Source organism: Anopheles coustani, chromosome X, assembly GCF_943734705.1.
Source record: "Anopheles coustani chromosome X, idAnoCousDA_361_x.2, whole genome shotgun sequence".
Lineage (NCBI taxonomy): Eukaryota > Metazoa > Arthropoda > Insecta > Diptera > Culicidae > Anopheles > Anopheles coustani.
The window spans coordinates 4,046,152-4,184,667 of record NC_071290.1 but is presented as its reverse complement, the minus strand read 5'-3'; the positions used below and the strand labels follow the sequence as shown (position 1 = coordinate 4,184,667).

Genomic DNA, 138,516 nt, shown 5'->3' with positions numbered 1-138,516 from the left:
TTGTTGCCTCAGCGCGCGCTGGTAGGTGTTCCATTAGGGAGTTGCAGAGTGTTGTTGTACTGATTAGGTTTCGATTTTGTGTGTGCTTGTAGGTGAGCTGGGCGAGAAGGCTTCGCTGGTGAAGTGGAGCTCGCTGGAGCTGCTCGCGGAGGAGGATGACAGTCCGCAGGCGACGTCGGCGTACCATCGCGGGCTGCCGCACCAGCATCAACATCAACAGCAGCAGCAGCAGCAGGAGGACAGCATTTTCAGCCAGTCGTACCTGCAGCGGGTGACGTCGGAGCGTGGGACGCGGCGCTCGTTCGTGCTGGGCCAGCATTCGGCCAGCATCGACGGTGGCAGAAGCCACGGTGCGCCGCACGAGCCGCCGACGTCGTCGTCGTCGCCGCCCGGCTCGCCCGGGCTCCCGTCCTGCCCGACGACGGTGTTGGTGCTGATCATGCACGCCGGCAGCGTGCTGGACGTCAGCTCGGACATGACGACGAAGCGGTCGGATGTGACGACGTTCCGCGGGGCGCTCGAGTCGGTGATGCGCCAGCACTACCCGGCGCTGGTGGGGCATGTGGCGCTGCGGCTCGTCGCCTGCCCGGCCGTCTGCTCGGACGCGCTCGGCATCCTCTCCAGCCTCAGCCCGTACTCGTTCAACACGGGCCCGGCCGGCGCGGACGTGTCCAACCTGGCGGACGTGCCGATCGGGGCGATCCCGCTGCTGGCGACCAGCTCGCCCGACTTCCAGGACGCCGTCAACCGGGCGGTCGCCTGCGCCAACCAGACGTACGCCGAGTTCGTGCGCTCGGACGAGGGGCGCGGCTTCGGCGGGCAGGTGGTGCTCATCGGCGACTCGATGGGCAGCGTGTTGGCGCACGACGCCCTGTGCCGCAGCTCGGGCGGTGGTAGTGGCGGCGGTGGCGGCGGGTCTGGATCCGGCGGCGGAGGTGGCATCGCCGTACACCAAGGTAGCGAAGCGTCCGGTCTCAACTACATCGCTTCGTGCGGTGAGTTCGGGAACGATTCGATGGCGGCGGATGCGGCCCTGCTGGACGCGTCCCGCCTGCTCAGTGCCCCGTCGCCCCGACGCCGCCGGTCGTCGTCGACGAGCGAGTCGCGGTTGCCGCGGTTCGAGTTCGAGGTCGGCGACTTCTTCTGCTTCGGCAGCCCGCTGGCGGTGATTCTGTCCGCGCGCCGCCTTTCCGGCTGCAACGGCAACGGGAAACCGGCCTGCACGCAGCTCTACAATCTGTTCCACCCAACTGACCCGACCGCCGCCCGGCTCGAGCCGCTGCTGAGCGCCCGCTTCTCGCTCCTGCCGCCCATCAACATCCCCCGGTACGCCAAGTATCCGCTCGGCAACGGCCACCCGTGCCATCTGCTCGAGCTGATCCAATCCAGCCCGCACCTGTTCGTGGATAATGGTGGTGGTGGTGGCGGTGGTGGTGGTGGTGGGTTGCCGACACCGCCCGTACCCGCCCGCCGCCTCTCGGACACCTCGATCCAGAGCGGGGCGTCGGGCATGATCGACAATGTGCCGCTGGCGACGATCAACCAGCTGCAGCAGCGCTGGTGGGGCTCGAAGCGCCTCGACTACGCGCTCTACTGCCCGGACGGGCTGGCCAACTTCCCGTCGCACGCGCTGCCGCACCTCTTCCACGCCAGCTACTGGGAGTCGTCGGACGTGGCCGCCTTCATCCTGCAGCAGGTCGGGCGGCTGGACGAGCCGGGCGGGCACGGGTACGGCGGGTACGGCGAGCGGGACGGCTCGTCCAGCTTCCGGCCGGCGCAGGCGCGCGAGAAGTGGAACCGGAAGCGCACCTCGGTCAAGCTGAAGAACGTGGCCGCCAACCATCGGGCGAACGACGTGATCGTGCGCGAGGGCGAACCGCAGCGGATGCTGGCGCGCTTCATGTACGGCCCGCTCGACGTCATCACGCTGGCCGGCGAGCGGGTCGACATCCACCTGATGCGCGACCCGCCGGCCGGCGAGTGGCAGCTGCTCGCGACCGAGACGACCGACAAGAACGGCCGCATCTCGTACGTGCTGCCGGAGGAGCGCGCCTGCGGCTACGGCATCTTCCCGGTCAAGATGGTCGTGCGCGGCGACCACACGTCGGTCGACTTCCACCTGGCGGTGGTGCCGCCGAAAACCGAGTGCATCGTGTTCAGCATCGACGGCTCGTTCACCGCGTCCGTGTCGGTGACCGGCAAGGACCCGAAGGTGCGGGCCGGCGCCGTCGACGTCGCGCGCCACTGGCAGGAGCTCGGCTACCTGCTCGTCTACGTCACCGGCCGGCCCGACATGCAGCAGCAGCGCGTGCTCGCTTGGCTCAGCCAGCACAACTTCCCGCACGGACTCGTCTCGTTCGCCGACGGGCTGTCCACCGACCCGCTCGGCCACAAGGCCACCTACCTGAGCAACCTCATCCTCCAGCAGGGCCTCATCGTGCACGCGGCCTACGGCAGCAGCAAGGACATCAGCGTCTACACCAGCATCGGCCTCAAGCCGAAGCAGATCTTCATCACCGGCAAGGTACGGGTTGCAACATATATAATTTGCGCAACGTACTGTTGCATGCCATTAGATTGTGCAATCTCATGTTGTATGCAAGAATCCAAAGCAACCGTTAGTCTGCAGCCTGGATTGAGAAAAAAAAACAACAAACACTGCAACAGCAGAATAGAATTAGCGTCTTCATTGTCGGTGTGTACTTGAAAAAAAAGGTCTACATTGGACAAAAATGTCATATTTCATTCCTAGATACCTTTACCTTAGTGCATAGTGCAGTACATGTAAATCTGTAGTAAATTTTCATCTGTGGATTAAAACACCTTGTCTGACACGCCATTTTGTTTTCGTTTGTAGGTCAGCAAAAAGCACCAAGCGATGGCGACACCGCTCAGCGAGGGCTACGCGTCGCACCTCAGCTCGCTGCTGGCGGTCGGCGGTTCGCGGCCGGCCCAAGGCAACGCCCGGATGGTCATACCGCGCAGCTGCTTCAATCTGCCCGGCCAGAACCAGTCCATCCGTCGGCGTCGCTTCGTACCCGGTTAGACCGTACGCCAGTGAGGACGGAAAAGGACCGGTTTGCAATGGACACTTTCATCATTATTACTTCACAACAGGCATGAGAGGCTATTTAGAACAACCGAAGGAGGCGACGGCGAACGATATTATACACCAAACAACGTTCCGGCACGGAAAGTGATGCCAAAGAAGCAGCGTGTGTTCCACGCAGACCCGAACACGATAAACAAGCAAGAAAATCAACCGTAAGATATGCAACTGCAACCGCAAACCTAAACCAAAATGACTAGATGATCTGACACGCCAAACGTTGTCGGTGTGTGAAGTAGTAAGCGTTATTTAGTAGTGGAGTGAGTGTAGCGGCTCCTAGTGGCTCCTTTTCCAGCCCCTACCTCGTCGCCCTATATCGCTCGTCGGATAGTTTATGTATGTATGTGTGTGTGTATTTGTATGTGAGCGAGGCGAGAAGAAGAAGAACGGACAAAGAATTCCCGGTAATTATTCACCACAAAATTCTTTCTCGCTCCCTATGACCCTACTCCCTCCACTTCTCTCATTCTTGCTGTTTGCAATATGTAAGAACTAATTTATATGATAAGGAAGCGTTAAGGAAGCAAAACCGGCGAGCGTCGATTACTCTCGAAACAATAAGAAGATGAAGAAGAAGGAAGGAAGAAAGCGAGCGAGAAACAAATAAAACAAAAAACAAACAAAAAACTACACCGACATGTGAAACCCAACATGCTGCAATAAGAGGAAACCGGAAAAGCAAAGCAAAACACTATTTCTTAGCTATCTAGTAACATCATCATCCTACACTATCTCGCGTACTGCTACTACTGCTAACCAAACCAACCTAGAGTTGGTAGTCGGGATCGGACGTAACCGTACGATCAACAGGACGAACTAGAACAAACAAAACAACAAACAAACAAAACAAACTTTAAAAAACGAGTAGAGATGGCAGGTGCGAGCGGGTGGGTTGCCTCCATCGCCATGCGGACGCGGTTGCCGGCGAAGCCCGCAACGGAAGGATTCTATGCAATACTCTATTTTGTCACATGGTGAGTAACGGTGTGCGCCTCTTAAAACCCGCTAAACTTTCCTCCCGTTTCTAATGGTTCATTGCTGTTCGTTTACAGGTACCTGGCTCAGAAGACTGTCTCTTACTGGCTGTTAGGAAGAAGCAAAAACGAAGTGCGAGAAGAAGCTAACGAGCGCAAGGAAAAAGGAGAACCGATTGAAAGTTTAAAGATGGTAAAACAAAATTGATACGACACAGCAAAGCAAAAGAAAGAAAATGAAAGAGGAAAACAAAAATATAGTATCCGTTATACCAAAACCAAACTCGACAAAAAAGTAAGAAAAAAAAAAGAGTAAGTAAGTAAATGAATCGAGAGACCATTTATAAATTGAACCTTGTTAAAATGAAAACAGAAAGTATTGTTGAGCCTTATCTCGTTTTGTGTTTTCACAATAAAATCAATTACATGTTTGATATACAAGTCTGATTCTGTGTTGAAAGGAATAATTTTTAAGGCTGATAGTCGAGGCAGGTCAACCACAATCAGCAAACCCGCAGATACACGAACAGCTACACACACTCACGTATACCAAACAGACAACATTGACACGAACAAAAAAACCGGATCACATATTCATATTATTGCGTGCATAACTAGAATCATATATAAATATATCGCTCGTGAAATAAGTGTAAAACTGCTATCAAAATCAAATCGATGGAGAACAAACAAAAAAAACCCAATATACATATACATAGAACGTTTACAAAACAAACCAAAAGAGGAAAAAACAAAACTATGAAGTGAAAAACATAATTATCAAGTGTTAGTAGTTTGAAGCAAACCGTTTAGTCATGTTGTTAGCGAGAGGATGTTGTAGGGAGGCGGCCCCGATACGCCCACTAGTAATGAAGTAGAAATGGATGGCGGAGTTGTCGAACTTCCAGGCCGGAGCTGAATGAGGTGGGCGGCCCGGCAGTGTGAAGAAGAAAGTAGGGCAATCGGCTAGTTGCGGATGGTCCGATTTTCTTTGTCCGTGCCTGGGCAGCACCATCGTCAGCAGGATAGACTGTACTTTAAGATTGATGTTTATACGCCGAACTCGGTACGACAGGGGGTTAAACCGAAATATCCAGTCCGGCATTTGCTGAATGTGTACTAGAGCGTAGTATTGTAGTAGACGGTAGACAGAGGAAGGAATTTATGTTGTTGGTGGCAAACAAACTAGGTAAGGCAGCAACATGGATGGTACAGGACTCAAGCAAACCAAGCAGACGTTACGTAACGGTTACGCGGTCTCTTGCTCGTGTAGGAACCCCAGGGATACCAAGTAATCTCGTTCTCGAACGGAACAAAGAAGGCTGTCAAGAAAGCATTATTAGTGAAAAAAGAAGCAAGAAGGGAGAAGATATGAAACTCACCCAAAAGCTAAGGGAGATACGACCATCGGCTACTCGAACCGAGGCACTCTTTTTTGGGGGAGAAACTGTACTGAAAGCGTATCCATATATATATACATATATATATTCATATAGCGTCACACGTGATATTATGTTGATATTCCTTGCAAATTTGCTCCTGTTTCGATATGCTTCCTTGCTCCGAAAAAGCGCGGGCGACAAGTGAGAGTGAGAAACGATTGTGAAAGTTGTTCCTCTTGAATTATTTATTATGTTTTTAAATTAACTTTACGAACTGCAAAATTCTCTACACGATCTTACAATAAAAAAACGAACATACTCCACAAAAATGAAAATAAAAAAAACTCCTTCTGGAGAAGCTGGTCTGCTGTTTTCAAGGATCCCACGCTAAATGTCCCTCGGCTCGTTGCTGCGAACACACATACGCAACGCCAATACAAACACTGATTCCAGTGTGTGTGTGTGGCAGTGACCTCGTTTGCAACAGCAGCAGGCACATCGGTTAGTTTAAACGATTGTTAATACTATTTATAACAAAGTGAATTCATGGCTGGACAATCTCTCGACTAAGATCAAGAACGTAAAAGTAAAACACAAACCCACGTACACGTACACAAAGGACACATTTGCATGCCAACACGAGGGATAAGGTTGTTAAAGATGAACAAAGCGAGCAAATAAAAAAAAAAACAATGGTGGCGAAGCGCAATATACATGTTTACCAGGACGCCGCATCGAGGATACATACAGACAGCCATAGCGAACAGTGAAACCTTTGCAACAAATGTCCAGTGCGGCAAGCGCATCCCTTTTGTTCGCCCCCTTTCCCCCATCCCCTCCCCCTCACCCTATACCCAAGCGATACTATGACTCTGTTGCTTAATGGTGTAAGTGATGCAATTGCTTGTAAAATAGTAATAAATCAATCACATATTACAAAACACGAAAACACCCCGTTCTGGATCGCTGAGATGACAATCGCTGGACGCAAGGGACAAGTAGGACGAAAGAAAGGATGGCTTCAAGCGTTGGCTTCACTCTTGCTTGGTACTGGAACAAATACATCTCTTTCCGGCGCGTTACGTTCTTGACCCTCCATCCGAGACCGAGTTACTTTCGAAGGACGCTAAAAACATAATAAAAACATATTTCGTTAGAGTATTGCATGATGTTTTTTAAAACGTTTGATAGACCTTCTTAATAATAAATTACATGGATAAGTATTCTTTCATAGTGAACAGAAAGAATGGCACAGGTGCATCTCGGATGGCTTGATTTTATTTACCTATACAACATATTGCCAGTTGCGTACGCATAATACATTACAAAAAATTAAACATTTTCCTAAGCTTCGGGGGGGAGTACAGTGAACAAAACGAAATCATATATAAAGATATAAAGAAAACGACTATAACGTTCAAATAGGATATGAAGTGGATACCTAAAAGTAACTGCACAAAAGATACATAAATGTGTGATACACCTTGTAACACCTTTTTTTTACTGAACTTCCGTTCCGATTCGATACGGTGATTACCGGAGCTTTGAACACCCAATCAAAACAAACGCGTACAAGCCCTTTTCCCTTAAACGGGTTAAGTGAATACACTCTTGCTTTAGATGGGATCGGTTCTATGGTTCACAGTTACGGAAGATCGGTTAAAAGTTGGTGGTAGAAGGTGTAACACTTGGTTGGTTGACGATTTCCGCCACACGCCAACAAACGAAAGATCAGCGTACCGCCTTCGTATGGCTACAGAGCAGATGAACAACAATCGGTTTTACAACAGCTCGCAGGTTTTGGTTTTGAAACCACCCGACTAAAAACCCTGCTGTCTTCAGCGCCCTGATGGAAACCCTCGAAGCAGGGCGTTTTGGATGGCCCTCCGACAAAGAGAGTCGTGATGAAGCAGGGGGACATCAGGGCCTTGAAGGTAGCAATTCGGTTTTCACGGGCAACTCTATGAAGGAACTCATCAGGGTCCGGCGTGTGTGTGTGTTTACTTTTTGCCCAGAATCCAGTTCAGCAGCACACTGGAGGCGCTCTGCTGCGAGGAGGTGTCTGCGTCCGCTGGAAGGTTCGAGATGGTGAGAAAGGTTTCCGTGCGATGGAGGGGCGGAGGAGGAGGAACACCTCTCGGTGCTACTTACCGACGACGTCCGTGCCGGTTATCTTGGCGGCCGCCTCCAGCGGCATGTTGGCGAGGTCGCGCTGTATCAGCGTCAGCTGGCGGTTCCGGTCCTCGCGCTCCTCCTGCCAGCGCTTCTCCTTCGAGTAGCTGATCGAGTGCAGCTCGGACAGCTTCGAGCTCAGGTCGGGCGAGTCGGCGGCCGTCGACATGCTCGACGTCGGCCGGGGATCATCGGTGGACGCCGTTGCCGGCCGCTCCGGGGACGACTCGATCGAACACTCGCCGGATGTTCCATACTCTGAAGGGGAAGGAGGGAAGAATAGCAAAAAGGATGAAATCATAGTACAAGCTCTGCGAGTTCACCCTGTTATTTTTGTTATTGACAGCTGTCGGGGACAGTTTCTGTATCCAAGTGAACCTTGTGCAATCGATTTCGGAGACATGAATATGGCTGACCAATACCTAGAACAAAACATAAATAATTATGCCAACAAAAATCGATTTCATTGGCCTTAAGTCCTTAAGACCCTACGGTCCAACGCTGTAGGATCGTTTGGGATTAAGCAAACATGGCTCAAAACCTCTTTAAAACTCCTAGCACTAGTTGTTAAGTGCAGCACTGTTGTAGACCTAATGAAATGTCATAACAAAACAGATGATTGAATCCTTTCATTGAGTATATTTTTTTTTCCTCCAGAACCAACCTGAACCTTTAATGGGTTCGGATGTGTTGTGTTGTCATATGTTTTGGCAGTTTCTAGTGATTTGTTTTTTGTTCCACATATCCATCACAAACTGACCATAAAATGAAAGCACACACACCTCAATAAAACCAATTGGACTTATTAAACATTGATGGACTATGTCAAAACATTGATAAACCTTGTTTGAGTCTATTAGGTATTGGAAATGTTACTTGGTTGGTTACTCTACACTTTTGGGATTCGAATCCTTCTAAATCTTTGAATCTCTGTAGCGACTCATAACTCAACTTTCACGATTTAAGGCACAAAAGAGTGAAGATTCGAATCATCATGATTGAGTCAGATTAAAAAAAGCTAGTCCAAAAAGAGGATCGTGTACCTGTTGCGTCTCCGCCGGTCGGAACGGTGGCACACTTCAACCGGAACTCCTCGTGCATGCGCAGCGCGTTCGAGAGTCGCAGCTGCAGTGCGTCCCGCTCCTCTAGCAGATTGCGTAGCTCGAGCTCCAGCTCGTCGCAGCGCATGTCCCGCTGGTAGATCATGTAGAGGGCGAGCTCCAGCTCGGCCCGGGAGTCTCGCGAATCGGCACTTTGCTGCTGCTGCTGTCCGGAAGAGGGTGGTGACACGCCGCCACTGTTGATGAGCGCAAGCAATCGCGTTGGATCGACGTGCGCCGCGAGCCGGGCGTATTCGGCGCTGCGGACCGCGAGCTGCTCCTTCAGCGTCACTATCTCCAGCTCCTGCCGTTCGAGCACCTCGCGGACCTTCGCATCGGCCGGCACGACCTCGGCGGGCTGCTCCACGGCGCGCTCGTAGTCGAGTGCCTCGATCGGGGCCGCATCCAGCAGCTGCTGCTCGTAGAAGGCCTTCTGCTGCTCGAGCTCGAGCACGCGAGCTTCGAGTGTGGCGATCTGCTGCTCGTAAGCCGTGGTCGTTGGCACCGGAACTGGGGCCGACACCTGTTCGGTCGGCGCCGCCAGCTGCATCTGTTCGAGCGTCGCACGCAGCATCTGCAGCTCGACGTTTTTCGCGTCCAGCTCGAGCGTCGCCTTGTGCAGCCGGTCTTCGAACTGCAGGTCGAGCAGGATCTGCTGGTTCAGGGCCTCCAGCTCGCGGCCCATCTCGGACTTTTCGTCCTCGAGCAACCGATTGCGGTGCTCCAGTTCGGCGAGTCGCGTTTCCACGAGCTCGGAGGTTGGTGATGTTGACGTTGTTGGTGCGGACGAGATCGCGGCGCGCTGTTCCAGCTCGCTCAGCTGGCCGCGTAGCTGCTCGGCCTGTTCGGCCACCCCGGACAGTTGCTCCAGCTGCGCGTTCAGATGCATCAGCTCGGACTCGCGCGTCTGCAGGGCGGCCGTCATGTGCTGGAGGCGATCGCGCAACACCTCCGGCTCCTGGGACGCGGTGCGCAGCGCTTCGATCTGCCTATCCTGGTGCTCCTTCAGCTCGGTCAGCTTCTCGCACGCCGTCTCGAGCGTGTCCAGCTTGGCGAGCAGCGCCTCCTTCTCGGCCAGAAGCTTCGCACGTTCCGCCTCGGCCGCACTCGAGCGTGACTCGTCCTCCGGCAGCGACGTTGTGGAGGCCGGCACGTCCACGTCCCACCCATCGGACGGCGAGGTCGTTGCCGTGGCCGCTTCCTCCAGCACGTCACATCGCGCCCGGGTTTCCTTCAGCTTGCGCAACAGCTTGCCCGCCTTCACCTTCAGGTCGGTGATTTCCTGCTGCATCAGCTGCTGCTGCGCCCGCAACTGCTCGATCGTTTCGTTCTTCTGGCGGAGCATCTGCTCCAGGGCGCAACTGCCCTCGCCGTCGCCACCGCCCGCCTGCATGCGCTCCTGCAGCTGATCCAGCTCCTCGTTCAGCGCCTCGTTCAGCGACGACAGGATGGACGTGTTCGTCAGGTTCTCGCTCGTTTGCCGCTCGAGCGACGCGATCCGCGCCCGGAGGCGCTCCGACTCGGCGGACATACCGTCGACGGTCTGCTGCAGCGCGACTCGCTCCCCAACCGACTCGAGTAGCTTCTGCTGCAGCGCGTTCAGCTCCTGGAAGTGGTTACGGCCCAGCACGTCCTGCTGCTCGCAGCACTCCTTGTACGTTTTGCGCAGCGACTCCAGCTCCTTGTCCTTGCGCTGGAGCGCCTCGTTCAGCTGCTCCTTGGAGTGCTTCACGTCCGCGAGCTGCGCTTCGTAGTCCTGCCTCACCGCCTCCAGCTCTGCGTCCTGCAGCTCGTCAAGCTGATCCTTGCTGAGCGCACCCGGGTTCGCCATCTGCTCTTCCAGCCGCTCGCGCAGCGTCTCCAACTCTTCGTTCTTCCGCCGGAGCGCCTCGTTCAGCTGCTCCTTGGAGTGCTTCACGTCCGCGAGCTGCGCTTCGTACTCCTGCCTCACCGCCTCAAGTTTCGCGTGCTGCAGGAGCTCGTCCGGCTGTCGTTGACGCAGCGTTTCCAACTCTTCGTCCTTCCGCCGGAGCGCGTCGGTCAGCTGCTCCCTAAGCTGCGCCGTCGCTGCCAGCTGCTCTTCCAGCTCGCGATCTTTTTGCGCGAGCGTCTGCTCCAGCTGTTCCTTCACTTGCCGGCCGTTCGCGAGCTGGTTCTCGTACCCTTGACAGAGCGCCTCCAGTTCTTCGTCCTTCTGCCGGATGACACTGTCTATCTGTTGCTCGGTTTGTGTTTTCTGCGTGTGCTGCACGTCGCATGACTTCCGCAGGCGGGCAAGCTCCTGATCCTTCTGCGCGAGGGCGTCGCTAAGCTGGTTCTTTGCTAGTGTTAGCTCCGCCTGCTGTTCCACATATTGCCGGCGGCCGGACTCCGCCTCGTGGGTCATCGTTGCTAGCGCGTCCTGGAGCTGCTCCTTGGTTTGTGCTTCCTCAAGCAGCTTCTGCTGGTAACCCTCTACCTCTCGGGTCAACCGGTCGAGCGCATCTTGAAGCTGTTCCTTCGTCTGAACCTCCTCGAGCAGCTTCTCCTCGTAGTCGTGGCGCAACGACTCCACCTCCCGGGTCAACCGGTCGAGCGCATCTTGAAGCTGCTCCTTCGTTTGCACCTCCTCGAGCAGCTTCTTCTCGTAGTCGCGGCGCAACACCTCCAACTCCTGATCCTTCCGCCTGAGCTCAACGTTGAGCTGCTCCTTTGCCTGCGAGTTCGAGCCCAGCTGCTCGTCGTAGTCCTCGCGCATCGCGTCCATCTCCGAGTCCCTCCGCCGCAGCTCGTCGCTCAGCTTGAACTCCCGCGCCAGCGCTTCCTCACGCAGCTGCTCGAGCCGCGCCTCATGCTCCCGCTCGCACCGTTCGTATTCCCCGCGCAGCTCCTGATGGCTGCGGTCCAGCTCCGTCGTCTGCTTGCGGATCAGCTGCAGCTCGTCGGCGAGGGTTTCGTTCGCCGCCCGCAGCTCGTCCGCGGTGGCCTTCTCTTGCTGCAGCGCCTGCTCGCACAGTGCGAGCGTTTCCCGTAGCTGCGCGGTTTCCTGCTCGGCAGTGGCGAGTGCGTTTTGCAACGAGCTGCGCACCGTTTCCGCTTCCTGTAGCCGGCTGTGGAGTCCGTCCATGTCGGACTGCAGTTGAGCCATCTGCGTGCTTGAGCACATCGTACGCTGCAGCTCGCCCTGGGCTTGCTCGAGCTCCTGCGCTAGCTTGGCGATTGTTTGCTGTTGTTCGCCGGTCGCCTGCTGCATCGTTGACAGTTGCCCACGGGTGTGCTCCATTTCGGCGTGCAGCTTGCGGGCGCTCTGTTCCGAATCGTGCAGACGCGCGTCGACGCCGGCTAGTTCTTGCGTTTTTTGCGCGAGCGTTCGTTCGATAGCCCGCTCCGCCTCTACCAACACTGCGCACCACTCGGCGAGATGCGAAATGTTATCGATCGGAGGCACGGGTTCACCGCCAGAGTGCCACCGGTCGCCGAATCGCCTTACCCAAGCCTCCACCTGGGCTAGCAGATCGCTCAACGAGCGCTCCTTGTCGTGCGCCCCCGCTAGCTTCCGCTCGCTCTCGTCCAGCAGGTGCTGCAGGCGACGGCGCTGCTCGTGTTCCGCTTTGACCGCCGCATTCAGCTCCTCCTTCTCGCCCTTCAGCCGCCCGAGCAGCAGCGTTTGGTTGTGGAAGTCTTCCAGCTTGCTCTGCGTCATGCGCAGCTCGTCCTCCAGGTAGGCCGTGCGGCGCTCGTGCTCCTGCAGCCGGTGCGCTTCCTTGATCTTCTCCTTGATGATTGCCTTGCACTTTTCGATCTTAGCGTTCTTACTGGCGACCTCCTTCCGGCCCGCGTCTAGCTCGACCCGCAGCTGCTCCAGCTCCTGCTCGAGCTCGCGTACCCGATTGTCGAGCGCGGTGCGCTCTTCCTGGGCGGCGGCCAGCTGGCTACCGAGTGCGGCCCGCTCGTCGCGACCTGCCTCACATTCCGCCTCCAGCTGGTACTTCTGTTCGAGCAAGCGGTGAAGCTCGTTGTTGAGATGATGAAGCTTTTGCGCCAGCTGCTCGTTTTCCTCCCGCAACGCAGTGTCGTCGTTCTCTGGCGGCGAAGAGAGCTGTTGCTGCTCCTCCATCAGCCGCCGGTTCGCCTCGGCCAGCTGCTTGTTTTCCTGCTCCAGCTCGGTACATTGCGCGTTCTTGCGCTTCAGATTGGCGGCGAACTTCTTCAGCTTGTCCAGCAACTCTTGGTTCTTCTGCTCGAGCTCAGCCTTCGCCGGGTGTTCGTCCGCGCGCGTGTTGGCAGCTTGCAGCTCCTCAATCCGTTGCTCCAACGCTTCCGCCGACCGGGACAGCTCGTCGATGCGGTGCTCCAGCGTGGCGATGGTTTCACCCTTCTGCTGGACGGCTTCGTTCGCTCGGCGCAGTTCCGTGGTCAGCTGCTCGATCCTTTCCTCGTTGGCGTCACTTTCGGCGCACAGCAGCTCGTACTTGGGCCCCAGCTGCTCCGCTTTGTCCGCTCGCAGCTGCAGTAGGTGCGACTGCTCCCGTGCCTCGTGCAGCTGCTGCTGCAGGTGAAGCATCTCCGTCGACTTCGCTTTCGCCTGCGCCTCCATCATTCGCTTCAGCGCGACGATTTCCTCGTTCTTACTATTCAGCTCTACCTTCAGCAGCTCCGGTTCGTCGTCGGAGCTCTTTTCGGACGCCACCTCGAGCTCGCGCTTCAGCGCGTCTAGCTGATATCGCTCCGCGCGTTCCACAGCGGACTCCTCCTTCTCGAAGCCTGCCGCATCGGCCGTTTGCTTTTGCTGCGACAGCATCGCTATCTGTTCGCACAACTTCGACCGCTCGAGCAGGCACGCGTTGTAGTCGTTCACTAGCTGCCTGCTTGCGGTTATTAGATTTTTAGCGTTCGACGCCAGCTTCTTCGACACCTGCAGCTTCTTCTGCTTGTCTTTGTTTTTATGATAGTTGGCCAACTCGTTCTCGAGCGCGATCAGTGCCTGTTCGTACGCCTCGTCGGTGGACGTCGCTGCCGGATCCGGTGCCGACGACGATTGGAAGCTGACCGGAGGTGTGCCCTCTTCCACCGCCACCACTTTGCCTCCCACCGTACGCGCTGTGTCCAGCTCGTGCAGGATGCTTTCCTTCTCGACGTGTATTGCCTGTAGCTTCTCCTCCAGGCTGGACTTGGTCGACTCCAGCTCCATGCTGTAGCTGCAAAGCTGCGCGTTGATCTGCTTCAGCCTCTCCAGCTCGCTGATATACGCCTGGTTCTCGATCGAAATGGCGTCCAGCTTTTCTAGCACCTCGCGCCGCTCGTCGGTGAACATCTCCACCTTATCCATCAGCTCCTTGCTTTCTTCCATCAGCTTCAGTAGGCTTTCGTTCAGATTTTCCTTCGAATCGTCCCGCTCGACCGCCGGCCCCCCGCCGTCGGTGTCGTCCGCCTGGCCGAGGGCACGCTTTTCCGACTTCTCCATCTCCTGCTTCTCATGCGCCGTTAAGTTTTCCAGTATTTCGATCGACTCCGCCGAGCTAACCTTCTCGATGCTAAGCTTTTCGATTCTGCCCAGCAGCTCGCCGTTTTCCTCCATGGCCTGCTTCAGCTTCTGCTGCAGCTCCGCCTTCTCTGCCTCCCACGTGTGCAGCACCTTCGTGAGCTCGGTTTTGTCCGCGAGACACTTCTCCAGCTGCTCCTCCAGCTCGATCGAGAGCATTTGGGTCGCTATTGCACCGTTATCACCATGTACTTCCGGTCCCCCCACCACCACCACCGCTCGCTCGTTCAGCAGCTGCAGCTCATTTCGTGTGCGACACAAATCCTCGCTCAAATCGTTCTTCTGCTCCTCGAGCAGCTGCATTGCCGTCGCCTGGTTCTGGCACGTCAGCTCGAGCGTTTCGATGCGCTTCTGCACTTCCGGTGCAAGCGTGCCTTCCTCACCGACGGCTTCACCCCTGCTGGATTGCCGAGTACCGTCCCCTCCCGCCGCGGACAGCGCGTTCAGTTCCTCGGTCAACCGGGCCACCTCCTCGTGCACGTTGGAAACCTTCTTGAACGTATCCACCTGCTTCTGCAGCTGCTTGATGCGTAGTTTGCATTTGATCATCGTTTTGTTCGACTCGTCGAGCTGCTGCCTCAGCTTCGTTGCTTCCGTTTCCAGCTCTTCGTCGGCCGAACGCGGAAACAGTGGCTTCGGGCCACTGCTCTTCAGCTTTTCCTGCAGCACCGACACGTTCGCCGTCATCACGTTAAGTTCGATCGTTTTCTCCTCCAGCGATTGGCGCAGGTCAGCCATTTGCTGATTCATTTTTTCCATCTCCTGGTCCTGGGCAGCTATGCTATGCTCGAGCGAGGCTATTTTTTCTAACGCGTTGCGTAGGTCAACACCCTCTTCGTTTGCAACGTCCTGGCTCCATTCTCCGGGTGGATTTTGACACTCTGGAACATTAGAGCGGAAGTGGTGTTGGTAAAAAAATGTCTAGCTTTCAAGTACAAAGTTTGACCTACCTTTTTCATGCTGCGTTTGATTGGACTTTTCTCTAATTCTTTCCAGTGGATCGTAACCGTAGGTTTCCAGAAGGCGAGTTTCTGCTTCTTCTATCGTTAATTTATGAGCTTTCTCAAGGAGGTTCACCTGTGAAACAAAACAGGAAATTTTACATACATTCGGTTGATAAGTGATGAAGCTTCGTACAAACCTGTAAACGGTGCAGCTCCTTTACGAGCGAGATATCGCGATGCGTATCTTCATCCCAGGCACACTCAAAGCCAGTAACATTGTTTACTAACTGGCACACCGCCAGCAATTGATCATCAATGATGCTGTTCTTCTCTTGTAGGCATTCGTTGAGTGCTTTCAGTTCACCTTCCAGCAGATCATCGTTCTTGGTCTGCGTGGCCACGGCGGTCGGAATACTGCTACTGGTGGGGTTTTGCTTACTATCCTTGTAGAACGACGAATCGCTTTCCTCCCTGCTACCGTATGCGGTCGAGTTAAGCCACGGCGAATCGTCAACAATGGATATGGATTGGTTGATTGCAAGCCCTTGCCGAATGGATGGATCAAAGACATGTGGCCCCACATCGTCCAGCGCTAGCGTGTCGAGTCCGTCGATGTACGAGCGCCGTCGGTCGTGTTCGGTCGATTTTTCCAGCGTTTGCTGCGTCGTCTCAAGTTTGTGCTTGATTTCGATCACCTTCTCCTCGATTTCTCGTTTGCACGACTCTCGTTCTGCCATCTTCAGCCGATTTTTCTCGATCTGCTGCCGCAGCAACGAGCACTTCTCCATCGGTGACGATTCCGATCGGCCACGCTGGAACGATGTGGTGGCCGCATCCGCACGATCGCCCGGGTATTTGACATTCGGCTCGGTGATTGGCGCGAGTAGCGAAGTGTTTGCACTGTTGGCTCGATTCAGCCGTGAAGTGGTAACCTTCGTCTTGAAGTGAGTCAAACGCTGTGCAATGTTTTTCACTTTCTCCTGCGCTGTTGCATTCTTCATATCGTTCACTACCTCGGTCTGTCGAATGATCTCGCGAAGGGCTGTTATTTTCGCCTGTAACGTAAAACGATGTACATTAATATAGTAAATTCAGCCTACTATGGCCTAAACAACAGCAATGCCTACCTGTTGTTCGCTGAAACTTGATTGCAATTCCAGCAATTCAGGATCGTCAACGACATCAGATTTGCTTGGAGTTGACATGGTGGCAGGTAGGTTCGTCTCGAGAAGGGAAAGTTCAGAGATTAATGCTTCCTGGAAAAGATTTTAAATGCTTGAAATACTACACAATCCTTTCAAATTAACCCAACTTCTCCCCATCCAGCACGCTCAGTTGGTACCTTTCGAAGTAAATTTACACTTTACACGATAAAATTATTCGAACTAATGAAAACATTATCGAGGACTTGATGTACACATCATCACTGTCGTATTGTACTGAAACAATCTATTTTGACAGTTCTCGGCCTTCGCGCTTGACAGCCGTGTTTGTACCAACTGTACATCGGCATTTTGAAGGGAGTTGCTATAAATGTTATACATGTTTTATGGCACACGGTACAATTTAAAAAAATCCGGTACAAACTATATACAAACGCATGCTGGTTAAAGTATTTTTCCATTTGAATATAGGAGCATTGCTACCAACTCTTTCCCAAGAAGCATGGAAATCATTTTACACTGGCTTCCCCAAAGAAAACTTTCAACCTTTTTTAAAAAAATACTTCCTGGGTGCTCACTTTGAACTCGCTGTTAATTCCGCTGTAAGACTTTTCGTTAAAACTTATTAAAGACAATGGGTATTAACACCAGACAGTCTGGTGGAAGATTACTTGAAACTGTTTTAAACATATTACTGAAACATCATTTTGCAGTCATTTTAGTTTGGTTTGTAACGGTCATCATTTACAGAATTCGGCCCATGAGCGCCGGGGCTCACCACCTCCACGGCATGGGCTCGAATCCCAACCGTGACCGGACCTTCTCCTGTATCAGAGGACTGACTATCCACGTACACATAGGGTAAAAAGTCTCGTAAGCCCTTAACGGGGCAGGCATGACCAACAAGGTTGTTACGCCAAAAAGAAGAAGTTGTGAAGTATGCCCTTAATAAGGCACGCATGACCGAAGACGGCCGTTACGCCAAGAAAGAAGAAGAAAAAAAGAAAAAGAAGGTGAAGCATAAGCGAAAAATATTACTATCGCGCAGTTCACTGTAGAAAAATGTCACAAATTTCCACAGATTAATTCCCTTCCAATAAACTGCATCATTTCCATGTTATGGATCCAGTATACAAATAATCATTTAAAAAGCAGGCGTGTGTTGCTAACTGGTGCATTCTACCCACGGTAGCAGATACATATTTTCCCCCAAGAAGGCAGTTATAGTTTTTGTTTCCACCGTTTACAAAGAAAAATAACAGTAAAACATCGAACAACAACATTAGTTCAAACATAAATGTTCTTGGTAATATTTTAGCAAAACTGGAAAACAACCGTATGCTTATAAAAAAACTTTCAATTTTCCGAGTTTGTTGAGACCTGATTTCGTTTCTCTTTGACTAATTTTTCAATATTGGGTTTTATTGTTTGGGTGCAACATACTTTTAACGTACTATTTACATGGCTTTGTGATAACTTTAACCACATTTTGGTTTTATTTACATTCATTTCAGCGAAAAGCTGTTCGCAAACATACTTTGTACTAAACATCGAAACAATCCGACCAGGTAGTTCAGTTAAATTAGGATACTTTGTTATCAAATAAGGATAACATTTGTCTACATCTATCAACAAAAATGTCTCCTTAAAATTCGTATCGCATTGTAAGTCGATTATTTCAAACTGATATTTTTTGGGAATTACTGAAGGTTCTTTTTGGAATGGCGAACAAATTATATTAAACCCCGATTTTAGTTCCTTGAATATTTCGAATCTTCTATCAAATTCTTTTCTCAGATCTTCTATTTTCTCTAAGTACGAAGTTTTGTTGACGTTAGTTACGTTCAGTGGTAATGTATGAAGATTTCTGAAATAGGTATTGTTGTTTATTTGTGATTTTTAAAGATCATTTCAAACGCCTGAATACTGTCATAATAATGTATTACAATTTTATTCCGATCTTGAAACATGAGCTTGATTTGTTGAATATTCAAATGATTCATTATATCGGTTAAAAATGCAAAGCTCGCAATCCAAACCGCATCTTACAATTCTACAAGAGATTTTTTTTTTTATTTTCCATAAAATTTTCAACCGTGTCACGGAGTTCAAAAAATCTTAGCAACAACTTTCCCTTACTTAACCATCGAATCTCTGTGTGATAAGGTAAGCTCGCTAATATTTCTTTTCTAACGTATAATGACATGGATGGATTCTATCGCCGAAAGCAATACGGTAATTGGCTGGTGCATGTGAGGAACTAAATAAAGGAACTAATTGTGTTTTGATTCGCGTAGGAAGACTCGTCCGTCGGTACTTGTTTTGCAATTAGGTAGTTGGTAGGAAATATAAACTCGGAAGGAAAATGTAAACGTTCCGTTCCGCGCGTAGGTTCTAATTGAATGCATAGCTACTGATTCGCCAAACAATAGTTTCTAGGTTTTCCCGATCGTGCCGGAAGCTACTCGCTAGCCAGCTAATTGGCTTGTTGGCGAATGGTATTGTTTTGGAAACTGATAAGCGCAACGTCTGGCACGGTTTCGATTCGGCTGCATTTGGTTTTTCAAACAGTTTTATTCATTCTGTTCCTATGGAATCTTTTGCAAGGCTAATCAGCTTTCATGACAACTGCTCGTTAGCAAAGAAAAACATTAAACAGACATTGCTTGGCTTGACGACAAATACGAGGACATAACAAGTGCTTTCTCACCAATCTGTTGCTGACGAGCCAATTATAACATTTTTCAACAATAAACAAGTTGATGTGATTTGGACAGGTCACTTTAACATGATTTTGAATCATATAAATTTGAACCAAATCAGCAAAATAAAAACAGACGTCAAAAACCGTTCAGGCAATGTTTTGAAATATTGTGTGCGCTGAAAATGTACCAAACACCAGGCGGCTCCATTGAGTACCGATTAGTTTTATTAAACTACTAGCTCGAAGCCCCGACGAAGCTCGGGGAGGAAAAATGTGACTAAAGTTTTTATTCTTGGTTCAGTTTTTATGCTACATTCAGATTGCCTACAGACGTATAAGTAGCTGTGATATCACACGGTAATTTTCTTTCATCAATAGTCTAGGGGGCAAAGTGCATGGGTGTTGTTCCGGAGGATCGGAGTTCGAATCTAGGCTAGGAAAAACTTTTTTGTTGACGGTTGTAAATTTTTTTTTCATGATTTTTTTTAGATATTTCATGCACTTTTTCAAATCCGAACATATTTTGATACATAGATTTCAAATCATCATAACCATTATTAAATTAACTGCTTGGTGGTTCAATTTATTCACATAGCCATATATACCTGTATTTTCCCTATGCTATCCACTCGTACAACTGGTGTACTGGTAGTGGTGCTCGAGCCTTGTACCAGAAGTTTGGTGTTCGAAGCCCGAATAATACAATCTTTTATGGTACGAAATAAAATTTTTCTTCAAAATCTACGTTTGCCTTTCAAGTAGCGATATTTCCTCACTATTTCTAACTTGTGCTATGGTTCCTCGGCAAGACTACGGCTTCGCTCTTGGTAAACCCGTGTTCGAGTCCCGTTTCCACTTAGAAGTCAGATTGTAAAAAGCATGATTCACGTGCACTGAAAAAATGTAGGGTTTATTGCCTCATCTCATCACGGGACTATGAAACTGAGATTTATAAAAATAAAGATAGTTAAGTAATGAATCCCGAACCGAAAGTCTTGCTTTGAAATTTCTTTAAGTACTTAAGATTGGGTTCATTTTTTACAGACTGTCGTTACGCGCCTGGGAAGAAGAAGGGTTTAGTATGAAATTAGGTTTAGTAAACATTGGTTTAGCATAAAATTACCAAGTACTGGGCGTCTCCATCATGTGCTGGCGATCTTTCGTGCCAAGCTGGAATTAAAACCACACGACACAATAAATATACGAAGACGATTAGATCAAAATGATTTAATGCAACTTGTCTCTATAGTTCAGTATTTTATCAAGTATGTTAGTTGGTTATGCTTTGAGGGGGACGTAAAACATCCAAGTTCTTCATCAACTGAAATTAGGTTTAGTAAACATTGGTTTAGCACAAAATTACCAAGTACTGGGCGTCTCCATCATGTGGTGGCGATCTTTCGTGCCAAGCTGGAATTAAAACCACACGACACAATAAATATACGAAGACGATTAGATCAATATGATTTAATGCAACTTGTCTCTATAGTTCTCTATTTTATCAAGTATGTTAGTTGGTTATGCTTTGAGGGGGACGTAAAACATTAAAGTTCTACATCAACTATTGCCATCTAGCGTCAAGACATGGTACTCTTCGTGATGCTTTCAAAGGAAAGTTCCTCCCGTTCGTCGTGTTTGCATGAATCTTTGCATCTTTGAAATCAGTCCGTTTTATTGATGTTAAACAAATTGTTAAACAAATTGTTTATCTTATTTTTACATAATTCTAATGCGGCTACATTTGTTGCGCGTTTGAGACTTTAAATGGTGATGTCAATTTGTCAATTTCATACAGAGAAGTGAAAATCGTTTGCAAACGATTTAATGGCCATTCTATCTTTTTGAAAAGTTATTGGCTACAGCTTGCGTGTTTAACGAATACAAATTTTTATCAATTTTCTAGGGAAAGCTTATTTCCACGGCCTATTCTTGTTTGAAAGTAATAGTTGAAGATCGTGGTTTTCATTTCAATTATCTTTAGCATTCCTTTTTCCCAGCTCTACCAAAAATTCAAAACAAAAAGGATGGGTAAAATTGGCTTGTTTTGATTGTGTTGGTACACGGATGCAGATTTGACCGACCAAGAAAAACCCGGAAAGCTGGAGTGGGAATCGAAGAGGAGATTATGGTTTGCGTTTCGTTGGTGGATTAGAACAGCGGGCATGAAGTGGCCACTGGCTTCCGGAATACCGGGGCTGGAGTTTTGTTCGGTCTGTTTTCGATGGCCAACATCGAGGGCGAGGTTTCTGTACGAGGTGAGTGCACCTGCATCCAGGCCGGGGTCCTGTCCACTGTTGCTCGCCGAGTCGTCGTCGTCGGGAGTTCGATTTCGGTTTCACCTGGCCCGGTTTGCGAGCGCGGCACAGCATCCGCGTCCATCCGGCAGCTGCGCACTGGAGCTGATCCGCAGCTCTCGCTCCACCGATTGCGAACTCCACACATGCCATTATCGGTGGCCGTTATGTAAGTACGGTGCGAGTGATCCCGTTGCTCTCACCACTGGTGGAGCCTTCCAGATCTCGGTACCGACTCTTCGTCGGAGCGATGTAACGTATCCTTGGAAGGACGCGAGCGAAGGACCGCCCGCTCTCGCAAACGCATCCGGAATCGCTCGCCGGATGCTGCTTGGGTGCTGCGGAAAGGATTTGAGAGATGAACGCCTGTAAATCTTAGTCAGTTACAAATGTTCTGTTGGTGCGACTGGCCGCACCTTTGCACTCGCCTGAACATCAGGCCACGGTGGTGAAACCGAGTGACCCAAGACTAACCCCACAGCGACCAGTGTGTGCGTGTGTGTGTGCGTGCGTGTGTGTGTGTGTGGGGAGGAGACTTTAAAATAAAACGCGCCCCGGAAGACCAAGTCCTCAGGCAAAGTGTCCCCGGCGGCAGTATGCAGCAATCTGGGATGTGGCGAGCGCATTCCCATCGGCAGCAAGGGAGCGTTGCGGTGGCGCTGGCCCATGTACCGTGCGTGCAGCTGGCCACTGGCTGGATGTTCAACAATCAGCTCGCAGCAGCAATCAAGCGCTTCGATCAACGATAGAGCGGACGGTCGGAACAGTGTGCGGGAGTCCGCGACCGCCAGGAGTGATACAATGTAACGCGTGCGAAACGTGCAGAAAAAGGGTGTAACTTTTCAATGGAACAAAAGCATCGCCCACACCTACTTAGTGGCAATGTACGCAGTACCCCAGTAGATGTGCAAAACCCTTACCCTACCCACCTATCCGCCTGAACGCGTGCGTTTGAGTGTGTGCTGGTGTGATTGAGAAACGGAGAGTGAGCGAGGGAGAGAGAACGAGAGAGTGTGTGTGTGTGTCGAGATAAAGGAGCTAGTGCGTGTGTGTCGATGCGTGAATGTGTGCGTGTGCGTTGAGATACTTACAAGTGGATACTAGCTTCGCAAAAGGATACTAACTTCGCTTCTCGAACTGCTCCTCCCTTGGACCTACATTGGTACACCTTTTGTCGGGGAATTGCACGGATGAGGTGAGGTGCCTCATACGTCATCCGTCCACTCAATGTGCGCCTTACGATAGGCGCATAGTCCTTTGCAGGCGAACGAAGCTAGTAGCCACGGGTATTCTACGCCATGGCGATGCCCGAGCCATCCACTCCCATCCTCTGCCTTTCCGCCGTATTACCCAGCACCCTCTACACCCTAGGATTCCAGAGCTGGCTGGCCTAGCAGCCCGCCACGAATCCGCGAATCCACACAGCTTCCCAACCAATCCGATTCTTTCTCCACTCGCAGATGATTAGTGTCGAGCAAGCGCAGGCTGCGTGCACGGGAATCATGAATAAAGGATATAAAAGAAGATGCTAATCGAGTGACAACCGAGTGCTGGTGCCAACGGAGCGGAACGCGGACACTCAGCGGAGCCAATTACCTCAAAAAAAACAACAAAAAGAAAACGGAGCCGAGAAAGTGCCGGGAGAGGGGGAGGAAAAGTTTGGACGGACGGCAAGAAACGGTTAAAAGTGTAAGATAGAGTTACGGTGCAGCGGGGAGGGGGGACGGTGGGGTTGTGAAGTGAAAGAGAGACCGAGGCACGCGGTGAGTGCGGAAGGAGCGGAGGGGGAAAAGGAATGAAATAGCGAATGTCAGCGGGAGCAAGGAAAGCGGTAGAAATCCACCAAGCAAAAAACCCAAACGCAAACGGACTGGAAACGTACGCAATCAGCGCGGAAATGTCGACATAACCTCAAACCCATGTATCGATGAGCAATGTTTGTTGAAGAGCGGCGGAAGCAGAACACCAGAACCGCGTTAGTTATTATCATGCGACCTATTGTCGACGTGCACTTATTCATGGACGATTTTGGAGTTGGGTATTAGTGCATTACTATCAAGCAAAAGCAAGCAAAGCAAGCAGACATACAAACATACAAACAAACAAATTAGCAAACAATAATAAACTCTTCCAAAAGTTCAATCGTTATCGGTAATCGTTGAGAAGTCTAGTCTTTTGCTACAACTTCAACTGCCTTTTGGACGGAACCGGATCGGGAAGAGCGACACACAGAAGGTTATATAGGCCAGAGACTGCCCGATATCAACTGCTGCTGCAGTGGCAGCAGCAGCAGCAGCAGCAGGAGGACGTGCTGCCGCTGCTGGGTGTTGCTTTTGGAGGCCTAGCGAAAGCGAATCCAATGAGATCCATGCCCGCCCCGGACACGAGGGACGCTGCGTAGTGAGTGTGAACGTATCAAGCTGCAGGAAAAAAGTGACACCAATGACTTCGACGACGACCACTATTGGCCATTGTTACAAATTGTATAGAATAACACAGCAACCGAACAAGCAACTCGGCAAAGAACAATAAATAAAGAAAACAGCACAAGTTACCTCACGCGTCGAAACGCGTATACGAACGGGGCTAGGGAGCGGAGACACACGGGCCAGGTGGCAATCTGGAAGCGGGCACCAGAATCATGAGTCAACCTGCCGAGCAACGTAATGCCTGCCGTCGCCATGCCCACCACCGCCCCTATGGATGCCTCAGCGCCATCGCCCACTTGGGGGTGACCCTTGGATTAATCGTTCCCTTCTTGACGCTGCAGCTGCTGGTCTTCAATGGTGAGTACTGGTCGCTGGGTTGGGTCTAACCATCAGGGGGGACAAAAACAGCTGTTGGAGTTTCGGCGATGTAATGAACGCTGGATGTTGCTGGTGTTCTGGCCACAGAGGCTTCGGTGAGACGAGCATATGGTAGCGTTAGAGGCCATCTTGAGGCGTAGGCTGAACTCGTCACTCGATGGGAGGCGGTTGTGGGCCACACCTGTAAGCCAAAGGAACAAACCCCCCCCCCCCTGCCCTCCACACATACACACATATCAAAAGACCAAAACAGATAAAAGGAGTCATGATGAGGATAGGCAGGACAAACAATGATGTTGGACGGACCGTTTCCCCGGCACAGTCCAGGGAAGAGTTCGCGATGTTCGAAATACCAATATGTCCTGAGGGACTCACCCAGGTATCTGCATCGGGCAAACGACATGAATGAGCTGTGTTGTTTCTGACGCAGCTGTGTGGCATGGGGGGAGAATTGGTAGTGGAAGGGGGATGTTTGGTGAGGTGGATCAAGAAATAGAAAAAAAAGCACAATAGAGAGGTTAGCGAGGAGCATATGAGTGACTTGGGAGCAAGTACGAAATGGCGGAGCGAGAGAGATCTCGCCAGAAACCGTCGGATCCCGTCTTAAAATCAATAAACAGTTCTTGCGAGTTGGCTCTGGGTGCGTTTCCTCCACCTCCCCAACCCTACCCTTGACACTTCCCGACCGCACGGGGTTTTGCGTTCGCGAGAGGAAGGAAATTTTGTGCATCACCAGAATTTTGGGCTCACGAAATGTTTTGCCCGCCCGAGCGCGCATGCGCCGGGGAAAAAGTTTCCATTCATCAAAAACGGCGATGGGTGTAATCCACTGTCCTTGAAATGCGCGTTGAAGTCACGGCACAGCAGCAATTCAGCAATCCGGTGACCGCCCTACAGAGCGCCATCGAGGATTGCCTACCATCGGATGCGGGGATGATGCGAAAGATCTACGGGAAAGACGTAGATCCTGGGTCCGGATGCCGGCAGAAGATGGAGTATAGTGGGAGGGTTATGGTCAACAAATTCGGAGGACTCCTAGCCACTCCTGTTTCAATTCTCGTTTTCAATTCTCCAAACTCCGCGTCCAATTGCAGTGCGATGCGAGGAGCTCACGACGGAGCTGGCGTCGGAAGCGTTGGACCAGTATGGCGGCAAGTCGGGCGACTCGCAGCAGGCGCTCGGCGCAGCGTGGCAGATTTTCGGCTCGAACCAGATGCGCCAGTCCGAGGGTCGCTTGGTGAAGCAGAAGCCCCGCAAGCAGAAGCCGTTCCAGAAGGAGGCCCGGCCGCAGCTGCCCCCGGGCAAGATCATGATGGCGCCGCCGAGACGGCGCACCTCCAACCAGGTGACGCAGTACCCGAAGAACGGCACGTTCGCGAGCGGCCGGAGTGCCGTCCTGCCACCCCATCCGGGCAGCGTGTACGGCTCCATGACCCAATACGACTCGGTGTATGGCATAAGGGGGATGGACCGGCGCGAGAACGATGAATTCCGGCCGTTCGAGCGGTATGGGCCGAGCCCACCCATCGGCCACTTCCATCCGATGCATTCGGAGGTCGACATCTTCCGGTCGGGCGAGGAGCTGCTGGAGTCGGGTGTGGGCGGCGGAGGGAGCTCCAACAGCCACGACCCGCTGGCGACCCCGGAGGCATGCGACCTGAAGTGCGAACCGCGCGAGTTCAAGTGCGACAAAACCTGCGCCTGCATCCACATGGACCTGCACTGCGACGGCCAGGCGGACTGCGTGCTGACCGAGGACGAGCAGAACTGCGAGATCGTGCACCAGCGGTTGGCCCAGCAGATCAAGGACAACTGCGAAACGAGCGGCACGCACGTCATCTGTGCCACCACGCACACCTGCATCTCGCGCGACTGGCTCTGCGACGGCGACGACGACTGCGGCGACTACACCGACGAGACGCACTGCGGCTCGCGGCTCGACTGCACCGAGGGCAAGTTCGAGTGTCAGAATGGCATGTGCATTCCGCACGACTGGGTCTGCGATGGTGACAACGACTGCAACGACCTGTCCGACGAGAGGAACTGCACCAAACAGTAAGTGTCTGACTCTCTTTTGTTTTGTTTAGGATATCCAGGAGTTGGAGCACATGTCGCACAGTCACTTTATCGTTGCGTACTCATTGAAGCCTGCGTACTCATTGTCTAAGGTAACGTTTGCTGTCACATAGTTGAGTTGCGTTCATCTCTGAACTGACTCACAGAACTAATCTGTCTATAGCTTCTCCAATACCAAAAATATGGAATTTATCCTAGCAATTGAGTGGAGCTTATGTCTTCCATTTATGTTGACATTGTCATTATGTTGTACGTAAAGTTTTGTAAGAGTTTGATAGAAGTAAATTACCTTTCCAATCAGTTCAGGACCTCTTAAAAAGTTATCTTATCTCTCTCTAGTTAAAAGTCTTATAGTTCGGTGAGCTCAACTGCCAAAGATGGTAAAACAGTTGGTCCCAGTTGTGGAAAATTCAATGTTCAATCAAATCATAATGTCTTATAGCAACTGGACAGAGTTTATTCTTAATCGGCAGCTCTTCCCTAGTGGAGCTTGTCCTCCCTCCGAGGAGAGTTATTGTAACCTAGTAACGGAACAGTAACCAGCACGCATGCTGACCATTTCTAATATGAGTGTTCGCCATTGAAAGGCACGATTCGAATGCATCACACTTAATATTCATTACCCACTCTACTGCATCGCACTGATTACCTATATTCTTATTCTCGAGTAATTGAACGCATGGGCGTTTCAGAAGATGATACCAGCACGATACCAGGAAGTTGGTATATGCGGTAGGCGCCCCGTCGGCGGTTGTGATTGCATACACACGAGATATCCGATTGCAATCATTCCAATGTTAGCGCTGTTGATTGCAAATGCATCTGTGTACCGCTGGTTGCTATCCACTACCTTTTATGTGGTTCGATCGATTACGAGGTTGACCCCGAGATTGCATCCCCTGCTCCTTGTGAGTGCCGTAAAAGAAAGCCTGCTCCTTAAACTGGGGCGTTGGCACCGTCAGCAGGTCGAAGGAGCTTTATGAGAGTCGTATAATTAATTGACAATTGTTTGTTAACCTTGCTCGATTTCATCCGATACGACATTCCCACCCACGCCCTAAAGCAAGGCAATATAACCTTGCCCAGTGTGGGAAAACAGTGTGCAGATGTGGTCAGCACTGGCACAGGTCCGGGCCGGTGCACAGGACAGCTGGTGGACTTTAATTAGCGGAGCCGGATGCGGATGGCTTTTTGCGTGTGTCATCCTTCATCCGTACCCGTACGTTGTGGGCGGAAGCGCATTATGGTTGCAATTATCGATAGTGGCTGAGCGTTTACCGTCGCCCGGGACGACCCGGCTATACGGAGACAGGATACCGTGCGCTGCAACGCGAAGTCGTTTCGTGGAAAACTTTGCTCGCTCCCGTGAGCCGGACGATGTCGTTGTCGAACGGTGCTGGCACTAATGTGTCGTGTTCTCGATTTAGTTATCTCGCTGTTTAGCGTTTTCCTTTTTTGCTTTCGCTGTGTTAAATGATGTACACTAAGCGTTGCGTGCTGATGTGCGGCAGGCAGGCACAGCTAATTGATTGCGCGGTGGATGATGGTCTTCTTTTAATTGCCAGCTGTCATTGCTTCAATAAAGGACGCCCTTGCTGGGCAGGGTAGAGTTTGCGGTAAACCGGGGGGTTTGTTCTTCCTTGCAGATGCACACGCGACGAGTTCCGGTGCAAGGACGGCTCGTGCATCTCGGCCTCGTTCCAGTGCGACGGCGAGACGGACTGCATCGACGAGTCGGACGAGGCGAACTGCGACCGGCCGATGCAGAGCTGCCCGGAGGGCGAGTTCAAGTGCAAGGGCGCCCTCGGCGGCATGGGCGGACCGGGGGGACGGTGCGTGCTGATGCGCTTCCGGTGCGACGGTGACAACGACTGCGGCGACTGGAGCGACGAGGAGAACTGCCCCAAGAAGCAGGTCGACTGCATGATCAACGAGTTCAAGTGCGATGATGGCGACTGCATACCGCTCCAGTGGCGCTGCGACGACAAGCAGGACTGCAACAACGGCGAGGACGAGAAGAACTGCCCGGTGGATCGGATCGCGGGCCGGACCTGCTCGCCGGACGAGTACACCTGCAAGGACGGGCGCTGCATACTGGTACAAAACGGATGAGGAGTAGTCTGAGTGACGCACAGTTTGGGCTGATGGTTTGGTACTTTCGTTTTCCAGCGTTCGTGGGTGTGTGACGGGTCGGCGGACTGTAGGCGCGGCGAGGACGAACAGGACTGCGACATCAAGTGCGAGCTGAACCAGTTCCTCTGCCCATCCGGAAGCAGGAACAGCTCACGTGACTCGTAAGTACTCGGTATCTGATCTCTGAAAGAAGTAGGTCGAGACAGCAAGTATGAAAAACGGTCGAGGTGCCTTCTTAACCTCGCAACCAATAGTTCTTCAGTCTGATTCTGAAACGCCGTTCATAACTTAAACAGCTTCTCATCCAGCGAACTCATCCAGCTTCTTATGCACAGCAGTTCTCCGTGTTTAGTGCCAAACTTGCAGCACGCTATTCACAAACTGCTGGTTTTGCAACAACTACCCTAACATTCAATCATTAACATACGTCAACTAGCTACTGCATTTGTCAATTTCATACAGAAGAGGTCAAAGGCGCTGGATTTACAGCTTAAAACACTTATCGCTTATCATAAGTACAACCACAGTACCTAGACAGAGGCGTTTGAACATGTCATTACGAAGAAATAACATCTCCGGGCAATGTGTATGACCCTAAATCAAATGTACACAATATAAAACATACTTTATTAACTAATCGCAGCTATTACGCTGTATGATTTCCGTCCAGTATCATAGCAGAGTTGAATTGAAACTGTTAAAAAAGCTGTCAAACCGATGTCTTAACCCCAGACCCTCGGTTGCTTCCTGGGATCTTGGACTATATATTTAAGACCCAAAAGTCCATGCTCCAAAACCTACGTTAGAGAGAGCGTACGACTGGCTGGCGATTCGGCCCTTGGCCCGTTAATGGCGAGCTGCAACTTTAGCACTGAACACCGAGAAACGCTGAGAAGAGCTGTGCTTGTGGAAGAGAATCCACACGCGATCTGGTCCGCTTTGAGTGGGGTATAGTACTGGGTATAGTACTCTTGCTTACCTGCTAAATGTGTCCATATAGGGTCTGCATCAATCAGAAGCACGTCTGCGACGGTCACAGTGACTGCGCCAATGGCGAGGACGAACAACGGTGTCCGATAGTGCACCCGTGCGGAGCACACTCGCGCTGCGAGCAGCTGTGCGTGACGGCGTACAGCGGGCGGGAGGAGTGCATGTGCCGGCCGGGCTACCTGCTGCACGGCAACAGCGTCAACTGCACCGACATCGACGAGTGCAGCATCGTAAACAATCCGGTCTGCTCGCAGGAGTGCACGAACGTGGCCGGCAGCTTCCGGTGCTCGTGCAAAGCGGGCTACATCCTGCGGCCGGACCAGCGCACCTGCAAGGCGGTCGGCGGCTCGGTGAAGCTGATTATGGCGAACCGGGCCGACATCCGGCAGGTGTCGCTGGCGAACAACCAGTACACCTCGATCGCCAAGGGTCTGCCGAACGCGATCGCCCTGGACTACCACTACCGCAAGGATCTGCTGTTCTGGACGGACGTCTCCATCGACGTTATCAAGCGGTCGCACCTGAACGGCAGCGGTGTGCGGGACGTCATCAAGTGGGGCCTCGAGTCGCCAGGCGGGCTAGCGGTCGACTGGATCCACGACCTGCTGTTCTGGACCGACTCGGGGACGCGGCGCGTCGAGGTGAGCACGTTCGATGGGCAGATGCGCGCGGTGATAGCGGCGAACGACCTGGACAAGCCGCGCGCCATAGCCGTCCACCCGGGCAAGGCGTGCGTCTTCTGGACGGACTGGGGCACCACGCCGAAGATCGAGAAAGCGTTCATGGACGGCTCGGAGCGGCAGGCCATCATCTCGGAGGCCATCTTCTGGCCGAACGGGCTCACGATCGACTACACCAGCAATCGGATCTACTGGGCGGACGCGAAGCACGTCATCGAGAGCGCCAACTTTGATGGGCGCGGCCGGCGCAAGATCCTCAGCAACAACCTGCCGCACCCGTTCGCGCTGGCCCTGTTCGAGGACGCGATGTACTGGACGGACTGGCACACCAAGACCATCTCGACCGCGCACAAGATCAACGGGCGGGGCTTCCGCGTCGTGCACGAGGGTCTGCACTTCCCGATGGGCATCCAGAGCTACCACCCGTCCCGTCAGCCAGACTATCCGAATCGGTGCGCGGTGGACAAGGCGGGTCGGTGGGGTGGCTGCTCGCACCTCTGCCTGCCCAATCGCATCAGCCGTCGGTGCGCCTGCCCCATCGGGCTGTCGCTGAAGGCGGACCAGAAGACGTGCTCGACCGTGCCGGACAAGCTGCTGCTGATCGCGCGCAAGAAGGATGTGCGCGTCCGTCAGCTGGATAGCCCGAACCCGGTCGATATGGTGCTGCCGCTCGATGGCATCAAGTCGACGGTGGCGGTCGACTGGTGCGCCCGCACGAACGTCATCTACTGGACGGACGTGGGCAAGAGCATGATCAGCCGGGCGTTCATCAATGGCAGCCAGCAGGAGGCGATTGTGAAGTCCAACCTGATGTCACCCGCCGGACTGGCACTCGACTGGGTGACGGACAAGATCTACTGGACCGATCCGGGCACGAACCGCATCGAGGCGGCCACCACCGATGGGCGACAGCGCGCGCTGCTCGTATGGGAGCGGCTGGACAAACCGCGCGACATCGTCGTACACCCGGACGAGGGCTACATGTTCTGGTCGGACTGGGGCTCGAACCCGCTGATCGAGCGCGCTGGCATGGATGGTAGCGGCCGCTACACACTGGTGTCCGAGAACCTGCAGTGGCCCAACGGGTTGGCGCTGGACGTCGACAAGCACCGGCTGTACTTCCTCGACGGCGGTACGAAGCTCCTGGAGTACGTCAACTACGACGGGACTGGGCGCAATCGGCTGATCAACGAGGGTCTGAAGCATCCGTTCGGGCTGGACGTGTACGAGAAGCGCGTCTACTGGACCGACTGGGACACGCACAGCATCCAGGTGGCCAACATGTACACCGGGCACGACCGGCGCACCATACTGGCCAACAACACCGACCTGATGGACATTCGCGTGTTCCACCGCAATCGCCGCGAGTCCCGCAACCCGTGTGCGTTCAAGAACGGCGGCTGCTCGTACATCTGTCTGCTCAACCCGACCAGCTACAGCTGCGCCTGCCCGATCGGTATTCAGCTCAAGGTAACGAGTGAGAGGGGGAGAAGAGCACACAGGGTTCGCCTAACGATAACTTTTTTACTATTCATTGCAGGACAATGGCAAAACGTGCAAGAGCGGACCCTCGAACTATCTGGTGTTCGCGCACCGTACCGAGGTGCGGCAGGTGTCGCTGGACAGTGACTATCAGATCGACGTGGTACTGCCACTGCCACCGATATCCAACGTCGTCACGCTCGACGTGGACCGGCGTACCGGCGAGATCTACTGGGCCGATACGACCGAGGACGTTATCATGCGGTCAACGCCCGATGGTATGCGCATCAAGCAGATATACAGCGAGAGCATGACCAGCGTCGACGGTCTGGTGGTCGACTCCATTGGGCGCAAGGTAACGTATTTGGACGACTTATCCTCTTCAGGCTGACACATGTTGTTGCTTCCGCTTTGCAGCTCTACTGGACCGACGCTGGGCGGAAGGTGCTGGAGGTGAGCGACTTGGAGGAGGGTATACGCAGCGCACTGATATGGCGGGACCTGGAGCAGCCCCGAGGCATCGCACTCGACTACGAGTCGGGGTATCTGTTCTGGTCGGACTGGGGCGCTAGTCCGCGCATAGAGCGCGCCGACATGGACGGCGAGAACCGTATCAATCTGATCACCGAGAGCCTCGGCTGGCCGAACGGGCTCGCCGTCGATCGGCACGAGAAGCGCATCTACTGGGCGGACGCGCAAATGAAGACGATCGAGTCGTGCGGTCTGAACGGGAGCGGGCGCAAGAAGCTGGTGGAGAACCTGCCCCACCCGTACGCGCTGGCAATCACCGCCCGCACCATCTACTGGACGGATTGGGTGACGAAGGCGCTCCACTCGATGCCGAAGGGCAGCCCGACCCAGATACGCAACGTGACGCACGGGCTCGAGGGTCTGATGGACGTGAAGGTGGTTCAGGAGGACGAGGATCTACACCTGGAGAACGCGTGTGCCAAGGGTAACGGAGGTTGCTCGCATCTCTGCCTGCGCAATCCAACCGGCTTCTCGTGCAAGTGCCCGACCGGGTTGACGATGCGTGACGGAAGCGAAACCGATTGCAAGACTCTGCCGGACGTAAGCGACCACGATTGTTGCCTATAGCAATGGGGCGTTTGTAATTGTATTGATGGTTTGGTTTGTTTTCAGGAGTACCTGCTGATAGCGCTTCGATCGGGTATTGGGCGGATCTCGCTGGATACACCGGACCTGTTTGACGTGGTACTGCCGATCGAGGGTGTGCATGGGGCGGTCGTGCTGGACTACCACTTCGACAGCATGTACGTGTTCTACGCCGACGTGAATGTCGACGCGATCCGGCGCGTCAACATGCACAACTACTCCGACACGCAGGTGATCGTGTCGAGCGGTCTGAACACGCCGAACGGGATCGCCGTCGACTGGCTCGCGGACAACCTGTACTGGACCGACACGGCGCTGAAGAAGATCGAGGTTGCCCGGCTGGACGGTTCGTGCCGGAAGGCGATCCTCACCGACGGCCTGGACGATCCGCGCTCCATCATCCTGTACCCGAAGCGCGGCTTCGTGTTCTGGGCCGACTGGGGCCAGACGCCGAAGATCGAGCGGGCGTACATGGACGGCTCCGAGCGGCGCAGCATCATCGACTTCGAGCTCGGCTTCCCCACCGGGCTGGCCATCGACTTCGACACGAAGAAGCTCTACTGGGCGGACGCGCTGCAGGACCGGATCGAGATGTGCGACTTCGATGGTCGGCGGCGCATGCAAGTGATTGGGCACGCGACCCATCCGTTCGGCTTCACGCTCACCGGCACGCACCTCTACTGGACCGACTGGTACAACAAGTCGGTACTGCGGGCGCTGAAGCACAGTGTGCCCAACGTCGAGGTGGCTCGGTTTGGGCTGCGCGGTGCGCTGGAGATCCGGGCCGTGTCCGGTCAGCGTCAGCCGCACGATTGGAACCCGTGCCGGCGCGACAACGGTGGCTGCAGCCATCTGTGTCTGTACGCCGAGACGCGCTACGTCTGCGGCTGCCCGGACGTGTCCGACGGCAGCTATTGCACTCTAGAGCCAACCATCGTCGTGCCGATGAAGCCGAACGACGAGATGCTGCAGGCGACCGAAGAGAAGCCGACCCGCTCGAACGGCTCGACCGTGCTGAGCAACAGCAAGATGCACGCGCAGCTGGTGATCATTGCCACCGCCATCTTGGCCGGCCTGCTGATCATCGTCATCATTGCCATCCTAGGTAAGTGTGGCGTGTGAGTGTGCCAACTCTTCTATTATGCCAGCTGCCCGGAGTGTTGTGATGTGATGTGCTTTCACCTTTGCAGTGTTGATTGTCAACTCGAAACGGAAGCAAACTAAAAAGAGCTCGCGCAATGCCAGCGATGTGCTGACCTTTACCAACCCCAACTACAACGGCATCGACGGGCTCTGTCAGACCGGCGACTCCGGAACCTCGCGGAACACCATCTGGAAGCGGCTCAAGTACGATCGTGCACAGGTCAGTCCAAGCTCGTCGGTACCGGCTACCAGTACCTTCCCTGGGACCAACTCAAACTCCCTTCTTCTGCCTTCCAGGAACGAGTGTTTGAAGAGAAGTATCTGGGTGTGCAGCATTGCACCAACGGCAGCTATCTAGCATCGACCGGCACGTCGCAGCTCACACCGGCCTCGGCAGTGCTGCCCGTGTAAAGCTGACGCAGTGGCCTGTAACGTCTTCATGGGCATCAGCTAGGAAGGCCCGATAAACGAGTGAAGTTCCTTCTTGATCGAAACGGAAACAAAACGGTTACACTTTTCCATCGCCACCGTTACAAACATTTACCCAGCGATCAACACACAAAACGTGCGGGTGCCAACAAACGCTCAACAAACGCCACTCTTGTAGGCGTAGTGGACAGGTAGCAGCTGAATGAGATCATTCGGCGAGCGACAAAGGAAAACGAGATCCCCCATATTGCTGAGGAATTTTTAGCGAGCGGGGAACGATTTGACGACTCTACTGGCAGCTATTTCAAACGAGACATTACACAGAATATTAAGATAACATTTCAATTCTATGAAATACTCTTACGTACCAGCAGATTTAAGTCATGTACTACCAAAAAACTGTAACAACCACTCGACCGACGAAGCTATACATTGTTTTGCAGTAGATAACAGTTACCTGTCACACAACACCACCTACACTACATGGTGGTGGCCAAAACCCAACAGCACTTTGCGCATAGTGGCTGTAGTCATAAAGGATATGACTTACTATCCCTTGCGGAAGAAACTGTAAACAGAACATACACCAAGTCGCAGACTCACTACACTTCTTATTCAGTTTCAGTTCAAATTTCTTCCGGAACTCAACACTGAACGGCGTTTGACGCAGTGGAACCGAAGCAGCTACTAAGAACAATTATTACATTTCCACTACAGCTACTACGCCTACTCCTACAAAACCAACACTACTACTACAACAACTACTACTACTTACTATTAACTACTACTACTACTACTACTACAACTACTACTATTGCTACTACTACTACGTTGGCCTGAATGGTCGACTTGTTATATCTTCAACCATGCATACACCCTCCATAAATGCAATGCAAAATGGCCACGGCAACGGCATCATGGTTGGCTGTTTGCTCTGTACAAGCTCAAAAACGGTGTACGGTAAGCATTAGTATGAAATTTGTATATTTGTAGGTGGTCTGTACACGTACTGTATATGTGTTTTCGATTCGTCCTGCATGAATTAGCATTCATAACAAAAAAAAAGAGAGAAACATAACACGAATCAAACGGAGCAAAAAAACATTCGTATTGACAATTGCAACATTGGGCTAGGGTACGAAACAAGTGGCAAAACGAACAAATCTATACGATTACATAGGAGGCTGTGTTGTGCACTGGGCGGAACCGGGTGCTCTGGGAGTGGCCGAAGACAGATGGAGTGGGATTTAGCAGAGCGTAGAACTTGTGCAACGATGGAACTGGATGTTCACGAGATGGGAGACCGGATGGGGTCAGCTCTTCCACACCTTGTCCTGCCATGTTTTTGGGGAACTCTACGGGGACCTTTCGCTGTAACTCACAAGGGCTCAACAAAACAAAACAATACTGTGCATCAACAAATTGAAAACAGTAACAAAGTGTTTCAGCGAAGGTTCCTCTTTCACTCCTAAGTGGTACGATAATGTGTGGATAAGGAAAACGACCGCCAGTTTGGGACGAACTGGTGTTGACGGCACGCAGGGAGGGGGTCAGCAGCGAGGGATTGCTGAGGTGGGTGGGGGCGATTTTGGAAGCATCTTTTTCAATATACGGAGGTCACTCGCCGAGGGAACCGGTTTGCCTACACAATTCTTATTTAACTTTAATCCCTGGCTCAAACATATGCACTACATTTGTTAAGTTGTGTGCAGATGCAACAAAGAAAAAATGACCTGCCGAAGGAACGGGCAGAGTCAATGATGCAAAGTAAAGGTAAACAAACAAACAAAAAAAACGAACAAACAAACAAACAAATAAACAAACAAACAAACAAAAAACAAATAAACAAACAAACAAACAAACAAACAAACAAACAAACAAACAAACAAACACATTAGCAAACAAACAAAAAACACCGACACTCACACACGCATACACATAAAGCACACCGATGTCTATGTAGGGCATTTGTGTATATAGTGTTGTACAAAGATCGTTTCATATCGTACCATTTGGTCAGAGACCTTTCGTAATCTTTCGTATTCGGCAGCTGCGGTGTATGACGTTTATGCCAGTAAAAATTGAGGAAAAGTGTGTTCACAACGACCATGTCCAAGCAGCATCGATAAGTTACGTGATTGACTGATTAATAATTCCTCGGTTATAAAAGTACAAGCAAAAGAAAACCTCTTTTCTTACAAATTCTAACGCATCGCAAACATGTCGTAAATGAACGACTCTCTTTCCTTATTTACACACATTGTGCAATATCTGGCTAACACAATAAGACAAAAGGTTTAAAAGATTCTCCCACGAAAGCGCATTTGTAAATATTGTACAACATTATACAACACAAATAAGAAAACAATAAGCATTTGGAAAACTGCTAGGAATGAAAAATAATACAACTTAGAAGCATTGCAGTGGGCCGAAGAGGCTGATACGATGCAACAAGAAACATTGGCAAGGGAAGCATGTGCGCCCGTCGAACTCTTTTTTCTTCTTCAAACGAAACGATAAAAAAACGCTGGGAAAACGTGGACAGGAACACAAAGTGAATCAAAACAGGCTGAGAAAAAGCGATTAATAGCATTCCCGGGGAGAATGCGCTCTGAACAGTATCAGAAGGCATCTTTCCCCCCCCCACGTTTAGGTTTGTGTTTGTTCTGAACTAAACGATGAAAAAAGAAGACTGATTTTGGTTGCTTTGGTGACAACATCTACGGTCGGTGCGGATTGGGCTCGGTCGGTGGGTCGCGGACGGAGAGCCGGAAAGGAGTTTGCAGTAAGCCGGAAGTGGAAGTACATGCAGGGATGGGAGGCGTCCAAACATCATATATCTTTCCGAAACCGTGTTTGGCAGGAATTAAAAAGCAAAGCAAAAACACTTAAAAATACTAGATTAGAGAGTCGTTTCGAGTGGTCTGTGGAAAAATTGTGTTTGTGGTTTTTGCTTCCGGAATTTTGACGGAAATCAGGAGCCCTTACCAGGTCCATGACATAGTACGTTTTGATACTAAATTCCCTACAAATTCGGAACACAAAAGAATGAAACCAAAATATCAACCTTGATGAATTACGGTGCGTCAAAATTATCACTTCTTTTCCACGTTAGAGCAAATCCGTCGGGCCGCAAACCCTGCTCGAAGGCAACACAGTGGATGTGTTGAAGAGTGGCCGCCACTCAGAGATCTTCCTGGCACCTGGTTGCCATCCAGCAGGTCAGCTGAACTGGGGCTCATTCTCAGCTGGCGACGGCTTTCCTCTAACGTTTTCCAGTAAAAGATATTGACTTCGGGTGCGTTGTGCAGTGACCAGTGCTGCCAGCTAAGCACTTTGCACATTCCAAATTAGCATAGCCGTCAGGAAACCTCCCCGACCGGGATTTTGAGGAATACTCGATCAATGGGCTCTACATTGTGGTGACACTGCAAGCTCCACGTCCGAGAGGTTTCGTTGCAACGCTTCCACGGAAGTGTAATGAAGCGACGTTCATTAGTATTACCTTTGTTTTGACAGTTTCTGCTGTGCCGCAATGTAAAATGACAGTTAAAGTCATTCAATTGGTACGGTGCAAAATTGTAATTGCAATAACTCAAATACGGTAGGAAAGCATGCGATTGGAGAAAGCGCTAACATAGTCAAACAACACGCACACACTCACCAACACCCACACACACACACACACTAACACAGCCACAAACATATTCATACGCAAAGTATAAGAGAGAAGAGAGAACTATACATAAAAACGCATTTTTCATTATTTTTCAGGATGCGCGTTTTAGTGCAACATAAACTAACGTCTGGGTTCGTGCAAGGACATTATGAACCATGGGGGGAGAGTTCAGGAGGGGATGTTAAAATTGATAGTGGAAAAACTAAGGGCGAGCTAAGGGTTAGGTTTTAGGATCGTTCCATTCCGTACCGGTTTACTTCCATCGCTACCGAGGGTGAGACGAGATGGTGAAAGAGGGGTTAGCTGCAGAAGCCAATGCAAAGTTGTACTGGATTTTCCCGTTTTTTGCATCCTACTGCTGGTACACGAAGGTTGAATTAGATCGGGTCAAATTTGAAACGAAAAAAGGCTCAAATACACACTCACACAACTATAAATTTTGTACCCGATCGATACTTCGTGTGAAGGTAAGGGGAAGTGAGTACATTACAACATCAATGCAGCAAACACACAAAAAAGAAAACCCTTAACTCTAACGATGTGGTATGATGTCCCTACAGTTTGGGTTTTGAGGCTGCCTCTGTGAAACGGCTGTTTATGAAATGGAGGCGCAAGACACCAGCGCGGTTTTGAATGAAGGGAACTGGGAAATCTGCGAGAAAACAGTGAGGGATCGGTGCGTAAAATTATAAAAGAATATGACTCTTTAAAGTATGCGGATCGAGACACAAAGAAGAAATGGAAACCGAAACGGAAGCTGGCACAACAGACAAGCAAAACGAACCCGTTTATCTCGCAACCTTGTGAGATTTGCGCATTCGTTTTTGTGAAGGGAAGTACTAAACTACATAGACCATTCAACTTTATGTAAAGTACGTGAACGGTGAGACGGCAAGGAAAGATGTTAATGAAAAGTATGGAATAGTCTTATTCTTTGAAAAAGTAAACGAACGAAAGGAATTGCATGGAAATGATTTTCGCAGAACGAGACAATGGAAGAGAAAAGTAAGAAAATAATATGAAAGAGGAAGGACAGGAAGGACCGATTAAAATAGGGAAAGAGGGCTTGGAACGATTAAAAGAGAGAAGAAGAGAGTATCTATATCATAAGTTTGATCGTGAATTATGAAATTTGATAACCTCGAAGAGGCCATGCAAAACGAAACGACATAGAAAATAAAAGTCAACAAAGAAACTAAAAGTAAAAACAAAAAAAAAAGGTCAGTGAGTCTAACTCGCAAGATTCAGATGATATTTATATTTTTAAAGAAAACTAACAAAAAGTAAATAGTACTGCGTTTATTAGGAACAAGAAAGGAGAAACAAGAGAGAGAGAGCGAGAAAGAGAGAAACCCAACTTTAAATACAAGAAAGCCTGAGCAGGTGGAAATGATGAAAGTTCTCACATCAATGTATATTAGGAATTTAAACAAAAAACAAACCAGCAGACAAACAACAAACAAACAAACAAACAAACAAACAAACAAAAAAACAAACAAACTAACTAACTAACAAACAAACAAAAAGAAAATGAGCATACAAGGAAACATCACACACGACTCCAGCAAGTTCATGCAACGGTATCTTACCCATCGTATATGGCATTTTGGATGAGTTGCTTTCCATCGGAAAATCGTGATAAATTGAAATGTAGTTGGCTAGTAGTTTTAACTATCGCAGCTGCATGATCAGGTTAAAACGAAATGTACATCGATGGAAAGAAGTTGTGAGCAGATATTCTGAAGAGCAAAGCTTACGCTTGACAGCAAAATATATTTTCTTTCCGTTTTCAAGTTTGCGTAGCTGATGTGTTGCTTTTTGTTGTAGGGTGATCCGTTTTTTGTGATTAAGGAGGAGGAAGGCGGTACGAAGCGGGAAGGAAAATAAGTAAATGATTTACGTAAATGAGGACATTTTATTGCCTATGCCTGTTGTGTAGCAAGAAAGTTTTAAGGAAACATATTAGAGCGCAATTGTTGAAAACATATACAAACAACAAACCGGCCAACAGAAAGTACACCCACTCCGACAGTTTGTCGATGTGCAAAGAAATAAGTTGTGAGACGAGTCGTCAAACCTATGTAGGGAACGTAAGTTACCGAAATCTGTAAAAACGGTGAGGAAAAATAGACAAACAGGCTGGGCAAATTGTTATGAGCGAATGAGGGTTTCTTTCGACCACAGTACAGGGAAAGGTAGTGATTCGAAGGTTTGTGTTAAGTGATCCAAGCACTTTTCTTATCTGTTGCATGACGTTTTCAAGTCGCACAAGGATGTATCAACATTTTATTGCTTTCCTCGATTTTCTTGACTGAACGGCAGCTAATAGGAGAACGGGGCAAGGGGGGAATCCAATGGTTTTCCAAACTTTTAGTAATCGTGCTACTTTGATTGAGTGCTAAGGACTCAATACACCTGGAGGGAAACCAACTCACAGTCAAACATACATACATACACAAAGCCATACACGTACAGCAGAGAGAACCCACACTACACACTTACACACACGGATCTAATTAGTTATGTAAGCATTCCAAATCATACTATCTATGCGAATATTCAGACCACAGAAATTACTTAGCTAATTGGATGGAACTGCAAACAAGGAACAAATCGAACACGACAAAAATGGCAAAAACCGAGAAAAAAGGGGGAGGGCTAGGGAAATGCATTACAAAACTGTACAACAAACTTCTGATCGGAAACGGCGTCGTTCTCTAAGGCGTGCAAAGGAAGGAGACAAACAGAAAAACCGCCTATCGAGAGAACGATCGAACAGGGGCAAACTACAAATCGCACGCGGTGGAGGAGGAGGAGGAGGAACAGAGTGGCAGCCGGGCAGGCGTACCGAAGGTGAAAAGGGCAGTGATAAGGCAAGTGAAGAAAAAGGAAACCAATGAAAACTGAATAACATTATAATGATAAAAAGAAAAATTAAATATTAATAAATGTATTTTAAATGTTAAATAAATTATCTTCCGAGTTTCTTTTCCGCTTTATTGCTGAAAGCTCGCGTACGTCGCGGCTGTTACAATGGATGGGGGGGGGAGGGGGGGGGGGGGGGGGGAGAATGCTTGCAGCTAGTATTCGGATCGAGGAAAGTGTCACGAAGCCGACCGCCGTGGCTTAAGCATCGTCTTTTTGACATACCTTAGTTTTATTTGTCTGGAAAAAAATATGACTTCATCATCTTTGATTATCTTTGATTATCTTTACAAATTTGTTAAGCCTTACTTGGTTTTTGCTTTTATTATTTGTTTTGGTTTCTTCTCGTGTGTGTGTGTGACTTTTTTCGGGGTTGCTTGTTGCCTTTATTTTTTTTCTTTTTGCAGAATTCCCGGAATTGAGGGGGGAAGCCCTCGCTACCGCTTCCAATAACTACCATTTGAAGAAGAGTAATTTTTTAAGGGGTTCGTTTTTTCAATCGTAGTCCTGTTTTTTCGCTAATTCGAGCTGTAACAAACTGGTACAGGGTGGGAGGGAGTGGGGTGAAAAGGACTAACATGCGGCGTGGGGTTTAGTGTCATTGGTATTTTTTGTGTGTTCGAGTGTGTGTGAAATGTATGTTTGCGTGTGCGATTGAAAAAGAAGTAGAAGGTGGGAGTAGAGAGATGGTGCGTCTCTTGTCCTTTTATTCCTCCATTTCGTACGCCGTGTCGATGTCTCAGTAGTTCTACCACAAACGTCTGGCTGCTGAAAGGTCGCTACGGGTCATGTTCCAAATGTTGAGGGAGGAAGTTCCTACGTTAGCTGCATATTACGCTACCGAGAGAGATTACGCCTTTAGTTGACTGAAGGTCACTCGAGCACGTAGAAGATCCAGTAGCCGGCGTTAAAGGCAGCGAAGCTGACGGGAAAGATGACCCGCGAGTACTTGTCGATCACGTTGACGTCCTTGATCTTCGGGATGGACGCCTTGATCACGGAGGCGCCCCGTTTGATCGCGTGCAGCATCTTCGGCCGACACTGACCTGCAAAGGACAACCAGAAGGAAGGAGAAGTTGACAGTCGTACCGTGAGGTGGTTCTGTGTACTAACTAGTGTTGGGATGGGAGCGAAAGGAGTGAACACTTTTGGGAGGTAGCTAGCTCCTTTTAGAGAGCAAAATATGCCCGCTCCGTTCCTCAAAAAGAGCTGATTTTCAAAACAACTGAGTACTAACCTCTAGTGCTGCGGTATCGCAAACCACTCCGGGTGCTGGAGCCGTACGAGCGGGCGATTCGAAAGCTGGGCGGAAACTTGGCCGAGTCCACACTGTCGGAGGTGGTGATGGTGTTCGCGTAGTGCCGGTTGCGAAGCGATGCGATCGGGCTCAAACGTATGTCCTGCAGCTCGATGATGTCATCGGATGAGCAGGACGCCTTCTCCGTTTTGCCTAGAACCGAAATCGTTAACCAGAATTCGGGCGCTCAGTGATTTGTGACACTTACCGAACACCTTCCGCTCGGCTTCCTTGGTCTTTTTGCTCTTCTTCTTGGCCCGGGCACCCCAGTAGGTGTAGTTGACGGCGGCGTACTCCAGCAGCGCGGCGAACACGAACACGAAGCACATCACCAGGTAGATGTCGATCGCCTTGACGTAGGAGATGCGCGGCAGCGAGCTCCGCACGCCGGTGCTGATGGTCGTCATCGTCAGCACGGTGGTGATGCCGAGGGCGACGCGGGCCGAGGTCGCCTCGTGGTTAATCCAGAAGGACACCCACGACAGCATCACGATCAGTATGCTTGGTAGATATGTCTGAAACACAAAGTAGCCGATATTCCGCTGGAGCTTGAACGAGAGCGACAGCCGCTGGTAAATACCGGTAGCCAGCTTTTCCTAACCCGTTTCAAAAACAAGAACCCCAAGAGAGAGAGAGAGAGAGTAGAGAATAAGGCAGAAGTGCAGTTAGTTAGATGTTAGATGTTAGATGTTAGATCAAATCATCCTTATGATAGTTCAGTCTGATTCAAGTCCCTATAAAGAGTTGTTATTCTCATAACTATTGAGCTATTGAACTTCCCATTCAAGTACCTTGCGATCGTTGGTCTCGTACCCGATGATGGTGAACTGGGGTAGTTCCGCTTCCTCGACGCCACGGATAGGAGTAGACTTCCAGTACATCACCACGTCGGAGACTGTGTAGCCATCTGCAACAAATACCAAAAGGGATCAGCTGTCAGTTATGGCCGGAGTGTGGGCAAACTTACAGCTCTCGATCTCGACGGTACAGTTTTGCGAGTCGAGCGGGTAGTAGTGCAGGTCCATCATGCAGGCGAGCGTGGTGGTGAAGCGCATCCCGTACGTGACCGCACCGTCGCCGGCGAGCCGCACCAGCTTGTTTCGCTCGGTGACGTCGTGCAGGAAGCTGTTCTTGTCGTTGGCGAAGAACGTATCCGGTACCCAGATCTTCTCGGCGAAGTCCCCCGACAGCGTGATGACGTCGTTCGCACCGTCGTCCTCGATCATGATCTCGCCCGTCTGCTCGTTCGGATTGTCGCTCCACAGGGCGAACGCATTGAACGCTAGCCGCTCGTCCTTCCAATACTGGTTGAGGTACATGGTGATCGTGTAATCCTACGTAGGTGGTACAATCGTCAAGGAATTCTGTAACGCCTGGGTAACATTGCAAGGAACTATGGAGGACTCACCATGTTTACTTCCGATATCGCATCGAAGCTCGCTATCGTAAGGTCCATCCCCACGTGCAATGGCTCACCTTGGGAATATGAGTTGCATACCCGAGTATGTAAGATCCGTTCTGAGCTCTCTATCCCTTCCGCTACTTACCTCCAAAGTTCGGCCGTAAACGAATGTCGTAGCCCTCCAGTATGCGCGATATTGTCTGTGTCACATTTTCCAGCCTGCCAGCCGCCATCGACTTCTGGTGAACGCTGTAGGCATAGAACAACGTATAATGATGATACCTGCCGGAGATATACTTGTGGAAACAAGTCTCACCTGCGCAACGCATGATTCTGCTGTACCGAGTTCAAAAGGAATAGAACCGCAAATTGCCACATGTTGATAAACTATCATGAATGGGACGCTCCGGACCCGGGGTCTGCAGCAGGTTTCCTGAGGTGAGATCACGCTCGCTCTCTCCCTCTATCTCTCTCTTTCTCTTTCTCTTTCCGGTGGATCTTTTCGACTTCGGAATGATTTGTAAACTCAGGTGTGACCCAATCTAGCTTGAAATAGAATGCGGTTACTGAACCGTACCTATTCGCGTGTCCGAGGATACAATCTCCTGGTACTCGTACCTCTTAGTGCAACATCCGTGGTGCTATCCGTACGACTCGCTGTTCCATTCTAGAGCATCGCCTCCATATTGATGTCCAGATGTACCTCTCTAGTTAAACCATCCTACCAGACTAATCAACCGCTCATCCGTTTAGTTGACATCATTTAGGATCTTTCAACTCACAACTTGTGTGCATGGAAAGAAGGGTACATATTACGTGGCTCTAGCGAGTGTATGGTCCACCAAACTTACTTGCTGCACGTTCCAAATTATTCACCCTTACAAAACAACCATCAAGTGGTGGTTTACTTTTACTCAATCTCTGATTGACATTGCGACTCCTTCTTGACAGACGGTACTTCAGGTCAGGTCGACGCGCTAAGGTTTATTAGAGGATAGAATGCAGGCTCTAGCCATTAGTGACCGGTTTTGTAAAGTAAAAGACATATGAAATCAACAGGTACACCACCGAAAATGCAATTTTGGGAATCCCCACGGAATGAGGCAGGTGAAGAATTTCCACCGGGTCGTAAATTTTCCGCAGAAAGTGACCCTCCGAGACGGTTCCTCTTCGGAGGCAAGGGCACACCAAAACTAAGCTTAATTGAAGCGTGGAAATGAACAAACGGGTTTGTCAGATCGCACCACCGTGGAGTACAAGTCGGTCGATGTAACGGGGTTTGTTGTTACGGTTGATTGATGGCATTACATAATTTAATCACCAGCAAGGATTATGTAAACATTAAACTTTTTCCATAGAATTGATGGTGGAGGAGCCGCTTCGGGAAAAAAACGGTAAGGCCAGCCTCAAGGAAACATGGTCCCCTCGGGACAGGCAGGCTCACCATTCCTATTTCAACAACACATTCACCATCCTCTGGAATGGCCTGGCCAATATCTGCTTCTCAGCTTCGTGTGTGACAGCACGCTTCGACATGTTTGTTGGTTCCCGAACAAATTTCCTTGTACAGTAAATAAGTTAGCAGCCGATTGTGAGTGTGGAAAAAGAGAATCTAGGCACGGATTAACCTATCAGCAGTTGAGTCGAGGAATGTCATTTCACTTTCAGTCCCCTTTTCTCCCTTTCCCCCTGACCAAGGGTGTCTTGGAATCGAGGAGGGAGAAATTGGACGGAATCGTTCGATAGTTCAATGGTTCAAAATACTAGATTAACCGTACAGAAACCGAACCACTGCCAACGCAACACACGTACTCACACTCCCTCACTCGCGTACACAGTGGAAGTGTGTCGAGAGGATGGGCCTTGGAAGCAAGAGGGAGCTGGTGCGCGGGGGGGAGGTGAGGGAAGAAGGACTGACACACACCACAGAAGCGTCCACAAGGAAGAACAACCAGCAGCAGCAGCAGGCGCTCGCAGCGCGTAACGCTACGGGCGAAAAAAGGGCGCACACGGATGTCGGGTCGATATACCTCGTCGCAGCTACCTGACGTGACTGAATTGTTACACTAAAATGAACACTTCAGTGGCCACCGAGCCACGGCGATATGTCGCTGCTGCTGGATGCTTCCGTTCAGCATCCGTGCGACGCGTGCAGCTGCTAGCCGTCGCGGTCGGTCGTGTGATAACAGCGTCGCACGAGTGTGTGCTGTATTGGGGCCCAGCGCAACGGTGACAGGGGCCCTGAGATAAAAGGAAACTGGCCGATGCTGCGTCAGATGCTGCGCGCGGACTTGGGCCTTGCGGTGGCGGTGCTCGCCGGGAGCGTGTGTAAAGCGCACGACCGACACGAACTACCCGCCGCCTTTTCCGGGGGGGGCTGCCTACAGGGGGGGAAAATTCGCTTTCCCCCAAAAAAAGGGAGCCACCGGAGAAAGCGGAGATCCTCTCCCGAGAGATGGAGAAAGCAGGAACCAGAGAGCAATTTAGTATCAGCAGTCGACAGATGCGTTCGTGTACCAATCTCGTGCTGGAAAGAGATGCGTGAGGCTGCGACTTGACGTACAACAGCCGAACAGATGAGCGTAACGCTCCACCGCTCATCCGCACGGTAGGACCGTGGCAGGATGGACCACAAAACTTCAAACTGCCGAATGAGCTATAATATGCTTTGATGTTTTTTACCTTAGCCGGGCAAAAGCGCTGGTTTTGAATTCTTCCAACAACCAAAACACTAGATGGAATGTACACAACGTAATATGGCTGTGTCATGCATTCTGAGTCATAGAAAATGTAAAAGTGGAACTAAAGTACACTGTAACATTTTCTAAAACATACGTAATTATCTAAATTTAGGTGTTTTGTTTTGTTGTTGTTTATTAGGTCCATCGGACATTGTTTGTCTACATGAACACTGACATTAGAGTTAAAAATTCTAAAGCCATTCCATTCAACTTATGTGATGTTTATGAAGCTTTATTATAACGATTGGTTTATGAAAGTAAAATTAAAAGGTGTACGAATTTCCATACGTCATAGGGAAACATTCCAACACTGTGCAGTAAATGCTTACTGTGCACGAAGACCTGCCCACGAGGCTCGTGCTCGCATGCGCCGGAATTTCGTTCACGAGAGAAGGAAGCGATCGGTTGCCGCCGAAAAGAGTTATCAGAAAATATGTCGTACCTTTGTTGTGTGAAATACTTTGGAAACGTAAGCTGGAGACGAACAAAATGGATAAATAAAATATAGCACCGTGTCATGCCTCAAGCGATGATGTGCCTTTCCGCTGGTGGCTTCCTTTTAGCAACATATTACACATTCTTCTCCCGGGTGAACAGACCCGCATGCAGCTTCCGATGGCACAATGGGCGCCTGCCGGGATGAAAGTCAAAACTAAGAAGTAAACGGATCAAATGTTCTTAGGCTTATCTTTGCCCGATGACATTTAGTAAAAGCTCGAAAATGGTTAGAAATATATGAATTCCTCGTTTTCCTTCTTTTTTTCACGTTACCTCACCCTAGTAGTCAGCTACTAGGCGCCTCCATCGTGATAACATTTTCGGGAACGGCCAGACCTTATTGTACGTTAATGTAGTTGGTACAACTATGGCCTTACACCGATTTAGCTTTATCATACATGGAATTTTTATAAATTTAAAAGCTAAGAATAATAAATTTTTCTTATTATCTTTATATAACCTACCCTTATAAAGTACAACAACATGTCGGGAATACCTCCAGTGTACTAACGATGTTATACCAATGAAAGCGTTCGCAATGTGAAGAAGACTTTTGTCCCTACAGATTCGTCTTAAATGCCCGTTATGAAGAAGGAGGTAGATGCCAATATTCCCTTCAATCATTGGCAATGGAACGGATGTGTATGTTGAAAACTCGTTACTTTAGTTTCCAAACCGCTTACTAGGCTATGGCTGGTGAAAGAGAAAGTGTAAATGTGTTTTGTTCGTTGTCTCTGTGGCACTAACACATACACACACACACACATACCTTCTTACGACTCTTTGGAAACAAAGACGAGTGCTATCGTCAGCCGATCGACAAATGAAGACTGTGTTAGCTCCTCCAAATGGTTTTCTACTTCGCTCGTCTTTGTCTCTTGAAGTCGCACTTTTCAATAAATGTGTCGTTCTGCCGTCACCAGTAGCACATCTTATTACATCCCCATGTGGCGAGTCATGCCAGTCGTCGGATGTTTTTTCACGACAAACACGGTACTGACAATTCAATCCACTGTGGTTCAGTTGTGCTACGCCATTTTTAACGAAGCGATATCACCGTCGATTTTTTGCAATTCATTATTCATTCGAACGGGGTTAAATGAAATCATCATAATGCTGTTTTTAACCCTTTTTAGCCCCCGGCGTAAATCTGACAGACGTAGAAAGAGAGATAGAGAGATCTCATGAAATGATCGTTGGGACCATTGAACCCAGACCATGAACCATCTTCTGCAGAAAATTTAAATCTACAAGCAAGGAATTGGAAAGTTCAGTCTTTCGAGCCGCACAACTTCCGTCACGCAAAAGTCATGTACTTGGGTTGCATTTTTAATTGCATTTTTTTTTCGGACAGCATTTTCAGCTACATTTGCAAGTCCTGACGTGTCTGGCGCTGCGTTTGTGTTGAGAAAACGAAACCGGAGCATCAGGCTTCCTTTAATCCCAAGAGAAAAACGACGGTTTACCGTTGTTCCGGAGGTTTTTCACTTTTCATTCCTTTCTCCAAATGGATGGAAGCCGAAGCGTTAGAGCGTTTACGCTACGCCATTCAGCGACAATGAAGTGCCGCAAATGAATGCGGTTGCCAAACGAGGACGCTTTGTAGCACGCGTGAAATGTCCATCCACGCCACACACACACACACACACACTGTGCTGTCGCACTTCAAATGGAAATGATCTGTCAATTGATGCACCGGTACGGCTCCTGAGCTGTAACGAATGAACACAAACCGCCTAGCCGAGAACAAACAAATCTAGATCACAGACCGCACCAGAACGAGAATGCGAGTTTTAGTGCGACTAACGCAATTGTTCTCCTTCCTGCAGTACGTTGATTACATATTTTATACGGTTTTCTTGTTTTTTGTTGTTTATGCTTTTTGTTTTATTTTCATTTTTACTTTAAAAAATGAATCTTTTGTTTTAATCGCATTTGGGGGTTTCGTTTTTGGGCATTTTGCTCATGTTTTTGAAAATTTGTGTTTGTGGCAACTAATTTCAACTTTGCAACTTCACATAACAAACTGCCTAATAAGGACTAATCAACTTGTACTTTCATTCTTGTGTGTAGAATGTAATATTTACTAGAAGATAAACCATTGATCATTGATTTGAATAAATATTTGTTTTCCATTATGTTTCTTCAAATGCTGTTCCACTTTATGGAACGATGGTCGTTTCTCATATTATTTTTGTTGCTGAATATTGTCAGGTCGGTTATATTTTCGTACGTGGATAGCTTTAAGATATATTTAACTTATTGATATTGTATATAACGTTAGTAATGAGTTCTTCGCTGTACAGAATTTAGTTCCTATCCTGCATGTGTCTGTTTAGTAAGCGATTATTTTTAAAAGGATTCAAGCCTCCTTTCACATTATGTTAAACTTTTTGACGTAGGTGCAAACTTACGCCTCGATTAGAAAACTGTAAACAGTTGAAAGGCGAAACGAAGGTCAATGTTTTTGAGTTGGATGAAGTTTTCTTTTTCTGTATCTCCTACTGAAATAATCCATCCTATAATATTCTCCTGCCGGTTTGTGTCGTTCGGGTTTCGGAAGCCGCAAACAGGAAGTTCATGTACTTCAACACCCTTTCCCGCATTTCTAGGGGTTACTTTGAGTGAAATAAAACAATACCATTACACAACTAGCTGAGGGTAAAAGGGTTGGTGAGCAAGGAGGGTATTCGGTTATCCAATTTGCATGCCATTGCGAGACATTGCAGCGATGCATGGGATGCTTTTTCCACCGAGACGTTTTTTTCTTCCCATAATTGAATGCACAAAATTGTAAACGCAGCAGTTTTGCGTCCCCGATTTTTGGATCCAATCAGCCCTCGGGCTTCCACTGCCCTTCTATGTCCCCATTTTCCCGCACCTGCTCCCCTTTCCTTTTGGGGGATCCTCTTCGTTTTTGCTCGTCTCGCTCCTTCGAGTGTTTCGAGAGTTCGAAAGCTGTATCGCTGTGGACGTTTTGAATGATTTCCGTTCGTTTTGTGTGTGGAGGAAAATGATTTAATGTATCACATTGTGCCTGGCCACTCCCTTCTCTGTTTCAACCCCTTTCCTCAAAGCCGCCACCCCGATGCGCTTGATCCTTTTGAGCAGAATTTATAATGGCTGCGGTTGGTATTGCAACAGCCGCTTGGGAGGTGGGGGGAGAGGCCAGTGGGTGCTTTCTTCAGTGACTCGGGGAAATGTGGCGCAGGAAATTTGAAGAATCAAAAGAAGGGAGGTAACAAAAAAAAAGCAACCTGAAGCAAACAACATCCCAATGTCGTTGTAAAGCGGGATAACAAAACGGCAAAAGGAACGGGGAGGCAATCGGGGAATCGCCACTAGCCGAAAAAATGCGCCGACAGCAGCCGGGTTGGGGTGGGGGGGGGGGGGGGGGTGGGGCGTCGCTAGAGCGAGGAGGAAAGCACAACAACACGCGAGCGAAATACCAACCGAAGAACCGGGCGTGCAGCAATGAATGGGAGAAGATAGGAAAATCCTCTTATGCTAACGCTGGCTGATAGAACACGAGGCTGCAGCCAGCTACTTGCTGTGTGTGTGTGTGTGTGCACTTCGTGTACTTGTTGGAGCGATTGTTTGTGTGCTCGACCGGCCGACATAAAGTGTTGCTGGCGTGGCACGGGAAAATAGATCACAGAAGACACGCCGGGCGGAGAAATTCCTCGTGGAGAAGAAAACGTCCAACCCACCCACCCTCACACACATACACCTGCCGGTGGCACAGGACACACATCACCGTTTGGCAGCCCCAAGCCCAGCGAAGGCAGGCACAGTTTAAAATTTGCCCGTCGTGAACGCACGTGTCGCGGATCTCTCGGTTGGTCCTCAGGGTTCGGTGGGATTTACATGAATCTACATTTTCCCTGACCGCTCCCGCATCCCCACCGGCCGCCGGTTTGGTAATTGCTTCCCGTTAACCCCTTTCTTGCAGCAGTCATTAGGCCTACCATGCCACAGTAGGCGTTGTGCCGCTCGCCAGCAGGCCCGTCGGCCAGGAACCGTCGATCAACCGTCGAACAACCGCCACTCTACAACCCTTTTTGACCACCATTCTTCGTGACTCTTCGTTTGAAGTCGATTTGAAGATTTCGCAAAAGTCACTAAGTAAGCTTTCACCATAACGGCGTGTGATGTAACCGAATTTGCTTATTTTCAAACGCACTCGACAAACTGTCTCTTGCAGGATGGGTTGGACTGGCCCTCCATGCCACTGCCTTCTGCTCGCCACCGTTGCATTGCTGGGGTACGTATATAATATTCACCAACCGCTAGAAAGTGTAAGTGATTGTAAGTCGTCGCTCAACCGATCAAAGTTTTTTTTGTTTAAATGACCCGCAGTGATTCGTTGTCAAGTGTTCAGCTTTGATCGTCAGCGTTGGGCGAGAGTTGTTGTAAAACAGTGTGAAACAATCAACATTTGTTCATAGAAATTCCACGAAGAAAGTTGCTTTCGTAACGGAAGCCTGACAAAGCGATAATATAACAGTTCGGTTTTAGTTTTGTTTAGTTTCATAAAGCGGAAATTTAATACTAGGAACAAACGAGGTGAAAGTGTTACTCTTTTTACCCAAGTTAACATACCTGAGCTTCTTATTTTTGTAGACCATTGCCCTATTAGGATATTACAACTTAATCTCAGTAAAAATTGCACTGTTTACATTCTCAACAACGCCCTACCAATTGTGGTCATAATATACAGTAAAGTGTAAGTGAAGTTAATTTATCATAGTTCTACTATGCTAAATATATGCTCTAAGATTAGAGCAAAGTGGATAATTTAATCGTTTGATTCAGTTAGTATTTGATTCGGGTGATAAGTTTACAAAATATAAAAGCAGAACGAAATAACATATCCTTTATTGTTTTAAATTGCGGGTCGTCCAAAGTGTTTTACAATATTAAAGTTGACTACGTACACAAATTAGTATTTTCTTAGTCATTTGATAGGTTTTCAAAGCAGCAAAGAATACGATGAAATAACATATCGTTTTTAAACTAAAATTCTTACAAGAAAAACTTGTATGTAAGATCTGTTCAAACTTTCAAAACTTGATTGCATAAACTGCGCATTATTACATTCCCGCCACGGAAATCAAGGTAAAGTTTAAAAGTTTAAAGTGGTAAAGTTTACTCAACTGTAAAAATAAATTAAATATCACCGCTTAGGTAAGAACACAAGTTAACATTTCATTTGTTTGATTTAGTAACTATTTTAACCGATTAGTAAGTTTGCAAGACAAAAAAGCAAAATGGGACGTAATCCCCATGGTTTTCCAAGCACTTACTTAAAGACAGATTAGCCAGATAAGGGGGAAATCATGGGGATTTCATCGAATGAGGTTGTAAATGGACTTTCTAACGTTCCGTAAAACAAGGGTGGCTTTTGTGGTCTTTTCGTTAAAAAAAAGAAGTCGCCTCAAATGGAAATGTGAACTATAAAACCTGGTCCCAACGCTGGTTCAACCCCTAGAGGCATTTTTATCGATTTTGATTCCATCTCCAGTCAACCTTCTCCTCTCCTTCTGCACCCCATTTGCCCTTACCCATGCAGCGTTGGATTTCCGCATTTTCCCTTCCCATCGTACTCCGTTACGGCATGCTCTTGCAACATTTGCTCAGTGCCCGCTGACCTTACACCCTTCCTATCCCCTACCCCCACCCCCAACAGCACCCACCAGCTCGCTTCATCCCTCGCCGTCACCGGTTGGGACGTGGCAGCGCATCCCGCAAGCAAACGCGTGATGAAGTGAGAGTATTCTCAAGTATTCTCGGTTAAACGGTTTAACTGGTCTAATTACATTTAAGTGGTCCCTTTAAGTGTAGTGCAGTTGAGACGGCAATTAGCTTTACGGACAATTTTTTTCTATGTTCTTTCTTTTTGTTTCCTTTCGTCGCATCGGGCGTCCTTTCATGCATTTTTGTTTTTTGTTTTTTTTTTTCGTTCGCCTCGAAGTAAAAGTGAGTGGTTGCGGGAGGATTTGCACCACTTCGGAAATGCCTCCTCTTCCGCCCCCGATGGCGAACAAAAAGAATATCGAAAACAAGGATGCGAACAAATGCCCGCGAGCCGTGCAGCTTGGGAGAAGGGAAGGAGAAAAGGGTTTCGCACAAAATGGCGCACGGTTGCATAAGAGGGCGAACGTGTGAGCGTTGCAATCAACTATGAATTGAGCACAATTTGCCCGAGGTGCTAACTTCCCTAGGCGCCATGTTTTTGTCGTCGGCAACACCTGAATTGTTGTGTTCCTGACCGGTGTGCAATTTGCGCCTGGTAAATATCACCGCAAGATCAGCCCCTAATGGGATAATGGCGAAGGGCGAAGCCATTCCCTCTGCTGTCACCACTATTCCCCCGTCTGGCTGTGTATAGGAGCGTCAAATTCCTAACGGGGGTGCCATTAAAAGTGCCAGAGAATGGAAAACATTAATTGCATCTCGATCTCGACTCGACTTCTCCTCTAGAGTTGTGGCCCGCGAGACGGACTCCACTGACGCTGGGGAGGTGAAATCCGTGCACCCGCACGATGCCCTACAGCGGGGAATAGTGCTGTCCACGAACGCCACCATCCATGGCGAAGGAGGTTTGAGCAAGAGATACCGCTTTTTCTACATCGTTCCGAGGTAGAGCTAGGTTTCAGATGATTTTGTCGCTGGGACTGTTGTTTGGTGCTAATCCTGTCACATGCCTTCCAGCCTAGGTTTGCTGAAGGGTACGTCCCCGAGGGGCCACGGCACCACGACACCACGCGTCGTGCCGAGCAATCGGATGGTGTTGAACACCTCCTCCGACAGCGTACTGCTGCTAGGACCGACGTTCGTCGCCTTGGGCGACGGTACGATGCAAAGGCTGAGCGATTCCGGCGAGCGCCACCTGTCGGTGGAGATGCGCAAGTTGCGTCACTTTCCGCTGGCAGGCATGAAGCACCCGGAAGGTATCGGAGCACCATCCGGCGAGGAGCAACGTGCGGAGCCACTTCCCACCGTCCAGAATTACCGTCCACGGTCACTCGAAGCGCCCAGTGCGTACAAATCGAACCGCTACTACATCTACACCAATCCGGTGCGACCAAGAGTTCGGGATCTGGATGGGGGAGAACCGCAGCAGGATGAGGCAGCAGGAGACACACCGCCTAGGGCAGCCAACGGCACCGAGAGCACGGGTCGGGTGAAGCGGCGCAGTGCCGTGGACGATATGCTGAGCAAGAACATCACCATCATCCTCGAGAACTTGCTGAAACGCTACGAGAACTCGCAGATACCAACACACGGCCAAGGTAGACAGCACGCCGCTACGTCCCTGATAGTTTCTTTGTTGTACAAGTAACGCCTTCTGATGGTTTTTGTGTTCCAGGAGTACCCACTGTCGTCCAGACAAACATTCTAATACGCAGCATGGGACCAGTCTCCGAGTTGGACATGGTAGGTTTCATAAGAGTCGGTTACAGAACTACCCCGCACTCCCGTCATGGTTGTACACTCACCCTCCTATAGGACTACTCCATGGACTGCTACTTCCGGCAGTACTGGCGCGACAAGCGGCTAAGCTTCCACGGTCCAATCAAGAGTCTCTCGTTGAGCATCAAAATGCTGGAGCGTATCTGGCGTCCGGACACCTACTTCTACAATGGTAAGCACTCGCACGTACACACGATCACGGTCCCGAACAAGCTGCTCCGGCTCAGCCAGGACGGGGAGATCCTGTACTCGATGCGGCTAACGATCAAGGCGTCCTGCCTGATGGAGCTGCGCAGCTTCCCAATGGACAGGCAGTCGTGCCCGCTCGTCCTCGGCAGCTACGCCTACTCGCGCCAGCAGCTCGTCTACCAGTGGAAGGACGAGGACTCGGTGAACTTCGTCCCGGGCATGGCGCTCAGTCAGTTCGATCTGATCAGCTTCGGCCAGATGAACTACACCTTCATCCGGCGCGAGGGTGAGTTCACCGTGCTGCACGTCTCGTTCAACCTGCAGCGCCACACCGGCTACTTCCTCATCCAGGTGTACGTACCGTGCATCCTGATCGTGGTGCTGTCGTGGGTATCGTTCTGGATTCACCGGGAGGCAACGAGTGACCGGGTCGGGCTTGGCATCACCACCGTGCTGACGCTCTCGACCATCAGCCTCGACTCGCGCACGGATCTCCCGAAGGTGCGCTACGCCACCGCACTCGATTGGTTTCTGCTGATGAGCTTCTTCTACTGCATCGCTACCCTACTGGAGTTTGCCGGTGTGCATTACTTCACGAAGGTACGAGCGATGACTACTGATGAAAATAACGACTCTTTTCAGAGATTTGATGTGGTTTAACTCGCGAACTGTTTAATTTACAGTACTTATAGTAATTCGATTCCCAAAAGAATCAGTGAGTGAGTCAATTTACCGTTAGTCGCCACACCGATTTGAATCCCAAGGAAGGATTCGAATCCGGAGTAGAGATTCAAATCTCAATGAGGTAATCAAGGATTCGAACCTTAATCAGGTATTCGAATCCTTTAAAGGTAAATATACTTGAGGAAAAGTGTGTGATATGTTTGCATCTGATTAGGATTCCAATCTCTGTTTAGGATGCGATTCCTTGTTTCGGAATCAATCCTCTGTGGTGTTTAGTAGCTCTTTTTCACATCCTTGGAATTCGACTCATTCCTTGGGATTCGAATCATTGTGACGTTAAGGATTCAAAACAAAAGGGAGTTACAGGAAACCTATCTTGAAGATCGAACTCTACTCACTCACTCATTCTGACTCAGTACGCACATCACTAGCGATGAGTGACGATGAGTCGTGGTAACTTCCGCCCTAAAATCAACCCCTCTCCCCCTTCTACTCTGCTCGCCGTCGCAGGTTGGCAGCGGCGAGATTCCCCTCGACGAGGACGAATGGGAGGACATGGAGGGCGTGGAGGAGATCCGGGACCTGCCGACACTGCAGCAGCATCTGGCGGTGGCGTCCGCCCACGACTCGCCCCGCCTCCTGGCCGCCCGGCGCCGCAGCTCGCTGATCTGCCCGATCTACAACGATCCGACGCACATGTTCAAGGCGACCTCGTCGCATCTGTCAACGATGGAACGCACCACGCAGACCGAGCCGCCGAAGGAGCCGACCTGGAAGCAGGTTTGGCTGTGCTTTCTCGGCGACGATCAGTTCCGCCGCCGGCGTCAACGCGAGGCGTCCGCCAGAGGTACAGTTTTGCCCGCAAAAGTTTCCCCCCGCAGGCACGTGAGCCGTCGACAAAATGGCCGCCGTACCGTGAACTATTCACGCGAGCGGGATGAAAGTGTTTCCTTTGGTTAATTTTTAAAAATCGCCACCGGCGTTTCTCATGCCAGATTTGTTGCTTCATTTCATCCACCTGACTTCTGATTTTTCCATCCATTTCCCCGAACAGGTGGCGGTAACCGGCACGTGAACAGCGTCTCGCTCATCGACCAGGCCGCGAGAATTTTGTTTCCCACGTCGTTCACGTTTTTCAATATACTCTACTGGCTGGTGTACTACACCTACCAGGCAGACTTTACCTGGAGCCCGCTGAAGGAGGTGTAAGGCGTCCCTCACAACCACGCCCCTTCGCTGCTTTGGAAGTGCCCCACATTTTCATCGTTTTTAAACACGTTGTCAACGAATATCCTGCTCGCTACCAGCCCCTGCAGCTTGCAGAACCAGCATTCTCCCCATACATACATACCAGAACATGACTTGGTATGCCCGGGAAAGGGGGGCGAGGGGTGGGGGAGTGATGTTTAGGTTTCCTGGCATTCTTAGATGTTCCACGTGACGTTTGCCGCCTTGCAAGTGAATCAACGACGGAGCAGGAAGAGGTTAAAACACATTGCGAGGAAGACCGTACACGTGAGCACGGGGCTACAAAGGCACAATGTATTTTTTAACCACCTCCACCCCCTCCCCCACCCCCCTCCCCACTAACCTAGATGTAGTTACACCACAGTCTCGCCGTAGACTGGCCGGTCCGAACGGCGTCCGCTTGCCACCCGGTTCGTTCCGGGAATGGAATGCAAAATATCCTTCGCTTTACATCTGGAAACTGGCGCAAAGTGCAAACGCTGCATCACACCGAGACGAAGTTTCCTCGCAAGACAATTGATAAGAAAAAACAGGTTTCCCAAACCAACTAACGGTTTCCCCGAAATGCCGCAACACGTTCAGGTTAGCGACGAACTTTTAAAAGGTAAAATCAAAATGAAAAGAAAATATTGTACAACCTTTTCGAAACTAGAATCGTGGGACAGCGCAACAGCATAGAAGTTTGTTCTTGATTAGTATTGTTAATGGATAATAAATATGGAATATGGTTACGAAAAAATAAGCAAACGAACATCGAAATGGTTGTCGCTGTTATTTAAACTTCAGTATTTAAAAAAACCTGCACAATAAAAACAAGAAAAATCCAGCACAAACAAAAGGAGAACGTACATGTTAAAAGTATACTACTTTTGTCAGTGTATCTGCGTCAAAATTGATACAACGAACATCTTTTTAATGTAGGCCAGGATCGACTTTTTGGAACTCTTAGTTCTAAAACATCTTCTAAAACATCTTGTGAACGGTTTAATGATAAAAATTATAATATTTTTTCTTACCACTTTTTTTTTGTAACTTTACTATTTAGAAAGATGATACTCCATTAAAAAGGGTACTTTGTATGAAGCACTAAAATTTTACTACGGGCTGGATTTGGCCCGCGGGCAGGACTTTGCCGACCCCTGCTCTATAGGGTCAAACTTGTAGGGGAGTTTGGTACCCTAGTGATACGCAAATTCGAGCGCACCCACGATAGGCCGCCCAAATCCGAATCGAGATGTTTCAAATAGTACTTACGATTCATTTGGGTAGTAGTCAAGTCCCAAAGATTCCCCGGATGGTTAGGTTACGTTCGATTGGTGGGATCATGTGAACAGAATTACGATCGACCGGTTGTATTGCGCGGTCCGAGGCGCCATAATCCGATTACATTCCGAAGTCACGTCCGGGTCGCGAATGGGTTTTTTTTTTTAAAGATTCGTTTGTCTCAATGCTTCTATAATCGCGAAAATAACAGCCAAAGACCTGTCAAGGACAGCGAAGGCGGCGCGGCGAACGCGAAACACCAGCTACCAGCATCAGTGTACGAGGGAACACGCTCACCTGCCATATGGATGGTCGATGGTGTTTGTGCTACAATGGCGATCGGAGATCGTATCAATTTTACTGTCATATGATGAAATCGAAAGAGAAGAAACTTGTAAAAACGTCAACATTTACTTTTTCGACCATGCCTTTAGCCGAGCCGTTTGAGCAGGCTTTCGTTATCTCTCTTACGCTCACAGCATCGCTCAACCGAATCAATGATTATGAATGCTGTATAGCACGGGCTAGGCAAGGAATGGCGATCGATGAACCAGCTTCGCAGTCAGCCAAGCGGCAGCGTTAGTATAGTTCGGCGGGCTGCAGTGTTGCGTTGTGTCTTGTATCAGTCCGGTTACGCGGTGATAATCGGTTCCCGAGCACCTCAAACACCACTACTGCTGCGGTAGCGGATTACGGCGTTCTGACTTCCGACACGTTGTGGCGGATGCGTTCAAACGAGCCTCGATGAATCTAGTTTTGAACGAGCCAGCGAGACGTTCATCATTATCACACAGCCAGTGAAGCCTGCCCGTGTGTATCCGTAAATGAGGTGCAGTGCAGAGCGCGTACACGCAACTCGACCGACGGTGATAGGCGTAGGTAGTTGAACACTTGAAGACACGCTGGTCTGCACGATCGCCCCGTGCCATCTGTTGAGATAGAACGGTCACAGGCAAAGGCACCGTACGATACCAAACCGACGGTCATCTCCAGCATCTTCACCGGAGCCATGCGTCTTCGCGGGGCCAATCCTTTCCAGTCTTGGCTGGTGACGGTGCTGCTGCTCGGCGTAACGGTGATCGCGATGCCCTCCGACGGTCCATGGACCATCTACAGGAACAGAACGGAGATCTACGGTAAGTGTGTATTGGTTCGCACCGCACCAGACGCCGAATGTATACCAATCAACCAAGCATCTTGAAACGCGAATTAAATTGACTGCGTGCCCATCTCGATCTCGCCGAGTCCCCGCTCGTCAGTTTCTTACCGACCACAATCAACTTCACACCAATGGGAAGGAGGGAGGGAGAGGGGTTTGAGGATGCTAATCACGCCAAGGTTGACTCAGGCCACCAGAGACGTTCATCGTACATCGGCGTTTTGGGGTGGTGCGTTGTAAACAATCATGTTTGTCGGTGGCCGTGCTTTACCCCAAAACGACCAAGATTCGAGATTGTGTGGATTTGGCCGATTAACCTGAAGCGTACTTCAACACGGAATTTCACAGGCGTCATCGCTGCGGTACTGGCCAAGGGTTGTTAATGGTTTTCCCCCAGCGAATGCACCACAACAACTAAGCCAGATCCAAGGCGTGATAGTGCATGTACTGATCATAATCATCGATCATCGGAAAGGGAAACGGCTCGCAAATGCTAATGAGCCTGTTTTAAGGTAGCAGTGTTAATTATTAAACCGGTAAACCTGTAGCAATTTATTTGTAAGTGTAATGCTAGCTGATCGCTTAGCTAGGCCACCAGTTGGAATAGATGAAGAACTAGCTTTCGAACGAGCATCAAAGATGTTTGTCGCTTCACGACGCAAATCTTCTTGTTTGGAAAAATCTCAGCTGATGCTCGGCACACACAGAATCCGAGGCTCACTCAAAGCGTTTGTGAGGGTGTATGACGATATTTGGTGGAATCGTTTATTTGACGATCGCTTAATCTGCCATCTAGCGCTCATTGTCGATAAACCGAACCCGATTTCGTTTGCGTCGAAATAAATAATCGTTCAAGTTAGAGCAAACGATCGTTTTCTCACCAAGGCCAATTTCGAGATCCTAGGGCCATGAAAATTGGAGATCGTTTAGTTTGAACCATCGTGAAATCGTTTAATCTGTATCCGATTCCATCTATTGTTTAAATGCTTCAATAACTCGATACAGTCATCAATACGGTCACCGTACGTTCTATTCTATTTGATGATTCCAGAACGCGCCCATACGGCCACACTTTCATCCACTGGATTGTGTCGAGCTTCAGCTTCCCCAAACGCACACACACTGCCATTAGAAGATGAGCCCGAATAGGCAGAAGCGACCGCGGAAATCGCTGGCCGCGCTTTTTCACTGGAGTGGATGGGGAAGGCCGACTCAAACCGGCCAGCGTGCAGAAGAGATAATGAATGCATCTCGCTCGTCATTAGCGTTGTCCGCGAAGGTGAACAGGTTTGGGCGCATAGGCGTCACGGTGTCCACGGGCTTTGTGTTCCATCGCGGAAGCACACGCTGATGGTGCTCTCCGGAGCCACCGGAACGCCAGTTGGACCATGTTCTGTGAGACGCAAAAATGCATATTTATTTGAAGAATTTTGGCACACTCGCCGTCGTCGTCAAGCCGAAGAACGTTCTCGTCGGACTGTTGGAATGCGAAGCTAATGATGATCTCACGCTGCAGCGAGGTTGAGAAACGAGGCGTAGAATATTGTATCCACCTGGTCGCGAACGGGAACCACACGATGGTGGTATGGGTACGGGCAGGTGTGATGCACGATTTTGTATGAATTCTTTAAAAACCGGAAATTTCTTGGCAAGCAGGATGTCATTCTGCCCCGCTGGACAGCCGTGCGTTTGGTGGAGAACCGGGAGGCTGCCGTTTCTCGTCCGTAGCTAGCGCGAGCTCATTCGCGCACACGGTCGCTCGAACGAGATGACCGCATGTGTGTCCCAGAGCCCGCGGGTACCGACTTGACGACTCGGACATTCGGTACACCCCTGCCGGTGCCGTACGCACACACAGCGCTTGTAGTGGCAGTGATCGGCGATCAGTCTCCCGGTGTGCTGGTGATGATCGCGCGCAAGATCCACCACGGTCGTGTACAGGTTTCCCGCGGTTGTGTTGTGCCGGCGCCTATTTGGCCAGAATTGGCTACCGCACCAAGACGACGGTACTGGCGGCGCGATAACGTCGCAGTAGTAGCACGGTAGCTGCCGCCGCCTGTTCGCATATGTGCCCCGACCGAGTAACGTTTGGAGATCGATGTCGCTGCTGAAGTTGCTGCCGTTTGCGTTTGTCCTGTGGCTCGGCGCTGCCACGCTGCCGGCAACCGCACGCACCCTCAATAGAGATTTCGCCTTCCCCGACAGTCCCATTGCTGTCTACGGTTAGTCATCTGTTCCCCAGAGAACTAACGTCGGGCGTAATTATTTTGGGCAAGTGTGTGTATGTGTATGTGACAGAGTATATTTGAGGACATACAGATGAGAAGCCTGTGTCCTTGGCAGGATGGGCGAACGCTTCGTTTGCTGTCGTTTCTATACGTTCTGCAATCAGAGCAGATTTTCGAATAGAATGCAGTGGAGATCGCGAATGCACATCGTTTAATCGTTTTCTGGAAAGACAGGCTTTTTAAAGACATTCTTCAAGAAGTGCGGGAAACCAGTCTTTGGCGATACACACCAGTAGCATATGATATGGTGAAAAGCATTATACATATATTTAAAAAAATCATTCTACTGCCTGTGCATGGACAGTAAGCCTAAGCACAGCGTATAAACTTATCGCAAACTTCGTAGAACGCTGTTAATTGGTACGACCTTTCTAATCAATTAAACTGCGAAGAGTTTTCAACATAACTGCAAATCAGTTATAAATAGTGCCGGGACACATGAGGCCCCCGGAGGGGTGCTTTGATGGTGAAGAACAAGTTTTTCAAACATGTAGAATGTCCTGTGTTGTAGAACACGGTAGCAAGGGCCGATGATTCTCGGAAGCGTTCACATCTGAGTGCCAAGATTAATTGCTTTTCAATAAGTAGACAGGTGTCATTACATCCATCGTCGATCGTATCTATAATTCAAACGCACACTTTTCTGTTGTAGTTGTGTCAATAGTGGCCCAGACTGCAGGAAACAAAAAAGGAATATATGGAGCAGTAATTTAACAGGGGAACATGTCCACCGGATAGAGGAATATTTGACATTGTACTTTTCATATCTCACCCATTACCAATAGAGGGCGACGAGTGTGAATTGACGAAATCACCACTGCGGACCGGGATCTGCAGGAAGGCAACGGAGTGCCCACAGAGTGCGGGACCCAATGCTGTGCACTGCGAGTTCAGCGTGCGCGATGCGGTTGTCTGCTGTCCGACGACGGGCGGAACAGGAGTTAGCACCAACCGGTTTACCAGCATCGCCAAGCAGGAGTGTGATGTGCTCCTGAGCCGATCGAGCAACCTTTCTGACCATCTGTCCGGCGTCCGAAAGGAGGTGGCCCTCGGTGAGTTCCCGTTTATGGCGAGCATTAAATTCGAGGGTGACGATGTCGGTGATATCGGATGCGGGGCGGCCCTCATCTCGAAGCGGTTCCTGCTGACGGCAGCGCACTGTTTCAACACCTTCAAGCCCGCCAGCGTGACGCTCGGCGCAATTCTAAAGGACGACGTGGAAGCAACCGAGTACCGGGTGAAGCAGGTGCACATACACGAGAACTACAAGCGCCGCCAGAACGATCTGGCACTGATCGAGTTGACTACCGATGTCGCGGACGATTCGCACATCGGTCCGATCTGTCTCAACAACGGAATGCTGGACATCGATTCGTCGGTCAACCTCACCGTGATGGGCTGGGGTATAGATGGAAACGGTAAATCTATCGCGTGGCCCACACCCACCTTGCCTTTGAATCAGCAAAAGATTGATCATTCACCCTTTTCCACTCGCCCGTTTGTAGGTGCCAGGACGAACAGGCTGTACAAGGGGATCGTGAAAAAGGTCAGTGAGAGTCAGTGCAAGGAGAAGTACAACGAAGCCCGGCTGACGATTCAGCTGAACGAGAAAATGTTGTGCGCACTCGGCGAAAAGTCTGCAATCAACAACGAGTTCACGGATACGTGCGAGGGCGATTCGGGCGGTCCGATGATCATGACCGTGCGGGGGAAATTCTACCTCGTCGGAGTGATCTCATTCGGCACGAGCTGTGGCGGCCCCATCCCCGGTATCTACACGCAGGTTTCACAGCATATCGACTGGATAGAGCGGAAGGTCTGGGGTGGCCAATAGTCAGAGAAAGTGCCCATTTTTCGCTTATTCTTTAGAAACACGATAACTATACAATTTAGATAGATTACCGGTATCGCTAGATCTTAGAAGAATTTTGAAGCGTGTCCGGTAGTAAAAATTCGAAGTGAGTGGTACACAGATCTGGTAGGAAAGCCATGGTTACCAGAATGGATTCTTTTCCATTCAGCCAGCACACTGCAACCGACTTTCAAGGTTTGTGACGATATTCGTGTATGCTATTAAATGTATAGCTTATACGTTTCAATGTAATGCGATACAGTCATATACGGTCACTATATGTTCGTTTTTGAAGTAACCTTTATGATAAGATACGATGATCATAGCTTTTAAGAATACGTTTAGGTGCATCTTTCTTTCGCTTCTCTAAACTGTATACCTAGTTTCTAAGCTATGTTTTTCAGGTGTGCTAATATTACAAAGGTACTGGAGGAATACTATATTACCAGTACTTTCGATAGCTTGTGCCACAATTTACTCACATTTGAATGAGATTCTTCAACTTGGTTGTATGATATGTTAAAGTTCATATCATACTTATTTTTCCACTGACCACTGACCACTATCGCCTACATTGATATTATGTGTGGTCTTGTGCCAGCAATTTACCTGCTCTGGTAAATATGGTAGGCAAGCCTTATCATTCCATTCAATACCGTAAAATATCGTTGGAATATTCGCTGACGTATTGTGGATAAGTCAACGGACAATCTTTTCATTTTAGCTTTCAAGCGACATGTAAATTTTTGAAATAAAAATATATCTTAAGTTTGTCACAATAAATAAACTTACTATGCATTGATTCTATCAGTGTTAATAGATGGCCCCTTGTATTAAATAAATAAAATATCTCAATAAAACGAAACATTTCGTGCATCGGCTACGTATTCAAACTGCGATGAGTTTTACAACTAACTGCAAGTTATGCATCGAGATGGCATTGGAAACACATGGAGAAGTGTTTGGGGGTTGAAGAACAAGTTTTTGAACGTCTCTATCCTTGTTAGAGAACACGTCAGCAACGTATGGTTCTCTGAAGCGATCACATCAAAAATAATCGCTTTTCCGTAAGCTTATTGCATATATATTACATCTATTCCGTCGCATACATAATTCAAATGCACACGGACGTTGTACCAGTAGTGTCCTAGTGTGAGAAGGGGGAATAAATTTATAGAGCAAGAATTTAATAGTACACATTACCTATAGAATGGAGGAGTATTTTACTTTATACTTTTCATATCTACCCATAACTAACAGAGTCAGTCGTCTGCTGTCCAATAACAGGTGGAAAAGAAGTTAATACTTACCGGTTCACGAGTATCGTCAAGCAGGAGTGAGACGGGTTCCTGAGCCGATCGAGGAATCTGACTGACCATCTGTCCGGAAACCGACATCAGGCAGGGGTGAGGATGTCGAGGGTGAGGATGACAACGGGCGCTGTGTCCTGTGTCGCACTGCAAGCGTAACCGTGGGAATACATTACAGCGTACCATACCAAAAAACTGGTACGGTCAGGTGTCAAAAACTTTTGGTATGGTACGCTGCAGCCCAGAAGTGCTGGGTTGCATTTGGGATGGTACGCTGTAATGTAGTCCCGCGGTAACGTCCGGGGTGTACCAGGTGAAGGAGGTGCACTTACACGAGAACTACACGCGCCGCCAGAGATCTGACTACCGATTCCTTATGCTGGTTGATCATTTCCGTTTTATCACTCGCTCTCTCTCGTTTTCCCGGTAAAATCTTGTACGACGAGAACGACGAGGACGATTCGGCCAGTCCGTCGATCATGACCGTGTTGTGAAAAATCTGAGCAACCTCAGACGAGGGAAACCGCGGTGGCTTCATACCCGTTATCTACACACAAGTTTCTGATGTGATAAACGTATATTACTATTATCGATCCTAGAATAATTTTGTAGCTTTCCGGTTGTAAGAAATCGTGCGTGCGTAAGAAATACGTAACGGAAACCAATAGGTTCCATAATTCTTGGAAACCAACAGGTGGTCCGAGTTCGTGTGCTAATGCCAACGAAAAGAGCTGCAGCAAACTCGATCACGTTTATTTCGGACGGATACACTCAATAATCACGCTACAAAATATCTTAAAAATTTGAAGAAAACCTACTTTCATTGCAGAAAAATAGGGAAATACTCCTTTTTACCAAAAAATACAAAAACATTGAAGTACAAGAAACGATCGATGGTTCACCCCTGTACCGGTTCCGTTCCGATTCGAGCAGCGAGTCCACCGCAAGCCAACGCTATTACACTCGAGCAGTCGAGCAGTCCGACGGCAGGGCTGGTCAACTACCGGTTCAACGCCCGAAGGGCATGAACTTTTTATATATTACCTTTCATATACATATTAAATATATGAAAATTTCATATAAAATTCTCCCTCGTCGTGAGAATTCTCAATTCTCTTATCTCTCTCTTAAAAGAGGATGTCAAATCCATCCGTTTCGTGAAATGTCAAATCCATGTTTTGCTCCGGTTGTCATTCGTCGAATGACGCTAGCTGGTGCGGTGTTTGCAGCTGTTTGTAAATTGAAGAGTAAACGGAACTTCACTCGTGCCAGTGTTCTTGCCGGTGCAAGGTGTCTGCTGTTTCCGCTGATAGTGTTTATCGTCGACCGGCACACACCCCACAGCGTGTGCCACAGCCAATAGGCCCACGGCCAAACCAACAGCCGCAGCTTCAATCAACTATCAATTTTTCGGAACGTGCCAGCAAGTTTCGCTTACAAGCGTCCTTTCCATGAACCAGCCCATCGGAGGCCAAAGTGATGAGAAAGCGTCCTCGCCGGTAAGCAAAAGCAATTCGTTTTGATGTTATCAGCATCATAGTGAGCACTGTTATATTTACATGGTTTGTGAGCTGCATTGTAATCGACAGTGATTCGTGAAGATAGCGCCACACTTCGTATAGTGTTTGTTTCTTTCTTTCGGTGAACTGAATAACGAATCATCCTGTTACAGTTTTCCACACCGTGTTACATTCGTTCAGCCGCAAGAGAACTTTATTTCATTTCGGAATTTTGTATTCCCTGTAACGGGCTTAACGGCGCCGTTAGACATTACAATACTTTCGAATTCAACGCCTGTCCGGTTCGTTGTGCATTTACCGCATGCCTACGATGCAAACAGAAACACCGAACACCGAAATCGAATGAGGCGGGAGGTTTTACTTTCTTTTTATTCATATTCTATTTCGTGCATTCACGCACTGTACATCATCGTCGTGCCCGGGACCGGAGGTTGGAAAACCGATGTTCGCCGGTTCCGGCGTGGGCCCCGGGAGGTGTGTTTGGTCCATCGGGTTCACTGTACAAATGCAAATGGCCCCATAATCCCATGCGTATCTCGTGTGCGTGTGTGTCGTTTGTTTTGCGATCTCGATTTCGGTAGGTTTGTTGTCCATTCGCCTCAGTTCGTCACCGGGATAGGCTTCACGATCAACTGCCGTCGACTTTCCAGCGACTGGTTCCACATTCTACCTGGCCACGGTTTTTGCTAAATTTGAAAGAAAAATGGAGCAAGAAAACCAGATCAATTACAACAAGCAAATTGAACGGCGGGCGGCCGCTTGGGTGAACTATATTATCAACAAACAAAACCAGAACAATTAACCAAGCAGAAGGTATGTTACTCTTATCGCACTGTTTTGGCTCTAAACACCTGCATTCTTCATCTGTACGATGATGGTACGTTAGATACTCGGTTACTGGAAATGAGGTGTACGGGAGGGGGCACAAGGAGAGAGATATGGTGGACAAGAAAATAGGAGGAAAGCAGAGCCCTCACCCCCAGGGGAAGCATACCAACACCACATAGAGAAGGAAGGAGCACTACCGGCCCCCTGAGGTCGGTCATATACCACACACCAACGATAAAACATCCTGTTCGATGATCGGAACGGAAAGGATAAATCGCAAAGCAGAAGCTGGGTTAGGATAGTTAGGATGATGATGGTGCTACACTGTGCAACGATCGAACCTGGGTTAGTTGTGCAATCCAGCAACATCAAGTGAGCGACAGCAGCGGCAACAACAGCAAACAGGCTATAGCAGCACGGTCAGCTTAAGAAGCAGTAGTAGAGAATGCGTTTCTGGTTTTTAGCAAATCATGGTTGGTTTCCCGTCTATAATAGTCCGCCTACCTTGGGTGCCTCCTATGCCTCCTCCTCCTTCTCCTCCTCTCTCCGCATCTCCAGTAGCCAGTGGAAGAAGCAGTGTCGCCACCACCGTTGTTCTGATTTATTTTATTTTAAGCGTCCGTCTAACGGTCACGCTAACCTCGATGGCCACTAAGCAACACAAGGAGTCGATCGCTAAATAAGTCAAGCTAGCTTGCAGGAACGTTACTTTCGGACAGGACAAAGCACGTGCTGTGCGTTTTGTTGTAGAGACGAATCGATCGCAAGAAAGCACAAATCAGGACGAAGGGCATCGGAAACTACTGGTCAAGTCGGTGGTCTGGTGTTCAGAATTCACTAGATATCATATCATAGCAACTTTAATTGATACTATTCGGTTCGCTTAGATTAGCTACAAAAGGATAAACCCTTTCTTCTTGCGCGGAGCCGTCGTTTGGGTATCCAATCCTTTCTCTACTACCTTGGGACCACCGGCAGCCTCACGATGGCTCGCGGGTACACTACCCACACCCCTCCCCCAAGCACATACACACATGAACACGCGCACATACACACACATTCACACACATGCACACAAAACGGATACTCCTTGGGCGATATAGGTGGTTCCTTGGGGAAGGTTAGTTCCTAAAATGTTGATCCTAACTTAGACACGCAGGTCCTTAAAAAAACAGTCTTGCCAGCGGTTATATACGGCATATATTGGGTTTGCGGTTCGCGTTGTTATCGTGACCTCTATCCCCATCCCCCCTCATCTCCGCATCTAGAGCTGCACGACATCCACCTTTACCACCTTGCGTTTCTTCGGTGTCCCACAGTATCCTGAATGGTTTCCTGCTGCTGGTGCCTGTTGATGCTGCTGCTGCTGCTACTGCCGCCTCTACCGTCGCCCTCCTCTACTCGTTGTTTACTTTCTTCCCTGGGGCGAAGGTGCGATAATGCTACGTTTGCGATTGGCAAAGGACGGATAGCTGGACAGAAAGACGGCCGGCGGCGGCCCGGAACCGTCCGGTGCGCCGTCATACGTGTAGAAGTCATTCTGTGGCAAAAGGGTGAACATTCGCAATTTTCCGCGGTGCGCAATCGACACGGTGGTAGGGGGGTGTTGGGAAAAATTGATAAGGAAGGTGGAGGCAATTCGCCCGGTGGAACGGTTTGTGTTTTCCCATACCGAAGCGGAATTCAAATCGAAACGTTTGATGCAAACATTTAAACAAACAACACAAGTGCCAGTTGGCCAAATGAAAAGAGAAAAAAAGAAGAGAAGGAGAGAAGAAAAAAAAACAAACATTGCAGATCAATTAATGAGCTGTGTTCGCGGACGGGAGGACGGGAAACAGTGTGACGGTTGGACACAGACGTACACGGAGCTTCTTCACACACGGGATGGGTTAGTGGGTTGAGGTGTTGCACAAACGTGCGTAACTACTGCACTGCGATGCATTTGTTTGACTGCATTATCTTATATTAGGCATAACTACAGACTGTGCTTTCCTATTTGTACTACTCTGACCGTTTTGCAAACTTTATATTTTCTTTTAGTGGGGTAAATCCCATGGAAGGTTTCTCGCAATTTCATTCCGAGTAAATGATTTTGCCCCGTAATTTGCCCTTTCGCTCCTAATGCTTCTTGAAAGCTAGCTAACAACTTTTCTTGAGAGTAAAGAATGGCGCCCAGCTACACCCCGTAAACGTGAGAGTCGGCTGCCCTGGTGACGATCGCGTAACTGCTTCTCGCCATGCCATAGGTTTTCCACCTCCAAAGAGTTTTTCTTTTGTGTGCAAGAAAACTTCCTTCGTACTGTTTCCCTCTAAGGGTGCGAAGTTTTCCCCGGTTGCGACTGCAGCCATGGCAATGTCCACACGTTTCACCTTTTTTTTCTTTCTCGCTGGCACCTGTTGGAAGCCGTTGAAATTTGTTTGCCTATTTACATTTACAAACATTGCCACGAAACATGCGAAACGATGGAAAGGTCCGTTGTGTTGAAGGTGAAGTGCCGATCGGACGGAAAGTTCAGCCATGTACTCTCCATGGTCTTCTGTCGCTCTATACTTCTGTCTTGTTATATCGAACTGTGTTTAATATAAACTCTTCATTTGTAAGCTTGTAACCGCACTGCACGAAAACCCTAGAAAGATGGCCCTACAATCAAACCCTTTGTCAGAAGCAGCAGTGAACAGTCAACCTATTTGTTTATGTAACTACAACGCTAAATGGTCAGTTTGAAAAAAAGGGTAAAAATTATCGCAACGTGATTTAAAAGGTGGGAAGTCCTTACAAGTTTGAAGCTGACATCGAAACATTTTGATATGCCTTTAAACTAATGCATCGCAGTAGGGTTTGAAGTAGTGGATGGAGTAGTAATAGTAGTAATATTAGTAGTAGTTTAGTAGTAGACCATTGGGACATTTCACGAGCAACACAACGTTGTAGCGAACGACGAAAGCGATCTGATAAAACGTTTGTGTGGTGGGTTTGCGTAGTGGTGATGGGTACGATCATTCTTTTCAAAGATCAGGAGCGATGCAGCTCGCTCACTTAAATGAACTCAATAGGAAGATCAGAATCAATCATCGGTTGGTTCTTTGGCCTTTTAGAATGTATCCTTCTATCTCTCGCGAACGTTCGTGCTTCGTTGGTAGCTCGCTTGTTTGGGTGCTTTGGCTTTGATGCTTTGGTTTAATTGTTTTGGGCCGAGCTGTATGGTCAACATGTTTTGGCATGCATCTCATCCTTGACCAGAGCGGGGGGGAATAAGGGGGTTTGGGAAGAGGGCCTGCTGATAGGTTGTAGAGGATGTAGTAGAGTGTGGAGGAATGCGCAGCAGCGTCGGCAGAGTTAGTTTCGGCGTCTGTCCGGCGCTGTCCCCGGGTTGCTCGTTGGTACGTCGTCGTTGTGGTAGAGGCTGTGGTTGTGTTTGGTGGGTGCCCGGGTTCGTCATCTAGCTGCAAACAGGTCTGCAAACGATGCCTAACGCCGTGAGCCACCGTCTATGCTTACCGGTATGCACTTGCAGGCGGTGCGATCGTAGTGCGAGCCGCTGGTGCACTCTTCCGTGCGCGGTATGCAGTCGCAGGTGCAGGTTTCGGCGTTCCACTGCTTGGTCTGGCGCTCCTGCAGGCACTTGCTGCGGTCCTCCTTGTTGGTGCACTCGCAGCGGCAGTTGTTCGGGTTGTACGCCTGCAGCTCGTTGCAGTCCGACTCCTTCACGCGACACTGGCACTTGCACTTGAGGTGCTCATCGACCGGCACAACCTCCAGGCGCGAGAACCGATCCCGCTTGCCGCTCCCACGGTACTCTAGGATGGTCACCTGCATCCCGAACGAAACGAAATGGAACGCGACGTGAGCGGCTTTGTGACTTTAAGAGCGGTCCGCCGTACCTACCTTGTACAGAATTTTCCGGTTGGCAACCGGTTCGCAGACCAGCTGGTTCGTATTGCAGCAGCCATTGCAGCGCTTGACGCGCGTGCAGGTCGGATAGGAGTAGAATCGGGTGCCGGTCAGGTTCTCCGGCCGCAGGTCCACCAGCTGCATCTCGGGCTCGCACGCGGCCGGCACTGGAACCTCTCCGATGTCCCGTCCGCTAAACTCTGTGTTCGTATAAAAAAAACAAAACCATCAATTTGTTGTCATGTTACAGTTTTCTACATTCTGTAGTAATTCGCGATCAGATCCTGCAGATGAAAGTTTGCTTACGTCATTCTTCGCCGACAACTTTGAGTGAAGTATTACAAAACCAAACTCTAAAATGAGTGTAGCGAAACGTAAATATCACAAGGTACAAAAGAATCGTTTGTTCTTGGCTATGTGTTCAACGGTTGTGTAGCATAAGTTTGAACCATATCTCCATCACAGCTACGAAGACCGAAGAAAAAGTTCTGTTTTTGAAAAGTTACTCGTAACATGAAACTATTTTTAGTACTGTGCTGATTAGATTAAAATTAGCCTTGGTTCATACGAATCTTTTGACGAGATGCATTCATGTGAATCTTTGCTGGACCAATCATTCTGAATGATTAACTAATTTTCATTGATTCTTCCATCCTCTCCGAATCGTGAACTTTAACATTCACAAATGTCAAAAGATTCACAAACGATTTTTGATACTTTCAAGATTCATCAATCTCCAACGTCCCTTCATGCATGCTTTGTACAACGAGTCATGATTCTTTTCGTTGAAAGGTTAATTCAGGAGTTCTCATGAATCCGAATCTGTGTAGCACAACTCTAGTTGAACCGTAAACCCATGGGAAAGGATGTTCAATTCGGAAAAAAAACTGAGCCGTCCAACAATTTGCTTCTTCAAGCCGCTTCTTATTCCTTAAGTTAATTGTTTTATGTTTCTCTTTGCAGCCGTCGCCTCCGGCGGAACTCGAGAGCGTGCTGGCGGAATACTGCGAGTTAGTCACGGTCAACCCGAACTTTCTGCGCTCGCAACTGTTGCGGAAGGCGACCCTCCAATGGCATGGGCGCACCTTGCGTGGCCGTACGCGCATCACCAACTTCCTGCGCCTGAAGCAGCGCTTCGGGGCGCTCCGGAGCTTCGCGTTCGAGCAGCCGGTCGAGTGCCCACCGTTCGACTGTGAGCGGAACCGCTTCGGGTCAATGTGAGCAGTCCGAACAGCTTTACCGACCTGGAGGGGTGTCATTGATTTAGTCATTGATTGTTCTGTTGTCTTTTAGGAGCCACGGTGATGGGCAAGAGCCGCCCAGTCGTGGCGGTAGTCGTCGGGCTTCGCGCGCTAGGAAGCGTTCGGCCACGCTGACACCGACCAAGCCGGCCTCGCCGGCGAGCGAGGCCGATGTTGAGGTGGACATTTTAGGCACGCACGATGACGAGGTTGACGTGCTGAAGCTGACGCCGCTGCTGCCGCCGCACGGTGGACAGGATCCGTTGAGCGGCGTCGGCCTGCTGCCACTCGACTCCGGCGAGTCGTTCGCGCTGGGCTACAGGACACCGCCGCGCGGCTCCGACGCCAACTTACCGCCGAATCCGTCCGTCTACGATGCGCTGCGCCTCGGCGGATTGGGGCGTCGAATGGTCAGCGACAGCAACAGCAGCGGCACCAGTAGTGCCAGCAGTGCCACCAGCACCGATGATGATGACTCCATGGGCGATCGGCCGGCCGGGCACGAAACCACGCGCCCCATCGACGGGTCTAAGCCCGAACAACCGTTGGCCGCATCGGAAAAGCAGGTGCCGAAGGGAGGAGAGGACGCGGTGGAGCCGTTCGGTAAAGTGCGCTTCCTGCGCGCTAAGTCGAGCGTGCCGTTAGCCTCGCCGGCGGCGGGCACATCAACGCCACCGGAGTGCCAATATCGCAGGGCGTCGATAGCGGGCTCCTCGTGCGACTCGGGTCCGCCCACCCATCTGGCGCTATCCTATCGCATGCATCGCACCACCCGGCGCCCCCATTTCCAGCAGATCGTGTACCACTGGCCGTCGGCGAAGGTTAGCGCGCGTCGCAAGCTGTTCGACACTGTCGAACCAGAGACCCCTGCCCTGCCGGGCGACGGATGCCAAGATTCGACCGGTGCCATTCCGAAGTACGAGCCGGAGAAGCTCGTACCGATGGCCGCGCAAGCCATGGCCGCCCAAGCCATCGCCGCCGGTACACTGACACCGAGACCGTCACGGCGTGCGAGCGAGATCGTCGTCGGCCTGCGCCCGCTGCCCACCTCGCCGCCGCCTTCGCCCCGGGCCGTACGCTATCCGTATCCTCCGAGTACGCCGGTCAAGCGGCGCCGCAGCGTTGCGATGCATCTGCGCACTCCGCCGCCACTCGTCGGCTCCATCGCCTCAGCTGGCTCGTCCTCCTCAACCATTTCGTCCTCTTCATCCTCCTCCTCGTCCTCAACGTCCACCTCCAGCTCGTCCTTCATCGCCATGCCGTTCGAGTACGGGCGTGTGTGCCGGAAGCAGCTGCGCGCGGATACACCACCACCGTCGGCCTCTGCCGCCATCCAGCCGCCCTCATCCGGTGCCACCAACATTCCATTCCATGCTGCTGGCATGCAGGGCTCCACTGCTGGCGCCGGTGCCTCTGCCGGTCCCGTCCCCGGCCATCTTATCCGGCTCGGCAACACGCCGGTGTTGCCGCCTCCGGAGCAAGGCGACGGACGGCGCAAGCCATCACCGACGGCGGCGGCGGCCCCAGCCGTTCCCGCCCGTAAACCACCGCGCCTTTAAACGGCTTCTCGCAACGGCCGATTTCCTTGTCAACGTTAAGTTATTGGATTTTTTTTACCCCCGTTTTACATTGTTTACATATTGTTTGCCTTACGCGAGGTTTAAGTTTAAGGAAAAAGTTTCGAAGCCACTCGCGCGCGCTTTTTCCCTCTCTCTCTCTCCCACACGCACACACAAACAACCTTAGTCTGCTACGTAGTACCCTTCCCGCATGCGCTTAGAGATGATGATATTTACACGGGACAATAATCGTAGTATATGGAGCGACACGCTTGTTTCCTGCCAGATGCCTAGCTGCATCCTAGTATTTCGCACACTCACACAAACACACACACACACAAACGAATTACGATTTACGATTGTTATTGATTTTGGGGAAAGAAGAGACAGAGAGAGAGATAGGGGAAGGAAAAAGCAACTACGCGCAAGTAACGTTTAACCCGGAAAGGGGAAGAAACACCCCCAAAGCAACTTCTGCAGCTACCCGCATTGTGAAAATTGTGCTCGCGGCGCGACGACTGGGATGAGTTGGATGGATGGGCCGGAAAAACCGGACAGATAACAACCGGCGCTAAACACTTACCTCCACCGTTCATGAAGATCCGATGGTCGACGGAGTCCGGATCGAGCAGGGCGAGCAAGTCGGCGGTCGAGTTGATCTCAGCCAGCTGCCGGGCGTGGCTTATCGGTAGCTGGAACAGGTAGCGGAGCAGAAAAGGGGGAAGAGGGAGGAATACATTGATATTAGAAAAACAAGGCAAACTGTTGCAGCGCACGAACTGGAATGCATGAAAGAGAGGCAGCAGCGTAGGAAAAAGGCGTAGCGAAATAGTCAAACGGGAGGAATGTGATAATGGGCAAGGAAAGGAACTAATTCTATTGTTTTTGATTATTTTTTATCATATTTTTTTTTATAATAATGTTTGTTTTTATCAATTGATTATCTCGCAACGAGCTCCACGAAATTCAATGGGAGAAACTGAACTATTTTACTTCCTATCAAACAGCCATCAAACGCGATAGGAAAATTTATTTAGCTAAAAACACTATTACAGGAGAGAGAGACAGTGAGAGGGAGGGCAAAATATCTTAGTTTGCAAAGTCTCGGCTGAATTGAGACAGAATTTACTAGTACAATGGTATATCATACTGGAATATACACTTAGATGTTTGTAGCGAAACCAGCGCCATCCACGGCCTGGAATTTTAGACGTACCGTTCTCTCCCCCCCATCCCTCAACCCCGCTTGATGTTTGTGGATTGTAATCGTCAACAATGGAAATAAATGTGTCTGAAATACCGCTTTTCCTCGAGAAGCAAAACCACCGTGCGGTCCCTGTTTTCTATTCGACGTAAGAGAAAAATGAACTCATGTTCAATCATGTTCGTTACATTGTACTGTGTAAGGGCCAATGGTATCGTTGGTATGTTTTCAGTCGAATCAGTTTTCAGTTTAATCAGTTTAGAAGATAACTCGAACAAAGATCCCCGCCCGAGGATGTTTTAGTTTTCGTCTCTACAACGACAATGTAAGAATTATAAATCCAATCGTTTCCATATGTTGTAATAACTCATTTTCACACGTAGTGAACTATCATCTATTTTTAAATTGCATAATCGCAACACCAAACCTGATTTCTAATGTACCTGCTCCGCTTTCTCACGGGAATGATTGTTCTGTTTTACTTTGAAATGCGTATCTTCGTATCGGTGGCAACCATTTCCCAATCACCCACGAAAATGGGATAACGAAACCCCCGGGTGCACCTGCGGCCTGCGGCCAGGTGTCGGGCTGGCCGTGCCCGTCGTTCACCTTAACCCACATACCGCCGATGCGGTCAGGTGCAACAACGCCTGGAGCGATAAGAATTTCCAGTTGATGTTTCCCATCGGCAAATGTTTACATGGATAGCGCGGGTAAAGCCCGGTAAAATGGCTTATCAGTTTCGTTCGAACTCCCGGTGACGGTTGACACAGGCGTTCACAACAACACGTCGTACGGATGCATCATGCGCTCTTTTGCAGGAAAACGAACTTTACTCTGTGGTGAAGCATCCGTGCTTGGGGTTCTGTTTGCACTTCTGACTTGAACATTTAGACTTGGAGAGCAATTGTTACCAAGAGCTACAGCTGGATAGCATTCTCTAATGCTGCTTGCTAGTTTCACAACACTTTGAAAAATTAACATCATGACCTTGCCCTGTTTCGCTGATGTTGAATGTCCTCTGTATAGTTCGTTATATCGGAGTGTTTGAACTCAAGAGTAATATTTGCATTTCGTATCATCATTTGTACTGGGTCTTCTCTTCCGAATCGCTGAAATTCTTCCACTCGGTTTCCCCAAATACGGCCATTTTTGTAGTTCATCGACGACACGTTTGTTATCTTCTAACCATCCTCGGTCGGCGTTCGAACTGCTTCAAGTACCGCTCCATTAACGCCACCAGAACTGGATTACTCACCGGCTCAAGCATATTTCAACGCGTAATGGTAAAGGGAGGCAACGAACGGCCACATTCCACGCGGTCAATGGGTAGCCCCGTCCACAGGTTATTCCACCCCCGTTGGACAGGCCGTTACTGTTGTTGGCTATCGATGGCGAGAGACGAATATTTGGTTACGCCGGGAGGAAATACCCGCGCAACCAAATATTCCGGGAGGGTCTCCATCGGTGCGTATCTCCACGACGTCCCCCGGCACTGAGTCGACGGACTTGCTCTCACCTGTCTCACCATTTGGATGACTCACGCTACAGTCATTCGGTGGCAGTCAGCTAGCTGGCGCCAGCCACGGGATGCACCGTGCCGTCAACAGGAAACACGATCTCGAACCGGTAGGCGACCGTTGCCAATGCCGGTGACTCACTGCCACTGACCGGTGGCGACCGCGATTGTTTGTCTGTCTGTGCGTGCCAAAGTAGTCGCAGCTACCGACGACTTACATGCGCACCCCGCGAAGTTTCCGGCAGCCTATCGTGTGTGTCTACACAACATCGTAACATTAGTCTATTCTGGAATCTGTTTGGTCTTACCAAGGGTTACTCCTGTTGGTGAGAATTATTTATTGAATGGTTTTGAACTACTAGCTGTTAATTTCTTTGCCTTAGGATCTTAGGTTAGCAGCTTCAAGCACGTTTAGATTCGATCGTTGCAAATGCGTTAAACTGCGAGTTACTTTACGATCGTGAAGCACGTCCAATGAGGCTCACAGTTCATGGATCTTATAGTAACATAGTGGAGTGCAGTGTGAACACGACCTCGTTGAAGGAGTGTATTCTACAACCTTTTTTGTTCTCGGGAGTCTCAACCGACTACCGTCACCTGTTGATGGGATTCGGTGCGTGTAAGAACGTGCTCGCAAACGACGTATAAATTAAACACACTACGGTCCAAAAGAACCTTTACAGGGGGTTTTCTTTGACAAAGAATTAACCACAAACTTTGGTACTCCATGGGTAGGTAGCTTGTAGGTATGTTTTGTTTTGATCCCGCCGAGAACAATAAAGATACGCTAAACAGGCGAGAGTTACGTTTACTGTTGGAGTAAGTCCTGTGAAGTTTCGAACTATAGAGTCTCGTTTATGAGAAGAAAGAACCTTATCCAGTAACACAGTGGATTATTGTATGTCTACAACATCGATAAAGGAGTGTATTCTGTAACCGGAGAACGAAGCAAAAGCAACATTTGAAGGGGTTTCCAAAGAGGTAGTAAAATATTAACTAGTTGGCCAATGGACACCTTCAGGCATGTTTAGTTTTGATCCCGCTGAGGATCCTGAGTAACATCTGCTCTTGAATCAGGTGCCATGAAGCTTAGAATTATAGTGTCTCAGTTAAAGCATATCTATTTTCACAATGGAGCATTGTAAGTTACATCTGGAATCATACTAACTGCACACTTAGATGGCCCATGGCCAGCTTTTAGTACGTTTAGGATTAATCCGTCAGAGGAACTACTGGCAATCCTGTGTAATGAAGCTTGGAGTTGGAGAGTCTCAGCTCAGGGGAGTAGTACCCAAGGCTTAAAAATCTCTTCAGAATCGTCCCAAACGTACATCCCAAAGACTAACTATTTACTGGTGATGCTCTGTTCGATTTGGTACAGAATTGTCTTCAAGGTTCTCAGTTCCGGAAGTAAGTTTACGTAGGCTGGTTGATTGAATGATTTTCATCCGTTTTCCATCCATAAGGCATTGGTAAATGTAACCTGGTAAAATGCCAATAGCTGGTGCCTTGCCCTTGTTGGCCAGCGGTATCCAAGAAGCCGCGCTTGGCGTCCCGAGGTTGGCAACTGGGTTTAGCGAACAAACAAACAAATGCGTGCGTCACCTTCGGCTCGGCATTCACAGACGATGCGCAATCGTGCGCGCGTGCACCGCAATTTGTATTCGTTGAGCATATTCGAACATCCGGCCACCGCTTCGACAATGGGTGACTTTAACGAGCTGCGCAGCTCCGTCCGCTCTACTCACCTCGTGCGACTCGTCCGACCAATCCTGCACGTCCTCCGGGCTCTGCTCGGCGCTGCTGGACAGGTCGCGCTTTTCCTTCGCCGCCTCGTACCGCGTGTTCATCTCGTCCGGGAAAATGATGGCCCCGGTACGGTCGGCCGAGCGTTGCTGGCCGCGGGCGCCCGGAAGCGCGCTCGGGACGACAAGCAGCAACGCTAGCGCCACCAGCGTCGTGTTCCAGTGTACTCGTGCTGAAGCCATCTGGTACTCAACTGGATCCGGTTATCAGTGTTGGGGGTCGTTCCCTTCTTTATAGCACTCGTTTACCTCCGTTCTTCTTGCCCACTCGTTTACCTCCGCCGCGTCAAGGTACGGAAACTTTTCTTCACTTCGTTTCACTTTTTTGCCGACTAGTACCTTTCCACTACGCTCTCACTCTCTCCCTATCTCTCTCGTTGCACTCGTTTCACTTCAATCTAGTTCGATTGCGTTCGTTTTCGGCGTTGTAGCGTGTCTGACTGTCCCTTCCGTTTCTTTTTTTTTTTTGGGACGCCAACCCTTGCGCGTTGATCCTTCCACTTCCGCACCTTGTACTATCACCAACACTACTACTCGGGGACGGTGGGTGGTGTGTGGTGTTTGTGTTTTCGCTTGATTCCGTTTCTTCTTCACGTGCGTGCAATTAGTTGCTCACTCAAATTCGAATCTTCGAATCAAATCGCGCCGATAGGTAGCTAAAAATAAAAAATGCATCTAAGAAAATGTATGAGTTAGCAAGATAAAACATAAAATTTAGAGCGCGTGCGACGCGCTCCCGGCGCGCAGGTTGGCTCGGTTCCGAAGTGTCCGAAAGAGCAGCAAAAGTGCAAATGGCAACACATGAGCGAATAGCGATCGCCGAAGTAAACGCCGGAGGGGGGATCTTTTACAGCATAGGCGGTCGTTTTGTTCGAACACCTAAAAGCCTACAGATATCTGAAGTAAACTTAAACACTAAGGACTAATTCGTAAATCCTTTGAGCACTTGAACAAGAGTGAAATATGAGCAACGCGCCCTGTAAAATTTGTTTGATATTTGTTTAGATCCAAAAGGATGTGGCGGGGGTGGACAGCATACCAAAATGTTAAAATATTTATAAACATTGCGGTTTTGGAGGCGTGTAACCCGACGCCTCCACATTCCACGTAGATCGTTCATTCTTTTATGTTAAATTTTGGAGTTTTCCAAACGAAAGTGGAACTTTTCGACAAAACTGGTTAGGCCTGTCTTCATCCGGAACGTGCCACGTGTTAAACGATAGTGTCCTCGAGTTTTTTTCTTCTTCAAAGAACTACGTTAATAGCTTCAGTGGAACCTAAAAATGGCGGAAAAGGTGGCCCTTGCCGACGTGCGACGTTTGGTGGCGTTCCGGTAGCCGGTTGTTCGTGCGAGTGTGTCAATTTGCAGTTCCGTTGGCAACGAATTAAAGGGGAAATCCGTGCGGGAGCTGGAAAACGGTTCACGGAAACCACCGTGATGCATGGAGCGACTCAAAATGCCACTTACTTTCTTCCCTATAGTGAATCCCGCCACCGCACATTAGCGTCACAAAAAGGTGATAAATGCCAGGCGAGGTAGTTCGAAGCTTTTGCGTTAATTATTCAATGAGATTTCTTGACTTGGTTTTGCTTAATTATTCATTTCATCGCTAATCTGCTGCTGCTGCGCACTTCGGTATCGAGAAATGGGAAACAGTTCGTGGAGCTGTCCTTCCTAGCCTTTAGGCTGCGATGTGTGGCATGTATCCTTGACTTTTCTTTGTAAGGCCATGGGTTGTGAAGCCTGAAGGGTACTTTTATCCAACTGACACGCGCTGCCATACGCATGATGCTCCACGCTTTGGATCACAACAACACACGCGGGTTGCAGGTCGAACTGCCCCTTTGGATCTGCTAAACGAGCCGAATTAACGCCCGTGTTAAGCTAAACAAACAAATTTTCTTCTCAACTGACGGACGCTGCTGTTTGTCTGCGCCGCTGTTTGTTCACCGGAGAAGAAATATAGCCCTGGCATATTTACACGACAAGCTCCGGAAGGTACGATGGCCTTGGCATGGTACGCCCATCCTCCAACAACTCTAGCTTTGTCACGAACGTCAAGACGACTTCCTTATCCATGCGGTGTGTTATCATAGGAAAGTAATAAACTTCTTGCAGGTAGCACGCTCAGGATCAGTTTCAGCATGAATTTTTGATAACAGATTTCCTAGCACATACCACAAGAATCTAAGGAAAATAACCTAAAAATAAAAACTAGTCAATCGTAGATCCAAAAAAAATATTTCCTCGACAGAAACGGAAGTCCCTATGAGCTCTGATATTATTTACCATTTATATTTCCCTTTTTGCTATACTTTCATATTGTTCTATCATAGTTAGTTTTCACCTTTAACGCCTTGGTGGATTTATATTTTCGTTTGTCTTATTTCCGTTTGACTCAAAAGGGCATCGATTCGCGGGACACAAATTTCCAAAGTGAAATCCGAACAATATTCAGGTAAGATCAATTATCATTCGGGATCACGGCTTTTCACGACCGAGTTGGTCAGGAAAGGAGTTTTCTCGGGGCGATAGTCTGTCGATCGGTTTTGGGTGTTAAACATATCTTACCCGTACCAATCAGAGGATTATTCGGTTGAGCATGGATCTAATGCACGTAGAAGGGCTTCACTAAAAAAAACCCTTCCAGGTTTATAAGCAATAAACAAGCCAGTTATAGCTACCCTTTTGTGTGATTTCTAACGAATCTTAGGTCTACTGCTTCGAGTGCGCACAACTCCGTGGTCGGGTAATTCGAGTCAAGCTTTCGAGATTGAAAGATGCGCAAAGGGAATGGGATGGGAAATGGGACGGCAGGCAGGATGAATACTTATCATTGGTTTGTGAAATGTGTAATCATGCATCATGGCTCGGTTGTGCGAGTTGGCGAGTGTGCAGTTGATAAATCCCTTCTATTAACTTATCCGCCACAATCGTACCCCGTGACCTCTCACTCCCTCTTGTTTGTGCTACTTTTCCCTGGACAACATACGCCAGGGTCCACACCTCTCGACCATATTCGAACGCGACCCCCCTCGGTGTCCGCTCACGCGAACCCTTCAGAGCCTCGGAAGTGATTCATCGGCCTCGACCCGCCTTCATTTCCCATCCAGCGCATCCAGGCCCTTTCCCTGGCTCGCGGTGCTCCTTCTTCGTCCGCTTCCACCTTTCCGCCGGTTGTTGAAGGAACCCACAATAGGGTTGAGAATGTGCAGCACTCCTCAATCAAACCCTGCTAGGGAGGAAAACAAAGTATGGAAGCGTGCAAGTTGCCGTGTGCGCGTATGTGTCAACCATTTGCCCACGGCTCGGGACGGTCCGGACTCGGACTCATCATAATTGTGCACCGCCATTATCCAATTGCTGGCGCGCATTAGCCCCGGACGCGTACGTGCGTCAAAAATCACTTCTCGTCCGTTGGGCAGCAGCAGCAGTCCCTTTTGCTCCCTGCACTACGCCGCAGGCAAAGTCGATCTAAATCCAGCCTGCAAACGAGCACGAGATGCAGGCGAACACACCTGACCGACGTGACGGCTATGACGGTTCGCCTTCTGGCACCGGTCTCACAGACCAAGTCTCCAACGTTTCCCCCATTCGGTGGGTACATTCCGGCCTTCCTGAACCGAGTCATGAACTGCCCAGCTTGATGACGCTTCGTTATGAAATGCGGGACCTTGCCGTTGCGTTTGAAGGGCGTGCTTAAGGTTAGGGTAAAGGTAGCCAGCAGGTTTGTCTTTGGACATTATTCTCCGCATTACCTGCATACCGTTCGCCTTCCGCCACCGAACCGCCAGGCATCCGAAATGCACCTTCCAGACGCATACCAGTGCAAACACTCGACGCAATGCAAATTAAACCGTCACGTGCCCCCGTTCCGTTTCGTAATTATTAAATAATTAGTCAAGCTACGGTTTGTCTGAAATAATGAGATAAAAACACATCTAGCGGAAATCGTGTTGGTGCACTTTTCAGTAGCAAGGCCGTTCTTCACCTGGCGGGTCGGGTGTTCCGGTTCTTGAAGCTCCACTTCCGGTTCACCGACCATTCACTTTCACTTTTCAGAACACAACACACACGCACAGTCGGAGCACTTTTTCGTTTTTTCTTAAGTTTTTGCAGCTAAACTGTTGGTTGTTTGGAATATGCATTTGATATTCAAATCGTCCAGCAAAACAGGATGGTGAGTGGGAGAAAATATAAAATTTTTGATTTAAATGAAATTTAAAATTTGACTGCTTAAGCATCCACCTATCCGTGTTCCGGTTGATCGTGTGGACCATGGAGCGTAATTTATTTTAATCCCCTTCACAACCTCTTTTAATCGGATTCGGGTTGCTGTTTCCTGATTGCTTCTTCCTACAATGTTGTTGCCAACCACAAGCAGCAGCATGCTGATTTTACACTGTTTGGGGCCTTCTCAACAACATGTTTTTTTGTGTGGCGACCACTACAGTAGCATAACACAACCGAACACACTGCCTGTTCTGGCTCCGAAGGTTTTCAAGGTTGAAAGGTGTGTTTGATGAAGATTGAATGTTGCATGTTAGCCAGCTTTTCTGGAAGAAAAAAGATAGAAAGGCTCGCGTAGCACCTGCACCCGACAAAACAAACAAAACGTCCAAGGATTGTGTGTGCGCGCGCGCGTGTGTTTGTTCATGTTTTTAAACATATCCTGCATGGTTGGTACCGATCAAACGGTGTTTGATGTCGTCTTTGTCACTGGCAAACCCGTGGAGAAGTAGCGTTAGCGGATCGCTTATCGTTGGTAGCGGATACGGGGATTCGAGAATCGATCGCACAGAACATTCAGCTTGGCCACCAGGACGTGTCAGAATGGGTTGCGTCCACCGGCTCACGGACACTACGCACAATGTACGGTGGCTTCGCACCTCGAGTCGCACACGCGCACGCATGCATCACAAACACCTGATCGCGAGATCGGATCCGCGGTGAGAAAGCACAGAACACACCGAACCGCGGCCCAAACGGTGCCCTTCTGCGCGCGAGCACACACACACACCTGTGCTGGGATGGATTGCGTAGTCTACCTGCTGCGTTTTCGTCTGGCCTGCTGCCTGTGTTGTTTGTGACCGGGAGGTCGGAGACTAGATAACGCACACCTTGCGTCCAAACCGGGCGACGTTCGAAGGCACACTGACTAGAAGCCGCGAGCCATCGACAAAGCGAGCGTCGAGCCGAGCGCGCACCAACGATGACGACCGTGTGTGGGCCGCCCGCGCCACCACCACCACGACCACGATCGCCCCGTGTTGACAATGGGACGCCGCTGATGAGCATCCCCCTGGTTCCCCCCTTGCCTACGGGAGGTCGTTCCGCACGCGGATTCTGCACGCGAGTCGGCCATCACGGGTTCGCCGTTCGCGGCCTTCCCACACTCAACAACGATGTGTCGATGCGCGTCATAACGGCGAGAGGTGAGTTGGTGGCGGGAGGTCCGGCAGACAGGTGGGTTTCGGATACCACACTGGATAAAAGCCACCGGCGCATCCACGACTTCGCGGACTCTATGCAGTTGCTGCGACACACCTACACAAACACAAGCGCTCTCGAGGCTGACTCATCTCGCCGTATCGTGCACCAGTCTGGTATCCTCCCCTCCCCCTTCCTCACCCCAAACACACACGACCTTCCGTGATCGAGCCCAACCGAGCTGGTGGCTTCCGATCAGCGTCCGGAGGATGACTCATCGGTTCCGCCACACAATATAACCCGTTGTTCCATGGTGGCCTGTTTTTCTATACCATCTATCCAAGAGGTATGGCTAACATTTTTTACTAGGTCGATTGGATTCGTTACGCAAGCGACCACCGAGAAAAGGACACCAACATCAGGATGCTTGACTCAAGAGCCACCTATCAACGATGAATGATCAGAACAGAATGTAACACTGGTTTGGAATGTTGTATTCTAGCCTATTCTTTCCCGCAAATAATGTCCTTTTTTCGCTTCAGCGTCGCAACTACAATCCCACCGCGAGGTGGTTTGGAAAAGGGATTTGGACTTTGAAATGGAGGTTTATGTGCAACATCGCACGTGTGATGTCCTGTCTTGGGGCACTCGATTCGGCGTCGGCGTGGGTTCGAAACCCAACTGCCTAGGCAAAAGAAGAAGAACGCTAACGAACCGAGAGGCGGGATCATATAGGCAAACTAAGCAACTACTTGGGGTCCCGAGACTTCCAAGGCCCCTTTCATTTTGCCCATGATTTCAATGATAGAATCCTATGTTTATTGTTTTTTCGAACAGTTACTTGTCTCATTGAAATACTCGAATCAATTTCAAATTAATTTGATCATATAGAGGACTATGCAATGGAACGTTCTGGATAGGGCAGAGCAAAAGTTTTACACAGATTTTTTGAGACAAGCAAATAAATCTGATGAACTACTAGAGCTTTCGCAATGAAATTACAGATGTGTAGCAGTGTATAGTATAATAACAGAAGCAACGGCGTGAACTGGGACAATCAGCTGAGTTGCTGAGATCAAGAGAATGTTTTTTAAATGCTTCCAAACCTGCTCAGGATAAATAGCAGTTTTTTAAAATCGATTAAATGTTTGTAGATAATGTAAATCAATTTTAGCTTTCTCGATTTTGTGGTGTCGTTTGGTTTACGGGAATACTTAAGGCGAGAACATTGCAATGCGAAGGCTATTAGGATTTTTTAAAAGCGTCGCTTAAGTATGAGCCAAATCGGTCTGACGAAGGCTGTGTGGAATTTACTTCAACGTGGGGGGTTTTGATACAACACGACCGTTTTAAAAGCGTGCCCTCTACACAACGCACACCGTTCCATTGAAGGTTGTATGCGCAGAAGAAGAGACGATTAATAAAAACAAAAACGATAAAAAATAAGACTATTTCGTCACATTCAAGCACGTACGAATTAAATAATACACGGTGTCCAGTATATTCTCATACACTTTTTCCATCGAGCCATACACTTGCCACATATTTTGATTTAATATTCTAATGTATTTACACAAGATATGGAACGTTTGTACGGGTATAGCCATTCATTGTTCAAATTTGATAAAGGAAGAAAACGTCCCGGAATGAAGTGGAATTTTTGTTTAAATTTGTATGATAATATATTAGACATCGTGTACATGCAAATGGATACAACGTTGAGGGGTGGTTGTTTTCCTCTCGCTCGCTTTGAATGATGTATTGTGTTAATACGCGGTTTATCATTTCAGGCCCAACGCGGGACGCTTTCATTAGCTTTCCGCACCACACCGCACCCTTTCTGGGAGTCCCGCCAGACGTCATGAATAACTGACGTTTCAAAAAAATAAAAAAAATAACTCATGTTGGGGACACACACTGTGCGTGGGAGTCCCGCCATTGTTGCAGGTATGTTGTATTTCGCGAATGCGGTACCTATCACCATGCGCGTACCTTACCTTGCCAAACTGAACACATTGGTGGGTCAGGGGTCGGCAAGTTCCTACCAATTGGTTTGTACATCTTCTTCACTTTTACTGTTAAATATTTCGAAAGCAAAAAGGGAAAAACATTGATGGTTCAATGCTTCTACAGTGTTACTGGGTTTGCCCAGTAAAAAATGAAATCACAAAAAGCACATCTCTCAGAACTTTTAGATACGCTTACGACGCAGCAAACAATGAAGCTTATGATTCAATGAGAATGATGATAATTATGAGTTCAGTCAATTCTTGTGTATTGAACATCACTTACGCAATTGAAGGTAATGTGAAAGTCCATAGCATCATGGAGGCTAACTCATAGCACCGTGGAAAAAATGAAAGTACAATCGTGAACAGTTGATGTGGCCTTTGTGCACTGTAAGCCACGCATCTGATATGCATAAGTTTAAGATTCTATAGGCAACAATATATGATCGATAAGCAACTTGGAACATACCATCATAATAGCTTCCGATGGATAGGCGCACCTACAGACTTAGGGTAAAACTGAAATAATGATGCGGAAAGGTTAGTATATCTGAACACCTAAACAAATGAGGCTGAGGAGAAGTTGTTTGCGTAATAATATAACATTCGATATTATTTATTCTAGTTTGAAGCTCCAAAGCAGTCAATTTCACTTAACAAAGAAAACAAAAATACTAAATGCGCATGTGTAAGCAAAGTGGAAACTGTTTTTGTTTTTAATTTAAAAAGGTCATTATGCACCTACTAGTTATTATACAATTGATTCAGTCGTTCGCTTCCATCATTGTTATTAAGTAAAAATGAAACCTTACGATAACTATCGCTCGATGATATGCGCATGGAGCTTCACAAGTCGATAAGTGGTTTTCTTTTTTTGTTTTGCCTGACGTACTCCAGGATGTCCAAATGTTGGTCCCTGCAAATGGTAGACAATCAACCATTAAACCATCACCGTTACCATTGTTCAAGGTTTAAATGGCAGCAAACGCTCTCTACTTACATGGGACGCTTCGCAACCGGAGCGGCGCCTTCTGTTTCGCCTTCCTTCTGCTTGGGCTCCTCTTCCTGCGTAACGGACTGATTTTCCTGGTTATCCTTGTTGACACAATTCTCCGGACACTTGCATGTCGACGAGCATGGGATATTGTTTTTCCTACACCCGCAACGCTTCGTTGAGCATGTGCCGGCGCAGCTGCAGTGTGCAACGGTGGTGTTTAGTAGGTGGGCAGACGCTGTTGCCGAAGACGATGATGAATCGTTTGTCGAAGGCACGACCGGCTCAGGCTGAATAAACGGAACGAAACGAAAAATAAAATATAGATAGGCATTCCACCTGCACACTGATGAAACGGCGTTGCGGTAGGTACCTTTTTGCGCTTTGCAAGCGGCGTCATGCGGAATGTTGGATCACGCTCGAGATCTTCTTCTGATTCCTCCTCCAGGAAGTGCTCTTCCGCCTCATCCAGATCGTCGTCCAGTAGATGCTCATTCACCTTTGACAGTTTGGGCTTCTTGAAGACCGGCTGTCTGCTGGCACCGTTTGCCCGTAGCTCGTCGACCTGGGCCTGCAGCAGCTTGTAGCTCGCCTTGAACAGATTCAGTTCATCGCGCAGCGTGCTCGAGTCGGACAGGACATGCTCAGTTAGAGCAATGAGTTCGTCGTCTCCGCCCGTCGCAGAGGTTCGATCGCTGTGGCACTGTTGCTGAAGTTTGTACCGTTGCAACAGCTGCCGGTACTGTTCCTCCGGGTCCATGTTTTTGATGAGCGTCAACGTCGACAGCTGCTTGCGATCCGCGACGGGCGTCTTCGCAACCGTCTGCTTGCACTGGGCCTCCATCTTCGTGAAGCGTTCCCGGATGAAAACAACATCTTTCTGCACCAGCACGTCCAGCAGCCGGCGCATGACTTCGCGCGTTTCCGGCAGCGTGGCCAGCGTGCTGCTGAGTGTCGCCAGCTGCTCGTCCATGTTCACCGATTGGAGTTTCTGCTCCAGATCGACAATCGTCTCGTTGCGGACGCGCAGCGAGGCCTCAAAGTTCGCGATTCGCTCCCGCTGCAGATCGCCCACCGATTGCTCGGTTCTCCCGTTCTGGGCCGATTCCTCGCTTGCCTCGGCTTTCATGACGGCCAGCTGCACCGACTCCTCGTCGCGTTGCTGCTCCAGCAGCTTGAGCATCTCCGTAGCTTCTACCGCACTGTGAAGTAGCTCGAGCTCCTGGTCAATCCAGTGCATCGCTTCAGCGCCCCGCAGGTTTGACCGATCCGCACCAGGTCCGCCGCCGCCGCCGGCAGTGGGCTTACGGCGCTCGAGCGCTGCCTTCAGGCGCCGGTTGACCGCGGCCGTTTCGTCCATCTTGCGCTGCAGTGCCTTCTTTTCCACGTCCATGCGGCGCAGTAGTACCTGCTTCTGCAGCGCGTGCATCGATTCCATCTTCTGAATCGCCTGCTGGCGCTTCCGATCCTTCGCCTCCAGCTGGCAGATCTGCTTCTGCTGCGTCTGCTGCCACTGGCGGAATTTTTCCTGCTCCGCTCGCATGGTCTTCAACAGCTGGACGCGGGCCGCCTTCATCGCCTTGATCTCGGCGGTCAATCCAGGCACGCGCAGGCAGTCCTTCTCTTTCTGCTTTAGGTGGTTTTGCATGGCGACGGCCCGCTGGCGCAGCGTGGCCAGTTCCGTCTCTAGCTGGCGCACCTTGCGACGCCGTTCCTCGGCTAGCTTCGACGTTTTGTCGCTCGCCTTTGTGCTCTTGAGCTGCTCGTTCTGCACGGCCAGCTGCTCCTCCAGCGCTCGGATGGTATTCTCCTGCTCCTCCAGCTGTGCCCGAAGCTGGCACGTCCGGGTAGCGACGACGGACGACTCGGCATCGCCCTGCCCGAGGAAGCGCCGGACCAGCTGTTCCTTCACCGCTAGCATGGAGTTGAGCTCGTTCAGCTCGTTGTACATGCGCAGTTGCTGCTGCGTGTGGCTGTCCGATGCCTGCAGCATGGCCTCCGATTGCGAAACTTGTGAGTCAGCATCGGCTTCGCCCCCGACTGACTCGCGCGTATCGGCCGCCGGAAGTTGTAACCTATTGCGCTCTTGTCGGTACGATACCAACGTCTCTCCTACCACACTTTTCAAGAAGTCCATAGTGCGAGGCCGGATTTGATCGACGCAAGCACTTTCGTCCTGTTCTCCGTCTTCTTCGCCCTCTTCAGCAGCTTGTAACTCGAGCTTCGCCTCAATGTCCTCCAGCGCCTTCTCCGCCGCCAACGCGCGCATCTCTTTCGTCGCCAAATGTGGCAGCATCGATTGCATCCTGTCCAGCAGGATGCGGTTTTTTTCCTCCAGCTGCAGCAGCCGCGCATCGTTAAGGATGCTGCTGCTCGATGCTGATTTGCCGCATGTCTCGGGCGAGCGATTATTTTGCCCCACTTCGGCGCCTTCAATACCCCGGAGCTTAGCGATCGTCTGACGCAGCTCGGCGATGGTTGCCTCGAGCTGAATGATATGTGCGCGCTGTGGATCGACGTTAACGATCGGTTTGTTCTTGATCTTGCAGGCACGATCCGCGTACCGTAGTGTGCTCAGCGTCTCTTCTCGGTTGTAGTCCACCGGTGAAATGCATGCGATCATCAGCGTGTACGAATTACCACCAAGCGAGTCTTGCAGCAGGCGGGTGAGCTTGGAGTCACGGTACGGGACGTGTACCGAACCAGTAGAGCCACCCATTGCGAGCGAACCCAAAGCCGATATCACGTTGCCGAGTGCCAGCAAACCCTGGTTTATCTTTACGCCCTCTTTAAACCGGTCTCCCGTTGCCTGCGTCTTCTTCGAGCGCTCCGAGCCGGCCAGATCGACCAGGTGGAACTTTGAATGGACCACCGACTGCGGATCGTCCGGGGAAACCTTTTGGATGTTGATGGTGAATATAGCGTGGCTGCGGCTGGACACTTCGTTCATCGCTGTCGACCCTACGCACCGGACGGTTGCGCCACGCCGCAGGCAATCGAGTGTGGCCTGCACTGAATCGACTGGAACCTTCGTTAACCCTTGCAGCACAATTTCGCCCGCTGCCTCGCGTATCTCGATCGACTGACGGTTAACCGACAGTAGGTCGTACACAGTCTCCTGGTAGAGCTCAATGAACGAGCAGGAGACCCTAGTGGTGACACTGCCCTCGCTCGCCGACGTCTCGATGACCCGAAAAATGTCCTTTACCGCGCGCGGAATCACACCGACGTCGTCGCTCAGCTCGCCCTTGAATTCCGTACCCATCGTGTACGTTTTGCCCGAGGAGGTTTGTCCGTACGCCAGTATGGTGACGTTGTAGCCCTCGAACAACTTTTCCAGCAGGTCCACGACCGCTTGCTCGTATAGCTCAAGCTGCGTCGCGTTGGGGTTGAAGGTGTGGTTGAATGTGAACCGCTCCGAGCTTAGCTTACCGTCGCCGATGATCACCTCATTCCGGCCGATGACTTTCACGACGCTGTCGTTACCCCGCGTCAATTCGGCCTGCGAGATTGGCCGCACGCGCAAAGCTACCTGCACCGTCTTTAAATCAGCCATCACTCTGCTCGCAGTCACTTTTTGGTACGAATGTTTGATAATGGATTGAAATTGATATTGGAAGTCACGTTAGAAAGATCCCACATTCAGCGAAACAAACCATAGCAAACAAACATGATCATTTCTTACCGTATCGGAATATCAATGGTTAAATCTATTGTTTTTGAAGTTACACACCGACTGCTATATCAAGAACACTAAACATTACAAGAAATCACCATCAATAATAGACTTTAACGAAAAAGAACGTCTTAGCTACCTGCGCGTCACTGCCATTTTGGCGGTTAGCGTTCAAAATGTCGCTGTTGACATTTATAATGACATTGATCAAAATGTCGCTTTTGACATTTATAATGACATTGATCAACTGTGGCCCAAGGTCTTTACTACGGTTAATGAATATTACAATGTTATTACATAATTAATGTTACATCAAGGTTACTAAATACTAGACAGGTTGCGACAGAGCAGTTTTGCTCGGAACCATTTTGAATATCTTGTTTACAATTTGTCTGTCAAAATAACGGTGGTGTTGTTGCGGTTTGCAGGAACGATGGAGATTATTTAGTGGCTCGCATAAAAATGCTTCTCTTTTAATATTCTTTTGGTTTGCTTGGACCATGGCCGTATAGGTTGTGATATGCGTAAGATGTGAGAAACAACATTGCTCTAAATCATAGAATCGGAGGAAGGATTCAATGTGTACAATGAGTTGATTTTGAAGAATGATATGAACTTAAAAATCGTTTACGAAGTTTATCGAGGATTTAGCCCGGCTACAGGCACACCGGTACTCAAAGATTGTGTTCAATAAATTTCGAGTTCTCTTAACGCCTGCTCTCGTGGAATTGTGAATATGTCCCTCCGCTAACTTTAATAATCTGGTTAAAGCCTTCTTTGATTGAAAATAGCAGCGCAACAAACCATTCCAACTTGTTTGTCAAATTTTTCTTTCATTTTTTTATCGTCAAGCGGTAAAAATGTTCTGCTTGTCGCAACCTGTCTAGTGTTTAGTAATCTTGATGTTACATTATTGTTATTACATTATATTACATTATTAATGAGTATTACATTAGGCCATGGTCTATACAATAAATGTTATTCTATGTGACACTGCGCATCGGCTAAATTTGATTTTGACGTTTATGATGTTGCTGATTTTTTCATTTTCATATCTATTCTCATTTCGTTTGGTTCAATCGCATGAATCTCAGTCACACACATTTTATTATTTTTCTAACGCCATTCGGAACCTATCGTTCACGAGGAAACCCTACCGCTATTGCCGACAGCTTATATTCGACCAGTTAAAAAGAAATACATAGTTTGTTTTTGCTGAAATAACATGACGCTAGGTACGTATTTTAAGTCATCGACTGCACATGTTCACGACAAGTTATGCTAGAATATTGTTTTTAAACCAAAATAAGTTTTAAGATGCTTAATATAAAATCGTTAAAATATAAAAGGTGGATAGAACGTGGCATACAAAAAAAACAAAACTTGTCATGTTTCTACAAGTTGTCACTTTCATTGGGACTGGCGATCAACAAATTGGCGCTCGTTCGAATTAAACAAAATCACTGTTTCTTGGTTTTTAGTGCAAACACTTATAATCGCTGCCCGATGCTTGTATTTTACCCCGAAACAAGCTGCAGCCAAAACATTTTATTCGCAAAAGCACGGTGTCCCGTGCGCTGTCCGGTGTTCCACTGCTAAAGTACAGGGGTAAAACTATGTTATGATGGATTCGTCGGAAGCAAACGGTAGGCTGTTATTGTTGACTTCTACAATAAGTCTAATTAAGTAAAATAAGAGTTGTGTTTGCTTTACTTTTGGCAGAGCTGCTTTCCAGTAGCGATCCCGGGGATACGCATGAGACACGAAAGGATTGTCCGCTGGAAACTATCTACCGGCATCGGGGAGCATACGAGTTGCCTCACGTGGAGAAAATACAACGCAGCGAGCGCCACACAGTGCTGTATGAACTGCCATTCAAAGTGGGGGCGGAAGGGCCTCCCGCGCCTTACGTGTCCAGCGAGGCGGCGACAAATGGTGCAGCCAAAGTGCGACTACCGACTTCCGCCAAGTGTGTGATGCGAAACGCGGACGGTACGTCCGGCATCGAAAGTCGCTGGAACCTGGTACGCCGTGCGCTTGAGAGGCCAATCACCAATGCGAGGCAGCTGGAGGCGGCGATCGTGTTGTATAATCCGGACTACCGGACACGATACCAGTTTATTGCGCTGCACCGACTATTTGAGCAGTGTGAAGAAAGTGAGCGGGTTGCTTTCTTTCGCGATACGTTACGGCGAATGACAGAGCTGGCGCTGCGATTGACCGAGCTGTTCCGTGCGCCGATCCCGTTGCTGACACAACGCCAGAACCACGCCGTTTCCATGACCCAGCAGCAGGCCGCCTGTTTGCTGGCAAACGCATTCTTTTGCACCTTTCCGCAGCCAAGACCGGCTCAGGCGCGTAGCTTTTCGGTGGGAAATTTCGCGGCACTGTTCGCTGGTACGTCCCAGTCGGCGGTCGAAAAACTGAAGTGCCTCTGCCACTACTTTCGGCGAGTCTGCTGCGTGGCCATGCCCACCGGTGTGCTAACGTACGAGCGGCGATACGTACCGAAGCATGCACTGCTCGACTGGGGCACCGTCGAGCACGTATTTGACCGGGAGCGCGCCCCGCTGCACGTGTCGTCCGAGGGCACAATAGAGGACCAGGGCACTGGCCTGCTGCAGATGGTGTTCGCGAACCGGTTCCTCGGAGGCGGCGTGATCGGCAACGGCTGTGTGCAAGAAGAGATACGATGCGTCATCTGCCCGGAGCTGCTCGTCGGCCGGCTGCTATTCGAGTCGTTGCGTGAGACGGAGGCGTACTTCGTGCTCGGCGCGGAGCAGTTCAGCACGTACGAAAACTATGCGGCAACGTTCACGTTCGCCGACGACCATCGAGACGAGACTCCACGGGATGCTTGCGGACGTCGCCAGTGTTACATCGTTGGGCTGGACGCGCTTAAGGTAGTCGATGGTTCGACGAACCAGTACAGCGAGCGGTCTATTTTGCGCGAGCTGCACAAAGCGTACGTCGGCTTCCGTCACCCACTGCCCGGACCGGCTCCCGGCATTGCCACTGGCAACTGGGGCTGCGGTGCGTTCGGCGGATCGGCACCCCTCAAGGCACTTCTGCAGCTGATGGTTGGTTGCGTCACCGAGCGTCCGCTGCTCTACTTCACCTGCAACGAGCGCAATCTGCAGGAACAACTATGCAATTTGTACGCCTTCCTGACCGAACGGCGAGTGTCCGTGGCCACCGTGTACGAGCTACTGGTGCGATACGGTGCAGACGATGCATCCCATGGGATATCAAACGTTTACAACTATATCTATCAACGCCTCGCGGAATCAAATCCACGGGCCCGGTAATGATTCGTTTGGTCTCTCCGTTGAAGTTATCATTATTTAGTCCAACTGTTCCAATATCTTGTTTCATCTTGTACAATAAATTATTTCCCATTAAAATAATTTTGATCGAACCGGTCCCCGTGTTCCCTAAGAAAACTTGAAAGAAAACATATCACGGAGTGGTTTAGTTATATGAAGCGCTCAATTGGCACATGAAGTAATGGACAACATGATCGATATCATATTGAGTTATTAACCTATTGGTTAGGGTTTTCCAATGTTTTCCTAGCTTTTGATAGAAGGGATGATAAAAGTCGTGCTGATGTAAAACAAATCCAAACGAAAGCCCTTTTCCTTGTTACATGTGTAAATGTAAACAAAACAGCTTGTGTTATTATCCGTTCCCGAAGGGCTAACGGCGATGTGAGGGCCAAATCGTACCGTCTAGCGAGGGGCCAACTGTGAGCTGGCAAATCCATTCCGATTCGGTAGAAGAACCTGGAAACGACTCAACGTAATTACGATTCTTATCATTTTATTTGTTTCACCACTAGAGTACATTGCTTTGGAATCCTGCATGAATGCCTGTGGTCGAAATGACTGCTCTTTATGAAATGCTCCGACATCGTCAACGTGACCGAGCTAGCAGAATGATGGAGAGGTGAAGAAATATTGAGCCGTTTTCGAGGTATTAAAAATGAAAATTGCCTTGTGGTCAAAATGACCGCTAGTGGGATGCTAGGGTTAATGAATATGGTCGTTTCCCGGTATCGCTCCGTACGTTTTCCGGAGCGCTCTGACGCTCCACACCGGAGCTACTGGCGCGATTCAACAAGCCCATCGCTACGGTGTGTTATCAAAAATACTTTCTGCTCGCGTTCGGGAGGTGATCCCGCTGGTTTAATTTTCCTTTTCGACGGGCACGGACGTGTAAGGTTTTGTGTCCGCGTAGCTCGGACTGTGGCCCTATCTGCATGCCAGTGCCCTTCGGCGGCTTGCAGCTTAGACGAAATGTACTTTTAATTCATGTATTTGTGTGGAACGGAAGAAAAATCTCCCCCTCCCGGGACAGAGGAAGGGTAACCCGTGGCTTGTGATATGGTCCTTCTTCGCCGTCATTTGATGTTGTGTTGTCTGTGTGTACTTTAAAAAATATGTATTTTTTTGTGTGAAACGTGCAATAGAACGGGTGATTTTCGCTGGCGAAAGTCTCTACCCTTCCCGTAAACATTCCGAACGGCGACGGCAATAAACCTAGAGGGAAGGTAACGGTGTTTCAATCGCAATCAATCAGTAGGCGTTTGTTTTCTCCACGAGTCAACCGAACCGAGGCCGCTTGCCCTGGGAGGGCAGGTAGTGTTCGTTCCATGGTAGCCGTCGGGATCGTTCGGTCAGGATGGGCAACGAACCGCCAAAACCCGGAACGGATGACGCGAATGAGACGGAGGCAGAGCAGGCGGAGTACTGCGGGCTGTCGACGACGGTGGCGTTGCAGCGCCTGCACGACGACATCGAGACGCTGCTGAGCGGGTACGAGGAGCGGTTCGGGCGCCTATCTTGGCTGGCGAAGATTCGCTCGACGTTCGCGGACGACAGTGCGACCAGCCCGCTCGGCTGGTTCCCGACACTGGTCACCGTTGCCTGCGTCCTGTCGCTGGCTTCCACTGGGTACCACTGCTCGGCTGGCCTGTTGCTCGCCCTGTTGCTGCTTACCGTGGCGGTGGTGGTGCGCGAGAACAACCTGCGCAAGACGGAAATCTACCGGAAGGTGCGGACGGTACTGCACGAGATCCGGCTTGGGGCGGAGCTGTGCGCCGACTGGACGATCGAGAACTATCCGCACCTGTGCAGCCCACTGTCGCCGTGCGTCACGCTCCAGTGGACGTACCGGGATGGGCGCGTGGTAAACTTACCCTGGGCACTGCTCGTGCGCGGTGACCACATCGTGATGCGGCCGGGCCAGGTGTCGCCCGGCACGTGCACCGAGGTGCGTGGCAGGCGACGCTTCAAGTGCGGCGAAACGTATGGTCTGCAGCAGCCGACCGAGCAGCCGGTGCGGCCGATTGCCCGCTCACCCCTACCCGACCTGGTGTGTGTCGTCGAGGCGACGCCCTACCTCGACATACTGCGCAAGTCGCTCGACTGCTTCCTCGATCGGCCGCGCACCATCATCAATCAGCAGCGCGAGCTTCTCGTCTCGCACTGCCTGCAGCGCTGGGGCTTCGGGCTCGTCCTGCTGCTGACCGGCTCGGTCGGGCTGCTGCGCAACGTCGGGCTCTACTTCGCCGGCAAGCTGCCGACTGACTGGATGAACGTCTGCCTGCTCAACCCGACCGCGGCCGTACTGCCACTGCTGCCACTGATCTTTCCGCTGCTCTGGGTAGCGATCAACCTATGGGGTGTCGCGCGCCTCGAAACCCTCCTCTCGATCCCACAGGCCGTCATCTGTGCCCAGGCGCAGAAGTCCTTCCAGGAGGATCTCGATACGCCCACCTGCGATCTCGACCACGTCAAGCTGCCACGCCGAACCGTGTTCTTCTACTGGTGGCAGCTGATCAAGGGCCGCTCGGAGCTGCTCGGTCGCAGCGCCAGCGTCGTGCAGGTGCTCGGTACCATTACGGTAAAGTGCAGAAGCACCACCATCCGTCCGCATCCGGTCCCTTAATCCTCGTTCTGCTCGTTTTAGGCACTCTGCTGCGTCGACAAAAAGGGCATTCTATCGTGGCCGAACCCGACCGCTGAGAAGGTTTTCTTCCTGCGGAACGCCCGCGAAGGCGAAAACACTGCCGGCGACCAGTCCGACCAGAGTAGCCTCAACTCGCAGGTACGTAACACGTGTATACATATTCGTGTACGTATATCCGTTTATATGCTTGCAAGTAAAAACCTGAAAACAAATCGAAACCGAACATCTCCACCACCTTCCCCAACTCATTGCAACACCCATATATCACTATCTCTCCTCTCTCTCTGCATCGTCAACTTTGTAGGAACACATCTTTCCACATATCTTCCATTCAAACACACACTCGAATACATGCGGAATGGTAGCGGACAGTGAAATTACTCCTTCATGACCCATCCAACATACATCCGACGCAAGAACTCGCGGGTGCTTTGCTTCACCGTCTATGCAACACGATTTGGTTTTCCTTTATGATTGTATCCTTTTTTCGGTAAATTTAAAAACCTACTCCCTCCATTGCGTGTGTCGTACCCTTTTCCTTTTTCATGCTCCAACTCTCTTTCCCCTCCGTTGTTCGCTGTCGCTTGAACTTCCCTGACCACTTCCGGAATGGAACGGACACATCTTCCGGTGGAATACAAAACCCGAACGCAAATGCAACACCGACATCACAACAAACCATATCCCCCAAACCACCTGTAACCATTTTTTTGTGCTACTTAAGTTACGTATCGCTCACCGTTCATTTACCATGGATGTAAATTTTTACCACCCGAAAAAGTGGCCAAAACATAGAATCATAAGTTACCTCTTAGTTACCGATTTCTTTTCGATAACATTTAATAACATTAACACAAATCTACTGATATTTAAATACCAAAACCGATGTTGTTTTCCAGTGCTGCCAGGAACATTACCATCCACTATCACATATAATCGAGCTGGTGATTAAAAGATTTATGTTTTTCGTTTGGTATAGTTACGTTTTGTTTCTTTCCCAACTATATTTCTATATATATACATCTATATTTGTATATGCCGCGGAAATCTTACCACGTTCCAGCAGCAAACCTTTCCTTCGTGTTTTGCTTTACTAGCTGTTACTTTTTGTTTGTTTTTTCTACTCCACGTCACCTCTTTCTCACGACACGATCCGTTGCTTGTTGGTTGTACGTTCGTTTTTGGAACGCTTGTGCTTCCTGTCCATGTCCGCGCACATTTCTTTTCCGTAGTTTGCTACGTGTGCTTTCGGCCGGTCAACCGATGAAAATATCACGTGGAATTGAATGCTAACATTTGCAAGCTTTTACGTTTTAGGACTAACCGTATTTGTCCACGTATAACGATCCTCTTAATCGAACTTTGATCATTTTTGACCTAAAAAGGGGTCGTTATACACGAAAAAATACGGTACTTATCATCGTAAGCGTTATGTTATATGTAACTGTTTTAATCAATATGTTATTTACGATCCTAGAATCTGGTTCCTTTTTTCCAGTGTTTTCCATAAGGTCGTGCTTGTGATTTAGCGCAATGTTGATTAAAAGATTATTAAATAATATAGATTACCTCTTAGTGCATTCGGGCAAACGTGATCAGTTTTAATAGTTTCAGCAGAAACATTTAAACATGTATTCGGTTTGTTGCGTGCCTCTATCTTTTAGCTAGTCTTTAGATAATCGCAATGAAAATATCCTACACTCCTTGTCTACTTTTCTTTGGTTTGGTATGTACGCTTTTATCTCGCCTATTTCATTGTGCTTTCTTGTCGGTGGAAATGAGCTGACCCGAGAGGAGATTCTGACGGGTTGCTGGAGCTAGGATCGTATTGCTTTCCATTCCAGTATAAACGTTGCCAGTACTTACAATCAGTCTGTAGTTTTCTATTTCAAATAAAAGCTTTATCATACAATCAATAGCACTTGGTGCGTTTGCTGAGAACATGTAGAGAGCAGTTTGACAAATGAATTATGAGAAAAGCTAACGAGTGTCCATTGCCATTTCGTAAGTATTAGGCAACTTGATTGAAGCGATTTCTTGAGCATCTTAAACCCGGAACCGAAGTGTTTCTTTCGGATTCGTTCGCAGCATTTTTTGTCATGTTTGCTATTTTTGTTCACTATGCTTTGATGTTGACTATATAATACTGGTATTTAAGTAGGAGCAAACGTAATCAGATCAAGAGGTTAATAGCAGTAAGCAGCATGTTGTTGCTTGGTTCATACACTTGGATTTGTAAATACATGGTGCGGCATCTGCTTGGAGAAAGTCTTTTGCGTTGTTCTGTCCTTTGAGCTAGCTTTGAGTTTGTTAATTTATTAGCTACTATTAGTGCAACTTCTATGGCCTTAAGGATATGCGTGCTAATATACCACTAGCTGTTTCGGGAAAGCAATACGTTCTGCCGTTTGTACTCCTGTGTTTCTATCTGTCTCGATTTGTTTTCTATGTATTTCTCTCTTTCTCTCTCTTCCTCTCTTCTCTTTTTGCCTCTTCCCATTACTGCCCGCTATTCCCTGTTGTCGTCATCGCCGTCGTCGTGCTCGGTTTGTTTGTGCAACTTTCTTGTTCTCCCCATTATGCATTCTGCCTTCCCTTCAGAGCTCCCAGAAGGAACCGATGGGGGCCATCGCAGAAGTACTCGATCTAACGCACGATCAACACAGCCCGTTCAAGCTCGAATTCGACGACCACGATTTCAAGAACCACCTTACGTCGCTGAAGCCTCTCGGTAAGGTTCGCCTCTGTCTATCCACCCCCCAGTTCCGGTTTCCGGCTTTTGTGGCACACGCACACGCGCACACGATCCTCCACCCCGGGCCGTCACTCGCACGATCCAGTTTCGTTAAATCTGTTCTCGCATTTGCATTTGCAGGGCTTGCCATCCTGGTGAACACCTGCTGCCCGTTGACGCAAGCGCACTATGCCAAGTTCTGCGGCCACGTGACGGCAGCTGCGATGCTCGACAAGGATCTAGTTCCGGTCACCAATCGGTATGCGATTGTTGAGTCGAGTTTGAATTGCTTTATGCATGGGTATGTACTAGACATACCGAGTCTAGTTTTGGTGTTTTATCACACTACTTCTTTATTTTTTCCTTTTTTTTTTGTTCCTGTACTGTCTACCATTTTCGTATGTGTCGTTTATGTTGCTCACTTCCACTTCCTTGCCAAGCAAAACGTCTACCATCATCTCCCATTCATCTTTTCCTATTTATTTTGCTCCTATCCCTCATGTCCTATCCCTATCGGTTGAGCGAGTTTTGTGCGATGTCGATAGCATACGTTATAAGCCACCAACACACATCCCGTCATACCAACCACCATCAACCTACCCGCAGGACATCCGTAGTTCACGTTTGGTTTTGTTTTTAAAAAATATCGTTTAACGTTCTTTTTTTTTTTTGTAACTGCTGCCACACTTTTCACTATACACCGATCTTCGGTGTTGGAAGTGTTCAATACGCTTAAACCTCTCGATTGGCCTCACCTTTCTTACCGTTTTAATTGGCTGTTTTACTCTGTGTTACTTTCCTACTGCGAGGTAGGCAAAGTTGTTGGAATAAGAAACGTTGGTTGTTTTTAAAACGTGTTTAAAGTTTGTTGTTTTAAGTTCTTAAACGCCTCGACCCTTATTGATAGCATATATGCTACCTTGAAACCGATGCAAACGACGGAAGAATGCGACACTGTATCCTTTCCATGTGTTTTACAATTTTATTGAAAAAACAAGACCACATACAAACACACGCACGAACACACATCGATCAACACCATAATACAGCACTTCCATGGCATTTTATGTTTTATGTGTTTTTATTTTTGTATCCTGTTACCACCTCTTCAGGATTCCCATCACCACACCAGATTTTTAATTATTTCGTTACAATCCAGCTGGGTAACTAATTAAATATTACGCTAATACTTCCGCCACCGGTATTGCCTGCTATGGTATTTGAAGCATATCGTAACTATACCCACCGTACCGTTCTTGTTTCAGTTTCTAATGCACCAAAGTCTGTGTTTCGCCTTTCGGTTCCTAACGAAAGTGGTGGCTTTCCTACCAATACTTGTGCTTTTCTTTTATTGTGCGAATCTGTTACAGTTTAATCTGTATTGTATTTAATTCTAGTTTGTAATCGAACGGCACTGTTTGCAGTTTATTTTCTTCTTCTTCGTCTTCTTTTGGGTGGAATGCTTTTTTATTTTAATTTGTGCAACTTTTGGTGACCTTTTTGTTCTTAGTAGTTGACTAAATGTTGCACTCCAAAGTGTTGGTTGTAGTGCTGTGCTGTGTGCTATTGTTTTGTTGCGTGTTGGTTTGCAATTAATTCTCTAGCCATATCGTTGGTGGGCGCGTGGTTTTCACAGCATCGTCGATTTGTGCTCACGCTAGGATCGCTGGTGTTTTTGAAGCAAAGTTCAACACCGTGGGAGCTCGATGTTAGATGAGGTTTGACAGATGACCTGTTTCCCCTTTGGTGGAGTCTTACGAGCGGTTAACACGTTAAGCGCTACGCGCAAATTGTACTACTTCCCGTTCTGCCAGCGATTCGTAGAAACGCCGGCCTACCCAACGGGCTCTGTCGGCCCGAGCAGACCGACGCCGGCTTACGGGAAAGAACACTGTCGGCCCCACGGGGCTGACGTAGCGCTTAACGTGTTAAGATACGTTTTTCGAAATCCACTTCTAATACTTACCAACTATTTGCTCAGTTTTACCAATTAGTCGTTATCCAATTGAATCTAAGCACTCGTTTACTGCTTAATTCGAACATTTGATAAAACCAGTTCAATGTAAATCATTTGGGATATTAAGCAGTTTGGAGGCCAATGTATGGTATTACGCATTCGTTATTATTCTCTAGTAAAGCACAATAAAAAATGAATCTACTTTTATCCTATATCGATGGATAACGTTTAACATTCAATATTGGTCACTTTTTGAGAAGTTTGTATACATTTGACAGCTATCTACTCCATCAGCCTAGATATCAATCGATTACTTGTAACGTTGTCGATTGCATAGTGAATCCAGTGAACTGAAAATGAACACTCGTTGGTCGATAAAGCGGACAGAATCCGACAGGTGTCAAAGCATGATTTCGCCTACTGCTTTGGGATGTTGGAGATTATCGGCTGGTAAATGAGCCGACTAGGGAAAGCATCTCCATCGACGAAGCATTTCCACTGGGAGGTCCTTCGAGATAGGCGTAAGAGATAAGAGTGGGCACGAGTGTGTTTCCCTGCAACCTTTCATTTCCAACCCATGCCCTCGAGCTCGTAGATCGACTTGGTATGGAGACGGTTCCGGAACTTGTTTGATTTAAATTGATTTCACGTTGCTATCCTCCTTACCCCCTCCTCCCCGTTTGCCGGAACAACCCAACCCGCCCGCAGCCGGTGCCTGTGTGAGCTGGCGAAGCAGATCGGGTTTTTGCCGCAGGCCCGCGACATCTTCCAGCTGGAGGGGCAGATATCGAGCTACCGGCATCTGGTACGTAGCTCTGGCTGCAGCATCTCGGTGCCGGTTGGTTACCACTTATCGAATTTCTTTCTTTGCCCCGGCCCTGTGTCCAGCAACCGGACGTGGTGCGGCGCGACATCCGGTTCGCTCGTTCGCTCCAGCTGGCGACGAAGGTGAAGGTGCCGTTTCCGCACTCGCTGTCGGTGGTGATGCGCGAGATCAACAACGGTTCGCTGCAGCTGCTGACCCAGGGCACGGCCGACATCGTGCTGGACTGCTGCGACGACTACTGGGACGGGCACGATCTGCAGCCGCTGACGGAGAAGGAGCGCAAGCGGGCGCAGGACTTCTACCAGCGCTCGGCCCTGACGGCGTACTGCACCGCCTTTGCCTACCGGCCGCTGCGCCACGGTATCCGGGGCGCCCTGTCCGGGGGCCAGCGGGACGGCAACATCGCCTACCTGGAGCTGCCACCGGAGAGCAAGCACCGGCGCGATGCAGCGCTCTACCAGCTTCCGCACCGGCCGCATCAGCATCCGCAGCGCGAAAACTACAGTGACCTGCTCGTGGACGCACTCGGCGGTGGCGGCGGGGGCTTCGGCGGTGGCCACGGCGACGGGGGCGAAGGTGCCGGCGATGGAAAAGCCGGACCGGGAGCGCGGTGCGATACGGGTTGCGGCGGAGAACAGCACGGAGGTGGTGCGGCAGGTGCCCCGCTGGCACACCACTCCATCTCCACCGACTCGCTGCTGTTTACCGACAATCGGGACGACGACATCTCAGATGTGGACGGGTGCTACCGTATGCAGTGCCATCAGGTAAGCGCGAGCGTGTTGTTTCACTCTACACCGTGTCCCATGTATTCTCATACAAATGGAAACGTCATTAATATCCTATACTTTTCATTTGATAGGCTATTTTATATTGGTATAGTATAGCAAACGTTCATCATAAAATTAGAAATGTGCTTGGAATGTGTTTTGCATGTAGGGTATGTTTTTCTTTTGAGCTTAAAATAGGAACATTTCTATCAAAAATGACGCTCTTGCAGACGCGATTTTTTTTTACTTTACTAAAAACTAACGCAATGGTGAGAAGTTGTAGAGGCAAAACTAATACATCAACAGTACAAATATACCATTCAAATGGCGTTTAAACATAAAAAAAAGATTGAAAGGACTTAAAAATAGTCATATCAAATTGACGTTCCTGGTATGACTAAATATTGACTTTTGGCGGTTTGTTAAAGATGAACACTGAACACAAATAACCAAATACAATGTTCAATGACTTGTGAAAACATAGTACAATAGTACGAAATTTTGAAGAAAGGATATGAAGTGTATGAGAATACGTTTGACACGGTGTATCATTTGCCAAGCGTGCGGCTTACTGACCGACGTTTTGTTCTTTGTGCGGTGGCAGGTGTTCATCGGCATGGTGACGATGCAGTACCAGGCGCAGACGGACATTGTACAGCTGATCGAGCGGCTCGAGCGCGCTTGCATTCGCTTCGTGCACTTCAGCAAGGAGAACGAGCTGCGGTCGCGTGTGTTTTCCGAGAAGATGGGCCTGGAGAGTGGCTGGAATTGTCATATCTCGCTGCTGAGCGACGCCTCGGACAGCCGCGCCTCGTCGCCGTCACCGTCGCCGTCCCCTACGCCGACTCCGACGCCCACGCCGACCCCCGGCGAGCGCAACCATCTGCTGCAGCCGACGACGACGACGACGACGACGACGACGCTGACGCCTGGAACGGGAACTTCGCTGGAGGCAACGCGAGCGCTGAGTTCGTCGGCACCGTGCGCTATTTCGCAGCCGGCCCCCGCTGTTTCCCCGGCGACGGTGGCGGAGCCGGTCCCTGCCGATGGCACGACGGCGCCGACCGTCAGTTGGCAGGAGGCGGGCCAGCAGCAAGGGCAGGGTGGACAGCAGGGACACTGCCGATCGCTGAGCTGCCTCACCGACAGCACCGAGCAGAGCGCACCGATCAACTTCGACATGTCGAACCGGGCGAAGCTGCCGCGCGGCATCGAGAACATCCGGCCGCACCTGGAGAACGTGGACAACGTGCCGCTGCTGGTGTCGCTGTTCACCGACTGCTCGGCGGAGGCGACGCGCGAGATGCTGCGCATCATGCAGCAGTACGGCGAGATCGTCGTCTGCCTCGGCTCGTCCGCCTCCAACTCCAACTCGGAGATCTTCCTGCAGGGCGACTGCTCGATCGCGATCGAGCCGCTCTACCCGCAGGTGTGCCAGGAGTACCCGGCGTACAGCGAGTCGAACATCTACAACAACCGGGCGGGCGCGCGGTCGGCCGGTGCCCGGACGGCGCTGGCGGCGGGCCGCCTGCCGGACCGGTGCGCCACCATCTCGCCGGTCTACCTCAGCCGCATCCTCAACTCGATCGCCTGCTCGATCGCGACCTGCCGCGACGATCCGATTTCGGTCGTGGCCGTGATCGAGCTGTCGCGCCGCTTCATGGCCGGCCTGTGGAGCTGCGTGCAGTTCTGGGCGTGCTGCGGGGCCTCGCTGGCGATCATGAACACCGTCACCGCGTGCCTCTCGCTGCCGCCGATGATCGTGCCGCTGCACGCGCTCTACCTGATGTGCGTGGTCGTGCCGCTGGTCGCGCTGACGCTGCTGCGCGTCGAGCCGGACCCGGCGCTGATGAAGCGCGCCACCGGCAAGAAGCAGAAGACGCTCAGCTCCCGGCTGGTGCTGTTCGTGCTGTGGTGCTACGGCTTCAAGTTCGCGCTCGCCATCGCCGTGCTGGTGCTCGCCTACTGCACCTTCCTGTCGCACCCGATCGAGCTGTTTGCCGGCGGCGGTGTTGACGGTGTTGGCGGCGTCGACGGTGGTGACCTTCTTCGGGTCGGCGCCGACGTGACCGACGCGGCCCGGGTGGCCGTCCAGCAGCTGCAGCACCGGGCGGGACATCAGCAGACCGTCGGCGGCGTGCTGGTGCGCGGGGAGCAGGCGCTCGCCGGCGACCTGCATGTCGCCCGGTCCTTCATCCTGCTCGGCACCGTGCTGCACTTCGTCACCATCTCGGCATCGTTCGTGCACCGCGACCACAACTGCTTCCGGCGCAGCCCGCTCAGCAACCTCTGCTGGGTGTCGGTGGTCGCGCTCATCCTTCTGGTGCACCTGGCGCTCGCCGTTGTCCAGCTGCTCACCGACGACTACCTCTGGCAGGAGATGGAGCGCGTCTGGCCGATCGTACTCTGCATCGTGCTGATGGCGATCGCCACCTTCCTGGCGAGCGAGATCTTCAAGTGGGAGGAAATCAAGTAAGCCAACTCGACCACCTTTTTGTAACCTCTTAATAACCCCATTTGTTTTCCGTAGGGTCAACAGTCGCTACATTCGCCGGGCGCGGCTCGACTTCGGCACCAAGCTCGGCATGAACTCGCCATTCTAACACGCTACCAGCGACAAGCCGTATATGTTGTGTGTGTGTGTGTATGTGTGGTCGGAACTACAAATGTGCAATTGTCGGTGTTCGACGCCCTCTAGCTGTAGTGCAATACTTTACCCACATAGCCCCTTTCAATATCGCATTAGATTAGCAGTTTAGTTAGCTCTGTGTATAGATTAGTTATAGTTTAGTTTATTGTTTAGTTAGCTCCGTGTATAGATTGCTGCAAAAGGAAGGAGAAGTCGGTAGGGTTTTCCGTTGGTTTTATTATACATACTATTACTTATACTTTCGCTCGACGCAACGCAAAACGGGTTAGTTTAGGTTTTGCTTTACATCACCACCACCACCCGACGACAACCGTGCATGTCGTGTAGGGGGGATCGGATGAGAAAAATCCTATTTTTTAGCAATAAACAAATAAGCTGACACCGTGTACAAACAGCTATTGTTTTCATTTGTGTTTATTGAGTGTTGTCCTTTATTATCGTTAGAAATGTTGTTACACTTTTGAATGGGGGTTTGTTTTTTCTCGCGTTTTGGTGAGTTTCATGTGTGTTGTATGTTTGTTTGCTTTGTTTTAACTTCTATAATAACAAGTTTGCTCTCGTCGCCTAAACCCGGCGTCCCCGGGTGTGCCCTGTTGTGACGCTCGGCAGCGAAACTTCTACTTCTCTGGGGGGGTTGGGGAGGGCAATCTGCGGGAAGGCTTTGGACCCGGTGCAACACTGAAAACGGCAGCCAACCATGCAAACAATGTGGGCCAGTAGAGGGTTGTTGTGGATACTCTAGCCTGAATTCGTGTAAGGCGAAAAGGGAGGGGGAGTGGGCAGGCTACTGCTGCGAGGCGTACTGCATCTTCTGCTCGTTGTTCACCTTGAAGATGTTCGCCAGCTCGTCCAGCAGCGACTCGTACCGGAAGGCAACGCGGATGTCCGGCACGTTGGTGCGCGTGATATCGTTGCCGGCGACACCCTCGCGCGTGTAGTTCGGCCCGAGCCAGTGCTGCTTCATCTTGTGCGGAAAGCCGGACATCAGCACGCTGTTGCGCGCCAGCTCACACATGTCGCACGAGCTGAGCTTCCACACCTGCGCCGCAATGCTGTACTCCTCCATCAGTGGTTCCTGCGGAGACGAGAGCGGAAAGACGATTGAGACGATAGTCCTCAAGGTACACGGATCTTTCGCTTCATGCTTTAGATCAGTGATGTCAAACTCTAGACTTAGCTATGAATAATATCCAACTTTCCATTGCCACACCGACATATGGTAGTGGACAAAAGCAAGGGTTTTATACAGATTGTTTGAGACAAGCAAATAAATAGTGTTCATGGAAAACAAAGCTGACTTCAAGAGCATTCTCAGTGTAATTACAGCTGCTCAGCTACTACTCACCTTTGTGTAGTGGAACTGCAGCGGATCGTCGGTCGAGAGCGAGACGACCAGACCGCGGGCGAGATACTCCGGGAACGGGTTGCGGTCGTAGTTGAGAAACAGCGAGTTGTTTGACAGCGGTGACATGGCGATGCCGATCTGCGCCAGATAGTAGAGGTACTGCAGCACCGGCACCTTGCGCAGCAGCAGCCCGTGGGAGATGTTCTCCGCCATCAGGTAGCCGCAGACGAGATGCTGCACAGGGCCGGCCTCACCGCAATGCGGCCTCAGCACGAACGTGTTCATGCCGCGCGCCGCCCGGAAGTGGTTCAGCACGGTCATGTTGGCGTACATGTAGTAGATGTAGTACGCGTACGGCGGGTTCTCCTCGTCCGTCCACTGGGCCGGCGGCGTGACGTCGCCGTCGAACAGCGGGTTCTCCGGCTTCGACTCGTCGTCGACCGAGTCGAAGCCGATCACGTACTGCAGGAAGGTGTGCACCTCCGGGTGCTGGCTCGGGTTGTTGGTCGCGTCGAACAGTGGCTTGAACACGTTGTCCAGGATCTGCTGGAACGAGCTCATCAGCTTGTTCGTCTTGAAGATGTCACTGTGGGAAGACAACAACAAAAGCGATTAGAAGCGGGTCTCTCTCTCGCGCTGGCGGTGCATGTACTCACTAGAGCCGCGGTATCTGTATCAGCCAGCGGATGTTGTCGGAGTAGACGTTGCCGTCGATGGCCCACTTGGCCAGCTTGTACCACTCGTCCGGCGACTTGCCGTAGATCGAGAGGCGCAGCTCGGCGTTCTGGTACTTGCTCTCCTCGAAGTCGCTCGCCACCTCCTTGATGATGTTGGCGAAGTACTTGCCGTTCAGGTAGTTGTCCGTCTTGAGGAAGACCTCGCGCAGCCGCGACTCGCCGATCGGATTGTACTTCGCGTTGAACTTGTCGAAGCGGTGGAACGTGTTCCGGTCGGCGTGCACGTCCAGCATGTCGACCGTCAGGTCGTACGTGGTCAGGTTCATCGACTGGAACACCTGCGCGAGCGTCATCGGGTTGCCCTTGGTCACCGTCACCACCTCGTCCGCGCTGTTCTTCAGCGTCTTCTTGATGAAGCGCAGCAAATGCTTCTGGTTCATGCAGCTCGCCGCGTGGATGTGCGTGTCCACCTTGCGGATGTTGTAGAAGTCCCGGTGCGGCACCGCCTTCTGCGACGCCAGCTCGCGCAGCTCGTTCAGCAGCACGTGCAGCTGGAACTTGGAGTACAGATAGCTCAGCCGGCGATAGCAGAACGACTTGAGCGGCCCGTCCGCAATCATCGAGCACATCATCTGCATGTCCTGCACAAAGTCCGGCAGGCGCGGGTAGTGGTACGGCAGCGGTTCCTCCGTCTCCTCGCTCCGGAACACCTCGAACACGCCGTGCACCGCCCGCACGCTGTAGTTCAGGTCCTCCGGTATCTCGATAACCCACGGCGACTGCGTGCTCTGCGGCGGGTTGACTGGATGATCTGCGGGTGGCACGGCCCAAAGGCGGTAGCGGTAGATAGATAAGAAAAGTCGTCAGCAAGGCCGGGTTCAACGCCAGTATACTCATTTACATTATTATTCTCTCCACTGTCTACATGTTAAGTACAACGAGCCGTGCGATCACACCATTCCTTACCCTATCGCCTATTTTCATCTTGCCGTTTTCTTCTACACTCGCTCACACACACACATAACTATCCTCCACCTTTCGCACCATGCCTCGTCTCCCCCTGTTTTGTAAGGGTGCGGGGGAAGGGTGTTCAACCGAACGTTTCAGTTTGTTACAGCGATTAGCACGATGGTAAAACCAAACCAACGGAGTAGACTAGACACACAACCAACCAATGTCAGTGGTTCTCAACCTATGTGGCAACCAACCTTTAACATCAAAATAAAGCTAATTTATGTACCTACAAGATACTACAAAAATTTTGAGATAAAAACAAAATGAACATACAGGGAGGAAGAAATCAACATAATTATATGTATAACTTGTTTTAAAAACAATTAGTTACAATAAATACCAAACAAGGGAACGGAGAGCAAACAGTACAGCTAAAAAAAGGGAACTATTGAGAAAAGAATAAAGCAACAGATATTTAGAAAAGTATAAAAACACATGAAAAGAAACATCGTAACAGAAAAAAACTGTCGCTTTTTCAAAACTAACAAAAAACAAAACCAACAAAATCAAACTCAACACCGACTAACCATTGCGTGAGCAAGTTTTTGGGTGTTTGTGTGTGTGTGTGTATGTTCGATGGTGGCGTTGATTGAGACAACCCCAGTCCAGGGGCAGGCCGAAGCCGTTAAAATGTAGTAGAAAGCGACAGAACACAGCGGAGTATCCCCAGAGGTAGGACGGAGAAAAAAGTGAATAAAAATAGAACAGAATAAAACGAAAGAAATGAAATAATAAATTTAAAACTACTCCAGCAGAAATAGAGAGATAAATTAAACGGACCCGCTGATAAAAAGAAACGACAGAGAAGAAAGGTTAAAGGTAAAAAGAAAGAGTGAAAAAGAACTGGAGCGCTAAACGTTACCGTGCGTGTTGTTGAGGAAGCTGCAGAACGGATATGCAATATGTGATGAGCTAAAATAAGGTACCGTCTTCACACCTCGCTCCACGCATCCCCTGGACCTTCGGCCCCTCTCCCGCCTACTTACCGGCAATCGATTTGCGCTCCTGGTGCGTGATCGTGCTGGAGTGGGTGGACTTCAGGAAGCGGGCGGTCGTCTGTGGGAAGACCTGGTGCGAGTTCCGCATGTACTTCTCGCGCAGCTCGAGCGCCTTCACCAGCAGCGTCGAGGCGCGCTCGAGGTCATCCAGCGGCACGCCGCTCGTGTCCTCGCCGGAAATGGAGACGCGCTGGAAGTGCGCCACGAAGTCGTGCTCGTCGAACGGCAGCTGCTCGTCCGGGTGCACTTCCGGAGCTATCGAGTGCCGATCCTGCTCCATCACCCTGCGAACGAAATACGAGCGCGGTGGCTATCAGTATCAGTTCCCGTAGGCCCGGAACTCTATAGTAACTGTCTCAACTTTCAGCGCTACCTTCTTCCTCTTCAGTGTGTATTCGGTATCAACTAAAAAGGGAGGATTTCTTCGACTTCGCGTTGCCTACCCCTGCCTGGTAGGTGATTGATGCGCTCGCACCCAATCAATATGCGAAGTGAACTGGACGGAGCGAACAACGCGACAACACTGAAATGGAGCATCCATCATCGTCATCGGGGGCGTCATCGACACGTCGGTGAGTTTTTGCGGACACCGGTGACACCAGGGGAGGTTAATGTGCACGTCATACACACCCACCTACCCGCAAACAACACCCACGCACACACACACACGGGACTCTCTCTCTTCCCTGTCCCTTTGGCACTCCCAACGCGGATCGGTTCGATTGATTAATTGATCGGACAAGCGATTTTCCAATTCACTAATTATCAACCCCTCTGTGTGCGCATCGACATCGGTATCGACATCCAAAGATGGGGTACGCAGTTATAACGAGAAGGTGCAAAAATAGACCCGTGCTAATAAACCGTAACGCGCCCGGGAAAACAACACCACACACCACCCACGGGTGGAGGGGTGTGCAGAGATCCGTGCGGAGCTTCAGTTCTTTGGCAAACCCCAAAAAAAAAAACTCCACGCTTCGGTGGGCCGCTAAGTCGACTTGGACCTACACGTCGATTTGATATAGGGGGTTTTGCAAACCAACCTGAGCAGATCCCACTCGGAGAGCCACTTCTTCGTATCGATGGCACTACCCAGCATGGTTCACCAGCTTGCAACCGTCGAGTCCTCCGTGGCCAGCACAAGCTCCGGGCAGGTCGGGATCGGTACTACTGGATCGCCCCTGGTCGTGCACGCGGACGCCGCCGTGCCGGTTGAGTGGTCGATTGTTTAAATTGGATTAAACATATCGAAGGAGGAAAAAGAGGAAAAGAAAACGACATGCAAAAAGGAAAGTGGAGGGAACACAGAAGGGAACCACACGAAAAATAAAAGTACGACACGCTAGAGTGGGGCCAATGGGGGGGGGGGGGGGGGGGGGGGGAGGGGCAAAATTGAGCGCCCCTTTTCCAAGTCCTGCCAGAGGCAACGAATACGAGGAAGCAGGCGAGAGGAAGAGAATATCCTAATGGAATCCTTGCTGTGTTTCTTTGTATCCATATTTTCCCGCGGCTGGCGAGCGTTCGCTTTAACATCAGTTTAAGTACCGCTCACGCAAGATACTGGCGCTATTTACGTTCGCCAATGTCAACTGCCATTCAAAACACCCCCCCCCCCCCCCCCCCCACTCCAACCAATAAACCAGGAAGCTGGAGGAGGAGCGAGTAGTTGAAGTAGTTTGTTACGCTTCCACGCTGACTAGCAGACCCCTCCCGTGCGTTCGTCCTTAGGAATAGTACTAGTGAGCCACTTAGTGAAGCGACCATTTAGAACCAGGCAAGGTATTAACGAATGTCGGAGGTTGGAACAACACCCGGTTACCATTCCGTTGCATGTTGAAACTGTACTTCAAACATTATGTCGCTCCGCAAGTGTAATGAACTGTTAATTATGATTAATCACCACCGGAGGGAAGGTGACTGCACAAGATCTCGTTAGTGTAACATTACTACCTTCCATTAGAGATGCCGCGCTAAAGCTCCCCAATGGTTTCCTCTGGTCGCTGTAGGGTAAACAACAACTTCTCCATTTTGAAGGCCCTTCAAAGAATGATTATTATGTCGACTGGCCAGGCAAGTTGATCCCAATTCGACACTACATTCTGGAAAACGTTGGGTAAGCACCAGATGAGTCACCTAACTCAGCAAACTGTCTCTGGCTCTGCATCAAGTTAGTGCCTAAGTAAACTCACTTACTCAGGAGATGCATTAAACTCAACTGCTTAGGAGACTCACCAAGCTCAACTTGTCAGATGGCTCAGTAGGCTCACCAAACTATGGTTTCTAAAAAGATCCAGGAACTATCGAGCATAAAAACCTAATGAGTTTTATAGGCTAGCTGTGCAGTTGAGATTGGGGAGCTTACTGAACAGTTTAGTTTAGAACCTTAGGAGTTTACTGAACAGCTGAGTTTACTGAATCACTTGAGCAGTAACACTTTGCTGGGCTAGATGGCTCGCTCTGCTCACTTGATTTAGATAGGTTGCTCAGCACTGTTCTGTGCAACTTTATACAACACTAGTTGTAGGCGCATTATCCTTACACTTACAATACTCGACACTATCATCACCTGTGGGAAACCGTAGGTGGAAATTTCTTATTCCTTCCAGAAATATGGCGTTGGTGTACTGGTTTCTCTTCAACCAATAGAGAGACACTAAGATGCACTGTTAGACAGAAAAAGCGTAAATCGTGCCTATCACTACAGAGGAAATAGACTGATCCCTTCCGTGCGTCGATGCCGTCTGCGATGTCTCTATCTGGTCAGATCCAGAGGTCATGCAGTCGATCGGCCGATGGAAGCGGTACTGGTAGTGGTGATACTTACTTGGCGTTCAGTTGACGCTGCAGCTGCAGCTTCTTTTCGATCTGCTCGATCGGGAATTGCGGGACCTCGTACGGGGCGGATATCTCGTTCGGCAGCACGCCAACAATATCCTCCTGGGACAGGCTGAGGGTACCGCCGAGTCCACCGCCGCCACCCCCACCACCCCCAACACCGCCACCAGCGCTAGCGACGGCGTGACTCGCCGGGGACTCATTGCCCTGAACTGTGGAAGAGAATAAAGCATGAGATTGCGGCCGGCGAAAGTTAAGCCTGATGGGATGTGTCCAGGCTGCGCTGGATGATTGTGCATTCTCCTCCAATTCCACGCAAACACTTGAATCTCAAGTATACACTATCATGGGAGATTATCGGTTCATCGCTGAAACTACTTTTCCATAGGAGATGTTAGCAGGAACAAAAAATGCCCGCGCACCACAGTACCCTCGTCTGCGTCGTCGGCGGCGAGGTAGTAGGCTGCTGGGAAGCTTGTCGTAACTTCTGGCCCGACCGTGCGCGATTTTTTCATCGCTTCCATTATTTTTTGATCCTCTAGCACCTGCAGCATCGTGCGAGAATCCTTTTTGTTGAAGCTAATTTCTTTTCTCCGGCTCATTGCGTACGTCCGGTGTATTTTACCACAGAGAACAAGACCACTAAGGCAACACCAGCCGTTCAACTAAGAAACACTGGCTCCAGCGAATGAAATCTTGCAGACTACGACCACCACAACCAGAAATTCGGTATAAGCCAGCGGGATAGGAAAAAATGACATGCAGTGATGGTCATCCGGAGACGAACTGAGCGCCACTAACTTATAATCTGGATCGGTTCGCGTGCACATCTATCTATCATTCTCCTGGCGCCTTGTCGAGAGCGGTACTCTCGACTGCCGCTACACAGGCACGAAGAATATGCGATAGGGCAGGGTAGTCCTAGGCTAGACGCTGCCGTTGTTGATAAGCAGCACAAGCCACGCTCAAGCCTATTTGTTTGAGGCATTCACAGTAGCTTCATCAGGCTCCAGACCGCACACGTCCTAAGCAAAGACAGTTGCCCGTACTCGCCCCTCACGTAGAATGATTGCAGTTCCCGAAGATACAGCTTCCTCCTGCCTATCTCTCGCCTTAAGAGCTTTTGCTGCAAGCTGATTTGGTAAGCAAACTAACACACCGCAGCTATCTTCATTGAGCCAAAGAAGGGGATCTTACTTCTGTTTGTTTGCCGCTTTCCTGTGGTTCCTATCTATCGCCGAATGTCACAAGTTCTTTATGACTCACGGTGAGTGTGTGTTTTGCGGTATTTTGATTTATGGTATACACATTTAAAGCGGCAGAATTTCTCCCACAGAGCTATTATAAGCTGGTCCATCTTGTGCCACATCTTGTCGCTTAGTTAGTAACGGCGATATTACAAAGGTAACTAAAGCAAGACAACGTTTAGCATCCTTTATCTTTGTTTGTCTACATCATGCATGTCTATCCTAGTGCCGCTTGTAACATTGTTGGCCAAACTGCTCATAGCAACATGGTTTCGTCGAAATCCGCGAAAATAGCGTGACACATCGAGGAAGGAAAATGTTGTTTATTCATTCCAACTGGTGATGTTGGTAGGTGGGCCCCATGAAGATTATATGTCAAGACACACTAATGGGGATTACCTTCCCGCGCACTAACCTTCCGGAGAGAAGTAATCGTTGAGCAGTATTGCCGGAGACCGGGGCGACATTGCGATTTCCGGTTGATCGAAGGATGAGTTCATGTCGCACTTAAGCAGAACACCGCGGGCACTCATTTTCGCGCTGGAACTAGTAGCCGGGTGACTTTACACTAACCTGAGATTGTTCGACGTTTCACTTAAACATAGAGCAGGAGCACAGTTTGTTGATGGAGAGATTGGAAGCTGTAAATGTTTGATCCAGCTGATGTGAGGTAGAGCGGAACTAGCGTTGTTACTCAAAAATAGCGTTTTTCGCACACTGGAGCCTGGAAGGATTAGGCCAGTTCAGATAAGAGGTTTAGTGTCACTAATATATGAAGAACTCTAGCTTGTTGGCCCTCTGGATAGCAAAACAAATAAACAAACAAGCACACGCCTCTACGGGCGATGGACACACACAGTCCTCTGCTTGGTATCGTTCAACTTGTGCTGTTCTTATTTGTTGTTCACCTTCTTTAAACGAGAAAAACACAGCTTAGTATAGGCAACAAACCAGACTGGCTCTCGGCGATCTACTGACCCAGCACCCAGCAGCACGGACAAGATACACCTCAGATATTTGAATTTTGTTAGTTTGCAAGGCAAGACAGACAGACTCTCGCGCCGTTGCCCCGTGAACAAGCTGTATCGTCGTGTACCGTGCACAAACACACGTATCCACACATCAAGGAGCATATCGAGCGACACCAGGGGGGAATCACCTCCGGCTGGCTGTGGAGGTGCGAAGTGCAGTCCGTATAACCGATTCTCTGCCAGAGTAGAGCTAACCTATACAGCCGAACGAGTCAACCGGTGCCGGCCAGGGGGGGTTACTTGGGTACGAAGTCCTAAATATAGAAGTCCCTGCCGCCAACACTCAATGACTCTCCCTCCTAGGGGGGGAGAGCCACGTACGGTGGAGGAACAAGCGATCTGCCGAACTGGTGGGGCCGTCATGAAAATAAATACCAAAATATCGGTCCACACTAGAGGCGCTTGTTGCCGGAGCTGGCGCATCCGGCCGTACTTGACTTATGGGTGTCTCGCTGAGGACAAGAGGTAGTGGTTGATTGATAGTGAGCAGAGGGGGGATGGATGAACTCGACCTCCGGCTACCACACTTAGTTGCACTTTGTCGATCGGTCGAAGGTGCACTACCAGATATAAAAGCTTCTGGACACTGGTACTCCGCAGCGACCACACTAACTGAATATGAGGAACTCCGCTATACTCCACTGTGGTCCAGATAGCAACTGACCGGCACCGGCCAGAGCCGATCCGAATGGCCTGGTTATATCCCCGGTTGGGGCGTTTCGCGGACAATTATCATCGATAAGATAATTCTATTATCGCGTTAAGGGAGCGACACTCACGGAGATGCGCAGTGGGTGCCCGGCCTAAGGCATGTAGTAGTACGTGTTTCTCATTCCATTCCGTTGCATCGTTCCCCCGGGAGAGAGGGGAAAGAGAGATGGAAGCAAAAACGTGTCGAAAACAGCTTGTTTCGATATCGACTTCATGTTTTTAACCCGCTTTATATATATCGTTGCTCCGTCGGTCAGCTTGTAATACTCAAAGCGCATCGCCCTAGAGGTGTAGCCACAAGACACATTTTTCGTCACCGCAAGCTCATGATAATAGTTGGGAAAGTCTCGAGAATCACTTTTGGAATAACACCTGATGGAAGAATTTCCTCAACAGGAGCTAAAACTCACAGCAAAAGGCGCTCACGACAGACGATACCAAACGCACGGGTACCTTTCTTGAGGGGCATGTATGTACTGCTGGCGTTGTCGCTTCTTCAAACAGTGGCATCCGGGATGTATTGGATCCAAGTATCAAGCATTGGAACAGGCTGAGCGAGGCAGGAGCCGATTCGCTGGACTCATCCATCTCACTCTCGATCGACGGGTTAGCCTCGTCGAACTCATGCGTTCGACGTATCCTAACGTTCAAACGGTGTGTGCCGTTGGATACGGCAAAAGGACGGGCGGCAGGACCACCTACACCAGCGTACCCGAGGCCAGAACCCTTTCTCCGTGTTGGACTCGGGCCTGCATCGCCCTCTTTCCATTTTAGCCCGATTTTTATGAGGCAAGCTGCACCAAACAAGAACAACAAATGCATGACAATAAATAACACAACACGCGGTTGCCACTATCTTCTGTGTAAGTTATTGATAAAACATTTCAACCTCGCCTGAGCCGGTAAGACTTATGTCGCCCAAAAACCGAGGGGCGGGCTGATTTCACAGCTCAGGTAGTAGGGAAGGAGCATGCTTATGCGACTGCTGGGAGAGGTCTGTGCAGGAAGCAGCTGATGAGCACGTGGACTGTTGAGGCGTGCGCCGGAAAGCCTAGCTACATTTATGAATGAACTTCTGTTCCGTTTCCTACTGAGAGGGGAGGGGTGAGGACTCCACAGACTCAGACCAGATACCATGCGGTCAACGATAATGGCGGCGTACGGTGATGCGTATCGCTGCAAGTCAGCTGGGCATCAGCGCGACATCGGAACGGTCCCGTTGGCCGTTTTGCAGCTATTTACACCTTTCCCGAGTAGAGTTTTGTGTTTGTTTGTTTGTGAATGAAATGCCTGCTGAAGGCGGCCTACTTTGACGACAAAGAACGACGGGTCTTCCGCATGCATCCGTTGTTGTACATTCGGGGTCGGGGCACCGCCTTTAAAATCGGGTCGTGCGTCAGCTGAAACGAGGTGGCGGCAGGAGACATAGGGGAGCATTTTTGCGATTTTCACTCTGTCGGATCAGTGTTTGTTTACAGACGGCGAGGGAATGCGAACGCAGAGTCCGTCAGTCCCCGACCTACGGTTACGTTTTAAAGCCATTTCCTGTCTTCATTTGGAGGATACTTCTGCTGATGCTGTGTTTGGCGTGAGCGTCATTTCCCCATGCGACGAAGATTTAGATATCGGTTTGATTGTTTATATGATAACCAAAGCAAGCTAATGAAAATGTCATAGAAACCTGCTCCGGGTATTTCTCCGCGTTCGTCTAAGAATCTTTTGCGACTAACTCTCTTTATTTACGTAGACTGAACGCTTTCCTTCCGGGGGTGAAATCTTTAATCACATCTCAGGCATTGCGTGGGTTCAACCGCTCCTAACCTAAAAATAGTTGATTTATAGAAACGTGAGCTGTAAAACCACCTCCATCGCTTCGAGAAAAAAAGGCCTCGATGTCGGTTAATTCGTATACGATTTTACACCCCGGTAACCTAATCCGTAATGATGGTCATACATCGTTCATACCGATCGCCTGCTAGTGACAGTTTAGAGACATTTAATTCAAGGCGAATTGCGATTGCATTCGTAAATTCGGATCATTTTACCGGGGATTCGCAATATGTCACCTCGGAAGAGTTGTGTGTAAGCACTGGGGATTTGATGCTGGCGTTCTTCCGCGAAACTGACATTCACCCCACGGATGGTTTGAACGGGAGATGGCCTTCGGCGCTCGGAATGTGTCGTCGATCGATTTCGCCTCCGAGCGTCATAACTTGTCACCGCACATCAATTGGTTCGGCCGCTTGTAGTCGCTTCCTCTAATAACGTGACTAATTAATCCCCGCATCGGAGCGTCGAAGAAATTAATCACACCAGGAGAGGTCCGGGCGCGGTCGTCTCGCTGGCGCCTCTTGCCAGCAAAACCCCGTCGCTACGCCTCGCTCCTTTACCCCCTCCTCCTGCTCCAGCGTCGATCGACGGCACTTTTTTCCGAAAAAAGAGACCAACTGCCGCTTCGCTTCTGCTTTTCCGCTCCAACGACAACGACGACGGCGAGGGCAGCCCACCCCAATTGAACGGCAGCCAAATGAGACTATTGACGTGGAATGTTAATATTTTTTTTAATACCGTCGTCTTTAGTCGGCCGATATGCTTTCGATATGCTATCCCGCGTTGGTGAGACGCATTCGGGAGTGCCCTCTTTCGGGATGGCTAATTGGATGGGATCGACTCCCAATTGGGGGACCGAAGTAGTGATTGATTGCGTTAGGCGTTGTGGATGTTAGGTTAGGGACTCACAAATAGACTTTAAATTGTGTCCAGTGGAAGTCTCTATGTGTCCAGCTGATCTATTGCTGGGAGCAGCTACTATTGCTTGTTCCTAAGGACCACTGCGAATTCGTCAGACATCTGATACTTGTTTTAGAATCCTCCTGTCGAATATTGATTATATCCGCGAGCAATGCAGTGGTTTCGGCATACCAAAAAATACTATACGCACTCAACATTCCGAGATCAGCAACAACATCCAAATTTCTCAATCGGTGCCATGCATTCAAGCTATAAATGAGTCTTCTTTTCCAACGTGTCTCTGCCTTTCTGGTGGCATTCGCGTTCCAATTCTCCGATCGATAACTTTCCTCAAAAAAAACAAAAACGCACGACAACTGGACAGCCCGGAGAGTGTCGACGCTTGGCCGGCTGGATCATAAAGTCGGGTAAGGTATGTGCTCGTCTCATTCGGCGCCAAGCGTCCGGTTCAGGTCCAACGGTCAAGTCACGGCAGGTGAAACCAGCTCACAACTGGTAGGTGTATCAAGGGAGCCCGGGAAAGGCGGGGGCGCGCAAGGTGTGGCGAGTAGGAGGAAGTGGAATGGAATGGAATGGCGTTTTGGGACTCGCTGGGCAATCCAACCGGCTGGGCGTTTCACCGTTGAGCGAAACCATGGTTCAGCTCGAAATACCAGAAACAACAAATGCCGCCAGCGAACCTGGTGCCTTTCGTTTGATGAAGTGCATCACAACACCCACCAGTGGAGAAACCCAGCGCAAGGTGCAGATGCATAAATATTTTCGAACGGTCCAAAATCAACACCCACCCTCCGAATTCTAACGGTCAGCTTTGGCTTAAAAGAAAACTCCGGTCGACCGTTTGGTTTGTTGTAAGTGGGACTACCTAGCGTACCACAATCAGCACAACTTGATGTCGGTACGGTACCTCAACTCAGACGGCTGTATAAACATCGAACTTGCCGTGAGCACATAGCTTCAAAGTACGACCACTCTTAGGAGATTAATCAATGAACTTTCCGACGGAGCTCTGGTAATGAAAGTTCTCCAAGAATATCGAAAATGCGTGAAGATGCTAGAACCACTCAGTATTAGGAGTTCCATACACAGTGTATGCACACACCGATCAATTTGTTGACCTCACCGTAGTTGGAGAAGTGCTGGTCAGCCAGACAATGTTCCATCGACCGGAACAGAAGGAGTAATGAACGGGCTCCACGACTTCCAGCTTCGGTGTTTTCAACTACGTTTCTTCAGGTGTGTAGAATAACTTTATATTCGCCTCGTATTTTGGCCAATTTTGCTCTAAATGTTCGGCTCAGACGTATCAGTTATCGTCGATAGACCTTTCATGTGATCTTTTCGTTTGGTTGTAACAACTCAATAGAGCAGCCCTGGAGTTGGTCCCATTAAATACACTAGATGACCCTCTGACATGTGAACATACGGCGTTCATGGTCACACGGCTTCAGTTGTCCTGTTGAAATACTCCTAGTGTGCTTGAGCAGGGCCTTCAAAAAACATCGCTTCTAGTTCCTCATCTTCAATCTTTTGGACCCTATGGAACGTTTTTCATGTTTCAAAACATTGTTTCCCTCTTTTAGCCCATTACCGATAAGTTGCTTCAGCTAGGGAAGGGACTTTTGGAGTTGACACAAAAACGAATGGTGTATTAGAAAATGGAAACCCAGGATGATAACTTACCTGCCTTCAGCTTGGACGTGGTTTCCGCTTCGATTTCCATGTCAATATCGAAGGCGAACCGCTTCCGGGAGTTGTAATCGTTGGTGTTGCTCATTGTGGGATGGTTTGTAGGAGGTCCCAGTTGGTTGATAGTTGAATCGAGGTTCGATAAGATTCACTGAGTTTGGAGTGTATGATTCTACCACTTATTCACTGTGCAACACTGATAATGTCGTTGCGTTTAAACTCTGTCGACGATGCACTCTTTTGTACACTGTTTGTAATCGTTTGGTCAAACACACTCTCTGAAAACAATCAAGAACAATGTAACACGTTCCTAGAAACAGGTGGGTGTGAGGTGGTGTTTTCAAACCCTTGCCATGTCCGGAAAACTCCTCCCGGACACGAATGTACGCGAACTCGGTGGTCAAAAAAAAAATCTTGAGAAATGAGGCTAATTTTATCGATCTTTTTTCGACGCCGAGGGTACCGGTTCTGGTCAGGATGCCGGGTTTTGGTGTTCATAGAACGGCACACAATACACACAAACAGAGACACGCAGACACCAATGCACACGCTGATAAGGATTTTTACGACACTAACGAAACGAGGAAGTACGAAGGGACGACCCGACTATACTGGAAGGAAAACACATTCACATCGCTATCCTATTTAGGATCCCGCGGCCTCCTTGTGTGCTCCACCCGTATGTGTGTATATATGCACGACCAACAGCGTTTAGTGTCCACTCGGGGCCGTTGGCAGCATATCGGGGCAAACCAAAAAAACTTCGAAAAGAAAAACTAACCTAACGTTACTGCAACAACAGTTGCGTTTGGTATGAGGCCTGGTCGCTCCAACGTAGCTCCGACACATGCAGCAGTGGACTAGCGGAGGCAGACTAACTGTTTATGATACATGAACGCATTCAGCAGCATGAGTGAACCTATCGTGCCGCACTGGACAAACCGACTCGGGCGTATGTGCCGGCGCAGTTCGCCGAGATGAGGCCGAGATTCAAACTGAATAGCGTGTTCAAACGCCGTCTCCACGGAGATCACGCGTTCGCGAACCATTGCGCTCACTCTCTTGCATTCGCTCATTGGCAGGTCCGAATGGGCAGCCGCCAAAATAAGTGGACATTCGCGTGACAACTGGCTCATCTCTGCTGGAGGAGTATGGCCTAGCGCGATTCGTCTAGAAGTGCGACATCAACGAATACGTTGGGGCATACGCAGAATCCACCGCTCGCCGATGCGCTTTTCTTTTCCTGAGAGTCGACGACGGTGGTACGCATGTGGCGTTGCTTCCCGAGAGGGAAGCTGCACATGTTCTGGAACATTTCCGAAATGTCCTTGCGCCTTCGCCAACCCGATTCCGGTCTCTTTCTCTCTCTTTCTTCTCTTTTAACACCCACATTGGCACCCTGGACCTATATGCATTTCTCCAAACAGCTCTTGTATTTTGCGAAAATGATTTCACTTTCAACTGCTCTCTGTTTTCATTCCTATCTGCTTTCACTCGGTCACTTTGCAACGGTCTACAAGCTCAATTAAAAGAAAAAAACAATATTTAAAATATTTCAAATTAATGAAAAGTTATCATTACACTTAATGGCTTAAATTTTGCCACAAAAAAATAAACCTACACTCGTCTCATACGTTACTTCATCGATCCATTTAATATATAATATTTCGAGCAAATCAAAAAGAAAAATCTGGTAGCAGGAACGGTGGAGAGACGGAGCAGAAAGGCAGAAAGTGACCGGATCTTCCTCAAGTTGAGACGTGTCCAAATCCGATGTATGCTGTGCCTGTGTGTATGTGTGTGTGATGCTGTGAACAGCAACGCATTATCAGCTGATGGAACATCATGTTTGTTTATGCGTGTTTCTTTTTTTTTTGTTCTACTATTATTATTCCTTGTTGTCGGAGTTATTCTGATACCGCGGTTCGGAACCGAGAGAAAGCGTGTTGTTTTCGGCCCTTGTTTACGTGTGGGGTCACTTGCGCGTGCCTTCGTGTTGTAGGGTGCTGCCCGGTTGGATGACTACTTTCTTTTTCCCTGATAAGAAAGGCAGTTTCGGTGGCTCGGTTTGGCACTTTACCAATGGTCTCCAATAAATTTGAGCCTCTAGAAACGAATGTTGGCACTGACTTCTTCGTTCCCTTTCCGGTTTTCCCAGCTGATCCGGTATAGGATTGAAAAAGGCGATACAATGCACTGTATGCAGACCGATGTACAAACACTCCGGCCGGATTGCATTCTCGAGTGGATCGATTTTGAAGTTCGCCACAACAAAAATAAAAGGTTCGCACCCCATGTGTGTATGTGTAGGAGGGAAGGAAGGGTGGGGGGGGGGGGGGGGGGGGGGGGGCAACACTCTATTGGCGAAACGAATACAAACGCCACTCGACACTAGAACCGTGTTCACAGGTGTGTGCTCGGTGGGTCAGTGGCCACTCCATCGGATGTGTGATTCCTTGCACAACAAACACTGTACGTTCTGATTCGTGGATAAATGCTATGCCCTACAACCTAACGTTATCTAAAACCAAACAATGCTGGTAGCAGCGAAAAGAAGGCTCGGCCGGCTGAAATGCTAGCGATTCGACACGTCTATCGGAGATACCTAGCGCGAGCGAGCGTTGTGTTGGACTGCGTTGCGATGGAGTGTAACGTACCGAAATGGGCACCGGCTGCTGGGGCTTCCGCGAGCTTACTATAGCATGTTCGGCGTTGCGCCGCTTCCATACGCCAATACGGGGGGGTATATGGTGGGCTGCATATGCATACAGAGACCAGCTAGTCAGTCGGAGAGCCAGCCAACCAACCAGCCAGGCAGAGTCAGCCACTGCCAGCCGCGCTCTGCCTGCCATGCCCTGTCGTCGACAGCTTCGAAACCGGACTATCCAACCGGACCATTGCGTCGCCGTCGAAAAACACACAGCCGTCGTCGGCGTGGTTGTGTGTGGAGGCTGTCCCTTTGCACCATAGGCTATTAGATGGGAAAAGCTGAGGCAGTCAAGTTCAGGATGCTTCAGTGGCTAAGTTGACTGAAATTAAATTTGTTAAATGGAAACCAACTACAATTAATACTCCTGAAGTATCTTATTTCTAAAAAATCTAAAGCGTTACTGACTTATGTTACCTTTAAGGAGGATTCATTTCGGTGCGAGTTTAATTGCATGTTGAGTCGAGAAATGATTTAGAAGAATTTCGACTTCCCGGATATTTCGTGATCACCTTTAGCAACCTTTAATAAAAAAATATTTAAAAAGTTAGTCTCCGATTGCATGATAAATTCCAACTGTGCATCATCAGCTAGCTCACACATATGGACGCCTCGGTGTGTCTTGCGTAGTGTGCATCGAAAGCGTCCGGATGGTTCTTAATGTTTCCCCGCCTGGATGGTTCACGTTCGCGAGTGTGCGTGCGTATGATAGTCCGCAAACCCCAAGCTCCCTCCCCAAAGTCGGGCCCCTGCCCTAGCAAGATGATATACTCGTCAGCATCTGATGTTAGCATAAGCCTTTCGTATTGTATTCCGCTATAGCAGACAGGTTTTCTTGGTGGGAACAGGGAGCCCGTCGAAGCTCCACACACTCGGTCGGTATTGAAGCAGAACGTAAAAATAATAAAATAAAAACAAAAACTTAAACTGTACGTCAGGGCAATGATGGCGTTCTTGCGTACACGTGTACACGCGGATAGCGCACGCGTACGCTCGCGATAATGTGCCGCACCACTACCACCGAGGCAGCCAGCCAGCCAGCGGGCAACGATTGCGATAAAATCGCATCAAACAATACCATTCCACATACTGCGGCGCCACCACCGAAAAGTGTAGCATCTAATGTGCAATTATTAGCGACGCAGTTCGTTTGTTTCACGGCTTCATCTGCGTCACGGTCGCACTATCCCCACCCCACCACCTCCCGTTCCCGTTTGTCACGGTTCTTGGATGGCCATTGCGAAAAGGTGCCGGTTGCGAGAAGGTGCTAGATGCGCCATGAAACTACTTTATTCTGCTCTTAACCAGACTGACACTAGCCGCACTGTCGATGCGTTGAGAGTAATGGAAAGATTTGCTGCCCATGCATTGCACAGAAAGCAGACCACAATGCAGAGCATTCTTCTTTATCCAAAATAATCTCTAACGTATGAAATCACACTTCTTTTCCTGAGCCTCAACTAGCACGAAGAAAAGTTAAACATGAGACCATAATTTAAACGACCGTTTGAAGAGATCGATGTTAATCAGAACCAGATAGATTATTTAAAACCCGTATCAAATCCTGTCAATCAAGAAAAGGTAGGGCAAGACTTTTAGAAAGGAGGAAACATAGCATAATCTCTAACGTACGAAATCATACTTCGTTATCTGGGGCGCAACTAACACGGAGGAAATTTAAAAAAAGAGACCATACGACCGTTAGACGAGATAAATTGTCATCAACAATTGATAGACTATTTAAAAACTGCACCACACCCGGAAAATCAAACAAAGCTAAGGTAAGATTTAGAATTAAACCACAAAAAAAGAGTCAATAAAATGCCCCGAGTCGCACTAGTGTTTTCAGCGTCGAGTCAGCAAAAGGGCTGCAGCGAAGTTTTTTGCTACTGCGTGTTACGCGAGTCACACCTAGCCCGAATGAAACACTTTCATGACGCTCTTGGAGGTCGCCGTGCCGGGTTGGAGGTATGGCCATGGGGGGCGATATTTGTTTACTACTTTGTACACAAACGGGACCCTCTAACGTCTAACGTTCCATCAGTCTCGCCCCCTCACGCTACCAAAAAAAAAAACAACGATGCCGCTTTGGTGCCCCAGGTTTTTTGCGAGTTCCCTGCCATGCTGCGCCTCGCCTAGGAACAAATTATACGACTATAATAACACCCACCAGTCGTCAACCTATCTACCCATCCGCAATAGAACATTTGCTTTCAATTGTAAACTTTGTGTAAATTTTACAGTATGTTTTAAAAAACCAAGGCATAGCTTTTCGAGAGGATTTCTTTTATATCTTTGCAGGAAAATATAAAATTAAAAAAACTCAATTCGAATGAAATATGGACGTCACAAAATTATTATAGTTTTTTTTAAGTAAAGTTACTTGCACACTAAAACAGGGATTGTTAACAAAAAGGAGGTTTGTATAATTTTGACGACTTCATGCCATCATTGATTCAAAGGTCTATTCTGTTTCGTTGTTCCATCAAGGGAAATACTATCTGGTACCTTCTGACAATACAAAGTGTTTAGGGCACTGGTTTACTGCAGTACAATAACATAAAAAGATACTTAGTGTCTCACTGCTGGTGCTCGACATCGGAACGCTGTTTTAGCAGTCGGTACACCAACGTATTGAAATGCTGATAAGAGATACCCACACCTATGTTTAACGACGAATAAAATAATCATTAACGACAGTTACAGCCGGAAACACACATCACAAATAGAAGAAAAAAAAGGAGGCCAGACCATCCGTCCATAGTAATAAACCATAAACCGTAATCAAGTAGAGGGCTATTTCGGACTCCATTCTGACATACCTTTCCGCCGGGTTATGTTAGTTTAGAACTGAATATGTATATTTGCATTCGTTTATATATTAAAATAGAAGCATGTTTTGTAAGAACAGCTGTACACAATTTTAGAGCTTGGCTCCCAATGGTCAACGGTGCCGGTTTCCCGACACCTTCTCGGTAAAATTGAATAAATATAGATTAGTAGACATAGAAATTAGTATACATTGATTAACTTGCGAACACGCTGAGCTCCCTGGAAAGCTGGAGATCGTCAAGGAAGCATGGTGGAGCAGGTAGAAGGGCAGCCTTTCCGGGTTGGAATCCGATTCTGCCGTTTTTGCTTTCTTAAATCTTCCTCAAACGCAGCTGTTCGTCGTCCTCGAACCCTATAGGATTAAAGGTAGAGCATACATAAATCGAGACCAATAAACGAATCAAGTAATATGAACGGTTGAACCTACGATGATAACCCGCCGAGCAGCCACCAGCTTCGTCCGTTGGGCCATCCGTTTGAGGAGAAGGCGTCGGCGGCGGCGTGTGTTTCCTAGGCGATGCTTCCTCATATCGCCAAGTGGCGCACTGTTCTATATAGTATCGATCGGTCTGCTCCCCGGTTAAACGTCCGCCCACACCAAGCAGCTCGATACGTTCGAGCTGCTCCGCCGGACAATCGTTGCCGCGCGTCAGCTTGCTCAGGTTCGCCAGCAGGAACTCTTTGTCTTTTGCCTCCATGCCGAGGAGCTCCTTCAGCAGTCGCACCTTGGCAATCTGGGCCCGGGACTTGGCGCGCAGGTAGTACGCCGCAACACCCATCGTCAGCAGTACGCCACCGATGATGGCGGGCTTGGTGACGTAGACGAATATACGCCAGAACAGGTGCTCTTCGCGCAGCTTCAAGATGCCCTGCATGAACAGCTGGTACATGTACTCGGTGCCACGGAACGGACCACAACCGGTGCTGACCGGCACCTGCGTGATGATGTAGCCGTGCGTGAGCAGTACACCGAACAGCGACACGAACACGAGCACCAGCAGGAGCGTTTGCGTTTGGCTAGAGCGCCAGAGACGCACCGGCGGCTGGCAAAGGTAGATCAGCTCGAACTTGTTCACGTAAAACACGATCAGAAACTTGAGCGCAATGAGTGACACTAGTAGGGGTGCGAAGAGGACGCCAAACCAGAGCAGTGTTTGATTGTAGACCAGCCGGAGGCTGTGCGTTTCGATGCAGAACGGAGGCGGCGAAAGGCGATCCAGTGGACCGATTGACCCGTAGTGAGTGTGCAGCACGTACCGAAGGGCTCGAAGCGCCGTGAGCAGCAGCGTAGAGACGAGAAAGTCGACCACTATCAACCGGTACAACTCCTGACCGATGCCCGTCTCCCAGCAGCCGTCGGAATGTTCGCGCGTCAACCAGAACGCCAGCAATACACCCACGATGGTGGTCTGCAGCAGGAAGTGCCGTAACAGGTTAATGTTCAGCTGTGTCGCCACCTGCCGGTACTGCTCGAGGCGACCGAGCAGCTGGCAGGCGTACCCGAACGCCAGCATTGTGCCGTTCGAAACGAGCGCTACGTACAGCGCGGACCAGTCACTGAAATGCTCCGTCTCGCCGAAGCGGACCAACAGCGCCCAAAGCGCTGCTCCGACGGCACTTATGAGGGCCAGCACGATGAGATGGGCCAGGGCGTGCAGGGCGGTGCTACGCAGTCGGAGTAGTCGGCCCTCCGCCGGCGGTTCCCTCTGCCGATCGTCCAGATAGGCGCGCAGCTCATGCAGAATGCTGGCGTGCTTGAGCCGGGCAGCCTTCGGGTTTGCAATGCCGTAGTCCCACGAGCAGACAATCTTGTGCGTGAGGAGGTTCTGCACCGTCGCGCTCGACTCGATAAAGCTGATTCGGTAGGAGCGGCCCATGCTGACCGAAATCACGACGAACGTCGCCAGCACCAGCAGTGTGATCGTGAGGAAGTAGGCGTGCGGCAAACTATATTCGGCCGTTCCCGGCACCAGCGTGAACGACTGATTGCTGTACGAGCCATAGTATAGTACCGAGTTGGTAAAGTAGCCCTGTCAATGAAATTATAAGAAAAATTGATGTCACTTAATCGAAAATAGTTGGTAAAGGAGTATCTCTGGTTATGGGCCACCCTTAGTAACATTTGGTCGTAAACAGATTCCACCGAATTAGATAATGTGAAATTGCATAATGTTTAGTAGGAAAAAAGGAGCGTAAAACGGAACTAGGCCCATAACCGAATATATTCCCATTATCATAACCGGATACATCACATTACATAGGGTTTTGAACAATGAAAGCTTAATATGAGTGTGTCAATAAAGAAATCTACTGCTTGCTCTTTGTTATCATACGATTCTTTTCTTTTCTTACCCAATTCACAACCGGATGGTTGTAAAATACGCATTGGACCATATTATTTATCTTTACTTTATCTTAACACTTTCAATAGCAATTGCAGCAACTAGATAACAGATAAGTGTATTGACAGAAACAGTTCCAAACAAGGGAATTGCTGTATTGACAGAATGATTGGTTTGGAAGTCGGCCCACTCCAATGAACTCACAGTCGGGAAACCCACCGAAAGTTTACAATGATTTCCGTTGCACTAGCTGAATATGTTGAGTTCAGCAACAAGGTATCCAGTAAAATTGTATATTACAAAAGAAACACAAAACGAATGACCTGTAGCCCACAAACAACTTACCGAAGCTGATTCTATCCTCAATTGCGCAGCATTGGCAAGCATGCAAATTGTGGTTAATGAGTAGAGAAGAAACAAACGGTTTGCTCCTAAAATTAACAAACCTTTATCCTCTAGCTCTGTGTATGCCCGAGGAGGTTGCAGAGTGATTAATATTTACCTCACCGGTGATCAGATCACTCAGGTGGAACTGCATGCGGCCGTTGCGCAGCGGCAGTACCGAATCGTCGTGCCCCGCCAGCAGCTGCGGGAAGGTCACGAACGAAACGATAAACAGCAGCAGCACACAGTTCAGCACCAGCAGTCGGCGCAGAAACTTGAAGTAAGCGCTGATCCGGCTACCAAAGTGGCCCTCGATCTGCTTCATGCTGCCGTAGAAGAGCTCGAAGTTGGTGACGAATCGCTTGGCCAGCTTGGCGGCACGGGCGAGGTACAGCTTGCCGCTGTACCGGTAGCGACGCAGCAGCCCGATCGATTTGGCGCGGGTCGTCGCTCGCCGATGGACGGTCTGCGCTAAGTGCTCCCGGATCTGGCGCTTGGTGGAAATTTTCTGTGCGATTGATTTGATCGCCTCGATGCGTAGCTGCTCCGCCACCGGATTATCCTCCATCAGCTGCTCTCGCTGCCCGAGCTCCTTCGTGATGTGGTCCACGTCGAAGACGCTAGTCGTGATCAGATCCCCGTCAACAGAGAACGCTAATGGAAGGAAAAAAGATGGCATATTAAGCTCATCTATCAGATGGATAAAAATCTATTGCGCGTTACAAACTTTTCTGAATCCGGGAAGGCATCAGGCGAAGAGTTTTGTTGTAAACAGTACGCTTGTTGTTCTTTACGCTCCGTCCAAAGTTGCTCGACCAACGCCGGAAGCTCTACAACAACACAAAAGAAAGGAAAATAGAGTTACTAAGTGCACCGTCCGGTGAGACAGGACATACATGGTTACCGTAACTCACTTGCGAAAAGCTTATATTTGTTCCCACTGGCCGCTGGTTGCTTTCCCGCGCACCGACCTGAAATCGATCCTCCAATACGCTTCCGCCGACCGTTTGCTTGCCATAACTAGGTCCACTGAAACGCGCCGTTTCTCCACCGTCGGTCAACTCTTCAACCGTGTCAGCATGCTGCAGTACCTCGATTTTGTCCTCGTCGCAGAGGTTCCGTATCGAGCTTCCGTTGGCCATGGCGGATTGACCAATCCGTCTGTCGTCTGTATCACTGGCCTCGTTGTGGAAGTCCGCATCGCTCAACATTGTACGATGACGTACCATGTTCATTGGCGACTCTGGCAAATTATATTACAGCCCAGCAGCGACACTCCGATACGGTTGGTTTGATTGCCAGTTTATTCGGGAGCTTGCGTTTCGGATCACCTTCTTTTCAGCATCTTGCTTCTGCCAACAATCTTTCAATACGCACTGCCAGCACTCGCTGCCAGCTTCTGACCACTTCAAGGTGGAAAACTTTTTTCTCAACAACCCCACCCCGCGGACAACCCACCCATTGCTCCTGAAAACTGGTCACAAAACATCGGGAAAGTGTACACAGTGCATGACAGCTGTGAAGGGTAAACACAAGGTTGCTGCAACGTAGGTTACTTGCTTCTGATGCAGTACCGCTTCGTTCTATTACCCTTGCTATACCCTTTACGAACCTTTTACATAATTTTACAACATGGATGTCCTGTTAGCATAATTTTACATAATTTTACAACTCACATTTTTATATCTAAAAATACATACGAAATCAAACGCCCGATAAGCTGGACTGCCCAAAGTGCTGCGTCGAAAAATCTTCTATTTGGCAAAGCTGGAAACGTTGGGGCATGTTCCCGAAGAAAAAGGTCTTACATAAACCGAATGCAGTAATACAGTTTTACACAAACCGAATGCACAAACCTCCGTAGTGACACGTTTACGCAAATGCTAACAGTTCTTCGTAATCCTGCACAGCGGTTAGAAAATGATTATCGAAATAACAACGATATAAAAACAAAATACATATGTATGCACAAGTCGTTTTATACAAATTTTAAACCGAATAAAGAAGAGTAGTCACATTAGATTTTATCTTTAACTATATTTACCGTGCTATAGCATAAAATTCGAAAAACGATTCAAACGGTTCAACGACCAACTGTTCAATTTACGATAATTGCTGATACGAAAAAGTATCGGTTCCATTGCTCTCTAAAACACACTGATCGGTCGTGATACAGTACTGAAAGGCCAGTAATTTACAACGGCTGCAGCAAGTGTTGAAATTGCTTGTGAGAGTTTTCACATTATCTAAGGATTGTTTGTTGACCTCCATATTTTGATTTCTCTCCGGTGGGAACATATTCAGTTGACTAGAAAAGAAAGAAGACATTACAAAGGACACATCACATAAGACGCTAGTTTACTACCAGGCTAGATCGTAGGCGTAGGCGACCATGGCAGGTCCAACCATCGCATTGATTTGATGATTCGTATTCGGTCTTGGATGGAGATCAAACTCGTGCCACGATGCTCATGAGAAATGTTCTAACCGGTCTATACTTACGTTTGCTCGAAAAATAAACCATTTTGGCCCATAATACCATAGTACTAAAGATACCTTTTCATCTGCGGGACGGAGGCGACAGGAACATCAGATACCATAATTTATTCAATTAAATTCACCGCAAACTCCACAATGCTGCCGGGAAAACTGCCGGAGGAAAACAGTAATGATGGCCACTGGATAAATATACCCAACTTCTAAAATAGATACCGCGGGTGCCTCATGCCCAGCAGTTATAATGCCAATCGATAGGCTTTAGAAAATAATCACCGTTCATTTCCACAGGCCTGCCTTTTTAGAAACATAACTATGTTCAGGCACAGTAAGCCCGGTTTAATTGAGGGGTGGTGAAAAGTTTTCTGTGTTTGGGCGTTCTACCGGAGCCTTGCTGACTTGAGTTTTTACCGTCACCCTTGGATACGGATTTCGGTAATACATGCATTGTTTAGGGTAGGCCAGAAAAGTGTTGGTCTTATTGAGAAGCTTATCAGTAAGAGCCAAGAAATTGGGAGGCAGCAGGAGAAACTAGCATTGATTCCTAGGTGGAACATATAAGATGTAGACTTGAAGATGTGCATCCGTACAGTCATTGTAGATAACAAAAAGTTGAAAGTCATTCAACGGCTAGGGAATGCTGGCGGAACGTTAAAAACAAACTTGCTCCACCGGTGCTATAGGTCATCGATGAAAAGGCTACTTCTTCCATCCCTCCCCCCTTCCACTTTACGACGTCTACCCAGCTCGTAATCACCACTAAATGGGTCCTCGGTCCGGGCTAATGACGATGGAATAGTTGTAATCGGAATGGTTTGACTAATGATAAACTCTGTAGAGTGAATGGGCCAACCAGAGAAGGGGGGGGGGGGGGGGGGAGGGGGGGCAACGATGGAACGGAGTGAAGGTATAAAGGCCGTTTGTTACACGTGTGCATCTAGTTTCATTGAAGGAGTGTGAGATACACATGCACCTTAAAGAATGCTGTTTTGCAGTTAGGGTAATGGAAGGCAATATGTACTCATTGCGATAAAACCGTTCATTTCCACAGTTCATTTAAAAGAAAATTCGCAAATCATATCACATTGATTCTGTAACTTATCTTTTATAACCATAGAAGGATCAAAAAAGAACTCTAAAATTGTTACTAAAACCAATACTTTTAAGAACACTTTACTACACGCATAATTCAATTATTATTCAACTAGAGTTATTTGATTTTTTTAATTTTTCTGCATCTTCAATTCCAAAACAAGGTGGACATATTTAAATGACCTTATTCATAATTGTTCATAATGATCATTTCCAACAACAAGTTAAAGTTCGTTATATTATAGGAACAGTTTTCATCACTTGTGAGTTATTGATATGCAATGCACAACCGTGAGTTTAGAAACAGTTAGTTAAGAAACAAATTTAATTAGTTAAGAAACATTGAAAGAAAAAAACCACCGGTGACTTTTGCTCTATTCTCCCCTAAGAATGTTACATCATTTTCCCGTTACTTACTGGTGGTTACAATTCATATGTGTTCTTTTGGGACACATTTTGGGACACATGTATGGTGCTAGAAGAATAGAAAGAGGGTTTGTTTTCGGCATGAAGAACGCGTCAGAAAACATCTTAGATGATGAATGTTTCGCTTTCCTCCATGACTGGATAACTGACACCGTTTAAGGCCATCATGTGTCACATGGAGCAAGGTGGCGGTGAATACCAGCGGTCCACCATGCATTCGATTAATAAATCTCATTGACCAGCAGGTAAACACCAGCATCAGCAGGCCTTCCTCACTAATTCAGGGACGTACACACACACACTTCCTGTAGCTCCGCAGCGAAACTGACTTCATTTACTGTAATGTGGTTGCTAAACGGCCCTAGGGGGGGAGGGGGAGGGGGGGGGGGGGGCAACGAGATGCTGCTGGGTGCTGTGCTGAAAATGGTTTCGACAACCCCTTTTCTGCCTCATTTCAAACGTACGAGCGGCTTTATACTTCAAGCTCCCTGCCGTTTGCTTGTTATTTCGTCGGGAGTTCACACTTTTGTATTTGCACCAGCGTTGATCGATGGTTTTCCCCCTCGGGTTTGATCCCAGATGCTGCCGAAGGCACCGGTTACTACCGGGAAACGCAGCTGGAATGCGGCCCGGAATGGAATGTTCCGCTCGAGCTCAGCTCCATTTGCCAATGGTTCGCTGAAATAGGTACCCGTTCTAATAAAAATTCTACATTCATTCGAAGAATAATCGAAGGGCCAAGTTGGAAAAAAACACTGTTTAAAATCCACTAATCGTACTACAAAAGGTAATGAATGATTGATGAATTCAGCACCTTACGTTGCGGCTGAGGTAACAGACATGTTTTTGGGGGAAAACAAATTGGTGGTTTTGAGCAGATGGGGAGGTCCACCTGGATTAGGGAATGCGATAAAAAGCATCAGCACACCCTACCGCTACTCCCACATGCGAGAAAACGAACACACTCCTCCTGAGCGCGGTACTAATCCTTCCGACATTAAACCGGTAGGTTTCATCTCCAGATGCTTATTGGATTCGGGGAAGTAAAGATAGCGATGTTATAGGTGTATGGTGATTCGCTGAATTTCACCCATGATTGTTCTAGACGTTCGCCGAATAGTCTAAACCAGGACCTTCATAGACTCACATGTATGAACATAAGCATACTCTTGGTATTTTCTTTTTCTCTTAGGCAAGCAAGCTACTAAAGCCTAAGCCGTCTTTGTCCGCACAAAGGCCTAAAGCTTAAGGGGGCATTGTTTGCTTCCTTCCGGATAGGAACTTTAAATTCACACAATTGATAGTGGTTGAAGTTTCCCAATTAGTACCAAAATTAGTCGTTAATGCTCTCAGATATTTCCCAGAGGTTCTTTCCTTTTTCTTCTCACTTTTAATCTCTTTAGTATTAGTAATTTAAATCGCAGACACAATTCTTGTCAACAGTCTCACCCTACTCGATTTTTGGAAACTCTTATTGCACTCTCTTCGAGGGTTGCTCTTCGCCATATGGTTCTGTTTTTTTTTTTTTGGCGCTCCTTCACTTCCGAGTGTCGCTTTGCAAAGCGGAACGCCGCTCTAAGGCATTTGCCTGAGAATCGACACTCTAAATAATCAGCCTCGATATCAGCCGGCACGGTTGGTTTCTCCTTCCCGACGTGGGCTGCATTCCGCGAAGGACTAGAAGCATACGAATTTTTCGGTATTAACATTGCACGCGTCAGGCGGAACACTTCGCCGACGGTGGAGCGCCCTTTTCCGGACGAACGGAAGGATCGCATAAATCCTGAAACTAGAGCGCGCAGCTTCGCGAAAGGCTCGTCGCCTGTTCTTTCCCCAATTGTTTTTTTTTTTTGCTGGTACGACCCTAATCTTTAATCTTTCACAAACAACCACGGGTTAAATCGGCCGTAATGCGGGATTCATCGATAATTTGGGAAATTTTCCAAACATTTAGTTCAGGCATCGGTTTATCAGCATGCGTGTCACGCACCATCACCACCTCTCGCATACAACGCTGCCGTGGCAGTGGCGGTGAGCTTACAAAGTTGCCTTCCTTTGCGGCACCCGACAGGCTCCAATTAAGCGAGCCGAAGTATGCAAAGTAAATGTTCATCTGATCAGGGAATCGTAAATTAAACCACATCAAAAATTTGTGACACGTTTGATGTGGAAATCAATTGCGTCGAGCGTTGCAACGTCCTTTGGAGAACTTACCGAAATGCCAGCTGGTGAGGATGCATCAGTATGTTTTTTTGTTGAATTATTAAATTTTCAGGTCAATTAATTAATCTTAAACTTTCAGAAGCGTTCATCTATTGCTTAAAATGATTGAATTTCACCGCTCTTCATGAACATTTAATTAAGGATTAAGCAAATGAAACATTCAAACCTGTAAGAATTCCCTACCACAGTTTAAATTATAACAAATGTTGAAATTGATCATTTCAAAAAGGTTGCTAAACGAATACTGAAAATAATTGGATTTATAGTGCTTGTATTGTGTCTTTTCCAATGTTTAACTGCCCAACATAAATCAACTCATGGAAAATGAAGAGTTTTCGATATCTATAGATATTATAATATTAAATCATATACTGACTAATTATTGCAACAAAACAAATGTTTGTATTGGTCGTGGAAACAACTTTTAAAGAATTATTTTTTAACGAAAATGTTCCACCGTGTAGTGGAACTAATAATGCTACAAAAATCATACAGTTTAAAGATAGTTCTAATCATATGTTATTCTTGTTTTCGTTGTTGACAGTTTTTCAAAGAGAGTAAAACAACCAACAACTGTTTGGTTAAAAGAAGAGATTTTAGTGAATTAGTTTGCCAAGTTTGTTTTGGTTTAATTTTCCTGAGTGGACTGTGACAAATTAAAGCTTTTCGCTTAAGCGGTGCATATTTCACCACTTTCGGGACCTTCGTCCTTTCCTGCACCGTTGCCTTGGAGTGTTGTTCCATTTTTCCGCTTTTTTACCGAAAATCAATCACCTAGCCTTAGCGAGCTCTCGTTTTCAGCACTTTGTCGTCACGGTAGCAACGAAAAAGCTGGCGCATGCATTCCACACAAGTGTCTCCTCGTTCCGGTGCTGCACCAAAACTTAGCTTAACGAACGAACTAGCCGGATGAAAGGGATTTTTCACGGAACCGCTTTCTCGTTACTCGGTTCTGCCGAATTGCGTGGAGCGATCCATCGAGCGCGATGTCGATGCTCACATTCATTGAATGGTATACCATCAAATTGAGCTTTCCCGCTTTTTCGTGTGCTCGCGCGTGTATGTGTGGGTGCATGGTTGAGCCATTATCGATGATGAAATTATGCTGGAACCAATTGGACACGTACTCAAAGAACGCTCGCGTTCGACGAAGCTACAGCTAGCTGTTTATGTTTTCTTTTCTTCTCCCATGTTCGACTTTCGATACTTTTTCCCGAACAACGGCCACCCCTTCCCCATACGTCCGCGGTGATGCGATAATGAACCAAAAGTTGGACCATCGTTAGGCCGTCCTACATCTTGCAGGCTCGAAAGACTCCCGGCCCGGTTGTGTCAAAAGGATCCGACACGGTTGGGATGGTTTTTAAATTAATCTACACCCGACCGGCACTTCTCCCCGGAGGGGAATCTTACGCGCGCACACACACACACACACAATGGTGTAGCGGTCCGATGCCGAAAGGATTCATAAGGCTTCGTGTCGCGAAGACGCCGGTGCTGGGAGGAAAACTGATAGCATCGCGAATAGATCGAGAGGGAAATAATCGGAGCAACCCTTTCCGAGAAGGCAGCGACACAGTAAAAACAAGCAGCTAAATAAAAAAAAAAAGGAAGAAATAAACAACAATCAGGTCGTGAATGAGTGAAAGTGAAAAGTGGCGGCGCGAAGCCAAAAACCGGCCCACGTTTCGGCATGCTTCCCTACGAATCCTTGGGCGTGCTGCTGCTCCCGATGCCGGCGGTAGTTTTTCCGCCATATAACTGAGGTAAAATGAACTCCGAAAGTGCGGAAAGTGAGCCACAGGTGCCGTTGCAAGTGCGGTGGCACACAGTGATGAGGAAAAACCACCCCTCCCCATTCGGTCGGCAATCCGGGGGGTGGGAAATGCGAGACGCCGGCGTAAAACTGGAGGGAAAAGCGTCGGGAAAAGCGCCGGGAGTGTGAGGGAGAGCCGTAAGATGTAAGTGAAAAACGCTGGCTGGGCGATGGGAGCGCAAGGAAGACGCGGATACGGGGGAGTGCGAGCGAGACGGCTGGAGGTGGAGCGGAACGAGATAGATAGAAAATGGCGAAGCGCGCCACGGTGGGACAAGGTAGAACAATCAAGCGGACATTACAAAAAACCATCATCGTATAGATGATTGATTGTGTTTTACTAAAACATGAAAAAAAAGTCAATTTTCTATTGAAAATCTAATTGAACCTATTGTAGTGTCAAAAAGCTTCGAGGCATTGGCTTCTATCCGACTGATACCTTTGGGTCATGCAATACTCCATACCTCACGCGGTGGTAGTATGTTGACTTAACAAGCGTTTGGGAATATTTTATTTTTATTTTTTATATGAGAAATTCTGAATTGCAGCCAGTCACCCACTATCTGGGTCGTTGACCGTCAGTATTAAAAGATTGCAACCATGTTTTTTCTTCATTTTATCAACAAAAGCATGTTATTAGAATGGCTTATTTAACACGTTAACTACCACGCGTTTTAAGTACACTTGTTTTAGTACAAGCTTGTTTAATCAAATTTGTTTATAATCATATTTGTTAAACCGATGGTTTTCGAAGGCCAAACAAAGACTTTGCTTCCCGAAGAACTTGTTTTTAATATTACTATAGTTTTGATGTTGCATTTTCATTTATTTATTCGTCAAAAACATTTTAGAACTAATAACTGCATTCAACGTGTTAAACTAGAAATTTGTTTTGATATTCGACCATTACATCTCAAACATTCGTATTCATTTTAGGTTGACTAAACCATGGGTATGCTACACTTTTACACTTTTTTAAGTTTGGCATAGCACAGCTAAAACCTTAGGGATTGGTTTGAATTGATACTGAGGCTTTTTCATAGTTAACTATCTGACCAACATTGCATACGTTGGCAGCCAAGCGGTTTTAGCACTCTTTTTCAGTACAATATTTTTTGATAACAATTTGTTTATAAAATAATCAAAGCGGTAGTTTTTTGACGCCCAAGCACAGACTAAGCGTCCCAACGAATTAGTTTTGAATACTACTATAGTTTATATGCTGCATTTTCATTCATTTATGGGTTAAACACATTTTTGAACTAACTGCAGCTAGCTATCAAAAATGATAGCCATGGTAGTCAACGTGTTAAGCTTGAGACCAAAGTCAACTTGTTCCGCAAACGCCCGCCACTTTTCCCACCGTGCGCGCGTTCGTGTGGCGGGATCCGGACACTGCGAGGGCCAGTGTGCACTACCTGATGCTCAGTACGCCACGTGCTACGGTGCGTTGAACAACGGCATCCGGTTGCGGACCTTCGGAACACGCAGCGAAAACCCCACTCGGAACGTTCGCATTGACACATTGGGCTCCGGCCGTTGAGCCGGTTTTGGAGGCTCGAGGCTTATTTTAATTTGCGTTGGGAAGTGTCGTTGAAGTGGTACCTGCATTAGAAGAGGGTTAGTTCATGCTGTGTTTCCCCCTCCCCCCCTGAAGTGCGGTGCTCGAAGCAAAGTGAACAACTTGAGGACAGTTTTGTGCACGGTTTTAGTTTTCAAATTCGTCTGCGTGAGCGTGTTTTCGTGAGTGTTTTAAATCCTGCCTGGTACTTTCTATGCCATCCATCGCATGCGGAGCCCAACATTTCGATCAACCACGCAAGATCAATCAAAATGCTACCCCAACGGAGCTGCCAATGTTCTGGAGATCCCTTGATCCTGTCGTGATTGCGGGTGAGGAAAAACATACACACCGGTTCCGCGAAAGAATGGATGTAAAATTGATTGAATTTGTTATGCTAGGAAAACTATAAAACTGTCTGAGAAAAAGGGAACAACTCAACGATCAGAAAGAAATACCACTCGACGGGAAGAATATGTTGAAACCGAGCTAAACGACTGCAACTTTCACAAACTGTCAAACGCATTCTGAACTTCATCTATTAAACGTAATTGACATCGCAACGTAGAATATTTAATTAGTGCATCGTTTTTCCTTACACTCAACAACCTTTGGTTTGGTTAATTATTCACTCAAGCACTCAATCTATTGGTTTTGTCCGCCCTACAAAGCAATCGAACTAGTTTTGTATTTAATTGGCTTGATGTCTGACATGTTTAATTAAATTAAATTATTTTCTACTAAGCCTAAGATTAATTGAAGCTAAATTAGATTGAAAATTCCCGATCGCTGAAAGTTTCTATCATTTAGTTTTGTGCTTCTCGTGCGTGCTTTAAGGAGGTTCTATTTCTGCACGGAAACGTAACACGGCAAGCAGTGAGTTATTGGATGCGATATACACCAATTTCAACACAAGTTAATTCCACACTTGTCAAGCAAGTGCGGTCGACTTTTGCCGGAAATGAAAGCCCTCGTGCGCTCGTTGATGGTTTTGTCGGTCAAAAAAAGCACAAGGGCTGTTCTTTATTTTGCGGAGAACAATTAATCGGTACGTCAGTAAAGATCTATGGTTGGTACGTTTAATGTTTCCGACGGCGCGTTTAGAGACGATTTGTTCGCTGCCGGAAGCATGGGTTCGTTTGAACTTCGGTTGACTGCTGCTGAAGTCGAAGATAAACAAGCCAAGAATCACATTGTGCCCAGCATCTTTTTCCTTTTTTTTTCGTGTTCACTACAAAGATTTAATTTGGTCTTGTCTCTAAGAAAAACTTTTTCTAGAAAGTTGTATCTGTTTGGGAAGGACCAGGAAAACGCTTAGCTCAAATACACAAATGGTTTACGATCGGGTCATTGAGTGGAGAACAACTTTCCCTACCAAAAGGTAATCACAGTAGTTGATGGCAAGGTAGAAGAAAGGTAAAGTGCAGTAGTTGATGGCAAGCAAAGGTTAGGAGGGTCTTCAATAGAAGAGAAACTTTTTTGTAGGAAAAACAAAAAAACCCCGCAATATGATGCTCT

General features: G+C 49.1%; 13 protein-coding genes across 16 annotated transcripts in view; 7 read left to right on the top strand and 6 right to left on the bottom strand.

Moving 5' to 3' along the window:
- Positions 1 to 4,470, top strand: part of LOC131269802 (protein retinal degeneration B) — an 11,385-nt gene extending 6,915 nt beyond the window's left edge. The window contains exons 6-8 of the mRNA XM_058272329.1: positions 93 to 2,524; positions 2,858 to 4,083; positions 4,162 to 4,470. Coding sequence (XP_058128312.1) covers positions 93 to 2,524; positions 2,858 to 3,046 — 2,621 coding nt within the window. The 3' untranslated portion in view covers positions 3,047 to 4,083; positions 4,162 to 4,470. The remainder of the gene's footprint in view (positions 1 to 92; positions 2,525 to 2,857; positions 4,084 to 4,161) is intronic.
- A 2,269-nt stretch (positions 4,471 to 6,739) lies between these two features.
- Positions 6,740 to 16,621, bottom strand: LOC131268875 (protein lava lamp). Its single transcript, XM_058271164.1, has 7 exons — positions 16,545 to 16,621; positions 16,330 to 16,458; positions 15,400 to 16,257; positions 15,209 to 15,335; positions 8,681 to 15,139; positions 7,617 to 7,895; positions 6,740 to 7,536 (listed from the first exon to the last, which is right to left on the bottom strand). The coding sequence occupies exons 2-7, from the start codon at positions 16,405 to 16,407 to the stop codon at positions 7,466 to 7,468; spliced, it is 7,872 nt and encodes a 2,623-aa protein (XP_058127147.1). The 5' UTR covers positions 16,408 to 16,458; positions 16,545 to 16,621; the 3' UTR covers positions 6,740 to 7,465.
- Positions 16,622 to 25,010: 8,389 nt separating this feature from the next.
- Positions 25,011 to 34,201, top strand: LOC131268874 (low-density lipoprotein receptor-related protein 4). The gene is made up of 10 exons (XM_058271163.1): positions 25,011 to 25,170; positions 25,265 to 26,225; positions 27,893 to 28,343; positions 28,416 to 28,540; positions 29,380 to 31,519; positions 31,590 to 31,886; positions 31,949 to 32,602; positions 32,675 to 33,752; positions 33,838 to 34,010; positions 34,088 to 34,201. The coding sequence occupies exons 1-10, from the start codon at positions 25,011 to 25,013 to the stop codon at positions 34,199 to 34,201; spliced, it is 6,153 nt and encodes a 2,050-aa protein (XP_058127146.1).
- Positions 34,202 to 41,004: 6,803 nt separating this feature from the next.
- LOC131269807 (gamma-aminobutyric acid receptor subunit beta-like) lies at positions 41,005 to 44,267 on the bottom strand. The gene is made up of 9 exons (XM_058272335.1): positions 44,141 to 44,267; positions 43,839 to 44,064; positions 43,668 to 43,771; positions 43,529 to 43,596; positions 43,088 to 43,454; positions 42,912 to 43,027; positions 42,329 to 42,716; positions 42,061 to 42,273; positions 41,005 to 41,869 (listed from the first exon to the last, which is right to left on the bottom strand). Exons 2-9 carry the CDS (start codon positions 43,898 to 43,900, stop codon positions 41,697 to 41,699), a joined length of 1,491 nt encoding a protein of 496 aa, XP_058128318.1. The 5' UTR covers positions 43,901 to 44,064; positions 44,141 to 44,267; the 3' UTR covers positions 41,005 to 41,696.
- Positions 44,268 to 52,523: 8,256 nt separating this feature from the next.
- On the top strand, positions 52,524 to 56,319 carry LOC131268873 (gamma-aminobutyric acid receptor subunit alpha-6). The gene is made up of 7 exons (XM_058271162.1): positions 52,524 to 52,528; positions 53,245 to 53,403; positions 53,476 to 54,056; positions 54,134 to 54,201; positions 54,274 to 55,026; positions 55,621 to 55,957; positions 56,165 to 56,319. Exons 1-7 carry the CDS (start codon positions 52,524 to 52,526, stop codon positions 56,317 to 56,319), a joined length of 2,058 nt encoding a protein of 685 aa, XP_058127145.1.
- A 1,657-nt stretch (positions 56,320 to 57,976) lies between these two features.
- Positions 57,977 to 63,741, top strand: LOC131269808 (trypsin-1-like). 2 transcript variants are annotated; one of them, XM_058272337.1, is made up of 3 exons: positions 57,977 to 58,757; positions 61,854 to 62,486; positions 62,574 to 63,741. In XM_058272337.1, exons 1-3 carry the CDS (start codon positions 58,631 to 58,633, stop codon positions 62,900 to 62,902), a joined length of 1,089 nt encoding a protein of 362 aa, XP_058128320.1. In that variant the 5' UTR covers positions 57,977 to 58,630; the 3' UTR covers positions 62,903 to 63,741. The 2 variants fall into 2 exon arrangements, with proteins under 2 accessions (XP_058128320.1, XP_058128321.1); XM_058272338.1 differs by lacking the exon at positions 57,977 to 58,757 and adding an exon at positions 60,695 to 61,002.
- A 1,779-nt stretch (positions 63,742 to 65,520) lies between these two features.
- On the top strand, positions 65,521 to 73,349 carry LOC131269806 (serine/arginine repetitive matrix protein 2-like). Its single transcript, XM_058272334.1, has 3 exons — positions 65,521 to 65,729; positions 71,437 to 71,690; positions 71,767 to 73,349. The coding sequence occupies exons 1-3, from the start codon at positions 65,682 to 65,684 to the stop codon at positions 73,271 to 73,273; spliced, it is 1,809 nt and encodes a 602-aa protein (XP_058128317.1). The 5' UTR covers positions 65,521 to 65,681; the 3' UTR covers positions 73,274 to 73,349.
- LOC131269809 (uncharacterized) lies at positions 67,400 to 78,037 on the bottom strand. Its single transcript, XM_058272339.1, has 5 exons — positions 77,745 to 78,037; positions 73,857 to 73,965; positions 70,468 to 70,673; positions 70,081 to 70,392; positions 67,400 to 68,118 (listed from the first exon to the last, which is right to left on the bottom strand). The coding sequence occupies exons 1-5, from the start codon at positions 77,982 to 77,984 to the stop codon at positions 67,987 to 67,989; spliced, it is 999 nt and encodes a 332-aa protein (XP_058128322.1). The 5' UTR covers positions 77,985 to 78,037; the 3' UTR covers positions 67,400 to 67,986.
- Positions 78,038 to 86,060: 8,023 nt separating this feature from the next.
- On the bottom strand, positions 86,061 to 90,057 carry LOC131269803 (chromosome-associated kinesin KIF4A). Of its 2 annotated transcripts, none has more exons than XM_058272330.1 (4): positions 89,921 to 90,057; positions 86,609 to 89,808; positions 86,242 to 86,525; positions 86,061 to 86,157 (listed from the first exon to the last, which is right to left on the bottom strand). In XM_058272330.1, exons 2-4 carry the CDS (start codon positions 89,789 to 89,791, stop codon positions 86,088 to 86,090), a joined length of 3,537 nt encoding a protein of 1,178 aa, XP_058128313.1. In that variant the 5' UTR covers positions 89,792 to 89,808; positions 89,921 to 90,057; the 3' UTR covers positions 86,061 to 86,087. The 2 variants fall into 2 exon arrangements, with proteins under 2 accessions (XP_058128313.1, XP_058128314.1); XM_058272331.1 differs by having other exon boundaries at positions 86,609 to 89,795.
- A 1,344-nt stretch (positions 90,058 to 91,401) lies between these two features.
- On the top strand, positions 91,402 to 93,323 carry LOC131269020 (poly(ADP-ribose) glycohydrolase-like). Its single transcript, XM_058271328.1, has 2 exons — positions 91,402 to 91,557; positions 91,634 to 93,323. Exons 1-2 carry the CDS (start codon positions 91,533 to 91,535, stop codon positions 93,217 to 93,219), a joined length of 1,611 nt encoding a protein of 536 aa, XP_058127311.1. The 5' UTR covers positions 91,402 to 91,532; the 3' UTR covers positions 93,220 to 93,323.
- Positions 93,324 to 94,101: 778 nt separating this feature from the next.
- Positions 94,102 to 105,056, top strand: LOC131269238 (transmembrane protein 94). The gene is made up of 10 exons (XM_058271579.1): positions 94,102 to 95,818; positions 95,885 to 96,022; positions 96,784 to 96,828; positions 98,486 to 98,615; positions 98,760 to 98,919; positions 101,284 to 101,380; positions 101,464 to 102,168; positions 102,776 to 104,236; positions 104,276 to 104,643; positions 104,702 to 105,056. Exons 1-10 carry the CDS (start codon positions 94,595 to 94,597, stop codon positions 104,772 to 104,774), a joined length of 4,401 nt encoding a protein of 1,466 aa, XP_058127562.1. The 5' UTR covers positions 94,102 to 94,594; the 3' UTR covers positions 104,775 to 105,056.
- A 323-nt stretch (positions 105,057 to 105,379) lies between these two features.
- Positions 105,380 to 112,292, bottom strand: LOC131269239 (AMP deaminase 2). Its single transcript, XM_058271580.1, has 6 exons — positions 112,121 to 112,292; positions 111,680 to 111,902; positions 108,844 to 109,139; positions 106,823 to 107,654; positions 106,167 to 106,752; positions 105,380 to 105,896 (listed from the first exon to the last, which is right to left on the bottom strand). The coding sequence occupies exons 1-6, from the start codon at positions 112,290 to 112,292 to the stop codon at positions 105,606 to 105,608; spliced, it is 2,400 nt and encodes a 799-aa protein (XP_058127563.1). The 3' UTR covers positions 105,380 to 105,605.
- Positions 112,293 to 124,603: 12,311 nt separating this feature from the next.
- On the bottom strand, positions 124,604 to 128,830 carry LOC131268735 (transmembrane channel-like protein 5). 2 transcript variants are annotated; one of them, XM_058271010.1, is made up of 5 exons: positions 128,299 to 128,830; positions 128,112 to 128,214; positions 127,503 to 128,038; positions 125,086 to 126,688; positions 124,604 to 125,010 (listed from the first exon to the last, which is right to left on the bottom strand). In XM_058271010.1, the coding sequence occupies exons 1-5, from the start codon at positions 128,617 to 128,619 to the stop codon at positions 124,970 to 124,972; spliced, it is 2,604 nt and encodes an 867-aa protein (XP_058126993.1). In that variant the 5' UTR covers positions 128,620 to 128,830; the 3' UTR covers positions 124,604 to 124,969. The 2 variants fall into 2 exon arrangements, with proteins under 2 accessions (XP_058126993.1, XP_058126994.1); XM_058271011.1 differs by having other exon boundaries at positions 128,289 to 128,406.
- Between the last annotated feature and the right edge of the window lie 9,686 nt (positions 128,831 to 138,516).

Excerpts from the sequence above, each read along its gene's own strand:
- LOC131269807 (XM_058272335.1), bottom strand. The coding sequence starts at position 43,900 with ATGTGGCAATTTGCGGTTCTATTCCTTTTGAACTCGGTACAGCAGAAT. Across the intron at positions 42,274-42,328 it reads AGCCGAGCGGAAGGTGTTCG|GCAAAACGGAGAAGGCGTCC; the intron begins GTAAGTGTCACA and ends TTTCGGTTCTAG. Across the intron at positions 41,870-42,060 it reads GCGATACCGCAGCACTAGAG|GTCAGTGTCGGCCGAAGATG; the intron begins GTTAGTACTCAG and ends TGTCCTTTGCAG.
- LOC131269803 (XM_058272330.1), bottom strand. The coding sequence starts at position 89,791 with ATGGCTGATTTAAAGACGGTGCAGGTAGCTTTGCGCGTGCGGCCAATC. Across the intron at positions 86,526-86,608 it reads CGCTTGCAAAGCGCAAAAAG|CCTGAGCCGGTCGTGCCTTC; the intron begins GTACCTACCGCA and ends CCGTTTATTCAG. Across the intron at positions 86,158-86,241 it reads CCGGTTGCGAAGCGTCCCAT|GGACCAACATTTGGACATCC; the intron begins GTAAGTAGAGAG and ends TACCATTTGCAG.
- LOC131269239 (XM_058271580.1), bottom strand. The coding sequence starts at position 112,292 with ATGAGCCGGAGAAAAGAAATTAGCTTCAACAAAAAGGATTCTCGCACG. Across the intron at positions 107,655-108,843 it reads GGAGCGCAAATCGATTGCCG|ATCATCCAGTCAACCCGCCG; the intron begins GTAAGTAGGCGG and ends TGCCACCCGCAG. Across the intron at positions 105,897-106,166 it reads TGCAGTTCCACTACACAAAG|GAACCACTGATGGAGGAGTA; the intron begins GTGAGTAGTAGC and ends TCGTCTCCGCAG.
- LOC131268735 (XM_058271010.1), bottom strand. The coding sequence starts at position 128,619 with ATGAACATGGTACGTCATCGTACAATGTTGAGCGATGCGGACTTCCAC. Across the intron at positions 128,215-128,298 it reads CAAATATAAGCTTTTCGCAA|AGCTTCCGGCGTTGGTCGAG; the intron begins GTGAGTTACGGT and ends GTGTTGTTGTAG. Across the intron at positions 128,039-128,111 it reads GCCTTCCCGGATTCAGAAAA|CGTTCTCTGTTGACGGGGAT; the intron begins GTTTGTAACGCG and ends TCCTTCCATTAG.
- LOC131269808 (XM_058272337.1), top strand. The coding sequence starts at position 58,631 with ATGCGTCTTCGCGGGGCCAATCCTTTCCAGTCTTGGCTGGTGACGGTG. Across the intron at positions 58,758-61,853 it reads GAACAGAACGGAGATCTACG|AGGGCGACGAGTGTGAATTG; the intron begins GTAAGTGTGTAT and ends CATTACCAATAG. Across the intron at positions 62,487-62,573 it reads CTGGGGTATAGATGGAAACG|GTGCCAGGACGAACAGGCTG; the intron begins GTAAATCTATCG and ends GCCCGTTTGTAG.
- LOC131269806 (XM_058272334.1), top strand. The coding sequence starts at position 65,682 with ATGAACCAGCCCATCGGAGGCCAAAGTGATGAGAAAGCGTCCTCGCCG. Across the intron at positions 65,730-71,436 it reads ATGAGAAAGCGTCCTCGCCG|CCGTCGCCTCCGGCGGAACT; the intron begins GTAAGCAAAAGC and ends TTCTCTTTGCAG. Across the intron at positions 71,691-71,766 it reads CGGAACCGCTTCGGGTCAAT|GAGCCACGGTGATGGGCAAG; the intron begins GTGAGCAGTCCG and ends GTTGTCTTTTAG.
- LOC131268874 (XM_058271163.1), top strand. The coding sequence starts at position 25,011 with ATGCGCGTTGAAGTCACGGCACAGCAGCAATTCAGCAATCCGGTGACC. Across the intron at positions 28,541-29,379 it reads AGGAACAGCTCACGTGACTC|GGTCTGCATCAATCAGAAGC; the intron begins GTAAGTACTCGG and ends GTGTCCATATAG. Across the intron at positions 31,520-31,589 it reads CGATCGGTATTCAGCTCAAG|GACAATGGCAAAACGTGCAA; the intron begins GTAACGAGTGAG and ends TATTCATTGCAG.
- LOC131269238 (XM_058271579.1), top strand. The coding sequence starts at position 94,595 with ATGGGCAACGAACCGCCAAAACCCGGAACGGATGACGCGAATGAGACG. Across the intron at positions 98,616-98,759 it reads TACGTCGCTGAAGCCTCTCG|GGCTTGCCATCCTGGTGAAC; the intron begins GTAAGGTTCGCC and ends TTGCATTTGCAG. Across the intron at positions 104,644-104,701 it reads TTCAAGTGGGAGGAAATCAA|GGTCAACAGTCGCTACATTC; the intron begins GTAAGCCAACTC and ends TGTTTTCCGTAG.
- LOC131268875 (XM_058271164.1), bottom strand. The coding sequence starts at position 16,407 with ATGTCAACTCCAAGCAAATCTGATGTCGTTGACGATCCTGAATTGCTG. Across the intron at positions 15,336-15,399 it reads AGGAGCTGCACCGTTTACAG|GTGAACCTCCTTGAGAAAGC; the intron begins GTTTGTACGAAG and ends TTTGTTTCACAG. Across the intron at positions 7,537-7,616 it reads AACCGGCACGGACGTCGTCG|CGGACGCAGACACCTCCTCG; the intron begins GTAAGTAGCACC and ends CGAACCTTCCAG.
- LOC131269020 (XM_058271328.1), top strand. The coding sequence starts at position 91,533 with ATGATGGATTCGTCGGAAGCAAACG. Across the intron at positions 91,558-91,633 it reads GGATTCGTCGGAAGCAAACG|AGCTGCTTTCCAGTAGCGAT; the intron begins GTAGGCTGTTAT and ends TACTTTTGGCAG.
- LOC131269809 (XM_058272339.1), bottom strand. The coding sequence starts at position 77,984 with ATGGCTTCAGCACGAGTACACTGGAACACGACGCTGGTGGCGCTAGCG. Across the intron at positions 70,674-73,856 it reads GATCTTCATGAACGGTGGAG|AGTTTAGCGGACGGGACATC; the intron begins GTAAGTGTTTAG and ends ATACGAACACAG. Across the intron at positions 70,393-70,467 it reads ACCGGAAAATTCTGTACAAG|GTGACCATCCTAGAGTACCG; the intron begins GTAGGTACGGCG and ends TTCGGGATGCAG.
- LOC131268873 (XM_058271162.1), top strand. Across the intron at positions 53,404-53,475 it reads TTTTTCTACATCGTTCCGAG|CCTAGGTTTGCTGAAGGGTA; the intron begins GTAGAGCTAGGT and ends CATGCCTTCCAG. Across the intron at positions 55,958-56,164 it reads ACGCGAGGCGTCCGCCAGAG|GTGGCGGTAACCGGCACGTG; the intron begins GTACAGTTTTGC and ends TTCCCCGAACAG.